At 34.5% G+C, this 138170-nt stretch overlaps 3 protein-coding genes across 3 annotated transcripts in view; 1 reads left to right on the top strand and 2 right to left on the bottom strand.

Annotated features, from left to right (window-relative positions):
• Positions 1–17435: 17435 nt before the first annotated feature.
• Positions 17436–86143, bottom strand: LOC107193755. Its single transcript, XM_015583258.1, has 2 exons — positions 84341–86143; positions 17436–17741 (listed from the first exon to the last, which is right to left on the bottom strand). Exons 1-2 carry the CDS (start codon positions 85568–85570, stop codon positions 17490–17492), a joined length of 1482 nt encoding a protein of 493 aa, XP_015438744.1. The 5' UTR covers positions 85571–86143; the 3' UTR covers positions 17436–17489.
• A 2229-nt stretch (positions 86144–88372) lies between these two features.
• LOC107193775 (DNA-directed RNA polymerases I, II, and III subunit RPABC4) lies at positions 88373–91343 on the top strand. Its single transcript, XM_015583280.1, has 3 exons — positions 88373–88694; positions 90303–90395; positions 91189–91343. Exons 1-3 carry the CDS (start codon positions 88637–88639, stop codon positions 91209–91211), a joined length of 174 nt encoding a protein of 57 aa, XP_015438766.1. The 5' UTR covers positions 88373–88636; the 3' UTR covers positions 91212–91343.
• A 9450-nt stretch (positions 91344–100793) lies between these two features.
• LOC107193754 overlaps positions 100794–138170 on the bottom strand; it is a 43094-nt gene continuing 5717 nt past the window's right edge. The window contains exons 2-10 of the mRNA XM_015583257.1: positions 115220–115719; positions 112714–113144; positions 111563–112643; positions 110392–110905; positions 108322–108442; positions 105568–107592; positions 103736–103928; positions 102315–102563; positions 100794–101351 (exon numbers count right to left, since the gene is read on the bottom strand). Coding sequence (XP_015438743.1) covers positions 100794–101351; positions 102315–102563; positions 103736–103928; positions 105568–107592; positions 108322–108442; positions 110392–110905; positions 111563–112643; positions 112714–113144; positions 115220–115719 — 5672 coding nt within the window. The remainder of the gene's footprint in view (positions 101352–102314; positions 102564–103735; positions 103929–105567; positions 107593–108321; positions 108443–110391; positions 110906–111562; positions 112644–112713; positions 113145–115219; positions 115720–138170) is intronic.

Genomic DNA, 138170 nt, shown 5'->3' with positions numbered 1-138170 from the left:
GTAAAAGATATTGTTATTAATGACAATTTTCTCTTTGAAGAAATTCGAAGAGTAAATTTATATTTAAATGAAGAAAAATTGAAGAAATGGAACGATGAGAAAATAGAACTTGACAAAAGATGGGTAGAAATCTTTCGGCATTTTAGAGTAGAACATTTCCCTTATGAAAATTTAAAAGTTTTAATAGAAATTTCCTTATGTTGTCCAGGCACTAATGCTGCTGTTGAAAGGGTATTTTCACTAGGGAATGATTATTGGAGCAGTGAGAAGTCGCAACTTTCTGTAAAAACATTATCTGCCGTCTTAACAGTCAAATTTAATATGCAAAATGAAAGTTGTTCGGATGTGGCTACATTATTAGACGAACATCCTCATTTAGCAAAAAAAATCCACTCCGAAGAAAAATATGTTTTTAAAAGAAAATAAAGTTTTTATCGTTTTTTCTTCTTTTTTTTCACCTATGAAATACTTGCAAAGTGTACTCTTTTTGAACAAAAAATAGTTGGTCACCTTAGCATTAGTGACTTGTTAGACATGACGAATCATGGAGCTGTGATGTACTCGATTCAGTATATTGTGGGTCAGAGACACGGAGATGCTACCGACAATGTTGGTTACGGTAGTAGGAAGTTAACGATATTGTCGTATGGATCAGCACTGAGACGAATACAGCAAATTGAGAACAACGCAGATTATGTCTTACTTGATGAAATTCATTGCAGATCTGACCCCACCGTCATTGCTGGTGACTTGCAGTTTACAAAGGCGGGAACGCGTTATAAATGTGTGCACTTTGTACAGTCGTACAGAGCGAACACGCGTGCGACTCGCTAATGTAAATTTTATTAGAATTTACCAGAAACAGCAACGAACAAATATCCTCAACCAACTGTGAACGATAGAATCTAGAACACAATCAATTAAGGTTTTTATTTTTGTTTTGGGTTCGTTGATACTTTAGTCCCATACGGGCCCTTTCACCAGATCCCCTTGTGTGGAAATTAGGAAAGACAAATACTAGGTAATATAAAAGAAAGTAAATGGGTTGAATTTACAAACAGAGAATTATATATATTGAATTATAATAGGAACTGTTCCGTCATAGCCAGAAACGACGGTTATAGAATCAGACGATACCGTTACTTTTTATTATTTTATTTCCTTCATTCAAGCAATTTTAATTTCGTTGACACAAAGAAAATAATAGACAAAAGGAGCGAACATTTGGTCTGCAGTCCGCCACATACGCTCGGTAACCTGGGATTCATCCGCGCCGGGCCTTACCGGGGCGCGCTGACTTGCAGACAATATAGCCATAAACCCTACCGTTGAGAGACTCGAAAATTCGTCGCGGTCAACTCGCACCGCGACCACGTGCGCGATATTTTCCTGACGTCCGCTTCGCCCTGAAGGAGAGGTTTTCCACCTCCACGTCGCTTGGAAAAACCGAGAAATTTTCCTTCCCCTTCAGGGCATAACCAATAAGGAGGCGAATTTTCGTAACGCCTTCAGCGAACTTAGAGGAAGCGCGACGTCACACGAAACTCGAACATTCAGTCGAAAAGATTCATTCGCAAACACTCGTTCGCAAACACTCGTTCGAAAACACTCGGTCGAAAACACTCGTTCGTAAACATTCAGTCGAAACATACTATCGCATTCGACAAGTTGTACACGAACATACATCCGCATTCGAACATTCGTACTCGAACATTATTCACGTACTCGTATCGACAAAAGTCAAACGGACTCATTCATTCGAAAACATTCATTCGACAACAATCATTCGAAAACACGCACTCGTTACGACAAGAGTCACACGGACTCAATTCATTCGACAACAGTCACCTCACGATTCGTCAGCTCCAACGGTCGAGCAATTATATTCGTTTTTCTCACCAGTGAATATTGAAACAGTTGCCTAATATTAATTTGGCGGGCAACAGTCGCAACCGGACGCGTACCACGACGGTCGAGCCTGGAATTTACAACTCCAGGCGGATTCGAAAGAGAAATCCACGCGGACGGACGCGACAGGAACTTACATACATTAACTTTGATAAAATGATATAATAATAATAGTATAAAACTTTAAATGTGTACAACTCAATAGCTCAGTACATAAAACGATTGAATGAACATAAAAAGAAACATACGAATATAATGAGAAGAAGAAATATTTAACAGAGGTTATTGCCAAAAGAATACTATGTAGTACGCACAGTTGCTTGGTATACATATACGGAACGGTTTGGATTTTAGATTTCAAGGACAAACAAATACGCGTATACAAATTGTAAAATACAAATAATTTCCAGTAAGGGAAACCCCGCAGTTGTAACGCAACTACTGGAATTTACCCGTCTGGTATTTATCGTGAATTGATCTGGAAGAGTAAGGGAAACGACTCACCTAGATTTTAAGTGTTGGACACGATATTCAAACAAATTTCCCTTTTTGCGAAATTCCTGGAATTTCCTCCTTTCCTTTCTGTATCCTATTTCTGGCTGTTCTCAAAAGCGAACCTAATGAGGAAGAACACACACGCACTGCGATTAATTGAATTTAAATACGGAATTTATGTCGAATTGAATAGAGTCACGAAATAGAACTATTGAAACTAATAATAACTGTTAACACTAAATAATGAAATTAAAGAATACAAAGAGAATAAAATATTTAAACAATAAAATGAATTTTCGAAAGGTTATGAGTCCTTTTTGTCGTATTTTCTAGCTTTTACCTATCGCGAACAAAACTCTATCTCAATTGATACCTCACGGACCCTTCGACACGCACCTCGCGATTGTACATCGAAAAGTGTCGCAGCGTAGTTGACTGGACCAGAGTGGGCCTAGTCCGAATTTGTTTATACTGCATTACTGTGGTGCCTGACGAATCAGGCTGCGAGATTAGTGCGTTGAGGACCGTGATTCGTTAAGGGGGGAGACTCCTTTGGGGCCAACTCCGAATCGATCGAAGCGACGATCTAAACAACCGGACGCCAGCGAAAACACAAATCGATATTTCGGACGGCTTGATAATGCGACATCTAGCGGCAATACCCACAAATAAATTTTGTTCCCCGTTACCATCAAGCTGGGTTTGTGTATTTCCTACGCGAAGACAGTGTTGCCGGACAGTATCGTTTTTCTTACGCTGTTGCCTCACGTCCCGCATGCAATTCTACCCGTGAGGAGAACGATGGAATAGCTACGGCCTACGGCTCGTGGCGAGATTTCGATTCTCGCCGAACGTCCAAAGCCAGCGACCGACCCATCGGCATACAATGTAAACAGACGTAGATGAGATAAGGAATGACGCACGAATGAAAATTTAAACTTTTACAATTTGCAATATATTTTAATGAAAATGTCATGAATGAATTGAAGAAATTCTCCCGATTAAAATGCGTCCAAATTCGAGTGTAATTGGACAATTGTTACTCATACGTAATGTTGCGGATGAAACTGATATATTATTGAAAATAATCCGAATGATGTCGTATTTGGACTCATTTCCACCGACAGAATCTCCTCAGTTCATTCGTGATACTTTAATGAATGTATACTGAAAACTATAAAAGATTAAATTTGCATTCATGCGTTTCATTCCTTATCTGTTTACATTGTATTTCGATCGTCAGTCGCTGGCCTCTCGCCCGGCGCTCAACAGCCCATTTATTCCTGTTGGCCAAAGTTAGTCGAAGGAACAGTCCAGCGACAATGTTCTTTAGCTAACGATGAGCTGAGGCAGACAAAAAAGTTTAAAAAGCCGCAAATCGATGTGATTCATACTGCACTATCCAAAATTCTATGCTGCTTATTTATTCACGGTATATTACAGTCTAGTCTGTATATACGAACTAAAATATGATTTGCAATATGAAACTGCCCGCGCGAGAGCGGGTACGTCAGCTAGTTATCCATAAAATGATTTGAATGTTTATGAGAAGTTAAAGATTAGTCTAGATAATTAAGTTTTAATGATTTAATTGTAATTAGTTGTTTCACAATGTACAGGGAAATGTTTGACAAAACACGCACAAAAATAGTAACAGACACTTTTTTCAACTTTTTTATCTTAGCCTATAATGAACATTCGAAATATGCCTCTTGTAGACTTATATATCTAAGAAAAAGAAAAGTGAAGCTGCGATGTTACAGTTTCCTTATTGTCATGACTAAGTATATCATTACTATCTATGTATATATATCAATAATACTGCTTAATAACAATAGTGAAATCGAAAGCTGGTTTTATGACCATTCTAGTCGACGTTCAACGAAACAGTATTCCTGTCTCTTGGTTTTCGATCGACACCCGATGGTGACTTTCAGAGTGACCTAGGTCAGGCCACCATTATCGGGCCCAGTCATAACAAAATTCGTCGGTCAAAGCAAAGAAGCTACGAGCACCGAAGTAGTAAAAAATCTTCAGGTTTATAAGTCGAAAGTACGAGTTTTTTAGTTTTGTAACTTATTTGTAACTCTAACTTGTAAGTCTAACCACTTTTAATAGTTTGTAACTTATACCCTGGAATTTTCAGCGTGTACGTATCTTAATTAAGTGTATAAGAGGTATTTGTTAAATTTTCACTATAGGATCAGAAAAAAATTGAAAAAAGGACTTCTTAATATTTTTACTATTTTCTTCGCTATTCCAACAATTGTAATTTTTTCGAAACAACGAAAACATGTCATCTAATAAGTTAATCCTTCTAGCTTCTCAAAAAAACTCAAGTCGTTTGGTCCAATTTTTAAAACAAAATACGTACTGGAACAGATGCAGACGCAGCGAAGATGATACGCTAAGTACGCATGCGACAGCAATCAGTTGTTAGTACAAAATCTATCTCCGCTGGGCGACGAATGAAAGATTGACAGAGCGTATGCGATTAATTGTGTTCCTTTTGTGTCTCTTTTATGAAATATTTGTGTAAGTATATAACACCTGCGTCAATTATGTCAATAAAAAATAAATAAATATCATTTCCAACAAGAGATTTGTATAGTATTCCATGTTTTTCGTATGTGGAATACCCGGAATATATATTGTGCCATTTTTACAATTTGTTTCTCGAGAATATCATGTCAAGTATCTCGTATGTAATTTCATTAATTAAAAAAATAAGCATCATTGCAAGTACGAATAAGAAGGTTCATCCTTGCACACATTAGTACGTATTGTTTAATTCTCGGATTTCTTTCCCTCGCGTCGTTATTTCCTACGTTCCGCGAGAATCGAAATCTCGCCACAAGCCGTAGGCCGTAGCTGTTCCATCGTTCTCCTGACGGGCAGAATTGTCGAATGGCAACAGCGTAACAAAACAATCGATACGATCCACCACGTGTTGCGAGGTTACATTTACCGACTCCCTCTGTTTTATCGATGCTCGTGGTAACGCAGGCCAAAGTGACTGACAAATACCATAAACGCCTCTATCGGAGAATCCTTGAACTATACCACTGTTTATTTCTGTGTCTGGACGCGTCGAATCGTAAATTCCAACTTCTGCGTTCCAGAAGTGATACAGTGACAAAAATTGGATTTCTACGATAGTGTGATAGTGGTGTGCAGGGTGGTCTGGTCTGCGTTTGACGAAAAAACCATTAAATCGTGAGATATTTGACAAAATGTGACTTGTGCAGCCATCTTGTGTGTTTTCATCGGCGTCTGTCACAATCGCACACTTTCTAAAATTCTAATTCTTTCAATTAAAATGTGTTTATTGGTGTTTATACGGACCAGACCACCCTGTAGGGAAGTCTACCCGTGAGTTCTATACCCGTGAAAAGTTCATTTGTGCAATTGTTCAGACAGAAGTTGGAATTTACGTATCGATTATCTCTCTTGCACATCGCATATACATACACGGTTCCCGTTGATTGTGTCAGTGCACGGCCAGCGCACGGGCCACGGAGTCTCCCCCCCTTAACTGAACGTTTGATAGGAGCGTGTACATCCTTCCTCCTCTAATTCTATCTTTCTTTCTTTTGTTTCTCCGAATCTCCGAACCTTTACTCTTTCAATTACTGCTATGGGAATATTTTCTACGTTTTGATATGCTAACTGTACGCTGAATTTTGATAAAGTTGTAGGCGGAATGTTCTTAATTTATATGACGCCAATAGAGAGGAAGACATAACTTCCACAATTAATTAAATGGTACATGAACATGATCATTATCCGACGAGACAGATAGTAAATGTTAAAATCAGATATGCCTTTCCTCTTACATACGAAATACATATATAGTAGGTAATGGGCTGACCGATGTGTAGCAACGGAGTTCGATATATGATTTAGAATTTGAAATCAAAACTACGAGTTCTATAACAATTTAGATTATAATTTTGAACTTCACTGCGTACGCGAAGAAGAAAGTTCGAGATGCTCGATATTTTATCGGACCAGACGCCAGAGGTTTACATTCGGCAGTTCGGCGAAGTAAATATCTACCTCGCGTTACAATCAAGCGGTCTGAGCGTGGGACCACGTTGACTCCAAGGAAAAGAATGCGTTATATACAGGGTATTTCACGTAACTTGACCACCTTAAATATATCGCTTATTTTGTATGATAGAAAAAATATCAGGGGAGAAAAATATTCTGTTCGAAGGCGCCAATACGGTGATGGGCCGAATTTTTTTCTCAAGGTCATTTTTTTCGAGATTTCAAGGTCATCGAATTTTTTTTTAATGGGACTACATATTTTCACTACAACACTCTTATAGCATATAAAAAAACAAATCCAACGAGGTGCAATATGTTGACCTTCACGTGACCTTTAGCGAAAAAATCATGAATTGTTTGTCAGTAAGCTCAGTACGCGTTCCGGGACGGTAAATGAAGGAATTTCAATTTCATTGGAACAGTGTACCGTGTAATTGTCCCTGGTGCTTGTAAACAGACATTCGTATTCTCCTTTCATCGGCAGAAAACATGCGACAAAGGGTTCTACATGAATGTAGATCAATTACTGCAGAGCAACTTAAAAATGTACAGCAAGAATTTATTTACCGCCTCCAAAAATGTATCCAGATTCATGGTGCACATTTTGAACACCTTCTAAAATAAAGATGTAACTAAAGACTGTTCCAATGAAATTGAAATTCCTTCATTTACCGTCCCCGAACGCGTACTGAGCTTACTGACAAACATTTCATGATTTTTTCGCTAAAGGTCACGTGAAGGTCAACATATTGCACCTCGTTGGATTTGTTTTTTTATATGCTATAAGAGTGTTGTAGTGAAAATATGTAGTCCCATTATAAAAAAATTCGATGATCTTGAAATCTCGAAAAAAATTCGGCCCATCACCGTATTGGCGCCTTCGAACAGAATATTTTTCTCCCCTGATATTTTTTCTATCATACAAAATAAGCAATATATTTAAGGTGGTCAAGTTACGTGAAATACCTTGTATATACAAGCTTATTCGCGTTGCCAATGAGAAAAACTATCTTATAAACATCAAAGACCGTATTGCGTTCGATTATGGAGCTCCCACAATGCTATGCATTATCGTAACGTATCACAGCCGAAGTAAAAGAAACAAAAAAAAACAGAATTTTGTTCGGAACGTAACAGTAGCAGCCTTTCCTGGTCTACGACGGAACGACTCCATGAATTCCAAAAGGTTTTTGACACCTATCTATAAAAATAACGGAGATAGTAAGACCGATCATGTGCATACAACGAGCCCACCCTATATTTAGGTGTATACGTCGAATAAGTGAGCGAATGATCGACGGAAATAGTGCGCGTGTGCATGGAAATTGAGCACTGTTGTATAGTCCCGGAAGGTGCAATAAGCGAATGCCTACTGTATTTTAATTCTGAAAATTCGTGGCTGTCGGTGATATCGATCTTCACCGGGCTTCGAGGGCTTCAATGGACGGAGCAAACAAAACATTATACATAGGGATGAATCGATACAAGTAAATACAAGTACATTACTCGATACATATGTTTCGATACCGAAATTTTGTTGATACGTACGGTTGCGATACCAAGTAGGTATCGAAAAAAAGTACTCCTATCGAATGGTGTATCGACCCATCAACATTTGATATTGTAATTACTTTCAACACAAAAGAATGTTGTTTATATTAATAATTAAGCAATGTGTATTTAAATATTTTCAATATTATAATAATATAGGTATATATGGTTAGGGGTAAAAATTTAAATAAATATTTACAGTATAGTATTGTACTTTATTTACTTTCGAGGTATAAACAACTTTTGTGTTGAGTATCAAGATTAGGAAAATATAATTCGATAGAAGTAGGTGTCGATACTTTTGTGTCGATACCTTCATACAATATTAGCAATGCGTAAAAGTATCGATACCTTGACGGTATCGATTCAACTTTAAATTTATACATTGTATGTCTATGTAGTCTATTCTCTGTCCCATTTGTGTTGATGCTCGATGTACGAAGTGACAATAAAAAAAAAGGATCAAGCTTCAAAACTTTCGAGTACCTTCAACCGTATTTTCTTTTCGAAGTAACGTTGCTCTTTCAAATTTCTGTCCAACTCCGAGCAGTAAGTACCCAGTGATTTATATTTTTTACACGTTGACTTCATCTGAATCAAAATTATGTTGCAGTTGGAAATAAAGGAATGTTTTAAGGTAAAGAAAATAGTAAAATAGTGATAAATAATTATGTATATTTCGATTGACAAAACACAGGAACCTGCCCTGAAAGGGCGTACAAAATTTGAATAAGAGGACGCAGACATTTTAATTCGTTGTTTAAACAATAATACCGAACATAATTTAACTTATTTAACGCAATTAGAACTAATATTTCGAATTGGCCGTCTAACATATTAATCCATATAGAAAATTATAATAATACAAGAGAGCGCGGTTAGAAAGATAATTAATATCGATCATCCTCGAATATTGTGTCTTTTAAAAATCGTAACCGTAAAAAAAAGTAGAAAAATAAGAACACGTACTAGTTACTGAGATATAATATTTGCTAATATTTAACTCTTAATTTATTGCATTAACAATGTACTTTCTATTTGGTAACACCTTTTCAATATGAAGGATGTGCTTTCCATTAAAACGACTTACTCTAAGAAACGCGTGTGATTCTTACCACAATAACTCCTGAGTATTAAAATTCACGGGTGAAAAACTATAACATGTTAAACGTGACACTATTGTTGCTCGAAAATATTTTTCGTGAGAATTGATACCCGCAAAATAACGAGCTTCATAAATAGTCAATTTTCTTGGAGCTCTACCATTCGCACTTTTGCGTGCAGTAAACATACATAATAATTCCACTGGTAATTTTTCTCTATTAATTTTGAATGTATATTTTTCAGAAAAATTCCGTTTCCGTAGAGTTACTTTCGAAGAATTTATTAAAAGGATAAATATTTCTAACAATAACAAGTTTACATTACATTACGAATCTCAATAAGGTGTCGTAGTGATATAAAAACATAGGAAAATAGAAAAATAGAGCTCCAGTTCCTTATGCAAACTAAATTTTCAATGCTACCTCGCGTGATCTTGCTTCATTTATCATTCCAATTTTGAATTTTGATCTATCTTTTTTGCTTTATCGTTGCTACAATACAAATAAGAAAGATATACAAACGTTATTCATTCCATTCATATAATTTCACCGCTCGTATCCTTGCCGCCAAACTGACACATTCAAAAAAATAATATTCTCTTTATCTCGATAATAATAAACGAACATGATATACAAGGTGGCGCTTCAACTGGTTTGAATCCTGGTAACGATAAACATTCGACAGGATTCACGTATATAAGCATTCGTTTTTTAAACAAAAGAAAAAGTACTTTTACATATCATTTTTGCACGCATCTATAATAGTATAAGTTGGTAATAAAGAAAGCAATTTTCTTTTTGAAGAACAATCAAAACGAAGTTTTGCCCATTTTTGAGACATTTTCCTTTGTCCAATAATTCTATGTTTCACGTATCCAGACATAACAATTTAATTTTCATTAGTTACTATTCGTTTTCGATCGATCCTCTAAAAAGTGAAATATTTAAGATCTACGTACTATTTCCTACAAGGCACATTTATTCTTCTTCTAATTTTAATTATCCGCTAGTCTTAAATTAATTATACACGCATCGCACTGCCGCGTTTTAGTAAACAAAAATATATTCTTCAGGAGGCTACATCGCGTAAATTGCATTCGCCGATATTATACGTTTTATACACGACAGAAAATCATATTTCTAGCGTACGCAAACAATTTCTGTAGCCTCATTCGCGAAACATTTTGGCGTTCTTGTGGTCGGTTTCGAAGGCACTGGACTTCCTGTCCACGAAACTGTTCTTGTAGTTCCGAGGCGACAGGATGCGTAATACTATGGCGATCACTAAAACCGAATTTTCGTTTCACCTAAAATACATATCCTAACCATATCTACAGAACAATCGACGATCTTTTGATTAAGTCTTTGAGCATAAACGATTATCTAATGAATATTTAAAACGCTACATACACTGGAATGATATTGTCCCATATCACAGAAATGTCGTATGTGATTGTTGCACCCACCCTCTTCTAAGATGATTTCGACTATTCTACGAAGAACTGAGTAATTCGATTGCGAGAAAATTCTCACACATATTTGTTGCGCGAATAGGAAAAGTACCAAGGGGTATAATTTTCTCTTCTATTTATTTTTAAATTTATGCCGCGAACTTGTGTATATTATAAAATAAGTGATTCTATTATATGATGTAAATAGATCGAAAATGCGTGTTCAAAACTTTCTTACTTACAGTATTTAAAATGTGATAATAAATATGATGGTTTTAAAAGGGTTCGATTCCTTTTCACTTGATACTAATTGGGTAATTTGTATTAAACAACTATATTTTCTGAATTAAAAATTGAAACGATCTAGTAAAAATCACTCTACGAATACAATTAATTGACTGGTATATAGGATTTCCCAGCTGGAGGACGGCATCTAAATTTCTTCTCTTTTTTAATGATGAGAAATGATTAAAGTACAATTCGAATGGTAATATATGATTTTCTGGAAAGAATACCTTGAAAATACACGGAAAAGTTGATATTAAAAAAATTATTTTCTCTTCTACGGTATCCCCTTTCAACGTCATCCAAATTGTGCTTTAAACATTTCTCATATCATTAAAAAGAAACGTGATACTCAGGTGGTCTCATTCATCTGGGACACCCTGTATACTTGTGCGAAATTATTTACACCTTAGTATTAATTAGAATTAATTACATTTATAATTTTCTTGCGAGGGTTCGATACGAATTATTAATAATATATAATTATTTCATGTATAATTATAATAATGATGTGATTCATTTTTATAACACAAATCAAACAACAATCACGCAATTTTAACAAATATTTTCCTCATTTCTGAAATGCACAAAAAATTTGTAAATTATTGCTCGTTTTTCTGTTTACTGTTACATTAGGGATTAAATTTAACATTGACTCGACCACTTCCATTTATAAATATTGGTACAGAACAGTAGAAAATGTATGAAACATTTGATACAGTACTTGATACGGTATTTTAATAAACGTTTGCAGTAAGGGATTACTATAAGCCCAATTAGTGACTGTTAATTGATTTTTTCGTGTACGGGAAAATGAACTTGGAATATTACTTTAATAGAATTCACGTTTATTGAATCACTTTAAAAAATACAGAGAGCAAATAAAAGAGTAAAAAGAGAGCATTGTTTCATTTTTATCGGCAGCAAAATTCACAAAATGGAAGTGTTTTGTATCCTTCGTTACTACAATAAAAAAATTTTAATCTTTGGCAATGTTGTTAAAACTAGTCAATTTAAACAATTTTAAAATCTTAGATCAACGTTAAGACTAATTAATGTATTGTGACATTTTTTCATAAACTCGAACGTTTCATATTTTTTGGGCCAGAGTTTCTCTTTCTACCGAGGCTCGCTGATTTCCAAAATTCGCGGCATAAATTTATAATGAAAAACTGCATTAAGGGACTAATCGAAAGTGTGGAAACAACGAAACACAGATCTTTTCACGACACTTCATAGAAAACATTTGGATTTTCACTTATGATTAGAGAGACGTATTAATAAACTTCCAAACTTCTTTCTTTTTTTACAAAGTAGGAACCTCGTGATCGATACCCCAAAGTTCTTTTTAACATTTTTACTGGTGCGATTTTTCTATGTAACTTTTGTGCACAGTATTTTATATTTGCGCTCATATCGATACTAAATTGCTTAAAATATTTTCTTCATTTCATTCCTTTAAACTTTGCACGATACTATATTTACAAGACGTTTCATAAAATGCGGATGTAACTTCGAGGATAAAAATATTCACTTTAACCGGTCTTCCGGCAATGATTTAATGGTAAAAATTTGTATACGTCTTTTCTTAGTTATTTTTGTAGACATTAGATACACTCGAAGTTGCTGAGACATTTTGTAAAACGGGAAAATAAAGAAAATAATATAAAAGTAACTTTTTGAAAATTAAAAAATGTCCATTAATAAATGCGATAAGTAAGATCCGAAAGATCGACTATCGATCATGAATTTCCACTGAAATACAAATATATTACTATGCATTGGTTATTTACATGCAGTCTTTTGCGATCCAGCATACACCGGTACAAAAATAACGTTTAAACGAGGGAAAAACCTAAAAGAGAACTGGCACTTTACTGGAACCTTAAAACGAACGTACTAAGAGTTAAAGGGGTGTACTAAATATTAAAAACATTGTAAAAAATAAAATATGACTCTCGAAGAGAGTGCAGAAAGGAAAAAGGAAGCTGCTTTGTGTATTACAGCATTTCCTTTTCACTCTGCCTAAAAATTAACACGAAATAGGTTATGGCAATCCTTATGGCGTAAATTACCAGATGGCACAGAATGTATCTTCGTTTTGTACCGGTTAGAATCTTGAAAGCTCAAGCGCAATAGCGGCAAAAACATTTTTCCAGAAAGAAATATATAGAACCGACATTATGACAATAAAATCGCAGATCCGTAGTTTTCAATTGTAAGTATATGAAATCCTCAGATATTTCCGAACGTGGAACACACATTTACAGTTACTTAATACCGAAATAATACATTTTAGGTCTTCTTAACAGTAGCACAATACTTTGTTAATCGGTTTCTGCGTCATAAAAAAGGTGGTCAATTTTGAATTCTATCCAAGAAAAAGTTTTCGTCATTACCGCTCTTTCAATTTCCCAATACTTCGCTTATTCCCTAGTTTCTGGCACTGTGCGTTTCTCTAAACTTGCTTACGCATCTCTTATTAACTTATTCTTTATACGGCTACACTTCGATAATACTTTTCGCGCGACCCTTCTATGAGCCATGGCAATCCTCTTTTTTTTATCTCATATTTTACGAGACTAGGAGCAATACGCGCACCAACGAGCAAACTCGGCTTCCGCTAGGGGAAAAAGTGAGGTAGGCGAAAGGCCTTCTATCATTTAATTTTGGGAGTTAGTGAAATTTATGCCAAATTAACATTCGGTTTAACATTTATTTCATTACTTGAAATAAATTTTGCCAAGTGATACTGCCCTTTTCTTACACCACATTTTCTCCTAGTGGAAGCCAAGTTTGCTCTTGAGGGTACAATCGGCTGAATTGATTAATTGTGTCCTACGAGAAAAACACGGTCGTCGCTTCTTCACACTATACATCAGTACGCAACATACTAGGTCTATACCAAAAATAATGAGACTCTATTTACAAAAGCTTTTCTACAGAATATCTTTAACAATTAAATGATTCCTTCCAAACCAGTTCCTTTGAGGTGTGACAACCTGATAGAACGTTTTTCCCATTCCTTGAACTAGCCCGGGAAGACATTACCTCTTAGAGGTGATCCAGAAAATAAAAGATGTCAGAACACTGTGTCCGATCCGACAAACGTAGTAAGAGATAAAGTGTTCTAGCATTGCTGTACGTTGAAATAAGGAAACATTTTCCCCATTATTAATCTGAAGGCCATCATTTTAATTCTTAAAACTATAGTATAAAACAACATTTATAAATACAGTCTCATTACTTTTGGCACAGTCATGTGGATAGGACGACATAACCTTAACACTGTTTTACTCGCTCCTGTGCATTCTGTTCTCTGTAACAAAGTAGCGATCAATATTCTAGTCGAACTGTGGTAGCACCTTGCATAATGTTCATCTCAATGCAACGAATTAATACTATGCTTTCTGAGATTCAAGATCAGTAATAAATTAACAATTTTTTAAATATGTAAAATATGGACATTTCCAAATGTTCGGATTCCAAATTTGTTCGTCCTTTCAAATATAAAATATGTTGACTCAGTTTTGACCACAAATTTGTCGCCCGTTTCAGATGAACAAAGTGTTTGGCAAAAAGGGAAGACCGTGTTCCCCTCAAATAGCGGAAATTGGTCGAACCACTTACACACGCGAACAAAACATTGCATTTCTTATGTTCGAAGAGAGAACAGCATCAAAAATCTTTGAAAGGGACAAATAATGAGATAAAGGGTGGACTCGTCAAGGCTGTGATTCGGCGAACGGATAAAATGAGGAACTGAATTGCGTGAACAGTTTACGGTTTAAAATGTCAACGAATGACTTATAATTTAAAAATTACGGTACCGAAAAATGTCAAGAAGAATAAAATTCACGTAGATAAAATGGTAACACCCCAGTCTGTCCGTTATATTAATTTCGTATCGGTCGAATATACTTGAAAAAACAGTACTATAATTTCGTAACAGCCGAAGGAATTTTATTATTAAAAATATCGGGCTCGAACAAATATATCCATCGACGTGCACAAAAATTAAAAACAAATGATTTTCACGGCGGAGAGACGAAAATTGGTCGCGGAATTAAAATTGTTAATTTTCAAACATATAATGTAGACAAGTAGCATTTAAAATTGAACGATATTCACAGCGGATGTCCTGAGTGAACAAACTTGCGCGTTTCATAAAACTTAACGCAAGTACCTCACACTGAAAGGGTCTAGCCGGGTAAGCATGGGAAAACGGCCCCCGCACCAATTTCACTATTTATGTTTTCCAAATAATACTCTTTGCCTAAAAAAACAACTGAGTAATTTTAATTTTGTTTATAAATCTCTATCCCCAAAAAATTAATTCCTTTATTTCTAACCTTAATAATTGATGTACAATTTTGGAAAAAATATATGTTTCAGAGCTAAAAATTACCTACTATCTGCATTTTGAAGTATTCAAATACCTTAACTAGTTGTTGAGAAAAAAAATGGTAAAGTTTGGGGGTGTTATACCCATATCACCCTTACGAGAGGGGATAGAGATTTGAAATTACTCACACGTGGTTTTTTAGGCAAAGAGTATTATTTGGAAAACAAATACTAAAATTGGTGCGGGGGCCGTTTTCCCATGCTTACCCGGCTAGACTTTTTGTGTTATTATAAAACAAAGTTGCAATGAAAAGGCCAGCAGACTGATAAGAAGAAATTGGGTGAGTTCAGCGCGCAAAATAAAGGAATACCTTGTGCATAGATATGTATGTAAAACTTGCAAAATTCCTCTAGATATCGACGGATACTTTCAGAAATACCATTACTGTAAAAGTCATATAATTTTGTAATAATATGCTATTCTGTTATTTATTTTCTTCGAAAGTGGAACAACAGTAGTAACATTAGAGCAAAGTACAGACTCCTCTCGATTATCGTCCTGTCTACGGGTCCGCGCCGGGACAATAATCGTATAGGGAGAAATGCTTCAGAGCCTCGTAAGTTCGTTTTTTGCCCGAAGCTCGAGCCTCTAAAACAAAAGCTCTCCTCCCCAGTGATGGGAATAACACCAGGACAATAATCGTGTAGAACAAGCCAGACGATAATCGAGAGGAGTCTGTAACGCATAATACCTGTGTACCCGTGAGACACACGCGGGTATCCGAAATAATCTGGTAAAAATCAGCCTTAATACAGGGTGTAACGAAACTGTTGGAGGACTCGGAAATAAGAGACTTGTGAGGTGATTTGAAACAAGTTTTTCCTTAGCGAAAATGTTATCCGAGGCTCTGTTAACGAGATATTAACGAAAAACTCCGACCAATCAGAGCTCGGCCGGCAGACACGCGCTCTGATTGGTCGGATTTTTTCGTTAATATCTCGTTAACAGAGCCTCGGATAACATTTTCGCTAAGGAAAAACTTGTTTCAAATCACCTCACAAATCTCCCATTTCCGAGTCATCCAACATTTTTGTTACACCCTGTATAGGTAAATATTTGTGACTGAAAGTTTACTCGGGTTAATAGATGAACGAAGCATGCGAAAATGTGAATATAACGTAGTACGTGAAATAAATGAGGGAAATTCGGGAATAACTGAATGTATCCATCGAGAAAACGAGTAGTGCTCGATGAACAGCATTCCGCTAGACCGTTATAGTTTTACGAGACGATATTTGCGCGCTGAAGGGGGTCATCCGGCAAGAAGGGTTGCATCGGTTCGGTCTTACAGAGCGACCGCCTCTCCCATGCTGGCTTCATTAGTTCGCGATGCACGACGGTCAAGCAAGTAAAAAGTGGTCGGCGCAAAGTGTCGGCCCATTCCCCATAAAGGTTTTATGAGCCCGGTTTTATGGGTGCTCATACTCTCCCTATTCCTCGTCGCATCTCATTCCCGCTGTCGATCGCCAATCTTTGCCAATCCCTTTGTCCCTTTCAGATCGAAGGAAAACGCTGAAATTCGACTGCTCAATTATAGAATTTAAGGGCTACGTAATGGCCGCCGGAGAACCGGTAATTACGAATTCAAATTTACGACAGCAGTCCAATTTGCACCGCGCGAATTTATGAAGTGACAAAATTAAGGGAATGTTCCATAAAACTGCTAATAACTCGGCGACGAGTTCACAGCTAGTTAGTATTCTGAAGAATTTTTAGCCGGTAAAGAAGGTTTCATCGTTTTTTTCTCCTTTTCTAAAAGATGCTTCCCTCTTCCACCTGTTTGCTCGACTGAATATCACAAGTGGTTCGAAACCACCAAAAAAAAAAAAAAAAAAAAAAAAAAACAATTTTAGAACTGAACTCGAAATACGTTTAGCCTGCAACGGTGAATTCCGTTCTGTATGGACTGAAATCTGAAATGGATTGAATTGTATTTTATATACACGTTAATTACCAAGAACGTAATACTCACGGATTAATCTACAAAAAGCTGCTAAAATCAATCCATCACCGGTTTCAAATCTTTCGTTCAATATCCGTTTCAAACCGCTCGAACAAACGACACTTATTTCGTAAGGAACTGCGTTTCACGACAATTATTAAATTAACTCCATAACTATAGCGATTTAAAAATCAACGCTATTCCTCTGTTATAATTTAACATTCCTTGAGCAAGGTGGGAACGTTGAAATAAACTCGTTGTGACAGTTTTTTCGACGTTGCTCGAGGAAAACATGCTTATAATCGTCTGAGGTTCCGCTTGCTCTGTCTCGAGCCGACAACTAGACGTTTGCTCCTCTTGGTCGGCGTGGCTAACAGGGGTGTTTTACAGGGGCCTGTGTGCGGCCTCGACGAACACGAGGTGCAAAATTCCATCAAGCAACCTTGTCTCGAACACGTTCCCACGTTCTTCTCGCCATCCACGTGACAGGGGAACGAACACTTTGGACAGGGTAACAAATGCTCCCAGGGCGCAAGTGTACGACTAGCCTGAAAACAGAATAGAAAAGATAATATAATTAGTTCTTCGTACATTAGCAACTATTTATTGGAAGAAGGTAGTTAGTGGCAAAGGCAGTTACCCAGGATGTTAGATTAGATTTAAAAAAAAAAAAGACTCGACCAACTGAGAACTGAAATAATTGTCACTCGACCAGAAACTTCAGTATAGGTTAGACAAATGGCGTCGAAATCCCTCATAACCGGCTCTGTTAAATTTATGAATGAAATAAAATTGTTGAGTAATTATTTTATTTATGTATATTTTCCGTGAATATGTATTTTATTCTATTCTGTTGAGAAGCATGCCTAATGAATTTTTTGTTTTTATGTACGACCGTTGAAATTACGCGGGAGTGTGTCTGTACGTTCATTGTTCAAAAGTATACTGCGCCATGAAGTCGTGCATCCAGGTGTACTTTATATTAGAACTATAGTCAGTATTGTTAGTTACGTGCAATTGTGTACATTATTATTCAAAAACACTCTATTTTACTAATATTAAAACTGACATTGGTTGATCTGTTTTCTGGAATAAACATAATTTAAGAACAAAAATCAAATGAACGAAACCAACTAGACCAAATCAGACTTATGTTTCTCTATTTCGTACGTATTTTCAATAATTAATAACTCGGAACTGAAGCCTGGATGCAATTTCGTCATTCGAGATTTTCGTCTTAGTTTGGCATGTAAAAAGTGTTCCACATTATTATCAATACCTTGTATATGCCGCACTTTCTGTGAAATTTATTCAAATTTAATCAAATACGTGTGAGCGAGGTGCGTTCCCAGTGATCAATTAACGAACTATCAATTATCGAGCGTCTACTGTATGTACCTAATAGGTGGCACAATAACCCCGCCTTTATGCATATGGCATATCGTAACGTTAAGCTATCGACACAAAAGTTGTAGTACGAATAGAGCTCGTGCTTACCGACCGATGATGCGACGACGATAATGCTGGCGCTGAGATCGAATTTCTACAATAAATTTGTAGATATATGTACAGTGGGTAAAAAAAGTATTCGTACACCCTTTAAAACAGAACAACCCTTTTCAAAATTGGACCAAATGACTTGAGTTTCTTTGTGAAGTTAGAAGGATTAGTTTGCTAAATGATGTGTTAAATAGTTGCAGTTAATAGTGAAAATAGTTGCATAATGCAGATGCATAATAATTGTAGTAACGCAAACAAAAATTGCAATATGAATACGTTCGTAAAAATAATTATTTTAATGGAACATTGTCTTGCACAACGGAGTTATGTTTATTAGTGTTAAAAGTAAAACAACCTACATAGAATGATCTAAAAACCTGTTAAGGTAAACCAACCTGTAATTGACTACATACCAGTGAATGACCATTAGGCAAGAAATGTAAATTATAAATTAAAAAATTATTAAATGTTTATAAATGAGGCGTTGTTGCACTTTTAATATCCCATATTTTTAGTTTAGCGTATTAAGCAAACATTAATAAGTACAATTCTTATTAAAAATATTTCAGAAACGTAGCAGTCATTTACTGAGCTTTTACACGTTTTGCATTTTATGGATAATTGTTAAAAAATTATGGTAAGGATAAGTAATTATTTTTTATAAAAATTTCAAGAAAAACAAATGTAATTGGAATTTCAACAGCTGTTTTGTTGTTATAAATAAATACATTCAAGTATTAATCTTAAACGTCCAGAAATTCAACAATTTGGTCATTCACTGGTTGGTTTACCCTACACGTTGCTAGTGTGAAGAAGCCCATTAGTAAGGCCATATTTCACTTATCGTGGGTTCAAACGTATCTGTTTCGAGATAATACAACTAATTGTGTTCTTATTTACTTAATTGTCAAAAACGTTAAGTAATTAGTGAACCAACTGAACCAGTCACTTTTCAAGTCCATTTATACGGATAATAATTAATCGGATTCGTTGCGTCAGGTTGCACCCGTCCCGCGTCACGATGACTTATTGCACTAACGCAAGGTGAAAGGAGCGCCGAGCAGCGCACACTAACACGAGAATTACAAGGAGTCACCTGCATGCATATACATATATTCAGATCTGTCATCGCAAGCGTGTAAATGAATTCTAAATTCTTAATATACAAAGCTACTAGCGTAACATCAAGTCGCCACCCTTTTACTCGGCAATGTGCATGGAATGCATTCTTTGAATATTATGTAGACATATTTAAATGTCTATAACATAACAGTTTATATCATTTTGTTGGGAAGAGTCCAGATAATTATTTCGTGTCAAAAGAAAGTGAATAACCATTACTGTAATAGGACAACACAGCTCCAAAGTTGAAAATTTGCAATTTTTAAGAAAATCTATTTCTTCAAAAACTAAACGTGCTGGAAATAAACGGTTTGCAAATTCGTATTTAGCTAATAAAAATCTACTATGAGCACCTATTGAAAATTGCAAATTTTTTACGTGTTCAACAATGTAATCGTTAGTACTTTGAATGCTCGATATTGATGTCAATCAACGGTTTACTGTATTTCTCATTACTAATCTCTGTGTAGACAAATAATATACAAACGTACGGTTTACGTATAATCAATAACGTAGGAAATTAACTCCATTTTCTTACTGCGCAAATAGATTCTATATCGAGTCTATGTCAGCATAAATAAATAGAAATGTCTTCTTCATTCGACGTCAGAACAGCCTGATTCTCAATAACACTCTACGGAAGAATTTATTGGCCGGATGTGACACTGAAATTCTCAAGGGGATTGCTTATGGGTGAATAATCTACAGAACATAAACACGGTAAGTCACCGTATGTATTTGCAATTGAGCATAGCGTCACGAACAATGAGCAACGTTGTCGAAGTGTGTTGTGCCGAGTATCTGTCGTGCATCGATAATTAGTACACTCAGAAAAACGCGTGAGAAAATTTCGTCGATCGGAAACGTCGATGAATGTGAAATCGAAGATCATCGGAGAGAACGTTTGCCTTCCTTGGTCGGTTGGTTAAAGCTGCGTCTACACTATACAGGGTGGTCCACGCAATTGTTTCAGATCATAATTTCGTTATAAATGCATTTATGAAAAAATGCCAAAGGGAAAAGATAAATCGAAGAGCACTACATCTGTAAGCCCTTAGAGTTTGTTAAGTGCAACAGTGCATGTGCAATTAACAATTGCATCATTTCTTGAAATGGAAATGCCTATTGTTTTGTTGCACAGATCGATTCCTCTCTTCATTTACGTAAAAAATTATTAGGGTACCATGGCAAAAAAATTATTAGTTCTCGAGATATTTTCAAAAAATGTCTTTATGGAAGAAAATGCTCTAACGCTTCTCCATTACATTGTAAACATTTCTGATAACGTATTTTCATTGTTTTCATAACTTTGTTTAAATTATCTCTACGTTATATATTGTGATTTACGTTTACTTATCTTCTTCAATAAAGACATCTTTTGAAAATCTCTCGAGAACTAATCATTTTTTTGCCATGGTATCCTAATAATTTTTTACGTAGAATGAAAGAGGAATCGATCTGTGCAACAGACAATATGTATTTCCATTTAAAGAAAATCTAAGGGCCTACATATGTAGTGCTCCTCGAGCTATTTATCATTCTCCTTTGGCATTTTTTCATAAATGCATTAATAACGGAATTATGACTTGAAACAATTGCGTGGACCACTTTGTATAATATAACACGTTATGCAGCAAAGTTATAAAATTTGTTAGAAAAACAGAAAGAAAAATGTTATGCACCGTGATGTAATTTAACATTTTTCGTATTATATAGCAAGTTATATGTTATCCATTGAGTGTGACGCCATTATTAATAATGAGACGCGACAAGTTATACAAACTTGTTACAGACTTGTTTGAAAGGTATAATCTTGTAACAATTTATAAAAACATATTGTATAGCAAGATTGTACAACAATTTGTTGTATAACACTGTTTTGCTATATAGCGTAGACGCAGTTTAAGAATCGCACGCTTTCGACCCGTGTCACTAATTTACGGCCGTGTCATTCAGATCCGACCGCCTAGCAACTGGGTAAATTCTAGTGATCGAGAAACTCGAAAAGAACCGTCGAAAGGTTGGCGCCGGGGCTTCTGGCAGGAAATGTGATCCTCGTGGATTAGGAGACATACGGATATACATACAGTGACTGTCACTTAAGGTGGTTCGTGCCAAATTCGAAATAGATCATTAAATAAAATGCATACAGATTGTTTATTAGAACGAAACACATACACTCGACAAATTTGAGAGTAGGTCATCGATGAAATAAATAAGAAAAAGCTTGTTAATAATTCAGTTATTAACACAGCTCTCATGGCTGCCTTACGATTTCTTACCGGCAGTATAATCTTTTCTATTTACAAAAATTAGAATTGCTAACTAAAAACTAGGTACTGAAAGTATAAATCCTAAGCTTTCTGGAAATTAATTAAATCTTTTACCATGCTGAACATTTCAGAAAGATATTTGACAATAAAGTACAGGATGTGTTGGTAGTTGGACGGTTATTAAAACTATGTTGAGAATTGGCAACGTTGCTGAAGTAGGGTCGTACCTGCGAAATTCAAATATAAAAAATATTTTACGTATTTTTTATTTTAATGAATTCTAATTCTCTAAATTATAATTATAGTTTAGTAAACTAGGTTGAGTAACAATGAAATAGGTTAAGTAGCAGTAAAATTGCTTAAGAAAACATAATTATTATTGTAGAAATGCTCACACACAACGTCATTCATGAGTTTAGACAATACGAGGAGGAAGCGTAAATTTATAGAGGATTTTACTTCATGGAAAAATGTAATTTTTTTTAATATTTTAATTCAGTGATTTTTGTTTAAAAAATAGTGTACGTAATGGGAACACTGCAGGAAAAACTTAAAAATATAGATACTCGTTCCACGGGTTTCAAAATTCGAGGAACAATGGAACACGTCGCGTGGAATGTTGAAAATTGGTTAGAATTTCTTAGCGTCAACGGTCGTTTGAAATGTATACTGCCCATAGCAACAGAGTTTAGAAACGTAGAAAATGATGGTAGGGTCCCAACGAACGCCCTTTTCTCACAATGTAGCCGCCGGCTGCGGCAACATTGTGCGACGTACGTCTAGAAAAAACCGATGTCGTAACGGCCCCTAAATATCCAGGGGCCTTTGTGCCTATACGTTTCCTGCTTTGAAGATGAAAATTCTCCTCAGTGGCTACCATGAAGAAAACGAATATACAAAGTTCATAAAAGAAAACTACATTAACGCTGATTAGAAATTACCGCTAAACTTATTTGAAAGTCTCATAGTTAAAAGCAAACTAATTAGTAATGAGAATGTTGTAAAAATTGAGGTATAAATAAAAACTGTTTATAGATGTAAACCGTTGAACTTTGAATTATTTCTTAATTTTAACCGTTTTAGATGTCCCAATTACTGCCACCTTAAGATTGTAGCGTAACTTTATATAATAATTTTACGTGTTGTTTAACCTAAAAATTGTCTCAGTTTGAAGTATAATATTATTTAACATCTCTTTCATTTAAAAAAATAGTTTTACACACTAGATATAAAGAATTAATTCATAATTAATTAAAATCTCTGAGCAACCCCAATGTCCCTATAACTGTCACCTCAAAAATTAAATTAATTCTTATATCCTTTAACAACTGATTTTGTACAATAAATGTAGGCTGCATAGTAAAATCACGGCTCTTTCTTTACTATGATTTCGCCATCATTTCCTACTTACATAGTCGCGTTTTTAAAACTCAAATTACACTTTTATTGTTCAACATTAATTTTAAATACCAGGAACATCCAAGTACACGTATTTCTTTGTTTTTATATGTAAATCAGGGTCCCATATTAATAATAAAATTTTTTTGTACAGAAGTTTGTATACATTACGTTGTTATTAAATAAAATAAATAAAATTACAGTCTTAGGGATACTGGCAGTAAATGGGACATTTACCCTACGTATATTCTTCGGGATACTTTTTTCTTCATTTGTTAATTTATCATCGCATCGACCAAGGGTCATCAGCGACTACATTTTCCAATTGTTTACATGAGTTGTGCGATAATTACATTTTCCTAATGCAATACATAGTCTATCTTACGTATCTGCTTTTATAGGAACGCTAATGCTGTAAGGTAATACAATTTCTTCGGGATACTATGTTCCCAATTTTACCACAAAGAAGCGTGTTTCGGTGCCAGGTATAAACGAAACAATGTGGCAATAGAATATTTGGAAATAGAACTCCGACGTTCCGAATGGGAAAACGGTACGGTTTAATGATTAAGTGCGGCCCAACGAAGCCTCCCATTCCAGGATGTAGATGTAGATTGAACGTAAAGGAAGGGGCACATTGGAAACGAAGCCGCACTATGTTACAGAGCGCCGCCTCGAACCTCGTAGGACGAAGATAAAGATTCTGGCCCGCATTGAATCTGGCACAAAGTTGAACCCAGGATCAAAAGTGTTCACTGTGCTCGCTCGCGACCGTTTATGTTAGTTTTTCGTCGAAACGTGACGTCCATATCATTTCCTACAACGACACACAAGCCTTCTATTCGTCAACTTTGGCGATAGCAGCCAACAAAGTAGAGCCGATGGAAATTCTCTGAGCCAACGAATGTAGACGGAAGTTCAGATAAAGCGGTAACTGAGCAGCACAGTTCCACGATCTGTCAGATTCGACAAACGCGCCGTTTATTTTGATAGTAGTGCAAGTCCATTTTCCAACATATTGAAATACTTAAGGGTTTGTGTTTTAATCCTCTCAGAAATATTTATGATCACTCATAGTAGTCTCACTTTATGTTTTTTGTGGTGACAAATATTGAAACTTTTGAGATAAATAAAATATATCGGAAGTGCTTCAAGAAAAATTGGGATTCTGTAAACACAAATGGACTTACACCACTATCAAAATTATCAAATGTTAAATAATGTGACTTAAATCATATTTAATTGCTTAGAGTTCAAGGTCTTCCCGAAAAACTATATTGTATTTTCAAAAATTTTAATATTTTATTCGTGTTATGCGAAGTAAAATTACATATAACAACATTATTTTATACGTAAAATAGAAAATTAAAAAAAACAACTTTCAAATTTATTAATTTGTACATATTATCCACCGATGATAATGAATTTTATTTTGGATCGCTACGATATTTTATGGTAAGATTTAACATGTTTTACGTACGATTCATACATAATCTCGATTTTCTTAAAAATGGACTTACACACATCTATAAAAAAAAACGGTATTGTAATAGGTAGGGTAGATGTCCCAATTACTGTCACGTTAAGATTGTAGCGTACCTTCCTTTAATCATTTCACGTGTTGTTTAACCTAAAAATCGTCTCACTTTGAAGCATGTTATTATTTAACGTTTCTTTCATTAACAAAAATAGTTCCATCCATTAACTGTGAAGAATTCATTAATAATTAATTACAATCTACGGGGCAATCCTAGTGTCCCTATAACTGTCACCCTGGAAATCAGATCAGGATTTTATTTACTAACATTTTACAGTGACTTTGAATTCAATTAAAATAGAAATTGTTTATAATAAAGTTTAACGTAACCCCATTGTATTCAGAAAAATAAACAAAGAATAGTTTTTCAGCTTCCCAACACTTTCTGTTCAGCTTCCGACTTCGATAATTAAATTTACATATTGTAAGTGTGATATCTACCGGAAGTAGTTAAGTCTGTTCCCAAATGGAAGGTATGTTTGCGATAGTCTTCTACGGGATACAAATTAATTCGATGTTATATACAAACACGAAATACAGACAGAAAGTGATATTTTTAAATAAATTATTGTAAACCGTAATTCTGAACAATATATAACTTACAATATATTACTCATACATTCGTTTATATATTTCCGAAATAACACTTGTTCAGTCTGTTCAAATTTTCATGGAATGTCTATTTATATATTCTCGTTGCTTTTACTTCTATCATCAGTTTCTGGGAAATTTTTCTTAATTTTGAAGTAAAATTCGCAGTTTAGTACGTAATTGCGACAAATAAATGTGACGCTTGTCGTGAACAAATTTGCAAGTCACTGCATATATTCTTAGCTAAATGTCTCATGAAATGTGTATAAGCGTAATTAAATTATCAACTTAATTTACCTGTATATGTATAACCTTTAAATCTTGTACACCGAATGCCAGATCTATATGTATATATTCCCCTTTAAAAACTTTGTACCAAAATATACGGATGTAATAAATTCTCACTATGTATATATATTGTGAATCTTTTCATTGTGTGTATTCAAATGTGAAATTCTCATTTATGGGTTACTTAGACTGTTGTCAAAACAAATTGTCTACCATTAACGGTTGTTACAGTTCCGAATAGATTTTTATGCTCCACGGCTTTCTTATCTTTTTGTAAGAACTATAAAACCTTTTATTAATAGAGACGTCAAGATAAAATCTGAAAGGTCGCGATGCCAATAGACGTGGACACGTGAAAAATGTCCGAAAGGGAATTAATATACCGCATGCGCAAACAAGTGGCGGGTTTTGATAAACGATACCAATTCTTATGGTAATAATTTTGAAATGTTAAATAAATTGATAAATAGTGGCTCCCGGCAGATGTTTTTATTTTCTTACCGTTTACTTACAATGAAGACAGAACATTTCGTTCATTAAAGATGTGAAAAGAATACACTTTCTTTAAATAATATTCTAGAAGTAACAAGATACCTTATCGATTTCATTTTAGGCCTTTATTATTCTTTCCTTTAAAATTCCTATTTGTACAACATTATCCTCGTCTTCTTTAACCCTTATCAATACGGTACTTTTGATTCCGTATTAAGTTGTTAAAGGTTAAACATTCAATGTAACATACGACAACATCATCACATACAGGGTGTCCCACCTAACTGCCACCATTAATTATTTACTTATTTGTCACGGTACAAAAAAATGGTTCGGGAGAAAGTTAGTGTATTTTAGGGAGCAAATTCAGTTATAAGATTGAAGGTCATGTCAAGGTCATATCTTCTGAAATTTCCCTAACAGTAACGTTTTTTTAAATGGAATGTCCTATTTTTTTGTTTGCCATTACAAAGAGGAGATCAAAACGTATCCAACAATGTATCACACTATGACCTTGAAATGATCTTGGACTGAAAATTTCGCACGTAACTGGTTGAGGTGGAAGCTCACAGAAAATGAATTGCAGAAACAAAATAAACGCTATAATCGCATTATTGATTATTTTAGTGTATGTCCAAAGTGTTGCCATCCCATAGTGTGATACATTGTTGGATACGTTTTGATCTCCTCTTTGCAATGGTAAACAAAAAACAGGACATTCCATTAATAAAAACGTTACCATTAGAAAAATCTCATAACACATGATCTTGAGATGACCTTCAATCTCATAGCCTAATCCCCCCCCCCCTCCTAAAATACACTAACTTTCTCCCGAATCATTTTTTTTTGTACCGTGACAAATAAGTAAATAATTAATGGTGGCAGTTAGGTGGGACACCCTGTATAGTATTTAAATACATTGGCTACGTGCTGGGATTGGTAGCCAACGTTACCGCGGGAACTCGACTGGCAGACTCGAGCTCTGATTGGTCAAGGATTTTCGTTAATATTTCGTTAACAAAGCCTCGGATAACATTTTTGTTAAGGAAAAACTTGTTTTAAGTCACCTCACGAGCCTCCCATTTTTGGGTCCTCCAACATTTTTGATACACCCTGTATAAAATTGTAGACAAAGATGACGGCGACGTTCAAATACTTATTTGTATTATTATTCGACTGTCCATTCAGTAAACACTTATAGAGATTCTTTATTTCTAATAAACCAAATACCATTTCTGATTACCACTTCTGATAAAGCAAATTATCGGTATATCGGCGTTCTACTGTATTAAACAGCATTATTAGATTGTGAATTTCATGCAATTATAGTATACATGACTGTCTAAAGCTCTGTACAAGTCCAATTACCAAATACCGTTTAATGCCATTCTGTCTTATGATCCCTTGTGTTTGATTTTATACCTGGACAATACTGGTGCACGATTTCTTTCGCTTCTATGGGAAAAATAGTACAAATGAAATAAGAAAAGGATTTGAAAGATCGGAGAAATAGGAATGGACGATCTGAGAAACCATTAATCCGTCATCCTAGCACAATCGGAGGCTTTGAAAAATTCGGACCATTTATTCCCCTTTTCGCCTATCGCATCGAATTAAGGTGTAGCCGGTAATTCAATATCTCCATTACACGCGTTAGGACGGTATCGAGTTTCGGACGTTGATTCTGTCAAATTAGATTTCGGCTCGATTAATCCTACCAACGTGCGCGAACGTTTTCCCGTTTACGGTTGCCCGAAATTCTGCCTTACCTTTGCTTCCTTTCCTTGTAATTTTATCAAACAGTCGCTTCTTCTTGATCTTCGATGAACCACGATTTCTATTCTGTTCCTGTCTCAGGTTTCGTATCGATGTCCGAAATCATCATCGTTATCCCTCGAGCATTAAGAATGTTCATTTTATCTATTACAATATGTACCGGTAAATCGTGACTGGCCGACTCGATTGAGTGTTCGAAGACGTGCGTAAAGCTGCATCTGCACTACATAGCAAAACAGTGTTATATAACAAATTGTTATACAGGGTGATCTACGCAATTGTTTCAGGTCATAATTCCGTTATTAATGCATTTATGAAAAAATGCCAAAGGAGAAAGATAAATAGCTCGAGGAGCACTACATCTGTAGCCTCTTAGATTTTCTTTAAATGGAAATGCATATTGTCTGTTGCACAGATCGATTCCTCTTTCATTCTACGTAAAAAATTACTAGAATACCATGGCAAAAAAATTATTAGTTCTCGACATATTTTTGAAAGATGTCTTTATTGAAGAAGATGCTCAAACGCTTCATGACTATGTTGTAAACGTAAATAAATATATATAACGTAGATAATTTAAACAAAGTTATGAAAACAATAAAAATACGTTATCAGAAATGTTTACAATGTAATGGAGAAGCGTTTGAGCATCTTCTTCAATAAAGACATTTTTTGAAAATATCTCGAGAACTAATAATTTTTTTGCCATGGTACCCTAATAATTTTTTACATAGAATGAACAGAGGAATCAATCTGTGCAACAAACAATATGCACTTCCATTTCAAAAAATGATGCAATCATCAATTGCACATGCAATGTTGCACTTAAAAAAATCGAAGGGCCCACAGATGTAGTGTTCTTCAAGCCATTTATCTTTCTCCTTTGGCATTTGTTCATAAATGCATTAATAACGGAATTATCATCTGAAACAATTGCGTGGACCACCCCATATAGCTTTGCTATAGAGCATGTTTTTATAACTTGTTACAAGATTTATAGCTTTTGGACAACTCTATAACATGTTTGTATAACATTTCGCATCTCATTATTAGTAATGGCGTCACACTAAATGGATAACATATAACTTGCTATATAACACAAAAAATGTTATGTAACATCACGTTATTAAACATTTTTCTTTCTGTTTTTCTAACAAGTTTTATAACTTTGTTATATAACGTTTTTCGGATAATTGGCCCCGAAGAACCCACAGTTTCATACAAGTCAGGAAAGAATTAAAAATAAAACAATTTTTAAAGATAGTTGCTTATTGTATGGAAGACTACAGTAATACAAATAAATATTTGTGTACCCAACGTATTTTAAGCTTCGTAACGTAATGTGACAATATATGGTCCCAGTACTATTTCATCTATATCATTATATTCCTCAATACAAATACATAAATCAAACAATACCATCTTCGTCCGCAACTTTATATCCTGGATTATCTTTTCAGATTTCTAATTGTTCCTGAATACGATCGCAATTGCAATCGTCAAGCCCACCAGTACATTGTGTTATTAATTAAAACACTATTAAACAGATTAATTCGTGTGAACGTTTTTTCTAGTTTTCATTTTTTCATTGAATTTAGCTTTTATTAATTACAAATTGAAACTGTTATGAGTAGACTGCGGAAGTTAATGCAAATTCAGATTTTCATGAAGTAGTTTATCGAAACTGAAGTCAAATAAATTCATAATCGCCTTATTAAGGATTCTAACGGGTTCCAAACAATATGAAAACTTCATTGCAATTTATTGAATTTTATAATGCATTGAGTCGTAAATGACTGTCTATGTCCTACGTGATAATTGCATAAAATCCGCAATTTAGTTATGATTTCAATAATATAAGATAGTTATGTAAGTTTAGGGTACAAATAGTTTTACTGTAACCGTAATGTTTTTTGCGAAATCGTATTCCAAAATCAAATAGTTACTATCCATCCTGGTCTACCCTATAACATCTAGGTTTTCCCTTAATTATTCTATTATATTAAATTATAAAATCAATCTAGTATTAAATATCATAGAAAATATTCCTTTAATGTGTTCTGAACACCAATAGTGCAATAAATGTATAAAGTTTCGTATTGTACTTTTTCAAAGGAATTCTGCTGATTACATACATGTATTAAAATGAACTCCTTCATCGATAACACAAAAGGTGGAAGACAATTAAATCTGCAATAAATAACGATCCCTTTGGGTATAGGTTCCGCCTATCAGATGTTCCTGAGGCCAGTTAGAGAATGTTTCTTTTTTCAATAGAAAAAAGGAAGATCTTACCTTTGATTGGCTTTCGATTATACGCCTCAACCCTGGTCAATGTACACAATTTTGTATGAACTACCAAAGAATCGCCTTAAGAAATAATTAAGTCTAAATAAAAATGAGTTCAATTCTTCTTCGTCAAGATTTTCATTTCAACCCAAGCAAGAAGCAGTTCAAGAATTTTTTTGCTACAAGTAATTACTGTTAAGGATCAGTTCCTCATTAACAGCCAATTCCTGATAAATTTAGTATACAAATAAGTACTTCGTAACAAGTTTATGACGATCAAAATTGATTCGAAAAGTTATTAAATAATTACTGACTGTTTTGAACTTGATACGTAAAATTTGATAGCTCATAATGAGATGTGTTTCGATAAAAAAGTGTCGAAGCAAGACGCTTTTGGTTACGTTTGGACTCATGTTACTTTGCTGTTGTTCGGTGTGAGACAGCGCATTGTGAAGTTTACTTATTTTATGTGATGCTTTTAGAAGGTTCTTAGGCAATACGCATTTAGTTAACTTATTTGGTACTTTAATAATATTAGATAACTACATTATGAATATTTTATATTATTTTTGAAGAATAAAATTGGTGATTAGTTTGGTGATCAACAAATAGGTCATTGTTGCGAGAATTTTGAAAAAAAATTTAATTACAGAGTTGAAATTTTCTGTCCACTTTTTTTAGTTTTCAAATTAATGATACTTCAAACTGAGTAATTTCTTATTAGGGTTTTGTATTGAGCAACTAAAAGGTATTCTGAAGATATTTAGATTAATAATATATATAATGATCAATTATCAGAATTATGTGTTATTTCTATGAAAGTACCAGCAATTAATTATCAAGTGAATGTGGAAATACATTTCGTAATGTTCTCTAATATTGATCCCTTTGACAGCAATTCCTGTACACTCGGTGCATGTATATACAGCGGGGGACAAAAGTATTCGTACACCTTTTAAAATGGAACAACTTTTTTCAAATTGGTCCGATTTTCAATCGTTTATATCGTATAACAACGTTAACCGATTTTGATGAAATTTTCAACATGCATATAAGTAACATAAATGTTAGATATGTGTTTACTAAATTTTACTCAAATAAAAAAAGGTGTAAAAAGCAACCTTTACTATTTTCCTCGTGATTCGGACCAATTGCAACTTTTTCAATTTTTTTGTACACGTCATTTAGTAAACTAATGTGCCTAACTTCATAAAAGAACTCGAGTCACTCGGACAAATTTGAAAAAAGTTATTTCGTTTTAAAGGGTGTACGTATACTTTTGTCCCCCACTGTACATACTTTGTAGGTCGTTCGCCGAAAGATATTGCATCCCGTTACGTCTCGTTACCCGTGAAAATGATCGGCAGTAGGCATACACAAACAAGGCAGATACCTTGACCTCGTCCTTCACAATACACTGCTCTATCTGTTATAATTAGTTAATCGATTCGCCCAGATACCGAGGACGTCAAGGTCATTCAAAGGAAGCTCAATGCTTCGAGTGACGACTGTTCAACGAGCTACCTTCTAAAATATCGATATTATCAACTCTTGCGGCTACAAAATATCTTAATCCATAATTCAGATTTATTAACCCTTAAAATGTCTGAATATCGTTACAACGTGATCATATTAGTGCTCTTTTCTAATGTTAATTGAACATGCAAAAGTATTCCAATAAAAGAATTAATTTACTTTGAATATCTCTGAATCTACCTGAATGTCCATTAAATGGGAACCTATTAAATTCTATTCTATCAAAAATGTTGATCTTGAAACGGAAATATGCATCTATAAATTAATATCTTTCTGCGTGCAAAAAATTAACTAATATACTGCAATTTGATAAACACTAGTGTTTTTAGATTGTATAAATTCTTAAAATATGTTTATTACGAAAAAAAAGATTTTTTTTAAAAGAACTCGTGATGCCATAAACGGTGATCTTCTATTGGAGAAATATCTAGTAAATGTAATGAACAATGAATGTTTTATTAATTCAGTCAACTTGGTTATAATGTAATTTAAATTCATATTGGAAAAGCGTCCGAAATTACTGTTTTGATACCATATCGTTTATATCTATGTAAAACTGTTAAACAATCCCAAAAAGAATTGAATAATTGATGGACACTAAGAAGCACATTACTGTTACAAATTCCGACCAGCACAACAGTCAACGCAGAACATATGTAATTTATCATTAATCGTGATTAACTATCAACTATTTGAATATTGACAATTTTATGTAATACAATCTAATGGATCACAGAATCATATTTTTTTCTGCAACAAATGAGTATTTGGGCGTTTCTAGAAACTCTTCAATAGCTGAAAATTTAAGTTCTTACTAGCTTTCTTTATAGCCGTAAGATTTCTCAGAGGTAATAAATTTCAAGATTCATTTTATCAAAATTGAAGGGGACAACAATAATTAAAACTCCATCACTCTAATGAAAAGAGGATTGATATAAAAATTGTTTATCGGACCTAATGAATTATACATTCCGATCCTCGCCTAAAGTGATGAACGAAATTTAAAAGATCGACTGACTCGATATCGCGTCGTCCGGGTCATTCACTCCAGTTCTCACACACGATTGCCTTTTATTCCTTTCAATGTGATAACGAATTAGACATTCCTAGCATTAAATACCCAAACGCGTGTCTTAACCACTGGAATTGACAATTGGAACGTACTTGATTAATAAGAGGCAATGAAAACATGTTCGACGAATGTTTGAAAAAAGTTTCATGCAGTTAATAATGTATGTGCTATCTTTTGAAAATTTTTAAAAATCGATATTTTAACTATTACAGTGCTGTATCTAATGAAAAGTAACACGGTATTCAAAAGTAAGTGAGTTTTATGATGATTTGCTTTCACTAAAATTATGTATCATTTATAATTTACAAAAGCCACGTTACAGTATAATATTGGTATCGAAAAAATCGCTAACAATTAATGAATTAATAGCAAAGCAGAATACAATAACCAAACTGCGGATGTTTGCAAATTCACAATTTTACATACTAATATATAAATGTTAAGACTGAACAGAACTTCAAATCCTGTACTACATGCTGTACTATGTTACTAATAATACATAAATAGTATTAAACACCTCCAAAACCTTTATTACGTTTCGAAAGTTATAATAATAATAATATAATAATATCGTATAAAAACAAGTCCTTATAAAATTATTGCACAATAAATTTTCTACACTTACTCGGTTTAATGTACTTTTAAGTCTTACTATTCAACGGTTCTTCTGACGTATTGTTTAATGATCTTGAAGCAAGCAATTTATTGTTACGAATGTATGGCACTTGAGGGGCAACCGGTTTAACGAAATAGTTAAGACGGTTATTAGAACAGAAAGAAGAAGCTGACACGGTCGGCAACGCAATTTTTCTTCTTCGACGAGTTCACGATTTCTGTTAGGCAAAAAAGAGAACTTTTTCGGTCCGATTGGAGCTGTGTTCAACCATGAGGTAGGTTTCGAGTTACGGGATCAAAAGAGGCCCAACGAATACTACCGTCGACACGGGTCTACCCACCGAAAACTTTGTAGGTGCAGGTAGAACTGTTCGTGCATGGATTTGAAAGGATCCTGAAAAGATTGGTCCTTTGAAAATCAGGGATAGTGAAATTTCGAAAGACGGTTGACCAAAACGCTGAAAAAAGAGACGTGTGTATGTAGATGTGCGCTCTCACTCCGTCTCTTGAGAAGCAATTTTAAACCGTTTTTATATTCTTGTTCAAAAGGGATCGAAATAATTTTAGGAGTTTAATTATATCGAAAGCTGAATTTCACAAACAAAGAAAATTGATGGACTGCGAATCTAAGGCTTTTTTCTTCCATTATCGTGTACTGTGTTACTTTACAAACCCACAGTAGCAATAGGCAACCTAGTATATACGTATCTTAACGAATGCTATCTAAAGATTTAAAAAAGTACTGTATTAATAAATAAGTGTATCGACAAGTTTGTAACAAATGTAAAACGTTTTGCAGAATAATCTCCCCACGGAGGTTAAAAGTGCATTAATAAAAAAAATATATCGGAAGCTGAATAGTTGTAAGGAGCATTGTGAATAACTAACGAAATAATATTTTCGGTCGACAAAGTAAAAATAACGAAAATAATGCACGAATAATGTAAGTAAGTAGTTACGTGAAAGTAAAGTGATCCAACATCGCAAGTACACCACGAGAATATGTACAAAAAAAATGTCACTTTTCAAAATGTAAATTTCTTTATACACTTTGTAATTTAAGTAATGTAAAGCCGCGTACTCACCAAGCGAGAGAGCACGAGCGAACAGGAGCGAGTGAGTATTTTCACTCAGTGCTCGTTTGGTGTGTACCGCTGAATGATTCGATTCGTGTCGGTACATCAAAAGAAAGACGTGTTCGCTTGCTCGTGACGAATGCTCGCTCGTGCTCGCTCCCTTGGTGAGTACGCGGCTGAAGAGATCAAAATATTTAGGATTCAAAAATTTAAAGATAAAACGAACTTCGTAACGTGAATAAAAAATATGAATTTTTAACTATTCTGGTTACGAATAACCATTACATCTGACCCACAATTTTTTTTGCCAATAACAATTATCGAATGAAAAATTTTTTGGTTGCGTACAACCATTATTAGCTAAAGAAATTATATTGGTTACGAATAGCCATCATCAATGACGGAATTGTTTTTGGTTGCACGTAACCATTATCGATGACGAGAGTTTTATTTTGGTTACGTTCGATCATCGTCAAGTTTTATTAACGTATCTACCAGTGACGCAAAATGAATTATAGAACTTATATATTTTCAGTTAAAATATAGATACGTTAATAAAAATAACATTAATCAAAATTTACGATAGTCGAAAGTAACCAAAATAAAACTCTCGTCAAGGATATTGATTACCACGTAACTAAAAAGATTTCCTGTCATCAATAGTTATCTGTAATCAAAATGAAATTTTCGTCATCGATATTAGTTATGTGCAACCAAACACAATTTCCATCATCGATAATTGATATTGATAACCAAAAAAATGTTAATCACTTATAATGGTTATCTGTACCAAAAATCATTCACACAAAGTTTCCGTCAGGGTTTAGTAACAGTTAGGGTCTCTGAATTAAGATGGTCTCGCTTTTAATTCAAACTTCTCAAGCATCGAGTTTATTAGTCAGAAAAATACTGTTCAAAGTAACAATCCGATGATTTAACAAAGTACAGTTCAAAAGAATTGAAAACAGTTGAGTTTCAGATATATCGCGACGAGTCACGAGCAGGAAAGGTTCGCGCCAAAACATGGCAGCTCGAATTTCCAGACGCGAATTGCGTGCGGGTCAAGAGGGGTTTGCGCGCACGCATACGCCGCTGGGGAGATTCGTGTATGTATGTGCAGGGTCCAGGATCGTTTCGTTTCGAAGTGGGCCAGATGCCCGCCGGCAACGCACGTCAGATGTATCATTATCTCAGCCTCACTGTTGCTATGCAATTAGAGTCCGTTAATCGGGATCCCCACCACATGACGCCAGCGCGCCTTTCGTGACGCCAAGACTGGGTTAGGCGGTGGGAAGATAGTGTGAGGGGGGGGGTGGCAGGGAGGAAAGGGGAGACAGGCGAACGGGACAGGACACTTTCAAGGTAGGTAGAGGACAGAAGAACGTTTAGACGAAAGAAAGAGAACTAGCCAGACGTAGAAAGGGATAGCGATCGCGAACAGACTAAGACGAAGACGGCAACAACAACAATAACAACGCGGTCACCACGTGGATGCCAGAGCGCGCGAGAGAGTTGATCCTCCAGCTCCACTCCTCCATGTTCTCTTGCCCGCCCGAAGATTTGGCAATTTTCTACCGAGCATCTCGTTTTGCCTCTTTTGCTATGCGCTGGACCGTAACCAAGAAGAAACTTTGCCAGACAAAAGTAATCAGTCCCGTGACTGAAATGTGAACCTTAATGGCTAGGTCTTGTTTCTCCTGTTACCTTTGCTCGTATCGCCTTAGTTTTATTTAACGACAAATATTCTACAACGATATCTTCGAAATTTTTGTTATTATTATGCATATTGTGTAAGTTGTATTTTTAAGACAATGCTCTGTTAAAAATAAGTATATGTCTCTGTATTTGGTAATTTAGACGTGTCTGGCGCTTTTGTCCTTCATTATACAAAAGCGAGACAGTCTACCAATGAGAAACTTCTTTGGGATTTATTAGACTCGGTTGGCCTTGGAGGCGGTCGTTTTCAGGGAGATGCGTGCGCAGTCGCGCGGGAAATTTTCTGTACCATGTGGTGTCGTTCATTCATGACACACGCTGGGTTCTTCTTCTACATCGAACTGGCTACCTTTATGTACAAAACTTAAGAACAGACAAGGTGAAAAATATGAATGACGATTTTTGGTAAAGCTCATATGTTTTAATATAAGAAGGCAAGAGAGAAATAAATTCTATGAAATTGTATATTTTATTTTAATACATAACAGATTTTATCAAACAAAAATTTCAACGAAAGATAGCTGAAACTTTTGATTTCGAGTTCCCATAAATAAATATTTTACCTAAATAAAGGGTCCTCAATTTGCAACATGGTCGACACAGAGTTTGAATATTAAAAAAGAAAGAGAAAAATGGCTAACAGGAACTGTCAGTTCTAATGATAAGTTTACAGAAATTGCAGTGTAGGTGCGACAAATTAATTAATTTGTTCTTTTCCATAGGGGAAATAAAATAACCTGTTTCCACGTGCATAGTCATCTTTCTTGGAATCCCAGCGATCTCTGCATTACTGACCTCGAATACATATCTTCCTTTTATGTTATCATGGCGGTCCACGCGTCACTTCCAAAAAAAGATCAGACCTCGTTATACGAATTTGTACGCACATTAACGCGGTAAATATTAATGATGCTCCTCAAAACACGCCATTATCGCCATCATACAGTCAATAGAGTTTTTTTTTAAGTAATATCAATAGCGAGTGGAAAACTCACACGGTTTCTTAAAAGCAATTACACAAACATGCAACGTCTTTGTTGAAAAGTTGTTCACCTTCATAACATTTTTTAACGAACCAGTGCTACCGTTTTGCCAATTGTCTCACTTTGCCTTTATTACTATGGTAAAGAAACATTGTCATCTTTTGCTATTGTTTGCGAAATGACATATGTAGCAGATTTTAGAACCAATTACTTCCTAATAAGTACTTACTTATATCAACTGGATACTTGATAATTACTAATTATAAAAGTAATTTACGTAAACACAACCGTATTTGGCAACTCCCCGTTATTGTGCACATATTTTTGATGATGACAGATTTCTCAAATCTTTAAAAAAAAAAATCCGTATTTGGCATTCTTTTTCTATTCTTACGTATAGTTACAAATAAAACTTCAAGTGTGCTCAATATAATATAATGCAAAATTTTCATGAGTACCCAAATGTAAGTGACACTAAATAAAAAGATGTGTGTAATGTTGCGTGACCAGCAGAAACTGTTCCACACAGTAACCATTCGTTGACAAAATTATCGGAATCATCTATTTGTTGCGTTATGGTTAATCTTTCAAAACGAGATGAAACAATGGTTGATTAAAAGAAACAAGAGGTTTCGCCCGAGACGAGGAAATTCGGCAGGATTCGAAAACTTCGATTCTACGCAGTTAGGGAACGATCGAGTGACCAAGGTTCAGGACGCCAGGATACTTTCGCGATGACGTGCGACCCGTTCGAGGCCATTATTCGGTCCTGCAGAAAACGGAGGCCATTCGGTAGAAAGGTGTCTGCTAGTGTCAAAATCATTGCCAACCAGCGCCATGCGTGTATTATACATACATTATTCAACGCAATCACTAAAAAGACTCGTTGCGAATTCAGCACGATGCACCGTAACCGCGTAGCAACAGGGACCCAGCAACAGGACCTGTTTCAGCCTGTCTCTTTCGGCTGTCGTCTGTTCCGCTCTAGTCCTCGCTAATATCACTCGTCCCCTCTCCGTTTCTTTCTGGCTGTTTCTGTTTTCGACGGTTCTCGGCCGGGCCGGGCACGTCCGTCGCTTTCTCGTTGCTCGTTAACAACACGATGGGGAGAAGTCGATGGCACGGACCGACAGTTCTTTTCGGTGCCTTTTCGGCAACCCAGACCACCAGACTTCGGGGAGAGCTACCTAACGGAATGTTTTTCCATGGTCAACGAACCTCCCGGTGAAAATCATACAAAAATGTAACCGTCAGCAATTTTCGTGGCGTTTCACTCTTACAGAAATTTCATTAGCATCGTATGTGTGACCAACGCGACATCTACGTCATGCAATCAGATAAACTATACACTGCCGCTTAAGAGTTTGGGATCAACGATCGTGTTCGCAATTTTTTAACCTCCTAAATTGATGCACTCCCCGACGAAAAGCGCTACCTGTACGGGCAATTGCATGCTTGAAGTGATGAGATTAATCAATGGCGCATGTTCCTAGATTAATACATACAGAAATAGTAATTTGTTGGAAAATATATAGACTTCGGGTTTTTATACAAAATGACATTTTCTAATGTAATTTATACAGGCAAAAGGAAATGTAGGTTTTTCTTTCTTTTCTTATGTATCTTAATGGGTTCAGAATAAAATAGAGAACTCGTTCTATCTGACGAAAGTTTTGTCATTTATTTGATTTCACCGAGCACTACAAGCTATAAATGCATAAAATCCGCAGTCTAATAATGAGAGGGTTGAGAATTATAATATCAGGAACCACAGTGATTTCTTAGTGTGATTAAAAAAACAAGGGGTGTATCAACTTGAACTTCTGTGACGAGTTAACTTCTCGTCTTGTCCAGTTGACAGACAAGAAAGCATAACACAATATACTTTAATGTTTAATTTTTGCAGCAATACAGTAGAACATCGATTATCCCAAATGTCGATTATCAGTAGACTGCAGATTTTTATGCAAATATAAATTTTTGGGAGTTAGTTTACAGAAACTAGAGTCAAACTAGGATTTGTTTACTTTATTTACTGTTCTACCTGGTTCTCAAAAAAATAAAAATTTCTTTAAAATTTATCAAACACGTATGTATAGTGAATTCTAGAGTATCGTGTGTGCCATAAATGCATAAAATCGGCAGCGTAATTATCAGAAACGCCGATTATTCGAAATACCACTGTCTCCCTATGACATTATTGAGTATTTCCTGAATGGTTTAACGGATTAAACGTTGTTAATTTTTAAACTTCTTACATTCTTATTTGCACTATCGTGCCTGTTACCTTTCCCCTCAATCTGCTTTGCATTTGGCCGGTATCTTTCGAACACGAATGTCTGAAACGCTTTCACGGTTGTACAATTAGACACGCACGAGTATAAATACAAATACAACATACTTATATAGTATTGTGGACTTGAGGTGTAGCATTTTTTCCGAGAAACGTTTGCAAACACAGTGTATACCTACTTCACGGGTCTAATGTTCACACGTCCGTTTGAAATCGTTCCTTTCCGGTAATTTCATATTCAACAGCATGTCGTAAAACCAAAGTGTAAGTTACTTCTATACGAAAAAAAACGTCGAAGAAAACGGTCTTTGATATTTGCAACTATGACGCACCTTACCAAAAAATCTGTCCAAAATTCAGTACAATAGATACTTATGCTAATATGTTGTTACTGTAACAAACGTGGCCAATAACTATACAATAAAACCAAAAATAATTAATTAATTAAAACCAAGAACTATATGTAATCCGATTTTCCCCGTCGCTACACTCCTAGTTGAGACAGAGAGTTGAAAATTCATACAAATTGTTCCTTTTTTTCTGGATAAGCTATCGAATGGTCCATCGCCAGTCCCATTCGATCTAAAGGCACTTTTGACACCCTTGTCCGGCTATGCCCCTTGCCTCTGATGAAGATGAAAATGCATTTTGATCTTAATTTTTTCACTGTTGCTATGAACGTTCAATTTTTTGTTTGCTTAGCATTTATAAGGAATTGTATATGCCACAGTAAAAGCGCGAAGTTTAGCAAATGTATACACTTATTAGGCAATGTATGTGCTAACGTGCGATTTTAGTAGAAATATGAACCGAATATAAGAATGTACACTATTTCTAGTATATGTATTCATTTACTAGATAATGCATACATTTCCTACAGCACGTTAGTAAGATCATAAGGTTGAAAGTATACATTTTTAAAATACAGGTACATTTAATGAACAAAAATGAAAACTGAGAACTTAACACTTTATTCGATAATTTAGAGATCTCTTTTACGAAAATTGGTTGTTTTTATAAAAATATAGGTTTGGTTAGATTATATTTCTATTTAATACACTTAGAAACAATTATAATGTAAAATAAATACTTTAGTAGCATAAATTAACAGAAAAGTTTCCTTAATACTGATTTTATTGATTTTAATAACATAACCTAAATAATTTGTACCCATGAAATTAACTATATCTATGTAAATTGTAAAGACGCGTCCCTATTAAGACAAAATTATATAAATTATATAATTCATATGGACATGTGCTAGCAAAAGTGTTATACTTCAAATTGTTATATAACCTTGCTATACATGTTTTCATAATTTGTTACAAGACAAGTCTGTAACAAGTTTGTATAACATTTCGCGTCTCGTTATTAATAATGGCGTCACACTAGATGGATAACATATAACTTGCTATATAATACGAAAAATGTTATATAACATTTTTCTTTCTGTTTCTCTAACAAATTTTATAACTTTGCTATATAACATGTTATTTTATATAGTGTAGACGCAGCTTAACATGCTAACTTGCTATATAATACAAAAAATGTTACGCAACAGCATGTTATATAGCATTTTTCTTTCTGTCTTTCTAACAAGTTTTATAACTTTGCTATACAACATGTTATATAGTGTAGACGCAGCTTTAGGATCGACACTTGGCTGTTCCAACCGAGAAATACGAATAGACAGCGGCAGTGTTAGCACGGGGAAATGTTTCTCCGGTACGGAACGACCAGTAAATCCGTACCGACCACAAGCCACGTTTTACGACGGTAAATTGCTAATCCATAGATCCCAAACGGCACTTACAGAGGCCCTGACAAGCGAAGGACCGCGTACAAGCATTTACAACGTCTGCTGCGTCCCTTCTTATTCCCGCAGTGCCCTTTATTTAAAGTACCGTGGAATCTCGGGGTTTACATTACTTTAAGTATTGTAATGTATTTTATTCGTATTCTTTCGTAAGCTTCCAATCCCAGGATAGGCACCTATAAGATCATTTTAGTGGCACTTTATATTTTATTCAATTTCAGTTGCAAAGAAATACACACCACGCTCATACAATTATTATTAACAAGCTAGCTTCCCAAAGTTTCTTTCTTATTGGAATTATAAATGCACCAGATTTATTCGTTCACAATAGCGACATATTGTTATAAGTAGTATCCTTAATTTTTTGGAGATTTTTTGGTTGGATACGCTGTAGTTTTGAACACCAAAAAGCGATTTCTTCGACGTTTCTTTCGTGAAAAAATAATCTATACTTTGAATTTTTATATTTCGTTTATTAAGTAAGTATATTATGATCGTTTTCAATATTTCCATATCCAGTAAAGCAGTGTATAAATTGTAGAAATTGAAGTAACTTAATTAAAATCTTGCAGTATCCATTGTACATTAAAATAATTCCCCATTATATACTAAAATATTTCCCGAATTCGGAAAAGCATCATTGATGTAGCGATTACGTTTGTTTTCGGACATGGTTCGATTCCCGTGCAAAGTATAAGAATTTTTTTTAATATATATTTATTATGTACTTTATCAATTTGTAACTAAATAACAATGAATTGTGCTTATTTAAGAACATTTTAACCTACAATATCCATAAAAAAACTTCTTAAACCATTCATGATATCTTTAACAATATGATTAAAATTAAATTATTCTTCAAGCTATATCCTTTCATAATAATTTAACCATGAAAATTATAAAAATTAAAAATTCGAGTTTCCGATCGACTCTGAATACCGAAAGTGCTTTTTGCAACACTCGTAAATCGACTTTCCGTTACTCGACAAGCTTCCGCTGCAAAGGTATTATTAAACAATTTACAAAACCACCGTAGATAATATTTAACGGTGGATACCCGAGGAATGCCTTGTGTTGGTAAAACCAGTTCAGCAATTTAGTCCTGTGTCCTCGATGAAATTTCTTTAGTAGATACCGGTACGCTTTTCTTTTTTCCTGCAGCAGACTGCTCGATCGCGGAGATAAAATCCCGTTTCACTTACAGTATGGGACAAGATAATAGGACTCTTTTCATACATACTTGCCTATTTTGTATGTTTGAAAGAACAAAACATACATTTTGCACACTCTATATAGAGTGTAACAAAAATGTTTGAGAACCCGGAAATGGGAGACTCGTGAAGTGATTTAAAAAAGTTTTTCCTTAGCAAAAATGTTATCCGAGGCTTTGCTAATGAGGTATTAATGAAAAACCTTGACCAATCAGCACGAGTCTGCCAGCCGAATTTCCTCGGTTGGCTACCAATCGCAGCGCGTAGCAAACGTTACCGCGGGAACTCGGCCGGCAGACTCGCGCTGATTGGTCAAAGTTTTTCGTTAATATCTCGTTAGCAAAGCCTCGGATAACATTTTTGTTAAGGAAAACCTTGTTTCAAATCACCCCACGAGTCTCCCACTTCCGGGTCCTGCAACAGTTTTGTTATACCCTATATATTGACACTACACTAATTCTTAAAATTGTATGATATGTTAGAAAAACTTTCAGGACGTGAATTTAAACATAAACTGATCATTTACCTGGCCGGGTAAAATGATAGGACAGTAGTATAGAATTGTAATTGTTTTGTGGAAATATTATATTAAATATTATTCTAATATTTAATGAGACTCCTCGTTTTTGTCGCAACACGTCTAATTAATAGTTGCTTTTTACTTGTTTTATATAGAATTAGTGTAGCCATTTCGGAGAATGTGTTTAATATATAGTGGAGACCAGAGCTAAAAGTAACAGGGGTAGGTTGAAACAGGGCTTATAATTTTTTAAATAATATAAAGAGCGCTATGATAACAAATAATCAATAAATTATGATAATTAATTGATCTCATTAAGAAGAGAATGTTATATTGTGCTAATTATAAAAAGACTATTTATATTACGTTGAGTACCTATTGATTAAGAAACAATGTTGTGTTGAGCCAATTAAATAGAAAACTATAATGTTATGTTGATTCTTTGTAATCATTAGCTAGTTTAAATAATTTTTTGTCTTTCATTGTATACAATTCTGTTTAATTTATTTGTGGTACAACTTTACCCCAGCGTTATTACTTTTTTACATCCAAGGTGGGTCAAAAAGTAACGATTTGGCTCGGTCAATTTTCACGGTCTAAATATGTTTAATAATTAATCTCGGAACATTACATCGCTGTAGAAATAATCTTGAGTTTCCAACCTATTAGTATAAAGTAACATTAAATTTCTAGCTAAAATGTAGATTTTTTTATTTCATGAAAACCAAAAACTGTTACTTTCTACCCGGGTCTCCCCTACAGTGTGCAAAATTGAATATATTTTTTTCTTTCAAACACACGAAATATACAAATATGTTAAGTGTCGTATTATTTTGTCCCGCACTGTAGTTTACCGCTCATACCTGCCTCGCCTTGTACTTTGTACTGCGCAACAATGTGCCCCTTCGCCCTTTCTACGAAGGTTAATACCTAGTCCTTGGCAAAAGATACGACCTTCTGAACCTGACACCGTAGGAACACCCACCTCAATCTTATCTCTACCTCATTATCGGATCGTCGTTAGCCGTGAACTCTGCCCTCGTACCTGTTAGTAGATCGGGCCACCTTCACGTTTTTACCTACAACGAAGTAGAAGATCCGGCCTGCTGTCCAGCGTACCACTAATTGCGTCTTTCTGTCGATATGCAGGAAATACTGCTTAGACATTTACAAACTCGGAAGAAACTACTAGTTTCGATAATGGAGGTTCTGCTGTATTCGTACAGTTCTTACTTCGTACAGTTACCGGGATAGTTAACAGCGAAAATATCACATAATCACTTCCATATGATGATTAATACGACTATTATATTTGGAAACAGTATCGGTTTCAGTAGAGTGTTCAAAATTTATTATTCAAAACTATCACTGTAGAATTGGACAAAAACCTGCGGAAATTACATCAGAAAACAGGAAAGTATTATTAATTTCCATAATCAGTGCCAAGGTCTGTCAGAAATTTTTCATCTTGTAAATAGACCACAATCCAATACAGTCAATTCTCGATAAGTGTTCGAAGGGTCCTCGGCAATAACAAGGAGAAGTCTCCAAGTGTAACACTGACTTTTCAATGAAGTTTAGCACATTGATAGATCTTGGCATTTTGAAGCTAGTGACCTTAGTTCATGAAATATTTAATGTTCAGTATCGAGGAGCCTTCGAACACTCATGAAGGATTTCCTGTATACAGAGTGTAACTGACAAATACAGAATAAAAAAAGGTTGCAAAATGAACCAAGTAGGGAACGTCCGCAAAAACTTAATCAGCATAACAAACAATTATTTAATTAATAAAGCTAAATCCACAGTCAATGAAATCAAAATTCTTGAACATTTCATAAATAGGTGGAAGAACTGAGGCAATTATAAAATCGAAAAGAAATCCTACGAAAAATTCAATAAGAAGTGGACATCCTAAACTCTAATAGTCGAGTATAACTAATGACTGGATTTACTTCATCGTCCGATAGCCAGTATTTTCATTCCACGCACGTACACCGCATACATTTTATAGACATAGTATACATGCACCTTTATAGCATAGAATCTGTTGCCCCACTTACCTACATGCAACGAGAGCTAGACGTTTCATTGAAAAAACAAGGGGATGAATGAACGAATAAACCGGATGCTGAAGCCGGCTGCTCAGGTAAAAGTTATCCAATAACCGACCACGATTTAAGTATGGCTGGTGTTATCTGGCGCCTAGCGCAAGCTCCAACATCACACCGTAAGTTATGGGCTACAACTATCACTATCAGCTCTTGAATAGCTTTCAATTACGACTATTACTAGAGTACTGGTTTCCTTAATGGAGTTACGAAACTCCTCTCGAGCTATTTTACACTACCTGTAATTTACCGTTGCACACTCGTGTATGCGAGCAATCCCAACTATTCTACTTATCGTCGCACCAATCGTTCTAACTGGATACCTGTTTCATTGAAGGGATTTAAAGATTCTCTTTAATTTTTCAACCTTTGCAATACTATTGCCGTCAGTTGCTGTCAATGGATCATTATAAACTTATAACAATAATAGTAGCGATTCACTTTCTGATAAGTGACTTTTAATGGTATAACAAGATAAGGGAGGGTTAAAAGTGCCCGTAGACTGATTTGGACTTGTGATATATCATTCGATAGTTCATTAAAAAACAAATAGTTTGTGCCAAGTTTCAATCCTTTATCTCGATCAGGAGAGCAGTAGTAATAAGGAAAACGCCGAAAAAATCGGTTTCAGATTTTTTAAAAACTACGGCGCATCCTACCAAAAAATCTAAAAAAAATGTAACATACTACTTACGATAATATATCGCCACTATGAAAAAAATAAATGTGGTGCCTTTCAAACTTCGATAAGAAAAAAATTTATTTTAGCATTTTTTATTTTTCACAACTAGTAAAAACCTTTTTAACACGTGACCTGGCAAATAATATCTATCAGATTTGTTATACAATTTTTTTGCGCCATTAAACAGGCAAAATAGAGGAAAAATCGATAATTCGAATTTTCCCCGTTACTACCTTCCTGGTCGAGATAGAGGGTCGAAACTTGGCACATACTATTTTTTCTTGATAAGCTATCGAATGGTATATTACAAGTCCAAATCGGTTTAAGGGCACTTCGGACCCCCATATCCTGCTTTACAATTTGAACTCGGTCAATTGTTCTTAGTTATTATTATTCATTAAAAAAAGCAATACAATGTAAAAGCTTCAAAACGAATGCTGTGCTGTGTTAAACGATAGCATTCCCGTTACAGTTACGCTGAACATTATTCCGTAAAGTGCAACACGAACCTGATTCATTAACTGCAAGATCGTTCGAGAATTTTTAAGACGCTCAAGTCATGTTCCGGCCTTGAGCTTCTTCGTGCCGCGCAAGGACGTTCGTTGATCGAGAAAACCATGAAGAGTTTCAGTTACTTTCGTCCCATTCCATTGTTATTCTCTCACATTTCTGTTCCATCTTCATTTACAAACACCTTCGTAAAATAATTATAACGCTTTATTTATTGTTTTGTTCTTTAATTCTTTTGTTTTTCGAAGTTTTATCATTTAAACTAAGTGTAACACAATAATCCAATGAAAGAAGCAGAAGGAATTATCATTAACAACTTTGTCAGAAAAATTCGAACGTGAACAAAATGGAGATGGATTATATTTATTTGTACCCCACCCTCATTTTGGAAATTTTAATGGAAAGGATGACTCGGACGAGAAGGGTAGTTTTTCCCTTAAAATTTAAACGGACACCGTCCAAGTATGGTAAAATTCGTAAGTCTCTGAATAATTGTATATGTTAACTTTCATCGATATCACTGACAATGAGTGACAGTTTACTTCAAGAACTGTTGGTAGGTATTTCTGAAAGTGGGAGAAGACGCACACAATGATTTCCACAAAAAAAATTTAGTTCAACTTATACACAAACAAACTACAAGTTATAATAAAATTGCAGGGGTGTCGATAAAGTGTTAATTTATTATAAATAAGTTTGTTTAAAATTAATATTCACTTCGAGCTGAGGATAGTTTTATGTGCATTTTTTTGCTATTTCCATCGATAACAATACATTTTCAGGTAAGCTATGTATAATTTCTGAATTAACTGATCACACTACGTGTGATTAATATTTTTAATCCCAACACTGATTAAATATATAAAATATGTTAAACGTATGGGGTAGGCGGCTACTTCAGTGAGTAACCGTAAGTCATTTTTTTCTACTAAGTAATTATTAATGATGATTTAGAGAACTGTGTTCCATGTAAATGTGGGGGAAGGGGGGGGCAGTATTTATATTTACGCAGAGACGTCGTTTCGTTTCTCATTAGTAGGCACCAGACTTCTTCTGTACGGACAAGAAGGAAACAATACACGTCGCCTTATAATTGTTCAACCGTAACACACTATAACACTTTTATGGGGCCTCGATTCGTGAAGCGAATAACTTAATAGAGGACTCGGTATATCACAGTTCATTCACGTTCAGTAATCTCGTTAAACGCCTGTACGACATTGCAGTTAAGTTTCTCATTGTGCCCCGGTTCGAATGTATAAATTATAAAGGAACATGGTCGCATTTCTTGTACGGTATGAACGATAGAAGGATTTCAGGCTGAATTCAACACTATCCTCTGTGAGCAGACGTGAATTTTAATCATTAACTAAATAAATATATACTAAGAGCTGCAACTTCTGGCTGAAAATACAAGGATGTAAATGTTGAAATAATTATGTCTACATGACAAATGATTGAAAGAGTTGAGTAATATTTCCGAGACAAATATATATATATATTTTACTAAAGATTCAGACAGGGAGAAGATTGCAATGTAAAGCTGCGTCTACAGTATATAATATAACATGTTATGTAGCAAAGTTATAAAACTTGCTAGAAAAACAGAAAGGAAAATCAAAACAAAAACAACAAGTTGTATAACACTGTTTTGCTATATAGTGTAGACACAGCTTAAAACTATTAAGTTATCCCATACGTAATGGGGTTTTTTCGGTATGTGAAAATAAATTATCTGTCTGTAATTAATCAATGATGTCTTATAACATCGAGTCACACACGTGATGTCGATTTCAAACAACATTTAATAAACATTCATATAATTCGTTTTCTTTAAGTCAAAGTGAAATTCTATTTCGCTGGTATTAATATTTAAGATTTAAAATAAATGTTACACTTGTCATAAGAATAGAATTCTTTTTGTATATGGGAAATTATCAACGATAAAGTAATTCTTGAGAGTGCAGTCGTCGAACAAATGGTAAGAACAAGGGGTTGAAGCTGCGTCTATACTATATAGCATAACAAGTTAATGTAGTTATAAAACTTGTTAGAAGAACGGGAAGAAAAATGTTATATAATATGATGTTATATAACATTTTTCGTGTTATATAGAAAGTTACATATTATCCACTAAGTGTGACGCCATTATTAATAATCAGATTGGAAATATTATACAAACTTGTTACGGACTTGTGCAAAAAATATAATTTCTAACAAGTTATAAGAACATGTTCTATAGTAAAGTTGTAGAAAAATTTCTTATATAACACACTTTTGTTACATAGTGTAGACGCAGCTTAATAGAGAACCACATAAACATTTTCTAATACAGTTTTCCCTCGCAATGAAATTACGCAACGAAAGCGCATGGAAATTATAACGCGTAAAACACATCGTAGGAGTATGAATTACCTTTCCGTCCAAGTTCCCTGTGAAAGGATTTAAATTCCTTCTGCAGCTGAATTAATTAAAAACGGTAACGGGAAACGAGGTAACAATAACACGATGCAACTGGAGTGCATCGGTGTAGCGAAGCGATGAAGTCAAGGTCGTTCAAAGCACGTTTCATCCAGCACGGAGTCGGTTGCCATGTGTTGTCTAGGTCGTGCAAGACCGAAGGTATAGACGAGGCGTTAGGAATCTTGGAGACGCCGCCAACAGTCGAGTCGAGAGTCGAGGGCCATGAGAAATCACTCTATAGACGCATGGGCGCCTGTTGGAACGTTAATTGGACCTAAGAAGGCAGTACACGGTCTTGACAAAATCAGAGAAAATTTAACGTGATAGTACCTATTACTTTGACTCTGCAAGTTACTTATATGTTTTCGCTCAGAATCAAATGTTTGTTATTTAGTGGAACTCTGTTTTATTCAATTTCAAAGAATTTCATCAGTTAAAGTATGATTATTAGACTGCGGATTTTATGCATTTATAGCCTGTAGGGCTCTGCGAAATACAATAAAAGACAAAACTTACATCAGATACAACGGGTTGTCTAGTTTATTCTAAACTGAATAAGATACTTAAGAGAGAAAATAAATTCCTACATCAGCTCTTGTCTTAATTAATTACTTCATAAAATGCCATTTTGCATAAAAATTCGCAGTCTAATAATTATATATCCTTTGCAATAAAATATACGTATGTTCATACTATTATTATTCAAATCCTGATAATAACCTACTTGAAGGTAAATTTAAAGGTTTAATTTAAAAAAAAACAGTATTAATTGTAATCTTTTTGCTCAGTGCTGTTCTTATTAAAACGCAATCTGTACCAAATTTTGATTGTATTCTTGAATCTTCCTTAAAATTTTGTATTGCAAATACCCAGAGAGATCTTAACCGAATATTATCTCAATTTATCATCTGTTTTAATTTATTTGAAATACTTGGTAGTTTTATTTGCAAAAAAATGATGCCTCGTAAAAAAGTACAGACCAAGCTCCAACTTGACATGCAAATGGTGATTACTGTTAATGATTTCCATTCATAGAAGAGTAACCAAATATGCTAATCAATAAAAGCAACATTACATTTGCAGTGACCTATCGTTTTAATAATCTTTTACAAAAATCATTCAGTAACAGGTTCAAAGGTAACAAAGAAAATCAAAAGAAAGCAAGTATGATTTTATTATGTATTTCTATTATAAAATGCTGCGCTGGAACGAAAACTCTCTTTCCTTAGCTCGAAAAATCATGAACAATGCGTATTGGGATCAATAATCGTGCATTACTCGGAGATAATTTATTTCGAACTTAATTATTTAACGGTTTGTGTATAAAAAATAAACGAAGTAATAATGCTGCTATGAAATCTCAGAAATTTGTTTTGGGAATTTCTTTACAAATATAAATTTGCTTAACGAACTTACACTTTTCAAAAACGCTACTACTTTTCACAACATAGCATCGGCAGATGCATTTACACCTGCCTGAAATTATTATATTTTTAAGCAAACAATTTCGTTGTATTTACTTCAATTCCGAATTATATCGATTATATAATGCTTCTCAAGAATATTTTGCACACAAACAAAACGATACCCGTTGATATCTCACTTTCCAGCTTCTCTCTGCCTCTCTCTTTCCGTGTGGTATACTGGTCCCCCTGATCTTGGACCCGCGAAAAACGACCTGTTGCCAACGGAAGACTTGAAAGTAAATAACGTTACGTCATCAGGGCCCCTGGTGTCTAGCCTGTGGTTGCTGTGCCAACTCTCAATGCTCGTGCCTGTTCCCACTATCTTTATCTCCCTATCGGCAGGATCGAAGACTTATTCTCGGATATATGGCTTGGCGTGACTATCTCGGTTCGTTTGAATTCTATGTATGCATTATCTACTCCGGCATAAAAGATCGTTGCATATAATGATTTAGTCCTAAAGAATCATTACGGACATCTACTGTAATGTTATTTCTATTCTCTTTATTAGTTTTCAAATGTACAAAACAATTTTTATGAACCTACCTGATCGTATTTAGAAATAAGTAACCTGTTAACACAAGAACATTCATCGACCAAAAACGCTACCTGTGCGTATAATTACACTCTGAGAGGGCGAGATTAATTAATCACTAGACTGCGGATTTTATGCATTTATAGCCTATAGGTGTCTATGAAATACAGTAAAGGACAAAATTTTACGTCAGATGCAAAGAGTTTCCTATTGAGCCCAAGATACTTACAGGAAGAAAGAAATTCCTATTTCTGTTTCCATCTTTATACACAACTTCTACAATGTAATTTTGCATAATGCTGCTGAATTAATAAATGCACAAATCACTCGCTTGAAAAATATTACGATACATGGTCTTCCCATAATGGAATTAAAAACAATATATCGACTAAAACATTTAGGGTGAGTTAATTTTTACAGTCGTTATGGAGGCGTTTTCGAATTAACAGGTTAATGAATGTCAAATTCATATAATTTTTTTTTATTTTTCTCAGAATAAACAGTATGTCTCTTTCATAGAGGGAACTGCACATTAGAGGAAGCATTATGTGGAAGGAAGGAAGAGAAAGTAGTAGATTCGTTAGGAAAGGTAGAAAATAAAATAAGGAGATTTAGAGAAGAAAGGGAGTGATAGAAGAGGATAGGTAGAATAAGGAATGGGATATGTTTACATGTATATATACACATATAAAAAATAAAAAAGGAGCAATTAAATGCTTCAGTGCTTAACTTATGCCAGTAAGTGAATCAAAAAAATATTTTAAGATTTTCACTTCAGAAGATATACATAATTTCGTGAAATATTCTATAAGAAAACAGGTCAAATCAACGCAATATTTTCAAGGAAATTTATAAAAGATTCGTTCCTGTGCAACAATTTAAACGTTTAACACTAGGTTTACGGGACGCGTCATTTTGACGCATTTCGAATGCCTCCTAATCTGGAAATTCTCTTTGTGATATACATATCTCTACGGATACGAATTTGATGCTATCGTAAATTGAGTATCAAAAAAAATAAGTAGTTTTTTAAAGAAAATGTGCGGTTTCGTTGACGCACGTATAAGAAATGTCCTTAAAAATTGTGTTAAAACAATGTTTCTGTGATAAGTGTCTAAAATTATAATGTTCTTTCGAATAGACATGTGACTGACAATCGTCAAATTGGAAACGAGAAAAATAAAGAAGCTTATTCCTGGTCTCAGACGGACATCGGATTCGGTTGACCGAAATTATTGTCGAAATACCACAGCGCGATTTACAGGAGATGGACAGAGGAAATAGAGGATAAGAGGAGCCTTGGATATGGAACGGGGGAGGGGAGAGTAAAAAAAGCGGCCAAGCAGCGATGAGAGGAGCGGAGCACGCGGCTTTTTCCCCAGAGGGCCGCCGCGCACTGGTTATTCGGCCTGCGCGAATAATAATCATAGGGGTCGCCCTCCCGCTTGGTTCAGTTTGGTCTTTCGCCTCTCCTTTCCTCTCGCGGATTTCCTCGTCGACTGCTGCATAGCAACAAGGACCGTTTCTCCTCTTTGGCTCCCGCGGCCTGCGAGAGAGGCCCGTGGCCCCACAAGACTCGAGAGGACAGGCGGCGCGGCGAAAGAGAGAGGTGCCACAGAAGGACTAAACATTGTGATGGCAAGCCACTTCTCAATTAGTATTGAATCCTAATGGGAAATTACACTAGTTTACAAAATTCAAACAATTACAGTGTGTAAACGAAGTATTTGTACATCCTTTAAAACAGAACAACTCTTTCAAAATTCGACACAAGTGACGAGTTTCTATGTGAACTTAGAACGATTAATGTACCAAATGATGTGTTAAAAAAATTTTGAAGAATTTGCAACTTTTCAGAATGTCGAAGAAAATAGTAAAGGTTGCTTTTTGCGACCTTTTTATCCGAGATTGTAATGAAAATTTAACAAATACATTGCTTAGATTTATGTTAGTTATATGCATGCTGAAAATTTCATCGAAATCGGTTAACGTTGTTGAGATACAAACGGTTAAAAATGTTGAAAATCGCAGTTTTTTTGCGACTTTTGACATACAACTGTAGTATATCTAAAGATTCTTACATCTTTCGATACCTGTTATTCGTTTCTGCATTAACCGATTTCAATGAAAGTTGGAGCACATGCATATATACATATATAACTGACATAAATCTTCGAAATGTATTTATTAAATTTTCATTACAGTCTCAGACAAAAAGGTTGTAAAAAACGACATTTACTATTTTCTTCAATATTCTGAAAAGTCGCAAATTTTTCAAAATTTTTTTAACGCGTCATTTAGTAAACTAATCCTTCCAATTGGACCAGTAGTTTAGGCGAAATCGAGCGAAACTTAAGAAAAATATCATTTTTTTTCGTGGCGAAATTCAAATCGAAAATTAACTACATCGACAGGAAAACTTAGAAATTATTATGTGATGTCCAGTTCCTTATTTTTTACGTAGAGTACGCATCTTTACGAAGAGAACAAGCCTAACCTGAGCGAAATCTATGCATAAATAAAGAAGTTATGAGCGATAGAGTGGGAGTGTCTATTTTGAACTTTTTCCCTATTTTTGTATGCCCAGTTATACTTTTGAAAGTGAAAATTATTAACAATAGTTATCGTTAAGTTAGAACCTGGTCTCTACTTTTTTCCGAGGCGTTATGTCTTTCATCAGTGAAGCTACTTAAATATAACTGAGATGAATTAAAACAGTTGACGAATTAAGAAGGCTATTCGGCCGAGAATTTCTCTGTGTATTTACACTTGAATATTTGCAGTACTAAATATCCACCATAAAACTTTTATCACAGTTTTGGTACAAACTGTTTTTTGACGCACTAGCAGATTGTTGGCTACGACTGACTTATCATTTTACGTTTTAAGAAAAAAATGGTACGAATGTATTATTGCATATTTATAATTGTGACGGTGAACAATTATAACAATGGTTACAATTTGAACAATTTACATCCCGAAAAAACTTAGTTTTTAGTAATAACAGTACAGGCTCTAGTAGGATTATTCGAATCTTCATTAATTTATTACTGTCCTTATTAACAAAAAATTAAAAGCCTTATTACACCATTTAATTTAAACAAGTTTGTCGCTATCTGTGATAGGATACCGAAAAACCAGCTTGTAACACCTCTGGCGAGATACCTTTTATAAAATTTGAAAAACCTGCATTAAAGCAAACAGTAAAATTTAAATATTGATCCGCACATTATTCTATTGTGTAACAATCACATATTGTGTATGGATGACCATACTGAATGAAAAGGCGGGAAAATATTCTGTTTATAGAGGATATGATTGTCTCCTTCATATTCGAATGAATAATTCGATACGGTTTGTTATGTTTCTTCTTTCGTTATCTGTCGGCACGCTTTCAGTTTTAAATCTTTTTATAAGATAAAAACATTTCTCTATATAAATGCTTTCTTTCTTGTATTCAATAATTCATTAAGCGTGATCAAAACAAGTGAGTAGTAATCATTCAATGTGTAGTATAAGTATTTTAACAATATTTCAACGAATGAACATTAACGGCGTACCCTTATATATTATGCGTACCTTTCTATAGATCACGATCGACTAAGGTGATAATTTTAATTCCTTATTTACCTGCTCCTTATAAAACACACAGACAAATTTAAATAATTTTCTGAAATAGCGCTACCCTCTCGTCACATTAGAACTATGTTCTAAAAATTTATGTCTTTTCTCGCAATTAATAATCCCGTACCTAAACTGTAACTTATAGGCCCCTTTGAAGTGATCGAAGCTATAAAGATCAGATTATCTACTCTCATCGGTTGTCTGCCATTTATTTCATTTAGCATATCATTTTTTTTAAAACAGTTTACACGTTTTTCAAACATCCCCTTCAGTAAAATGAACAGAGAAGGAATCAAGGCAGACAAATACCTTAATGACTTTTATAACATAGAACAAATATTAATTTTTACTTATAGTTGAATGAAAATTGATTAAAACTAGCCGTTTCTACGTGTAACGTTTACGTCATTTGAGAATTATTTAAAGAAGCTTTAATAATTTTCAATAAATTGTGATTTTATTTTATGCTTGAGCAGTATTTAATATTTTATTTGACAGTCGACATTCCTTCAAGTTCTGTTTTCTTTATTGACCATTAAAACGTGAATAAGTAAAAATGTGATTAACAGAGGCCGATCAGGAATACAAAGAACCCCTAGGTGGCCCATCTGATTTGGCAATCATATGATTAGTAACGTCAAAGACTAACGAAACTAATTGAAGTAGTAACAGCAACGGCTGATGCATTTGTGTAGTCAACCACCCATGTGATAGATCGACCTGTGTGCGTCATCAGTTAGCACTACACATATAGTGTTTTCTACCTGCTAGACCGAACAAAAATTTTTGGGAGATCTTTCATCTTCTCGGAAGAGAAACGCCGAGATCTTGTACAATTCAGCAACGGAATAACTTCGGATTAACAAGGTTAGAGTCACAGAAATCGAAGCCTGTTGCCAGGATTTATTTTTTCAGTCTCACGTAATAAAATTTTATTAGCTACCTTTTTATTTGCCTTTTTTTTTCATACAAAGAATATAATTTATGAAAGAAAGAGATGTCCAAATTGAAGATCGTGAAGTTTCTTAACTATTTACAAAACATAGTCAAATAATTTAGATTCATTACTGATTAATATTCAACTAAAATTCATACTACATTCATTACTGCGGATTTTATGCATTTATAGCCTATAGGGGCCTGTAAAATACAATAAAGGGCAAAACTTTCATCAGATCCAATAAGTTTTTTGGTTTATTCCGAACCGAATATGATACTTGAGAAAAGAAAGAAATTCCTACATTTTCTCTTCTCTGTATGAATTGCTTTATAAAATATCAGTTTACATAAAAAATCCGCAATCTATTGATAAGCAAGGGTGCAAACGCTTGCTCCCGTTTAGACTGATACGCAACCGGGAATAGAATACGAGGATACGTAAGAAATGAATACCAGGCTTTAACTGCTCTCATTATACCTTCCAATGCAATCTTTTTGTTATGGGATACACCAAATCTCTATCATTATCGCCGTTATCGTCTTGGATATTGTCATCGTTATCGCTTTCGTATTCACAGTTCTATCACAGACACTGTTTCTACTGTTTGTCAATGACACACAGTACATATACGGGTGTTCAATATGTATTTGTTAATTCAAGGATACAATATGAATGAGCACAGTGTCAATGAATACTTTTTTCGAATTCCCAGCGACAGAAGTCGTAAAATAATTCATCGATCCGATTGAAGAGTTCGTACATAGTGTGAGAAACCCAGCGTGTCATACATAGGCGTTATCAAAAGTAAAGCATAAAGCTGCGTCTACACAATATATATATATATATATAGTGTAGACGCAGCTTAACACGAAAAATGTTATATATATATCATATCAAGTTATAACAGCTAATTTATAAAACGTGTTAGGAAAACAGAAAGAAAAATGTTATACAACGTGATGTTATATAACATTTTTCGTGTTAAGCTGCGTCTACACTATACAGCAAAACAGTGTTATACAACATGTTTTTATAACTTGTTACAAGACAAGTTTGTAACAAGTTTGTATAACATTTCGCGTCTCATTATTAATAATGGCGTCACAGTAGATGAATAACATATAGCTTACTATATAATACGAAAATATTATTTAACATCACGTTATATAACATTTTCCTTTCTGTTTTTCTAACAAGTTTTATAACTTTGCTATATAACATGTTATGTTATATAGTGTAGACGTAGCTTAAGACTTGCGTGTCGAGTGTCGCGGGTGAGTGTGACTAACTATCTCAATCTAGTTTCATTTTAAACTGTGAATCGTCATCCACTTGGCATTTCCGTTATTTAGAGTATGGAGATGTGTCTGTGCACATATGTCGTGCTGTTAATTGTTAATTAGCACGACGTCTCGTTAATTAGTTCCTGAAATTCTTAAACAGCCTTCATTTTGCCACCAATTTTATTGTAGCAATTTTAGAAGTCAGATATTAAAATACAAAGTGTGAGTCAATATTACCGCTAGTGCAACCATGGTGAATAAAGTCTTCTTAGTACATTAATTTCACTTAACCGAACGACAATCACAGAATAAACCCCACAAAAGTGTTCGTCAATCATTTGAGATAATGCTTTCTAAATTTTTTATTATATTACTAGACTGTGGGTTTAAATTTTTTTTAATTTTTTGCAATTGAAAATATAACTTGCATCAAGTTTAATATATTGTTTATATTATTTTTAATCCGACAAACAACTTCAGAGAAAAAAGAAGGTTCTGTTTTCAATCCAATCTTTTTAATTGCTTCATAAAATGTTATTTTGCATAAAAATCCGCAGTCTAATTATTACCCTTTAATGACAAAGTACATGTCTGAACAAGGATCCACAAGTTTTTGAATTCATGTTTTTGCATACTTTTCATGTTTATTTTATTATGATGGAACTCTATCTGTTTTGTTATAATTTCTAATATGTTGCAAAAGTGTACACATCTTACAATTTAAAACGTGTGTGTATCGTATTTCAATTAAAGTATTTTTAATCGAGAATTATGCGTGCTTAAAAAAATGGGTCCCATATTCGGCTACTTTACTTTACCGAACAAGGATCACTTTGGGCAACGTTTGCCTGATGTCTATAGACGATACCTGCAGTGAAGGAGACAAACGACTTCCACATATACATATTTCGGTATATACGTATGTTACAGAAAGTGAAATCTGACAGAGTTTAGCAATTTTATTGCGGCTATTGTACAATAAAATTTTGACTAACCCAATTTGCTGTCCAATAAAATTATCTAAATTGAAAGAAGAAAATCATTGCTACCGAAAAATCATTGTGAAATATATTCACCTTGAATGGACTAACAAGGAAGGTTTCCCAACCCGGAGACACCGATTTCAGTGAAACTTCGTACATTTGTTAAGCAAGCAAAAATAAGGGACACTTTTTCCTATCTCTTACGATTAACAAGATATACTGAAAAAACGAAAAATTCGGCAAAATTTAAGGGGTGATTTCACCCCCTTAGAATGAATGTCAGCCGAAAAAAATCGTTCCTTGCATAACTGGATGCCCTCTACAATCCCACAAAGTTTCATTAAAATCAGAATCTGCGGGTCGAGAAGCCTTCCTTGTCAGCGGGAGTGCGCACGGGATATATAATAATACAAATTTGCGAAACTATAGGAGGGAATTTCATAAATATACATATATACCAATGGATTTGGAATAAAATGCTCGTCATTTTTTTGTCATTATGTAAATTTGAACAAGTTGTACAATAAAGTTATAAAAAAAATTTTTGTTATAAACAAATTGTATTTTGGACAATTTTTTAGCACCATATTATTGTACAGGAAAAACCATAAAACTCGTCCATTAGAAGTTTTCCTATATCTCCTCTAGTTTGCGAGATAGGATTTCTGGGTCGAAACTTTGAGGGGTGGTTTCACCCCCTTAAAGTGAATGTTAACTGATAAAAAAAATACGTGTCCCTTATTTTTGCTTGCTTAACGAACGTAGGAAGTTTCATGGAAATTGGCATCTCTGGGTTGGGAAACCTTCTTGTAAGAATGAATGCATCGATTTTAGATAAAAACGTGGATGACGATCGTGCAAAGAACAAGGAGAAAGGACGCGTGGACAAAAAGGTTTTTGAGGGCAGCTGTTGCACCAGCGAGGTTTATCATTCGAACTATGGAGGGTTCCTCCCTGTATGTGCTCTGTTCTTGTATACTACGTGTACTTTCTCCTTTACCTCCCATTGTATTTCCAGTGCCACCATGTTTCTCCACAGCTGCCCGGTTTTTATGAACTATTATAATAATAAATACAACTAAACTAGAATTATCACCTAGCGTCAAATGTTTCTATGTTGGGACGGACGCTAGAAATTGTTTTCTTTACCATCTGCGGGGTTTATGAATCCTACATACTGTTACTCACGGAAAAGCAGTAATGTGGCAAAAAGAATTGTTGCAAGGGAAGTTCAATAACACAAAAATTCTGATTATTTTGAAACTTTATAGCTTTGTAGTGGACCTCAAGAGAATATATAAAAAACTATACAAGATGTTAGCACGAATTAAAAAAAAACAAGTATACAATAAAAAAAATATACGAGCACGTGGTAAGTGATAGTGTATCGTTAAAAGTGCAACGATGGGCATGCAAAATGCATGTGTCGGTTAAAATTATTTAAATACGACATTATTCGATAAGTTTAATATACATATCTGCATTTATAATGGGGTTCTACACATTTTTCGACGTGACAGGAACTTCAAAATTTTTCAAAATATTGGTGGGGGGATTTTTTTTATTTAAACAAAGAATTTGTATCAATTTAAGTGCATCGTTTTATAAAGCATAAAAGACTGTTCCATTTTTATTCTACCCATTTTTGTATATCCATGACAGTTTAAAAGATATACAGGGAAATATGGAAACACCTACCTACTTCTAAGGGTGTCTGCACCCCGAAGAACTGAAAATGGACCAAAAACAAAAATTGCGCTATACTTCTCTTGAGGTCCCCTATGAACTGCAATGTTTAAAAAATATTGGAATTTTCGAATTACCGAACTTCCCTTGTTAGATCTCAGTGCAACTATATTATATTAGAGTTAATGTACGAAACTAAAAAAACGCCGAAGCTAAAAATATACTTCGTCGTTGATCGGTGTGTAACTTGCGTATTCAATGTTAGTATTTGTTAATAAATAACAAATTCAACCTTTCATTATTTCGTAAGATACATTATTCAGTTACAATTCCTCATCAATAGACTGCGGATTTTATGCATTTATAGCCTATAGGGCATTTCCAAATACAGTAAAAGACAAAACTTTCATCAGAAGAAAAGAATTTTCTATTTTATTCTTCACCCAATAAGATACTTAAGGGAAGAAAGAAATTTCTACATTTTCTCGTGTCTTTACAAATTACTTTATAAAATGTCATTTTGCTTATCATTACTTATAAATGTCATAAAATGTCAAAAGCAATAACAAAGTAAACACATATGTTTCGCACTTCGTTTAATTCTGATAAAGTTATTTTCTAGAAACGTTAGAAAATGACTTTATATCTTCATTTAATCATTTTTTGTTTAACCTAAAAATCGTCTCAGTTCGGAAAACAATATCATTTAATATCTCTTTCAATAACAAAAAATAGTTTTATACATTAGATATGAAGATTTAATTATTAATTAATTGGATTTCTGTAAGCAATCCCAGCGTCCCTATAACTGTCACCTCAAAAATTCAAATAATTCTTATATACTTTAACAATTCATTTTGTACAATAGATATAGGTGAGAATAGTAAAATGACGGCTCTCTCTTTAGTACGATTTCACAATCAATCTTTAATCAACACACAATTACATAATAAATCACATCAATTTTTAAATACCAGATATGTACAAGCACATGTACTTCATTGTTTACATGTAAATCAGATTTCCAATTTAATAATAAAATTTTGTCTTTCCAATTCTTTATTATTTACTATATACGTTGCCTTTTTATAAGGTAAAATAAATAAAATGGCAGTATTAGGGACACTGACAGTAATTGGGACATTCACCCTATCATGAATGAATTAACTAAATTTCCAATGATACGAGAGGCTCAAGCAAATGCAAGATAATAATTGTAGTTACATAATTATCCAGATAAAATTTATTTAAATACGCATCAGCTGCTCTTTTCTCACTCATTTCCCCGCAGCATGCCGGGTTACTATCTTTCGTTAGACGCCGTTGTCGGGGGGTTTCAAAAGCAAACCCATAGGGATAGGGGCAGCTGTTATGCATTCCTCTGTCCGTATCTTTTCCCCGCCCCGCCCTTTACGTTCGACCACCGTAGCAGCCCTAAGCTTTTCTCTTTCTTTCTTGCACAGTTATCGCCTTTCCTTCTATTCTCTTGAATTCTCTTGAACGCTGTCAAGAATAATCAATGGCGAGGGGATCGTCGAGAGAAAAGCTATGGGAAAAGCTGGACCCGTCTCGGGTATAGCTATATATTTCAACCCAGCGTCACACAAGCCTTTCCGATACACTTCGAACGCTTTTACATTATTATATCAACCAGAGATAAAAAAATAACAGTTATTTTAAACATTTTTTGGTTAAAAATCATTGAGCTAAAAGTAATTTTCAATTTAAATGAAATCCAGATATTAATAAATCTCGAAGTAAGTTTTTCAAAAAATGACAAGGTTAAAAAACGTGGTTTTTTTCATTATTCTGGTTACGAATAACTATTATAGATGATCAAAATTTTTGTTGGTTACCAATAACAATTATCGATGATGGAAATTGTTTTTGGTTTCACGTATGCATTATCGACGACGAGAACTTTATTTTGGATACCGATAACCATTATTGATGACAGCAATTTTTTTTGGTTACGCGGTAACCAATATACATGACGAGAGTTCTATTTTGCTTACTTTCGACTATCGACAATTTTTATTAACGTTATTTTTATTCACGTATCTATCAGTGACGCAAAATGAATTATAAAATTTATATATTTTCAGTTAAAATATAGATACGTTAGTTAAAATAACGTTAAAGTAACCAAAATAAAACTCTCGTCATGGATATTGGTTGCCGCGTAACCAAAAAAACTTCCTGTCATTAATAATGGTTATCGGTAACTAAAATAATATTCCTGTCGTCGGTAATGGTTACGTGCAACGAAAGACAATTTCTGGCATTGATAATGGTTATTCATGACTAATATAATTTCCGTAGTTAATAATGGTTATTGGCAACCAAACAAAATTTCCGTCATGGATAATTGTTATTGGTAACCAACAAAAATTTTAATCATTTGTAATGGTTATTCGTAACCAAAATCATTCACATAAAGATATTAACTCTTATACCGTCACTTTTTAAACTGTGGTTATAACAGTTAGGGTCTCTGATATCAACCCATTCTGTGGACTGTGCTTAACGGCAGAATTTGTTTAGAGTGAATGATGCTTTTTTTTTATTGTCCTCAAATTAGTAACATTTCTTCGGACTTATTCTTACTTACACACTGCAGATGTTCATGCGTATCTACATTTTTATGGATCCATTTACAAAATTAAAATTGTGTCGGAGATCTACCTGCTTTATTTAAAGTAAGTCAAATTTACACTAATGTTCACAAAAGTTTTTACTATTTTGTGTTTCGTATATTTACATTTACGACAAATGCATAGCTACCTAATAATAAAGAGAAATATTACAATTTAAATTCTTCATTTATTCACGTAAATTAAATGTATGTAACCACTAAACTGTGGATTTAGTTGCATTCGTTGCCTCCTGGAACCTGCAAAACCTATCAAAATAAAAGGTTTACTAAAATTTCATATCACTTATGTAGGTACTATTAATTACCGCTGTAAAGACCTTACTAGTGGATTCAAAGTTCCGACCAAATTTAACTTTTACGTATTAACAGTTAAAACTGTATTTGCATAAACATTCGCAGTCGATTAGTGAGAAAAACTGCTAAAATTCAACGCGGTATACAATGTATGGTTGAGTGTGCAAATGATGTGTGCTAGGGGAACAAAATTGTGCGGGGGAGCAGGCGAACGTATTTTGAAGGCATTTTGTACATGTAATGTACTAAACTTATAACACACAACTGAATCATTTTTTATAGGAATTAATAGCCGGAAGTAGGTAATTATTGAAATTACACATTATTATAATACAAATATGCAAGAAAAGAAAATACCAATGTAGGAAAAAAAAAGAAGACTGAAAGAAAACTCCAGTATAATACTGAAAATATTAAATTTCAGTAATAAAGTTAATTTAATAATAAAGTTAATTTTCATTTTTTAATAATTCAAGAATTAATATACAATCCCAGAAGTCGACCAGTATTCAAAATATAATAATTGTCAGCTTATGTATATTTATACACAAAATGAAGTTTTTTTTACGAATTCAGGACGAAATACGATATTTCCATTGCTACCTTGTTTCATTTATATTCAGAAAAGAATTCTCGCCCAACACTATTGCAAGTAACGTACTTCAAATTTTAAGCAGCAGATACAACGTAGAGATTATCTTAGACATGGTTCTCTTCTATCTTTTCATTCTTTTTTGTTAACTAGGCGCCGCCTCTCTTGAATTCTCTGCTTGCCATGTCAAGCATAATCAACGGAAGCCCGTCAGGGACAATCTTTCAACCAAACTCTACGTTTCGAGCATTGAAATCTCTACTTCTTCAAGATATCGTCGCGACTTTTATCTCGTTTAAACATGATTTATCTTAACACACTCTTTTTTTTAATTACGTCGGTATTTATTATTTTATTTCAGAAGATTAGTAAGGAAAACTGAGTACTTTTTCAAAAAGGTTTACCTGTTTACAAAACACTACATAAATGTCTGTATTGTTGAATATCAAAAAAGACTTGTTATTCGTTAAAATAATTATTTTTGCAGTGCAAAATGCAGAGTAATTTTAAAAAAAGATTTCAATTGCAATTTATAACTAACGGCATATTGAATTAATTTACGGGCATATTAGCGGTATATTATGTTACTGTATTTACTTAAGGAGGTGTGTTTCAATTTTCTTCTTTTAAATAATAGACCCAAGAGAAAATCTTATTAAGGGAATTTATTATACATCAATTGAAGATTGTAACGAGGTTTTTTGTTCATTTTTTTTTCTACAAAATGGGGTCCTTTGGAATTGCACCGTTGCAAAGTTCTCCAATCCAGTCTCTTAAAACAAAAGAAAAACAAAAATTTACTTTTTTACGAAGTAGAAACTAAAGACGTACACACGGATATTGCGACTGCCTGAAAATATTTTTTGTTATAGACATTTTTGAAATAAAATTTCATGCTAAAAGTCAGAATCTTTATTCAAACATTCACCATTTTCATAAAAATGTTTACTTCGACATATCCCTACGCATTTCTTTAGTTTTTGCCGTGTAGAAAATGAAAGTTTTTGGTTTTTTGTGGTAAGACACACCAGATTGGAAAAGTGCGCAAAAATTGTAAAAAAATAAACAAAAATTGATTGCTGTAGCAGAATTGAAACTATGCGTGTTTTGATGCTGAGTTCCTGATGGACTTCTCTGTATAAAGATGTTTGTGGAACCGCGGAAGAAATTTATGTGTGACATTTTTTCCGCGAATTATCATGATTCTGCAGTCGGCACTATCTGTTCACAGAAGGGTCAACATATTTCAGCAGTAACATGTGCGATCTCTGCTTGTTACTACGAGAGATAAAATCCTTGGAGATTAGAATGAGGACTGAAGTCGTATCTCCGCCGGAAGTAGTCGACCCCTGAGCTACTCTGTGTCTCCCATTCAAATGTACAGACGGTTGGATCAGTTACATAATTAATGCTCAACATTTACTATTTCCAAGAATTGCTAGAACAAATACTACCGCGTAAGTAAGCAATTATTGTGGTACATTCAACCAGCGGAGTCAGTAGCTGTAGACGGAGATATGTGATTTATAGCTCATAGGGCTCCGTGAAAAATAATAAAAAAAACATTTTAATCGGATCCAATGATTTTTCTGTTTTAATCTGAACCCAAGAAGATACTTAAGAGGTAAAATAAATTTCTACATTTGCTCCTGTTTTTATAAATCATTTTAGAAAATGTTATTTTGCATAAAAATTCGCAGTCTAGTGATGACCATTTAGGTGGGATAGAGACAGGGACAGTTGACTAGCGTTTGTCAGCAAACAGCTGGAGCCATTGCCTCTATGTATCTTTTATTAACCCCCGACGCAAAAAGGAGTGGTGTTGCAAGTTTGACGCCTATGTTTGTGTGTGTATGTCTCCGTAGGTTATCAACCAATGATCCGATTTTGATGCAGTTTTTTTTTTGTTTTAAAGTGTATATTTCCGGGAAGATTAATAGGTATGTTTGGTCAAAATCGGTTCAATAGTTTTCATGTTCTTCAACTTTTTTCACAATTTCTGAAGGGATCTCAGCCACGGTTGTTGTGCCTCGAGTTTGGACTCAAATCTCGAGGGTCTGACGACGACCAGGAAAATAATAACTGAATCTAATAAATAAATAAACCGTTCTTTTTGTGTCGGGGGTTATTAATAATTTTAATTTTTTTCTTTCGTTTCACTTACTTGGGTCGCTGATTGGATATTAGGTGGCTGCAGAGTTTTAACCCTTTCAAAGATACAATTTAATTTTGTAATTATACTGCATATCACCTAGCATAATTGTGGTTACCTATTATGTAATTAGCCTGAATCCTATGGCAAACTCTGTGTGCAATATTCTAACATATGTAGAATACGCCTTAATCCATTTATAGATATTTATATTTGTACCTCGAACTATGGGCAAACTGTGCCTAAGATCTTTTTCTTTTTCAATAAATACAATACAATAATTTTGTAATTAAACTATATATACACTGTATCGAAAAAAGTACTAAAAATATCCATTGAAATTTGTTCACATGTTTGCGTTTTTCTTATCTAATAAGAATTTCTTAGAAATTTCTTATCTAAATAATTTTCATATTTTTGCTGTTTCCGTTTCATTGTCGATATCAATCGAAAATGGCCGAAAAACGATTAACGTCCGAATCGAGATTCTCGACTGTCTCGTATATTAGGGTATCTCATGGATACCTGGATAGACGGGTAATTTTATTATTGATTTGGTAACATTAAGTAGAAATTTGTGCAACTACCACGATCTTCTGACAATGTGTGCGGTTAATGTGAATGTACTTCGGTCATGCAAGCAATAACTATCGTGTTTCTTAACATGTATCGCCACAAATTATGCACAATGTTCTACGTAACTATTTAAAATGTTTCAAACAAGCAAACACAAATAAAATGTAAAGATAGACGCGGCGTGGTTACACTGAATGGGACAGATAAGAATGACGCAGGTGATACTGGCAGAGGAAAGGTCGTGGTTGCCTAGTAAAACCGGAAGAGAATACCTGACGTAGACAAGGAAAGGCAACGGGAGACACGTGGTGCACACGTGCGCGCAACAATGCAGACCTACCACACCATACGACCCTTATACCATATTTACAATGACTACAAGAATTGTATTAATAGAATTTTTTTTCTTTTCCAAACACAAAATTCCAAAAGTTATTCTATGTGTACCAAACGAACAATATGAGAGTCTACAATATTTCGGTCGTGATTTGTACGTGATGGGTTAATAGATGTGATTTTGTCTCATATAAGCAAAGATAAAGTTTCAAGAACATTACCAAAAGAATCGAAAGTAAAATTGTTAAGGCTGAAACATGGTAAAACAATTTGCAATTATTGTAGCTAGATGTAATCTATTTCTAAAACGAAATAATGTTAAACGAAACGTTTTCTTTTTGTAAATTTATGAACGAGGAATTCGACTTCTGCCAAAAACATGGCGTAAGTCCATCGAAATTATTTCGGGTAACAAAATACTGTAGCAAATGTTCAATGTGAACAAAGATTTTCGATAGAAAAACGGTCATTACTTTTGCAAACGTCTAATAATGTTTAACAAATAATAATAATAAAAATAATTATAAATAATAATATAAATGTTTTTCTTTTATAGCGAATCAAAAATTTTCATGAAAAAAGTCCCAGAGAATTGTTCGTTTTCTAATGGAAAAACATTCCTCTCCAGAAATAAGTTTTATAAAAACGTCACGGGACGAAAACGAAGAAGACTAATAACGTTTATGAAACGGCGGTGGAGAACTATAATAAGAGCAAAACGATGCACAACACAAATAGCATTCCTTGCAACGCGAACAAAGATACGGGGCACAATGGAAGAAATTCACTCGTACGCAGACGGCCGGGTAACGGCTGCGTACGACAATCAAATTCGACACGAACGAAATGTACCACACGCAATCCATTAAGCCAACCGCATCTGAAGAGATCGGGAAAACGTATACATATACATGTACCATAAGACATAAAAGTAAGACAATATACGCGTTTACTATACGACATAAAAGTTTGCCTTCAGTGTAAGTTTTATCTCAATTTCAGACTTCGTATTATGTCGTCATATTTCATATTGTGCTACTATAAAATATTCTCCTCTTTATAAATAGGTGTGTTTTTATAGCTGAGTCTTGCCAAATTATATGCTTAGTGGCGTAAATATTTCTATATTTTAAAATAATGCACAAGTTTTCTGTATTTTATAAAACTCTGTCGTTTTCTTGTACCATGTTTATATTAACAGGAAGATTTCTATACAAAAAAAACTGATAAATTACCAGAATAGTTATATAAAATAATTGTGATTGTACTGCAAATTAAAGAAGAAAGTAAACATTATAATATAAGTTAAATAAAGGGCACAAAACTAATAGAACTGTCCGACAGATCCAACATATTTCAAGCATACTAATAATAAAAAGTGCGACAACAGAAGACTACATAATTCTTGACATAGAAAAAAGCACGCAAAGATATTTGTCAATTTAGCAGCAACAAAATATTAATATATGCTATAATGACATACATATAACTTAATTTTCCACTAATTATAAATTTGTATCAATATTATTAATATTATCAACAATTTTTTGTTTCTCACCCTATACTTTATTTATAAACAGACGTCCCCATCTCCACCGGGGACATATAATTTTTAAAACAAAATTTACCATTTATAACTGTTTTCGGTAAAAACTATAATTACATTGATTAATCGATTTAATTTAAATCACAGACTATGTAGCAAAATACATGTTACAGTAATGCCTCGATGAGTGCCGCATACTCGGGTCCACCTCGAAGAGGAAAAGTTTTCAACCTTTCATAAATTTGTTAATTGCCCAAAGCCAAGTCTCTACTTAGCTTCTGTTTATTCTGTTTTGATTGGTTCCTCAGGGAATTCTCCAGTGGTGGGAATAACGCCGTTGCTCGTGTCGCATTCATCGAGGGATCACGGTCCTATTAGAATTTGTATTGCAGAATTTCACTGCATTGAATGACAGAAACACTGAGCAAGTGGTCAAGTTGCAGAAAGTCATAACAGAAGAAAGAATTTCATTGCTGCAGTTATACGTTAAGAAACCGTGACAAAATTCGCATAATATGTACCACGGAAAGCATCCCACAAGTTATTATAAATGGAAATACGTACATATTCTATTCCGTGTTAAAAAGAATTATTTTACAGTATTTAAATGTTACGTAATGCTAAATCACATTAACAAGATATATTTTTAATAGAATTTACGCCGATTATTCACACTATAGTAAGCTTCACGAGAAAGCTACATTTAGGTCCACAGTGCAGCTCTCTTGTAGTACCAGACGCAGTAGCAATTAAGATAACTCCAAGAGCTGAGTGCGGTCGTCGAGCGAGACAGACACTGCGAGTGAAGGCTCGTGTACACACTTACAGATATTGTCTGCGGCCATGTGTTAGCATACAAGGTCTGTATCCACATCAGCGGACAGTCCGCAAAGTTCTCTAGACTGTTCACAGACAGTCTACAGTCTACAAACTAGAGCTATGACTTTATAAGATACCCAGTTACACAAAATTTACCCGGGTACCCGGGTATCCATGAGATATTCGAATATATGAGACAGTCAAGAATTTCGATTCATTCAAAAATATGTATTATTAGTATACAGGGTGGTCCACCTGAAGGCTACCTAAATATCTCCTTCAATTGTGATTATATAAAAAATAGGTTGTATGCAATTTGAATGGTGTTAAGGGACAAATACACTACAAAGCATATTTTTTTTCCAAGGTCATTTTTTTTTTTTGGAGTGTTCAAGGTCACCGATGTTTTTGTTTTGCATATATGTATATATTTTTTCCCTTTAAATATTGTGGTTGACATTAAAACGTATTCAGCGATGTTAATGACATGATCTTGAAGTGACCTTTGACGCTCAAAATTGAAATTACATATGAAAGTTCCACCTATACCACCGATCTCAGCAGCGACGGACGAAATCTGTGGATATGTAAGTAAACATTGTCTAGAAAACCTGACTGTTGTTAAATTTATGACATCTATCACTTAATATTTGTTATCATTAGATATGCATTGTCTAAAACGTGCAATAACAGATAAACTCAAAGCGAAATATCATTTCAAGGTCATGTTATTAACATCTCCGAATGCGTTTTAATGTCAAATATAATATGTAAAGGACAAAATATACACTTATATGCAATAAACATCGGTGCCCTTGAAAACATATCCTTTGCAGCGTATTCGTTCATTGACACCATTCAAATTGCATACAACATATTTTTTATACAATCACAAACGAAGGAGATTTTAGGTGGCTGCCTTTAGGTGGACCACCCTGTATAGTGCTAAATAACGCAGTATACGCGGCTGCGATCGAATAATTATAATAATACAATAATATATATTATTATATGATTATAATTATTATCTTTGGTAACTATTTGAAATAGGTCCATCTTCGCCGATTTTCAATGACCTTGCAATATGTTCTCAAGGTCATCATTCTGAATAACTTTTCCCTATACATGTTACCGCCGTTCGTTCACATAATAAGAACTCGGTAGGAGTTCTGTTGATCGAGCACTCACTAAAATTTCAATGAAATAATTGAAGTTCAGATACGCGCAGTTCTACTGTATTCGACCAGGTATACGACTTACTTTACGGCCAGGTATGACCACCGTCCTCACTATTGTTTCAAATCTGTTCCAAAATCACAGGCATCAATGCTCTCGGTATAGAAGGCCCGGCAGAGAAAATATTTTTGCAGTACATGGAGAATGAGTATCGTAACATCCCGACTTCAAGTAACTCGTAAATTATTTGCTGTAGCTAAAATGTTTCAGAAAAAAGTTGCATGGTTTCCAAGAGGAGATACAGTACTGTATGTCGATTTGCTGTTACTTTGCTTCTTTATCGAGATACGAAGGTCACATTCAGTTTTTGTTATTACATACAAAAGATGTGCATAATATATATAGGGTGTCCCCAAATAGCTTCGACTCCCGGAAATGAGGGGTTCCTGGGATGATTTGAAACAAGTATTTCCTTAACAAAAATGTTATCCAAGGCTTTGTTAACGAGATATTAATGAAAAACCCCAACCAATTAAAGCGCGGGTCTGCCAACAGAGTTCCCGCGAAAACATTGGCTACCAATCGCAACGCGTAGCCAACGTTACCGCGGGAACTCGGCCGGCAGACACGCGCTCTGATTGGTCGGGATTTTTCGTTAATATCTCGTTAACAAAGCCTGTGATAATATTTTTGTTAAGGAAAAAGTTGTTTCAAATCACTTCACGAGTCTCCCATTTCCAGGTCCTCTAACATTTTTGTTACACCCTGTATACACCGAATGCTATAATGACGGAGAATGGTTCTCTTCCTCTTTCGTGTGACCGTAAGGATTCGAGAAGGGAGTTCAATTTTTTCATTTCCTCCCTTGCGGTCTTGGGTATCCTGCGGACCGACCGCCTGCTTCCTCGAAACGCCACTAAACGATGCAGATCCCTTCCCTCCTTTCACTCGACCATATTTAACGGATGCAGGTCAACTTTTCTACTCCCCAGATGTTTCGCCGCAGTTTCTGTGCCCCAAGGATTTGGTCGTATTTACGCGACACTTCTTAAGCTGGGTCTACACTATATAACATAATATGTTCTATAGCAAAGTTATAAAACTTGTTAGAAACACAGAAAGAAAAATGTTATATGACGTGATGTTACATAACATTTTTCGTGTTATGTAGCAAGTTATATGTTATTCATTTATTGTGACTCCATTATTAATAACGAGACACGAAATGTTATACAAACTTGTTACAAACCCGACTGAAAAGTATACTCTTGTAACAAGTTATAAAAATATGTTGTATAGCAAGGTTATACAACAATTTATTGTATAACACTGTTTTGCTGTCTAGTGTAGACGCAGCTTAACCCTTACAAAGATACAATTTAATTTTGTAATCAAACTGTACCATAGGAATGTATGTCGAAAACAGGCTTAAATACTAGTCCTATAGTATATAAGTATATAGTGTATAAGTAACATTCCTTTTTAAATTATTCAGGGTATTTACAGGTAATGCAATTCAAAGCTTTCACATAGAGGCATAAAAAAGTAATTCTATACAATTTAATGATATTTAATGAAACACTTATGGAGTTGAACAGCCAAAGAAGTTATGGTATTCATAAAATTAACAAAAATTTGTTCTTCATTCATATAAAATAGATTTTCGAGTAAATTTGTAATATTGTTAGATAATTAAAAAATAAAAATTGAACCTAAATTGTATCGATAATAAAAAAATTATGTTTTATATCGAACTGGTTTCAACATATTCTGATTTTTAGCATCTGTTTCTCAACGCCAGGTGCAACTTGTAATATCTCTTCCGGCGTGATTATACTCAGGGCATCGGAACAGCTGTCGTTTCTGTGGCGCGAAGGAGGCAAATACATTTGTATTCGGTCTACAATTTTAATTTGGTTACAAATGAAATGATTTCTAAAATACATTTAGTGCTTCCTATAATTATTTGTTGTTTTTTTTATACACATTCAGAGAAATAGAAACTATGTACTTAGTAAACAACCGGAAATGTTTGTTTATTGAACAAAATAGCACCATGTCTGTGTCCTACTGAAATCTCCATTAATGAAATGAAACTTCAGTTTTGTTCAATTACTCACACACTTTGTATTTTAACAAGACGCATTATAACTGTTAATGTTTGCAAAATTATTAAACAGATTTGAATAATTAAAAAATTCCATATCATAAAAAAATGTTAATATACGTAAGCGCTAGTAAATTGTGTTTATATTTTAGGTAGATTTTTTTATTAATATTCGTCAACATTTGCATTTACTTAACGTTATCGATTTAACGTGAGAAATTAGTAAATATTAGGTATTCTTTTCAGCTCGACGGATATATGGTTTTTATAAGTACTCTCCGACACGATTTTACGATGGCAGAGATGCCCGAAGCAATCTTGCTCAGGTGCCTGGTCGTGCAATTTAATGGTCTATCGTGGTCCAGACGAGTTCTTTTTTCTCGAAAATTATTCGAAGAAGCCCGAAACCACAGGCAGAGTCGATGCACCGAAATTACAGGTTGCAGTGTATTGCAACTTACAGTTTCGGATCGTTGAAACTGTGTTTTGCTATCGTTAAATATTGATTCTAATTTAAATACTGTGCATTTTCAAAAAAAAAATATAGTAATGTAAAATGATTAATAAATATTAAAATATTTTTTAATTTGAACTGTAATATTTAAATTATGGATATTTATGTAAATTCGTTTATTAGAGTTAAATTTACAAAAGTTACTGAAACAATAACTTATTTCAATTCGGATTCTCTGTCGTTTTATTCCTTAATTGTTCAGCTATAAAATATTGAGTGTGTAGAAAAGTAATCACCTCTTAGTCGAAACAGCTCCCCCCACTTTACTGTTTTTCTATAAACTTTCCTTCTTTTTTCTAACAAAAGTTCTATATTCTGTCGATAAAACAAAACAATATCGCAATATCAACTTAAATACAGTACACATTACTATACATCCAATATATTAATACTGAATAAATTATAACATATAAAAAAACATGGCAATCAAACTTCTTTACGCTGTTTTCGATCGTCGATTAATAGTCGAATAAAAATTCTGTTCGCACGTTGCTAAGTAAAGGTATATCTTCAATAGGGTAACTGTGTCAGTTACTGTGACCTTAGATTATTTTTATATACAGTAAATTATATAATTAATAAAATGAATATATTCAAATTTTTTAATAAAATTTAATTAACAATTAGCAGAATTGAACAGAAAGTGTGAATTATTAACACTTAGAAAATAGTAATAATACATATTGAAATTATGTGGTGACGATTTGGTGACATTCAGCCACAAATCTTATTGAAAAGCTTAAGGGATACCGTGTAAATAAAGCTACTAAATAAAAAGAATAATACTCTCCAAAACCAGAAAAATATACTATGGGTCTAAAAAATTCGTTTAGATAACGGAAAAATGTATAGTACAATCGATTTGATGAAAACGTTTTGTTAATTTATAATAATCCAGTAACTGAAACAAAATTTTGGTTTGTTGTTATTAGTATATGCAGTAATTGGAACCATTTTTGCATTATGCGTCGATTACTAAGCCCTCTAACAACAAGCTAAATCTGAACTCGTAGCCTTACTTTTATAGATACTACCCAACGACCATCAATAAGACGTGTATGTACCTACGCATTAGTTTGTATTGTTTACTAGAATAATATCGTAAGTATTCAAAATTGTAGTAATAAATTGTTCTGAAATGTTCGAAAAGGAAATTTTACACAATAACTACATTTTCGTATACACAACAGCACAGTAGTAATTGACTCAAAAAATAATAATTTTTATTTTCATTCCTATTGTACATTAGTTCTAAAAAAAATCCTATTTATATAAAGGACATCAAAATATAATTTCAAAATGTTCCCGACATCAAAATATAAATAACAGCTATTTAATTGACCGAAAACTTTGAACTTCGTCTTAATGGACACAGTAACTGACACACTTGCCCTAGTTCCCAACATTTTTGAAAACGGTTTACAGCAGGAGCACCTTTAACGGAAATTCGTTTTACGAAAGGGGAGGGAGGGGGCAAGAGAGGTGAGCGCACAACGAGGGCTCCCCATGCGATTTAATGCGTTTACCTGCATTCCTGGTCTTTTTGCGCGGCTGTTGCTCCAAGAATCGTGGGACCAGAAGAGCTCGAACACTGCTGCCGCGCTCGTTACACGCATACCAGCAGCCCTGCGCCAGCCCTCCTTACGTTAGCAGCCCTTACATTCAATACTTTCGATCCTCCGCGTCCCACCGTACCTGTGTTCCACGCGAAGAAACGACGGACGAGTGGAAAGAACAAAGACCGCGACTACAATCCCGATAGCGATCGATCTTTCGGCCGTACGTGCAGCAACAGCACCTTCAATTCAGTGAATACCACCCTTTTTTTACTAATCTTTAATTGGAACTTTCAACTAAATCGATACCGAATGGCTTCACGTTTCAATAATTTTTACGTGTCGTTTTGTTATCCTGAATCCTGAATTGTTAAACAAGAATTTCTCCAATAAGAAAAGCTATGATGTATGATTATTTTCCTGACTTTATACCGAATCGGAGAACATCGAGAAAACTATATTTTATAGTCCCCACTGAACTGCATATTAACATTATTACCAAGTACCGATAAGAAGTTTCTTCAATGCCGTTCAGAGTTGGACATTATTCGACTAAATTTTCATTCGAATAAATAATTTGTGTGAATAAAATTCAATTATTCAACAATAACGAATAATTTTTTATGTGAGTAACAATTTAGTCGACTCACAATAGAATAAAGTGATCACGTGATTTCTACGAGGTATGGTGACAGGTGACACCTAATGGCTTAGGTTACGAACATTGGAGGGCCCATATTTTTGAAAATTAATGGAACCCTCGGAGTAGGAACCACGGAGGACGGTGCTGAAGTCCATTCTGACACCGAACAGATAAGGTAAACTGACCAGTAATTGATTGCATATCAGTGAATGACCATTAAGCAAGAAATGTAAATTATAAATTTAAAAATTATTAAATGTTTATAAATGGAGCGTTGTTGCACTTTTAATATCCAATATTTTTAGTTTAGCGTATTAAGGAAACATTGATAAGTACAATCCGTATTAAGAATATTTCAGAAATGAAGCAGTCATACACGTTTACACTTTATAAATAATATTTTTTAAATTACAATAAGAATAAGTAATTATCTGTATAAAAATTTCAAGAAAAATAAATGTAATAAATCTTGGGGATTTATTCGTTATTCTTTATTCCTTATTCGGAATACAATTTGCCCAAGTATATTGCAACAAATGAATTGCTAGCAACTCTGACTCATGACTACAGGTATCTATATGTACGGAACATTTTTCGAAAATTGAACAAAGCACAAAGCACCACAGTGTTCTAGAGTTGATAGTTCCGTCGGTTCGCAACTGCAAACATTATAACGTCTCCTTCGTATCGCTACTCGAGAAGCTTACGTTATCAACTCGCGAATATACATTGTAAGCTTCCCCGGATATGCCCTCAAGGGACACTTCAGTGGATTCCGCGAAATCCTTCTAGCCGTTTAACGTCAACTTATCCATCCTGTAAACGATAGAAGTTTCCATTGGGTTGCAGGAACGGCGCCGCGTGTCGGATGGTGCTTCCGTCTCGCTTACAAATGTGCATCCTTCTTGAATTTCATGAATGCATAATTATTTCTCTGTATCGCTTCGTCGTTATTTGCGGCCAAAGAGATGTGCGAATACTTTTAGAAATTTCTTTCTTTAAGTTTACCGAATTGCATTGCAGATAGGAGTAGTAATTGAAATTAATCCCCTTAGCGATGTTATATAAATAATGCAACAATTCCGTCCACAGTTTTTTGCTTTGTCAAATGTTTCGTGGAACCAAACTCCCCTGTTTTTTGTAGCCAACTGTGTATTTCGAATTGCAAAGTTTGTGGACTAAATACTTGACACGATACTTTGTTGACCAGACTTTTATGAATATTGCAACAACTCGAAAATGTTAAGGACACCGTTGATTTATCGAAATTAGGGTAGATGTCCCAATTACTGTCACCTTAAGATTGTGGCGTAACTTCATTTAATGATTTTGCGTGTTGTTGAACCTAAAAATCGTCTCAGTTTGGAACATAATATTATTTAACACCTGTTTCTTTAAAAAAAAATAGTTTCATACGTTAAATACGAAGAGTTAATTAATAATTAATCAAAATCTGCGAGTAAACCCAATATTCCTATAACAGTCACCTCAAAAATTAAAGTAATTTTTATATACTTTAACAATTCATTTTATACATTTGATATATGGGTTAAATAATAAAATTGTGGCCCTTTCTTTAGTATGTTTTTCGCCACCACTCCCTACTTATGTAGTCGTCTTTTTGACGCTCAAATTACATTTTTGTTTTTCAACATTAATTTTTACATACCAGATAAATAGAAGTGTATGTATTTCTCTGTTTTTAGGTAAATCAGAGTCCCAGTTTAATAACCAAATTTTCTAGACACAACACTTTATACGTTACGTTTTTATTAAATAAAATAAATAGAATGGCAGTAATTGGGACACTTATCCTATTTCACAAGCTGGTGAAATTTGACGGAGATGCGAATAAAAATAATATTTACATGATTGAAATGGCGAATTACCTTGTTAACGAGTGAGGCAAACATTATGAGATCTTATAGACCTTTCCTGTATGAGAAATACTAACAAACGGTTGATTGAATTGATTTGTAAGACCACACACAAATGATAAAATTCAATTACCACGGTAATAAACGTGCAGTTACATTTCCAATTGAAACGAAACCCGTCTCAACGAAGTTAAAATAAAAACCTCGACAGTTTCCATTGATTATCGCGAAGGTCCAGTACTACCTGCAGTAATGTCTCGATAAGTGCGACTCGGGTCCGTTTTAGAGCATTCGTGGCAAGACGAAAAGATTTTCAGCCCTTCATAAATTTGTTTTTTCCACGAAGCCGAGCCTCTGCTTAGTTTCTGTTTTGTGTAGTTCGTGTCACATTCATCGAGGAATCACTGTATACTACCGTAACAAATTGCTTCTGCGAAACTAGCTCATTCACAACATTCATTTTGTTCACTTTAACATCGACAGATTCTACTTTCTCTCTCTCTCTATCTCCTTCTGACCGTTAGGAAATCATTTTACGCTTCATGAAACACCGTGAAACGAAGCGTACACCTGGTCAGCTGCTCCAGCCTACCATATGCGCACGTGATAATGCTGATGCACCGTTGCGCATCCAGAGGAAACAACAGGAAAACTCCTAACCGTTTTATGATATTGCTGTATCATTGGGAAACCTTCGCCAAAAGCATCGGTAACTGCGCCAGGAATGTGTAATAAATAGGCGGCGGATTTTCATGCAAAATAAAATTTGATAAAGTAATTTTTGAAGATAAAACCAAAAATAGGAATTTCGCTTTTCTCTTAAGAGGTCTCCCTACTGTGACAGGTAAAAAAATCGATTTTTTTCTTTTTTACAGTTTCTCAAGGCGTAATATTTCAAAACCATAATCCCAAAAGGATTTCGCCCGATTCGAAATAATAAGAAAAATTATTAGCCTTTAACCGAAGCGGCACGCAGTTCAAATCGAAACTTTAACGAGTTTTTCTCAAAACGACATTTTCGTAAATTGTTGCCACGATATCTCAGAAACTACTTGACGGAGTGACTTGAAACTATGTAGGCATGTTCAGTAGGTGCATAGTTCTCTCCTAGAATGAAGTTGATATTTGCAAAATTCGAATTTTGCAGTTTGAAAAATAAGCAACTTTTTTCGCGAAAATAGCCACTTTCTGCAAGACTCCGCCATTTTATTATTTGTCAATATTTTTTATTCATTCTAGTACGGGCGACAGCCACCCCAGATAGCACATGACGCCTTGAAAACGACTTAAAGACGGCTTACACCTAAAATTGCCGAAAAATTTTAATTTGATGTAACGTAGACAGCTGATATAATGGCAGCCATGGAGGCGACTTTTTTTTAGGCAGTCCCGGAAAATCACAATAACTTTTAATCTGTACTATATTTTCAAATGAAAGAATTAAGCTTATCCTATTAGTGTATACGAATCATAGAAAAAAGTTTAACATCGATATTCCTCACAGTTTTCTCTAAAAAAAATTCCTGAATTTCGCCTAATTTTTGACTCGCCACAGTAGGGAGATCCCTTTCATTGAGTTACGAATAAAATAATTAAAATTGATTACACCTAATCAACGATAATAGGAAACAGACATTTATCTTTCAGCTCACGTACGTAAATTCAAGGTATTATATTTCCGTGTAGATTAAACGATCTAAGGTAAAAACGAGATCCGGCTGTGGATGAATTAACCGTGTCACCGGTTGAAATTTCAACGCACCCACTGGAAAAAGAACTTGGGAAGGAGACTTCCTTAGGACAGGAAATTACCCGCACGAACCGTCATCTTATAAGGCCATTCAACGTTCCTTGCTAGCCGTTGCTAATTATCAAACAACTACTTCCTTCCTTCCTTCTTTACTTTCTTTCTTTCAGGGTTCGTGTTTTTCCATCTAAAATTATTTTGATCTTTTGCAGAGTTTCAGAAAAAAGAATAATTACCCCATTGTCATTTTCGTTTTTTTTTTTCGCAAGATTAAAGAAGTGTGTAACGGATTTTTTAAGGTGTAACTTTACATCGTGCGAAATTCCCAGATGCTCCAGTTATCAAGCAACGAAACCTTATACAAAAGGGGCAAAAAGGGATCGGAATCCTTTTTCTCACCAAGAGATTGGAGTATGAATTTCACACTACGAGCAGAATTTTATACGGCATCCTTGAAGATCGCGGTTCGCAAAATCAAAGCTGCACAAGGAAAGGAAAAATAAATATCAAATAAATAAGTGTCTTCGCGCATAGTTTTAGTTTTAAGTGAATTTTTTTACTTCTAAGCAGTTATTTTCATAAAAATTTCAAGAAAAATATATGTAATTGCAATTTCCACAGCTATTCTGTTGGTATAAATAAATACATGTAAGTATTACATAATCTCAAACGTCCATAGATTCAACAATTCGGTCTCATTCACAGGTCGGTTTATCCTACGTACAATGGGCAAAAAAAGTATTCGTACACCCTTTAAAACAAAACAACTCTTTCAAAAATGGACCAAGTGACTTGAGTTTCTTTGTGAAATTAGAAGGATTAGTTTACTAAATTAACAACATTCTGAAAAATTTGCGACTTTTCAGAATGTCGAAGAAAATAGTAAATGTCGTTTTTTTACCATTTTTTTGTCTGAAACTGTAATGAAAATTTAATAAATACATTTTGAAGATTTATGTCAATTATATACACGCTGCAACTTTTATTGAAATCGGTTAATAAAGAAACGAATAACAGGCATCGAAAGATATAAGAATCTTTAAATATACTTAGGGATGTTCCGATCCAAGTAAATACGAGCACATATTCGATACTTTCTTTTCGATACCGAGTATTTTTAGTATCGATATTTTTGGTTGCGATACCAACTAGGTATCGAAAAGAAGTACTCGTATCGAATGAAACGAGTATCGATACGATCAACACTTTTTGGAATCACCACAAAAAACTGGCAGTAGATCAGCAAAAAAAAATTAACAATAAAGATGTTCAACAATCAAACTATTTATTTTCCCCTGTTTCTGTGTTGCACTTTTCTCCTGTAGAAGAATGGAAAGATATACAAATAATATATCCGTTATTATATAAACAAGCACGAATGTCCCTGGTAGTAGTTGCTTCTTCTGTTCCTTGTGAACGGTTATTTTTAAAGACGGGAGCAACAATTACCCAGACTAGGAATAGACTTAATTTAATAAAATAAATTTCTATTAATATAATATTTTAATTTCTGTTAATTTCTGTTAATAAAATATTGTAATAAGAAATTAAAAAAAAAAAAACTGTATTAATTATTAATTTTTAACGATACTTTTTTTCGATACAAATAATAAGTAAAAGTATCGACACCTCAACGGTATCGGAACATCCCTAGATATACTATAGTTGTAGGTCAAAAGTCGCGAAGAAACTGCGTTTTTCAACATTTTTAACCGTTTGTATCTCATAACAACGTTAACCGATTTCAGCATGCATATAACTAACATAAATCTAAGCAATGTATTTATTAAATTTTCATTACAATCTCAGATAAAAAAAAAAGTTGAAAAGAGCGACCTTTACTATTTTCTTCGCGATTCCAACCAATTGCAACTTTTTCAACATTTTGTTAACACACCATTCAGTACACTAATCCTCCTAAGTTCACAAAGAAACTCAAGTCACTTGGTCCAATTTTAAAAGAGATGTTCTGTTTTAAAAGGTGTACGAATACTATTTTCACCTACTACTGTATTTTTCAGGACGACATGAATGTTTTTGGCTAGACCGTACGGACGCGGCGAATGTTTTACGGGACGATTTTCGTGGGATGGTCCGTCTTCGAATAACCACGGGCCATGGGTAGTTTCGGCATGTCGCATCCCTGGGCAACCCTCGTAAGAGACAAAGGAAAGAACAGCTAAGGTTCTTTGTTGTAGCGAACGGAATATTGTAATATATTCGCATTGTTCTCCGCGGCTGGTTTTTGCTGGAGGGCTAGCGGCGGTTTGCCCTCCAAAGGAGAAAATTCGCTGCGTCCCAGATGCAGAAGGAAAAGGGTCTCGTCTCTTGCAGCGGCCACGTATTGACCAGAGACCCTAACTGTTATAACCATAATTTAAAAAGTTACGGTATAAAAGTTAATATCTTTGTGTGAATGATTGTGGTTACGAATAACTATTATAAATGGTTAAAAAAATTTTTGATTATCAGTAACAATTGATGATGAAAATTTTGTTTGGTTACGAGTAACATAAAAATTTGTGTGGTTATCAGTAGCAATTGACGACAATTTTGTTTGGTTATGAATAACAATTATCGATAATTACAATTTTTTTGATTATCAGTAACAATTGATGACGAAAATTTTGTTCGGTTACGAATAACCATTTTTTTTTGTTGCGAATGACTGTGATTGGCTACGGAAATTATATTGATTATAAATAATCATTATCAAGGACGAAAATTGTTTTAGGTTGCACAGAATCATTATAGACGACGAGAATGTTATTTTGGTTACCGATAATCATTATTGATGACAGGAATTTTTGTTCGTTATGCGATAACTAATATCCATGACGATAGTATTATTTTGCTATTTTTCGACCATCGTCAATTTTTATTAACATATCTATATTTTACCTTGAAATATATAAATTCAAGTCATATTTACTAAAAATTGATGATGTTCGAAAGTAACCAAATTCATTGCATAATTTGCTTTAACTTCGCATATAATTAGTTGATAGCAGTTTTTCTGTGGTTTTATAATTTTTATTATTCTATCTTTGTAACCGATTCTTTTCTAATACAATATAATGAACATTCGTGACTCCTTCGGTGTGTTGATAATCAATATTTCAAATGATCGGCCTACGTTTTTTTATTGTCAGATTAAAAAAGGAAGAAAAACTGTAAGCTGAAAAATCCAACCCTTTTGAAATAAGAAATCTTCGATAGAATAATATTTACGGTAGAGTTCTTTGTTTTTCATTTTCCTTCAACATTTTGTATCCTTTTTAAAGTTAAAAAAAAAAGATTTTATCGTGCAAGAACAATATTACACGATTCCATTACGAGCGCTGACTACTCATTACGGCAATTTATTCACATTAGACAAGTGTGGTAAATTAATTCGCGTATGACTGACGACAGATTAAAGCAACGTTAAGTCACCATGGTCAAGATACCGATGAATACTTTGTTATCGCGGTGCACATAACAAGAGACCTTGAAGTACCGGCTAGTATGGCTCGAGAGGCTTTGTTGCTCGCATTACGATAACAAAGCCGCCGTCTGCTCTGTAATCTACCGCTATAGCAATCTAACGCGAGAAGAAATACACACCCATGGAACCTCAAGGTGTAAATGGCAGGTACCCAGTCGTGTTCGACCATCGAGCAGATGTGTTTAACACCGCGCTGTACCATTCGTTTTCATGGGTGAATGAAAACTATGTCCCACAAACCAGGGATTGTCTATGGAAAAATATACGCAAGAAATTCCCTCCTGCGAATCAACTGCATTAGAGATGAATCGACACAAGTAAATACGAGTACATTACTCGATTCTTTTGTTTCGATACCGAGTACTTTTGGTATCGGTACATACGGTTGCGATACCAAGTAGGTATCGAAAAAAGTACTCATATTGAATTTGAATGAGTATCGACCCATCGACATTTGATATTGTAATTATTTTCAACACAAAAAAGTGTTGTTTATATTAATAATTAAGCAATGTGTATTTAAATATTTTCAATATTATAATAATATAGGTATATATGGTTAGATGTGAGCTTCCGAAAATGGTATTTTCAAATATAGAACAAGTTTTCCTGCATCATCTCTATCTACCATCTATGTTCTGTTTGACATAACCTTGTTCAATATGCATGCTATCACCCCAATGAAATATTTTACTACTTAAATTTAGCAAATTTAAATAACTTGCGAAGTTAAAGACTGCGTTTTCCGTTTCAGTTTTTATTAAATATTTCATTTAATTTTATCATTATTAAGTGAATTATTTATGTTACTGGTGAATGTTTATTTATTCCTTTCATTTTATAAAAATAAGGGGCTTTCCCATTTTTCTAAGTACAACATCATTGTTTTGTTAAATCTATATTCTATATTTTACTGGGTTTGGTGTAACGCTTTAGTTGACAATATAATATGTAATTTTCAATCTTTTTAAGTTGTGTTATTTCTGATCGTTTTATATCATATACGAAACTTTGTTTTTCCTGGACTAATTATCTGAAAAATCGATTAACAAAACTGATTTGCTTCATTTTAATTTTAAAGAAAATTATACGTTTGTAGTAAGCCAAATTAAAGGAAATATATTATTATAAATGTTTTTAATATATAACAATACAAAAGACGTCGTTGGAACAAAGTTAACCCTTTGAAATCGCTTTGAAAATCCATTATGGTTAAATTTTCGCATAATATAAGATTTGCGACGATTAAAAAGCTCATTAAGCCTGCCCGGATCTTTCTAGATATTCAATCTAAATCTAGAATTTCAGAAAAGAAATCATAATAAATCAACGTCCATAGGGCGATCGTACGGACGAAACAATTATTTTGCTTAGTTTGTAGAGATAATTTTGTGCAAATTACTTTTACAAGACACATAGGAGTATCGGACTGTTAAAAGAAACCGCGGGCTATTGGGTCACAGATGATTAGTACTACATAATTATTCTCAGATATTCTGAGCCTGTGTGAAAACAAAAAACAGCAACCATAATTATAGGTTTTGACAGACCTCGCTAGACTCCGTACCGAATGTTTCACCGATGTAGATCATTATTAGTCAATTAAGGAGAAACTATACCTAGGATATACATATCCTTGTTTTCTGCCGTTACCGCGCGGAATATTAACTGTGATATTACAGAGAAGCTCCGTTGTACGTTCTAAAATAATAAACTAACTTCTAAATGACTAAAATAAGGGGCCAAAATTTATTCGAAAATAAGGAAACAGCACGTAGATAATGCATTTTGAAATATCTTATTGAAAGAAGTGTTCTCATTAGTCTACCTATTGAATTACATACTTCCTGGATTGCCAAACACCTTTTTTTCTTGTTAAAATAATATTCTGTAACTAAAGTACATAGTAATCGTCCAAAATAGAGCGTATAGTAGTGTATGAATACTTTTTTCGAACACTGTATCCTCTTATATAAAACTTTTAAACGCTGTATCTCGAACATAAAGCATTTCTGTACGTATGTATATATATATATATATATATAATGCCTTTTTATCATTACAGTGACTAAAGTGCATCCATGAAGTTTGGCTTTTTATAAGAATGTACTGGTAATATCCATTTCAATTCAATTTATCGCAATTAAGTTTTTCGCTGAAGAGATTATTATTTGGGAAAAGTATGTTTAAAGAAAAAACAGAGAATATTGAACTTGGAGGAAGTTTTTCATATTAAAAACGACCTGCCGAAAACTGTCAGAACATCTGCCGGTGTCACCCGATAACAGCGAAGAATACAACTCCCAGTGGTGTGCACTATACATTACTTTCTTTGCCGGTATCGAATGCGATCTGTCGCGATAAACACGGTACACGATTTCAACGTTACACCGCCTAGAGTAATATGTCAAGTTTTTTCTCACGTTTGTTCAACGGATCAAAAGGGCAATGAAACGATTATTAATGAATCTAAATTCGTCTTTTTCTAGTATTATTGTTCAATTAATTGTATAAACTAGTTTGACTCTTTGTAATTTTGTGACCAATCTAACGTTTAGTAAGTACCAGATGTAAACAGATTTATTGATATATCATCCCATGGTTTGAAGGTGCTTTGTTAGTATAGAAATAGGAGACTTATTATAAATGTATCTGTAGATGGAAATTTCAGATTTTACTTACCTTGACAAAAGAATGGAATTTTACTTTGCTGGGAGAAACAGGTGGACTATTGGGTGGCCGCTGATTCTTCTGTACATGAAGAAGATTCTGTACTTCCAACAGGTAGCCCTTCCTTGCATATCTGCTTTTAGGACTGGACTGTATATCTCCTTCCATCTTCGACTTCTTGATTAATTTCAAATTTTCTTTAGCATTCTGCCTGAGTATTATATGGGTCAGCCTTCTCGTGTTGGCTCTAGAATCACTGACGCAGATCCTCCTCCAAGTTTTGGATACCATACTAACTGAACACAGATCCTGAGGTGCAAGATGGGACAATATCTTAGACACTATCCTCCAGTGGTTACTCTTGTCACCTAAAAGTGATAGTATATCCACTGTTTCTCTGCCAGTATAATCTGGAGTAGCTCTAGTACGGCGCAATACAGCGGATAAGGCACTATGACTGAAGTCCAACCTCTTTGGCTTGATCTCAGCTATGACAGCAAGATCTGTGATAGAGAGCTGGTTTAGTTTTTGATTTTCTACCGAACTAATTGCAGGACTACCTCTTCTACAGGCTGGCGAGATAACAACACGTGGAACCGGCGGTGGTGGTGTCTTGTGTCTAGGTGAAATTTGTATTTGGGGTGTGCTTTGCGACACGATGACTAGCTTCATTTCAACATCTTCTTCAATAGGTTCGGAGGCGACGAACGAAGAGGAAGGTACCGCTGGCGACGGTGGCGGTGAAAGAAGTTGCAACCTTGTCGAAGCCGGTGTTATAGGAACCGTCGTCCTCCAGGTACGACGTGTTCTACCCCGAAAATTCACATCAAACTCGCCACATCCTGTACTTTGATTTATTAATTCAGCACTTGAATGTTCAAACGACAAACTCTGATGATTGTCACTCAAACTCGACTGATCTTCTGTCACATTTTCCCTTCGCGAGCTCTCGGATATCAAATAATCCGACTCGGAAGCATTTAAAAGGTGATTTAATTTTGATCGATGTCTTTGAGCCCGTTCCGATTGAAGAGGATCTAATCTGATTCTGTGGTGCCGCTTTGACGAAATGCATGACACTCTGGATCTGCATCCTGCGAGTATCGGCGTGTATGCACCAGAATGTGGTGTAAGTGTAAAATAACCACTGTCGACACTGTCATGTGAACTACGGCTGCTCGAATTTATCGTGCTGTGAGGCGTCTCGCCGATGTTTATACTTTTCATCGAATCCATTTCCATAATTTCTTGGAGCAAAATTTAATGACAAATACCTATTCGACTACCTCTTCTTGCGCTCGATTAAATGCTTCTGAATCAGAAGCATATTAGTGTCGTTTCTTTTAATTCTCCACAGAAAACAAACCGTTTCTGTCTATGCACGTTTTCCCGTGTTGACGTTTCACCGATTTACTACGCATCACATCTTTTCGAAACTATAGATCACAGAAGTTTCGTGTATGCTACACTACACTCCCCACTCACTGTTCTCACGTGCGTCGCGCGGGAAACTGGCTGGCAGGTAACATCTGCCTGTGAATCCTCGTCGGTCGTGGAAGTCACCCCTCCTCTTCGTAAACAAAAGCCGCTCTTCGGTGAAAACAAGAAAAACGACGCTCGATATTTCCTTGTCTCTAGCGACAGACACAACTATTTTCAAGTGACATTGCGAACGACATATTCCAAACTAGTTTATAAATGAAATCCTGCTCGCTCAAGTATCAATCACCGCAATGATAGAATTTGAAGTAAGGATTCGCGGTAAACACGCGAACGCGGGCATCAACTCTCTCTGTCTGCTGTATGTTCTTTCACTGCAAGCTTCGAAACTTTGAAATCTGTTTATTCGTTGTCCCACCGCGGCTCCCATGGCGATTGCGTAACCAATCGGATCACTCGTCTCATCCCGCCATTTGTTACCAAGTGCTACCATTGGCTCAGAGTTGTTCCCGTGTTTGCGACGGTATCACCTCTAGTGGCGGTTGCTGCACTTATTCAATTCTGTTGCTGGGGAGACTTTCTTGGTTCCTTGTTTCCCTTTCGAAACTGACTTACGGGAATCCGTTGAAATCATGACGTTTTGCGTGTTGTTTTCTTCATCATTTCTCGGAAATAACTATTTTCCTGTAATAACAAAATAGTAGCAATTATAGAAGTGATAGTGTTAAGCAATAATTTTTGAGATAACATTTCAAATTTGTTAAAAGTTACTCAACACAGAATATCGACACGTAACGACATAATGTATGTCTGTTTGAAAATGCTGTGTATTGCAAAAAAAATTTATGCGTTATCAAAATGTTGACGAAATAAGTGTAAAATTCTTAGTTTTTAATAATCCTTACAATTATATGTAAATTTTCTGAGAAATTTTCAGTTTTGATGTAGGTAGGTAATAATTCTTTAAAAGTGATGTTGCACATTATGAACATGTATGAGAATGTGCGTCAGCGAAATAATAGGTAGGGATTCTCTAAAGTTATGATGATTAAAATTAAACTGCAATTGGACTGCAAAATGAGCAGACAAGGCGGGGTAAGATGCACCTTTCTGGTGCCTGCGAAGGGATAACCAACACCTATCCCATTATTGTGACAATGGGTAAAGGGGAAACTCCAGGAGAACTCCTAGATAGAGCGACCACTATATTCTAATATTCAATATTCCTTTGTTACAACAGGGCCTAAGGTTTACCTGGTACTAACACCCAGTAAAAGGCAAAGAGAAGAAGTAAGAATAACCAATGGAATACATCTAAAAACATTGATTTCACACAACCTAAAAAGCCAGAGACTGAAGTACTGGCAGCTAATAGGAGATAAGAAATTATACCTTAGGAAATGTACCTCCAAACTAGAATAATCAGGAAACTGGCAAAACATGGACAATGTCTCACATCAACCACTTATGGTGTCAGACCAAAGAGGGGCGCATATGCTTAATATGCCATCTGATCAAGATAGTGAAGGCGCTGATTACTCTGACCACTCAGATGAAGCACATGCCATTTTTCCCAGAGTCAATCCCTGTTAGGTAGTCCCTACCATCCGATCTGTCTCAAGATGACTAAAACTCATTATGTCCTAGAGGAAAATTAAAAGTATGAATGTTTTTTAGTTGTCAAACATCTTTAAATATTTTTCTCTTCAAATGGAAATTCAATTTTACTGATAAAAATAAAATAATTGATTTCATTATATAACATGCCATCTTGTTGGTTGTTTTCGCAAAATTTCCAAGTCAAATGTTTTTCTTAATGTATTTCTACATTTTTTACAATAATGATACGGCATTTAAAATGTTTTTATTATATAATATTCATAATAACAAATATAACAATAATAATAAAAATATCAGTAATAAATATGTTTAATATTCTTAGAATATGTTTCGTAAGATTTACATAACGAATTATTGTATGTATACTTTTTATGAAAAATTCTCAAAAGTTATCACAGTATAAAAATAGTTTTTAAATATTCATGGAATATATGTTACAGTTTAATTAGGATAGTAATTATGTAGAAAGTCTTTATAACTATGATTATTATAATTAATCTTTTGAATACAGCAATCTCTTACATGTAAGATCTTGTTTTAAATAATTACAAATGAAACATGAAGTTTGAAAATATTTCCTTGAATTTATTTTTTGTTTAAATAAATAGACAATGATTGAATATAATCTACACACACACAAAACTTTGGTAAGATCAACGAAGTATAAACAAGGTACTTCTTAAGGAGGTTGAGTTCACAAATTTTATACAGCAAGGCTCAGACTAAAGTCGTCTGACCATTACAATATCATCATATAAAATGAAAAATACAAGTTTGCTACATTAATGTACGACGGTTATATTGTTTTGAAAATCATCAACAAACTAATTTAGAATGTTATAAAAATTAGCAATTTTTTTTACATGTTTAACACGTTCACTGCTGTGCTGGTCACCGGTAACCGACACAGCGTAAACCAAAAGTTCTCTGTCGGTTACTGATGATCGACGTGTAATATCATCGACGAAGTACATATGTACATACATAAAAACAGTAATTTATTTCAAATGTATTTCCTTTTTAATAGTTTTGTTCGTTGGAAACAATAGTTGAACCTGTACGTACATAATATATACATACATAACATTTTTATTCGAGTACAATTAATCTCACGTGATCCGACTTTGACGATTTGAAACACAACGTATGCCGGCTGACGTTCGGTTCACAGGACACCGTCCAATTCGAATTTATTGAAACGTATATTATTCGAAATATTGTTTAATTACACTTGAGAACTCGCTTGAAATGGAATCCAGCAAGTCAGAATCAACTCCAAAACAAGCCATGGTGTATATTTGTGGAGGTATGGCTAAATTGTAGTTAATTACTTCTAACCTCACTTCCTACGTGTGCACACAAACAAATGTTTTCTTGTAAAATAAGTATGTACTATTTATGTGATACAGGCATTGTAACTCATGCAGTTTGATCTATTTTTAAGAAAAGTTTTAGGTTTATATGTTATTAATGAAAATTCTTAATCGTTTACTGTTGAATTAATTATTAATATATTATTTAATCTTCAATGAATAAAAATTTTCCCAGTGAGTAATTCCAGTATAATTTATAATAATTATAAAATGATTAAATTATATTTAAACACTTTTTTCTTATTTTTGTATATTTAGTACTATTGATAATAAATTTACTAGTAATAAACAGTCTTCATGGATGTTCAAATTTATTATAGAATAATCTCAATTATTCTGTTTTCCTAAATATATTAGCCATAATAGTTTCTTATGGAGTTTCACATTTATTCATATCAATTACCTCGGTCCAATATAAAATGGAAAATTTTATTTAATTGACTGTAGAGTATATGTGGTGGATACAAGATTATTTTTTATCTGTCTAGTTGTCTAATAATCATTTGTTTTAAATTGATTTTTATAGATGATTGTGATAACATACAGAATCAGTATTAATAATAATTCATTAAACTACGGTCTGTTGTTTTTTTAAACAACAAAGCAGGTGGCTTGACTTTTCATCCTAGCAGTGGGACGATCACTATGTATATCGAAAACCTTGAGTCATGGCTGGTCTATTTAGGTGCATTACGACTTATAAAAATAAAATTAAAGGCTTAGTTACATTTAAATATAGGAAGTCCATACAGGGTGGGACAATAACTATGTCCACGTTGAATATTGCCATTATTTGTAATAATATGAAAAAATGTTACATACCAAAATTATACAGTATAGAGAGGGGCATATTGTAAGTTGTAAGTGATTGTATGTCCAGATTTAACCCCATTAGATTCTTTTCTCTGGGAAGCATTGAAAAATGCTGTTTATTAAGAAGTACTCACTACACCAGAAAATATGAAATAACGGATAATTGCAGCATGTGCTAGAATAAGTTCAGAAATGATAAGACATGCACGTGATGCAGTGATACGAAGATTGCAACTTTGCATTGATGCAAACAGTCACCATTTCAAGCATTTCCTGTAATGTAAGAAAGTTTATTTTACTACCACATTTGACCTTGCATGACCTTCAATGATAGCTCGCTGAAGTCGTCTCAACACCGGTTATCACATTGCGGTAAAAAAAACATAGCATTCCATTAAAAAAATAGAGATGACCTTGAAATCTCCTCTATAACTTCACCCATGCAGAAAATGTTTGTGTCACAATGTGTCCCCCTCTATACCGTGTAAGTTTTATATATAACATTTTTTCATGTTATTACAAGTAACGGCAATATTCAAAGTGGACATCGTTATTGCCCTACCCTGTACATCCATAGATTATTGGCAATTTAATATAAGACTGCTAAATTTTTAGAAATCCTTTTTCATTAGGGAAAATTGGAACAAAGATCATGTTTCGTACTATTATAGGTACATACTTCACTACAGTCAAAATAATTTTTGTATTAACCATAAATGTTGTTCCAGAATGTCATCATGATAACGAAATACGTCCCAGAGACCCAATTCGATGCAGAGAGTGTGGTTATAGAATTATGTACAAGAAACGTACCAAAAGACGTATCCTTTTATAATCAAATTCTAAGCATTAACAAAAATATCGGTTGGTAGGAATGTAAGACTGGTTTAGATAATATTTACATAATCAATTTGATGTAATTTAATTGTAATTATTTAAAGTAAGTTATATTACTGGGGATAACATTTTTATAAATTGGTTCTGGGATCTAATTTGTCTGAGATATCTTAATATTTATACCACAAATTGGGTTATTTCTATATTGAAACATTGAACATAATAATACCTGCTTTCAATTACAATGGTGTAAGTGTTGAGTATGTAATTGGAGAACAATTTAAATTACAATAAATTATAACAACAGTTATAGATCACATACAAATTTAATTTAATTTATGGTTATTTTCATGATAAGAAGTCTACCTTACTTTCTCACCAACTTGATATGCAGTTAGATTTTGTCTAGAAAAAATAGTGCGATCCTAAATTGGAAACTCAAGTATAGGTTTCCATGCCTTTATGCCACAAAGATGAAAGTTTGTAACTAACCGTGCTGTATTAATTATTCGAAAAATTGTATCTTCTGACTAGAATTTCATTTGAAGTTTCTTCCTGTCTTGTAATACTCATCAATATAAAAAATTTTCTTTTTTCAATATAAAAATTTTTTTTTTGAACTGTTTGTTGGTATCAATTTCCTTTGTTCTCACTGTCTGTAATGTAGGACTTGATTAAATTTATGATCGTACTATACCCTTTTCAGCTAAATCACATGTTGTCAACGAGTATACAACCCATAAAGAAGTAGTAACTGTTTTCCTTAATAATGCTTAGTTGTTGTATTTGACGCAAGATAAATCTACTATCTACGATATATATATAAAGTGTAAATAATAAGTCTAAGAATTTAAAGTAAGACAATACCACAGATTAATGTAACAATTTAATTATATATATGTTACTTTTTATGCGAAGGTCACAATTTATAATAAAAATACACAAGGTTATTTTAAATTAAATATTTATTCCCATCCCACATTATTCATAAAGTTGTACTTTTGCGTTAGCAAAGTACCATAGAAACTTATAACGATATTAATCCAAATATATTTTGTAGCTCTTTATAAACTTTAAATTTTTTACGTTTCTTACAGTTTTCACCGAATTACGTCAATTATTTATTAATGCAGATCATATAATATAAAACATTTTAAGCAATATATATGTTTTTTATTTACAATAAATAAATTACATTTTCTTCAGTAGTTCAACAGAGTCTGAGAATTAGTAAGAAAAGTGATGGTGACACTATGTTGGCATTCTCACATTTCATGAAAGCTTAACATTTATAATAAAAGCTTAAGTCCTTAACGTTTCTGTATGTATGTTTTGTAAAATCCTACTCCGGTCCCATTATTTGATAATTATGAGCAGATGCTCAAGTACTTTAATTGTAAGTTAAAATGTCACTTTCCATTAATAAACTTTATAAACCTGAAATGTTCATTGTGAATCTGACAGGTCTTCAAAAAAGCACACGATTTAACTGTTGTATAAGCATTATTTAAATTAAGCACTTGGAAAAATGTTTATAAAATCCTGACTCCATCGTCTATCATGTGTATAAAACACTGGTTTGTCAACTGATTATGCTACTGTTAATATTTATTATAAAAATGTAGGGGCCGTTTTAGAATTTCTTTTTGAAACTAGGTAACAATTAATTTTGGAAGCATTTTCTCGAAGAACACAGTAACATAAAAAATAATTCATATATCATGTATTCAATCCTGTTTATTCTGATCCCTAATGTTGAATTTGGAAAGAGCCAAGCCAACCTTTTATATAAAAGTTAAATACGATAATGTGCAAGGGTAAAGCATTTTATCACTGATAATAACTCATTTTCTTATATTTTTGTTCTCATAAATATATTAGTAAATTAAAACATTATGTAACATTAATTGTTTCTTCATACCCTTTTCGCGATAATGTAATTTCATTGAATTTCGAATCGAATTTATTGAATACAACGAACGGAAAACTATAAAGTCATTGCAGCAATCATGAACTCTTTATGAACAGAACATCTTCATTTAAATTATGAAAATGGAAAACAATTCTTTAGAAACTTATATTAAAGGCTGAACATATTTGACATATTATATGTAAATTTTTAAACAACAATACGTGTTATTATACACCATAATAAGATCAACAAATTTTAATACTATACTCGTTTAAAACTTTAATTATATAACTGACACACAATTTTTAAATAAACAATTTTTGTTTGTTTCAAGCTATGTATAGTATTACCACTTAGAATTCTAATGGAAGACAATTGTACTTGCATTTGTATAAAACTTCTTTAAAACTTGCAGATTTTATAAAGTAATATGTCATTTACATTCAAATTAAACTTTTTGAATATTTTGGATAAGTATTTATAATTGTGTCACATGTACACCATAGCAATGAAGCATTTCCTTTGTCTTCATTATTAATGTTTCATTTCGAATATGTATAATAAGAGCATGAGTTATTGTATATGATAAATACTTTGTTTGTTAGGTGTTCGTAAAAATGTGAGACATTTCTGAAGAGTGGATTCTGGATGTTAAAATAACGAGAGAAAGTTATATTTATATACAGGGTGATTCATTTCAGTTGATCCCCGCGAATATTTTCGAAACCGTTGATTATATCGAAAAATGCTTAATATGAGTTGAAAATTTCAACTTGAAATGGTTTCAAAAGGGGAACACAATTTCATATAAGTAGTTTTTTTGTTGGTGGGTGCGTAGAGAACACATGACGATTAAAGTAATTTTTTTTAAAATGGAATCACATTTTTTAATGCATTTCGCCATATAGAAATTAATACAAAATAAATCGTCGATTAGTGTTCGAAGGCTCCCCGCATTGATAAGGTCACTATTAAGTTAGCTCGCGCCTCATGTGTATATGTTATTCATTTCTTCATTTGTCTTTTTGATCAAAATTATCTGCCTACAATTGTGTCAATCGAACATTTCAGGAAATAATTTCAAACTGCGTATAATTAAAACCTGAAGCAAGATTGAACATATGTGCATATGAACTTTTCCAATTATTTCAATGTCTAGAATTCATGCTGTGAAAATTTCTCACATTTTTATTAACATCTTCTATGTTGCAGAGTGTTGTATTTACCAAGTGCTTTTAAATTTTTCACTGTTTTTTGCTTTCTATGGACCTTATTTTATTTTTTCTATTTATCTGTAATTCCATTAAACATACAAATGAATTTCATACATTACATTTTTTTCATAACAGATTCTCTTTCATTTTAACTAAAAATATATATACACAAATATATGTGTAAGCTATCTAAAAGTATATTTAATCAAATATATATGACGTTCAACACATTTAAAATGTTTTAGGTTAAAGAAAGTAAGTTTGCTCTCAAGATAATACATATTCAGTTTGCACTGAACTGTTTTTTCTGCTGTAGAATATAAATAATGAAAAGGATTCACCACATTCATTGTTCTTAGATCTAAATTAGTAAGATTTGATATGTAAATATCGTTTATTATACAAGTTCAAGAAAGTATGCAATTATCCTATTTAGAAAGAACATTTGTTTCCAAAATACATTGAAAATCGTAATCTGAAAGGACCATCTTAGTAAATACATATGAGATAGTAAAGAAATACATATTGTATGAAATTTGGCTTTAGCTGCATTCCAAAATATTTTTCTTTGTCTAATCTTTTCTTCTAATTTCTTATCAAATATTAATTTCAATGCAAAAATTTCTTTTTCTTTGTTTCATTCTCTCCAAAGTACAAATATCGTTGGCTTGGCCATTCTGGACGTACACACGTGCACACTTTGGAAATTCATACACAGTTTTGTATCAGTGTTGATAGCATTAGAATGGATATACATCAAATGTTATATTAACCTATGCTACATTGATAATTTTTCGCGACAGTCACTGCAACTGGACCTCAATGTAATATGATTGTGCGGTCGAACTATTCGTCTTCTACTTTGTCTCAAGCACATTTAGGTATAAATTATGACAATAGAAATCTGATTATGCAATAGGAAAGACAAGTCATGCTTGAGTGAGATGTTAAAAACTGGGTGCTGTATATTGGATAAATAATTAATAATAAGATAAAATAGCTGTCTGCTGTGGAAAGTATGTTTCTCCTTAAATGTTTTAGAGGAGGCTAGACAATCAGTTATTCAGTATGAATAATACTTTCACCGTATGATTCAAATTCAATTAAATGTATTAGACGCTATATTGTTTCATACCAAGTTTTAAGTAAGGCTGAAATTACTTAAGTAAGTCATGGTATGAAGAAATATTGAATTGTATACTCTTATTCATTATTCATTCATTGGACTCAAAAACTAGCAGAAATGATATAGTCTGAAATTCTTAATTCACTTCAGTTTAATATACAAGTTGTTAATAAAAATGTGAGATATTTTCACAGGGTGGACTCTACACACAAGATTAAAATGAAAATCTGACGAAATTATGTTTGAAGCTTCACTTTCAAGTTATTAGTTGTTGAAAATAAGGGCAAGAAACACGTGAAGTATATCTGGCACGATGGGTTATATCTATTATGCGAACTGTCGATTCTCAGCTGATGCACGGGCTCGATTAATGACCTAGTTAAATTTAATGAATGAAATAAAATGAAACGAATGAACAGAATAACCCATCGCGTTAGACTTATTTCTTGCGTATTTTTAACAATTCATAACCGAAAACGATGTCTCGAATACAATTTCGTCACTCTTGATTTTTGTCTCAAATTTCCATGTAGAATCCACCCTGTAGAAATGCCCCACATTTTTGTTAAAAGTGAATAAACTTTGGCACAGATGTAAAATGTTATAAAATGCTGAAGTAATTAATAGAATAGGGTACACCACGCCATATTTCAATGACCTTCGTCTACGGGGTGTTAATAAAAATATGAGACACTTTTCTATACGCCGAACCGAAACAAAAATCAAGAAAGACGAAATTGCGATCGAGGCTTCGTCTCTGAGTTATTAATTGTTGCACTACGACTTTGACAGTTGCATACTTGTATTTTCCGATATAATAACTGAAATGACACCAATTTCTTAAATAATTTCTTAATTGTAAGAAACTTAATATTTATGTCACATTATGTAAATCATGAATGGTGATATCACAGCTGTGGATTGTGAAATTATCTTTCGGAATATCTTTGAATATTTCGAAATATCTATGAAACTAAAGCTGAATTACAGTTATATGTATATATAAAAAATTACTCAGGACATTCATCTTTATAATATATATCAAGGTTATTTAAATCGGCGAGGTCTACCCTGTTCTATATAATTAACAATACTAGTTTTATGGCGAAGAAGCTAGCATTCTTATCTGTAGACTTTACTATTACATAGTCAGTACTGGATACGTATGAATGCATAGGCATCGGCGTAGCCTGACAGGGGGCAGGAGACCCACCCCCGTTTTTAACAGGGAAAAAAGTGGACTTGCCAACCCTTGAGAGGGAAAAAATTGGATTTTGCCTCCTCCCGACTCATAACTTGACTAAGCCCGAGTATGAATGATATGAACAATAAATAAGCAATTATTTCAAGTTGCAAGAATTATCTACGAGCAATTTAGAGCTATGAATAGCGAATTGCATATTTATATCCATTCACCGTGGATAAGAAGCTGAGAAAACTTACCTAACTTGCTTTTTAAAGATCATAAACATTATGAATTTTGGAAAGACTACGAACAAGATCAGACAATACATAAATTTTAATAAAACCGAACAACCGATTGTCTTAATTATGAACTTCTTAAAATTATGATAGAGACTAACATGGTTTCATTATATTAAACATAAATATATACAAACACATCTGTTCTTACGTCAACAATAATTTGTGTTATCGCTCATACTAGTATAATACACGGACACAGAATAAGTCACTTAAAAACAGGCTTATAAGTATCTTTTAATTTTTGGCAATATTAATGAAATGTAAATAAAGAAATGTTTGATTCGATAGATGTAAATTGTATTTAACAGAAACTACATGTATTTTAACGAAAGTGGAAATAGCGTAATGTGGCATATGTAATTTTATCATATACTGCAAAATATTATTATTTAGAAGTCTCATAATAAAGTATATTGAATGTTGCGTTTCAGAGTTAGAGATTATGGATATGTTTTCATTCTGGAATAGGATAGTACACAAATTCAGCATTGCGACACAAAGAGAAGCAAATTAATTTATTGCAATGTTAAAAAGGCTGTTTTTTTACCGAGAGAAGAAATCAATTTAAAACATTTTCGAATTTCATTCATTATATCCATATATAGGTACTAAAAAATATATATTCTTAACTTTCAAAAATCTATGATACTGAAATTCTTTATATTTATACTTTTAAGCAGTTGTAAATTTAGTTATAAGTGACTTATCCTTCCTTTCTCTCTCTCTCTCTCTCTCTCGCTTACTTTTTCTGTCTCTCATGCGCTCACTCACTTTATGTGTATGTGTGTATGTTTCATGTACCAATAGTTAAGATATAGTAATTATATTTGTAATATTAGAATACTCTTCAATGTTGAACGCAACAGTTGCACTTTAAATACAGAATCACATGCCAGTCCATTGCATCTCGTACTGATACAAGACTATTGTACATAAATATTATATTTTTTGTTAGGTATGAGAACTATGTTCTTATAAGTTACACTCCATCACTTTTCGAAGAATAATTTAACAAGCATCGAATAATAATTTTCATCTTGTTTCGTGGTTTCGAATAATAATCAGAACGACGCGAAAGATATTCTTTTTAATGTATTATTATTTCTTTTATCACACTTATGCAGGTAATGATATTTTCATCGAAAATAAATTATTAAAAAAAATGGTAAGATTTGACCATTTTTGGACTTAGCTGCTAAAGAAACGTATTTACAGCTTATGTTTCTACAAGGTTTACGGTGTACCAAATGCATAATTATTACAAAACTGTAATTGTGTAGGAGCGATAATTGACAACTCGTGCACCAATCTTCTACTCACACACAATAACAGATAATACGTGATTTAAATATTTATGAAAAAAGTAATATTGATACAAAAGATATGTTTCTAAACTTTACAATAATTAAAAATGGCCAGTATTTAAAGATTATGTTGATGGATCATCATCGGTAGAAAATAATGATAATATACATTAATCAGGTGAGTTTTATTGATGGCAACATTCTAAAGTGAAGGTGTATTTTTTATAATTTTTATTATGCATTTCGAACTCCACAAAGCCTGTAGAAGAAACGTATCCTGTAAACATTTTTCTTTGATAGGAAAGTCAAAAATGGGCCAATTTTTACCATTGTTCTTCTCATAGTTTTCTAAACGATTTTGTACATAAAAGATACAAATAAGTAATACCATTATTGTATGTAATACAAGATGCATACAAGTATTTTTTATGTATCTGAATTTATCATTATATGCATTTAATATTTAACTCCAGCTATTTGTGAACTATATGTATAAGTATAGATAAAATTTAAAGATTTTGCCAGACTGAAAATTTTCTGGTAAGGATATGTAAGGAAGAAATAAATATTAAAAATTATATTTGGCATTAGATAACTTTTTTCAATGATTTCATTTTCTTTTAATATGATTATGTAAGAACTGAGACCAAAATGGAGAAAAGAATGTGTAGTGTGTGGCAAATAAAATAGTTTGACCATATGCAAAAGCAATTAAGTTAGAGGGCAAAGTGAATGTTGTCAATATTTTTTCAACAAAATAAAAATAGAATAAAGATTAAATTATAACTTACATGATGATATAATTCAAACGTAATATGACATTAACAATCAAATAAAAATCAAATAGGTACATACTTTTTCATCACATAATACATTCATTCCTAAATCAATAAAAAATCAATTTTATTCATAGGGTAAAAGATTTTTTTAATTTGATTTATTGATTTCAACAGATTTATTTTTAATATTATTTTCTTTGTCGATTTGTCTAATAGACAACAAAAAGGATGCGTATTTAATAAATGCACTAAAAAATTGCTGAAAAGTAAGATTTTTATCAGTTTAAGTACTCTGCAAAAAACGAATAAGAATGTTTAGACTCGACATTATGTGTGTAAAGCTGTGTCTCGAAGAGACGTTTGTTAAAATATGTGATGTTAATTGAATTTACCTTTCAATTTATCTAAAGATCTACAATACAAAAATATATTATAACATTTAAGACAATAATATTTTCACTGTGGCTCATATGTTTATATGTACATATGTTATTATATTACATATACCAGCATATATATGTATAGACACATTATGTATATATCATGTTTAATACACATAGTGGATTACGAAAGCATTCGAACGCTCGCTACTGAAACTTTAAGTAGCGAACGTTCGAATGCTTTCGAGGCCACTGTATATATAAGTATCCATATAAGACATGAGCAACAGTAAAGAGACTACATATTGTCTTGAAGGTTATAACAGTTTAAACAACGCTCACGAAAATGGAAATTTTCGTTCTGTGTCATTATTGAGAATATCTGCATTACTTTGTAATTACATTCACATGTACATTTCAAAATTTTAAAGAAAAATTGTAACAATTCATCTATAATGTCATTCAAGGAAATAGTTTATTTTGTAACAGAATTGTTAAGGAGACTAGAAATGTGTAACAGAATAAAGTTGAATACTGCTTCACTCGATTCATGGAAAATGTGTTTCTCCTTAATTAGTACTGCTCCTTTATTCATTAATGTTTGAAAAGTATGTACATTTTGAGTGTTACAACATAAATTTTTCTATAAAAGAACTATAAAACATATGACTCTTAATAAATCATTATAATGTCTTAAGGTCAGACCCTGGTATGTTCCCACAGAAAGAATACAAAAGAAACACTTATTTCTTTTAAACAGAAAAAGAATTTAATTTTATAAAGATGATTAAGTATATTACTGGATATTTTGATAATTATTTAGAAGTACGTCCAACCCCTGATTTTGATAATTTTTTAATATGTTGTAGAAATCAACATTTTGAACAACTTTTTCCTATACATGAAAAAAAATACTGTTCAAAGCATTGTACTGATCAGAGTTGGTTACAGACAGTTCAAGAAAAAAATTATTCAGAGTTGGGTAGAATAGTTATGTTAAATAACTAGCACGTAAACAATGCTAGAGGTGTTTGGTGTGTACTGTAGAATACATAAGACCAATAACATACAACTTGTAAACAGCAAAATATCATATACAATAGTATTTTTAACTAGCTCCAGTCATCCAAATTTTGTCCAATGTCTGTTATAATGTTACGTACTCAACATGCCTACAAGTTTGATGCAGGATTTGCTATCAACAACCTGCAGAGTGATTGGCAACAGATTAACAGCAAGTCTTGCAATATGGCCTAAGTCAGCTAGCCTGAGTTGTGTTGCAACACTTGTTGCTAATTTGCTGTCAATTTGTTTTACTACTTTTGTCAGCAAAACCTAAGTCAAATGTGGAAACAAATGGCTATGGTTTTTTAGACAAAATATTGTCGTTGAAACTTGCATACATCTGGTTATCGGGGCAGTAGTACCGATAATTTTTAACGAATATCTCAGAAATTAAGGCCGAACGGGAGTTATTTGTATAGGAAAAAGTTGGTCAAAATGTTAATTTCTACAACATATCCAAAAATCATCGAAATCGGTAAGGTGAATACACTTTCAAATAATTATCGATATTTTTATGATTTTAGAATTCATTGAAAAATATTTTTCTTTCAGTCTAATTGTAATTAAAAACTGAAAAAATAGTTTTGATATATTGTTTAAAAAATAGAAATCTGTTTTTCTTTCTTGTAGCAAGATTATAATAATTGATACAAAAATATGTGTTAAAACATCAGATTTTGTTCTATATCAGAACGCTGAAGAAGAGTACAGTTACATCATATTCCTTCATTAACAGTTCTTTCTTTTCTACCTTGGATGAACACATTCTAAATGTGATGACTCATAACTTATATATGAACCAGGCTTTTATAATAATGGAAACAATATTTCTTGATAATAGCAGTTGACATATATTACCATTACATAGACATTTCTCTCATACAGTTTCTTGTAAATGTATTGTATATCCTCCGTTTTCTGAAAATATTTCTCTAATTCTTAAATGCAATAACAAATATTCTATGTAACCAATGACAGTAAGTATTTATGATTGTGAAATTTCCTTCGAAATGTGATGGCAATCCTCTTACTATTTTAGACTATTTTATTGGTACGACAACAAATTCACTCATACAACTTCACCGCTGATCTCTTTGTTCACTGTATTATTTTGGCACTACGTGTCTTCAGTTTTTTGTTTACTGTGATCATCCTTAACTATAAATTCTTCTGTAATTTTTTTCTGAGTATTTTCTTTCTCCATACATTTGTTCACACCCCTATCCCCTAGTATATTTGTACTAGAATCCGATTCAATATTATGTTCAACAAAACAATGTACTTGAAATTCGTTCATGGTACGCGTAGACGCTGTGCAAATTTGGCACTTGTATAATTGTATGCTTTTATCCAGCATTGCGTCCTCCATTGGAAGTGTAGACTCATTTAGCCTATCTTTTGCAATATATTCGCGTCCCTGCTGATTGAATTGAGGATTCTCAAGGAAAACATCAGACTTTGGATCTTCGTTGGTGATTGGCACATGATATGGTCGAGACATGTCTGCGTCTGTAGTCACTTTTACGGGGCATGGCTGCATTGCATGTTGTTGTAGTATAGGTTCACCTTCGTCCGAGGAAGTTTCGCCGCCGCTAATACCTTGACTCGGAATCGTTTCAGAATCCCAGTGACCTATTTTACTAGGATCTTTCTCGCAAAGTCTTTGAGCCAGTATCTATTAAAACAAACGAGTCATTTAGAAAGTCCAGGATATGCATACAAGAGTTTGTTTAGAATGGTTTAAAATTTCTGAGAATGACGGTATCCTCATGAGCAAACTCGGCTTGCGGTAGGGGAATAAGTGGCGTAAAAGAAAAGTCTCCTACCATTTAGTAAATTTATTTCAAGTACTGAAATAAATGTTAAATTGAATATTAATTTAGCATAAATTTCAGTAATTCCCAATAGCAAGAGGTAGGTAGAGACATGGTAAGAGGCCCTTCCCCTAGGTCATTTTTTCTCCTAGCGGAAGCTGAGTTTACTCGCGAGGGTACTGATGAGGGTATTAATGAAAAGATTATAAATTTGTAGTGCATTAACATCGGCGTATTATTTACATTTCTTCGACATCTTTGCAAATATTTAGAGACTCAACGCATAAATATTTGTAGCATTATGATTTATTTATTCTTACTCTTGATATTTATGGTATCAATCAACCAGTAGGCCATCAAACCTTTGATGAAACTCGTTACAATGCTGGCAAAATGTTAAAACAATGCTTTCAAAAGGGCTTACACAAAAACGCCTCCATAATTAGTTATTTGACAATTGTGGCTTAAAAAAAAGACGTAATCTCCCACGTTGCTCATAAAAAAAAGCAAAATTTTTTCCACTCATTTTTTTTAGTAATATGAACTTCAACATAACGTTGCTTTTTAATGTTGAATAAAGATTCATTGATTTAAGCACTAATAATAAAAGTGTTTGGTACATACAGTGTGCTTTTTTAAACTGAAAATTAAACAGTGTTCTCCCTCCATACCTAATAATTCCCATGATAACCATTCTTTTACATCTTGAACAGTTTATGAGATATTCCTGCGTTTCCAGTTAAAAGAAACATACTGTATATACGTTACTTATATAAAGTAAATTAGTTTTAACTTATTGTGAGATAGTCGAACACGTTACATACCTGAAGACTAGTAAGACTATTATCACAGTCGGTAGTATCAATGTCATTCAAATTGACACCAGACCTTTCCATTTCCGCATACGTTCCAAACGGTAATTTACCTAAACATTCTAATTTCATAATATGCATCTTGCTGCGAAGATGTTTCGCCAAGTGTCCGTGTATTCTGAATGCTATTTTACAGTCCGTACATTTGAATGGCCTAGGATTGCTGGTCGTTGCAGCTCCGAAAGTTGAAGTCATACTGACCTACAAGAAAAGGAGTAATTAAAAAATTGTAACCCAGAATTTTTAACTGCAATTCTAAAATTGGGAAACTAAATTGGACAATCAGATTGTTATAATAAAATATGTTTCTTGCGTAGAAAACCATAGAAAATGTTCAGAACATGATTAAACTACAATACCAGGCAATTATCTGGGACCAACTATTTTTTGTTATAATGTTTGAAATAGGGATACCAACGATGTTACATTACAAAACTACTGCATTTTTCAATACTAAATAAAATTATACATGACAAAAGTATTAAGATAGTTAGTTACACTTGAACAAAATTAGAAAGAAATAAACCATGACATAATTTTTTTGAGGTGGATTGAGAAGACATTAACGAGACTCTCATCAGAAAACATCGAAAAAAATGCGATTATTAAAAGACACGACTTGCTGCATTTTTACCGCGCATTTAAAACTTCACAAGGTTTTTGCACGGTTTCAACGGAATCAAGTTGATCGTTGTCTAGAGATTATTAAAACCACCCGTAAAGACCAAAGTTCCTCAAATCGGTTGTTAAAGATCTTTGATTTATTTAATAAATCAAAGATCCTTAAACAAATGGTTTTATTTAAAATAAATGTTTTATTCCGCATATATGTACAAAACTAACGTATAATGTTTGTAATAATGATGTTATGGTTGATAAGTAACGAACATTAATTACCTACACGAATTTAATCCAATAAATATGGCCAAATATCTTATGCTATTGTGGGCTGTCCTTAAAGATAGTTCATTCTTATATACGAGTAGTATCACCAATATGACATATAAAATTAATTCGATTGAATTGTATTTGTCTAAAATTTTCATAATCATAAAAAAATCTTGATTATTATTTTTACTGGCTAAAATTTTAAATATAATAGAAGATCTGCGGCCGTCCAGGTGTGGGGGTACCTTTTGCACCCACGCCAGGAACGGCCCTGTCTTAGACATTCCAAAAAAGGACACAGAGCAGTCATTTGATACGTTGCGTAACAGTACAAAACGCTGTTTCGCTGGAGATGGTAATTTAAATGAAATAAAACATTTTTTTCCCAAAATTTGCTTGTGTTTTGTTATTGTTAAAAAGTTTGGCAATTTTCGGGACAGACATTGTATAAAAAGAAAAAAAGAAAATTTTAACAGTTGGGTTACCTTATTGTGGTGCGAAACAGATCTTTCATGTTTTGTCAAATGACCCTTGGTTCGGAAAGAAACAGCACAACTTTCGCATCTGAATGGTCTCTCGAAATAATGAATGTTGATATGCAACCGTAACTGACTAGGTTTGCTGAACACCTTGTTACAAATGCCGCAGACGCTTCTTCCATCTTCAGTCACACTGTAACTGCATTCGGTAGATTCAGTTCTTTCAACGAAAGGTATTTTCATTTTCAACAAAAGAAGGATAATGAATACATTAATGTGATGAAAATATGTGAATCGACTTGTGTCGAAATTAACTAACGGTAAGTATCCTTGCTCGAGGCTTTTTGTTTGGAACGCAAAAATTCAATCTTGACACTAGAAATACCAAAGCAATCAAAATGACTGGTTAGTATATTCTTACACTGACGATTAAAGTGTTACAACAACACTTTTCTCAGATTTTTCACAACTTTCATTGTAATATAAAAATGAAGAAATTAGTTAACTTATAAATTTAAATATTTTCAGAAATTTGTGAATGAAACGTGTCTTGTGCAGTTTTCCTAATGTTTTAATACAGCAACTTTACAGTTTGTGTAGCTGTAAAAAAAAACAATTTAAAAAAAATACAATTCTTTGTATTAATCGCCGTAAAAAGTGATTTTTAATTCAAGTTCACTGAGCTCATTCATGTTGTTTCTGAAATACATTCACACGTGGAAGAGGTACATATCTCAATTTTAATGAAAATTGGACATATCACATTTTGCCATCCGACCACGCAAACTGTGATACAGTAACCTCCTCTCGCCCATTTACAATCATTCAAAATCACAAAATTTAATAAATATTTTTATACAATAATTTATTCATAAAACTCTGTTTTATCTTTTAAGATTGAGTTGAGCTATCTATCCTTTTTAGTTTTCACGTAATAAATACGTCCGTTCTTCCCAGAACTGTGAGTTTTTACAAAAACTTATTTCCTCGAAAAACTGAGCGTCTTAGAGCAATTCTACTTCTGGATTCGTGTTTGGGACAAGAAACTTTACAAGGATCACCCAATGGATATCGTAGATCGGAATTCATGTTGAACAGTTCAGTAATCCCTCGATGAGTGCAACGTACTCAAGTCCACTTCGGAGCATTCGTGGTATGTCGAAAAGGTTTTCAACCCCTCATAAATTTGTTTTTTACACGAAGTCTAGCTTTTATTCACTCTGTTTTAATTGCTTCCACGGGGGACTCCCCCAGTGATGGGAATAACACTGTTACTTGTGTCGCATTCATCGAAGGATCACTGTACTAGTAATTAATCATTGCGGTGAATCGAGTACAGTAATCCCTCGATGAGTGCAACGTACTCAAGTCCACTTCGGAGCATTCGTGGTATGTCGAAAAGGTTTTCAACCCCTCATAAATTTGTTTTTTACACGAAGTCTAGCTTTTATTCACTCTGTTTTAATTGCTTCCACGGGGGACTCCCCCAGTGATGGGAATAACACTGTTACTTGTGTCGCATTCATCGAAGGATCACTGTACTAGTAATTAATCATTGCGGTGAATCGAGTACAGTAATCCCTCGATGAGTGCAACGTACTCAAGTCCACTTCGGAGCATTCGTGGTATGTCGAAAAGGTTTTCAACCCCCCATAAATTTGTTTTTTACACGAAGTCTAGCTTTTATTCACTCTGTTTTAATTGCTTCCACGGGGGACTCCCCCAGTGATGGGAATAACACTGTTACTTGTGTCGCATTCATCGAAGGATCACTGTACTAGTAATTAATCATTGCGGTGAATCGAGTATTAATGTCTGTACACGAAGAAGTAACTCACCTGACATAATTGGGCGCAGGTCCGCTAGAAGGCTGCAAGAACTCAGCTTGTGGTTTTGTATTTCCCGCGGTAGGCGAAGGTGACCTGAAGCCCGGGCCTCCGACAACCATTTTCCTAGCCACAGTATGTTTAATGCTCTCCGCTATGGTCTGTTTCGTCAGTTCCGTGTGTTTCATCTCCACGCGATCTATGCTTCTCATGTCCACGTTCTGCGATCTCGTGGCTTCTTGCATTTTGGACGCTTCGTGCAACGTTAACGGCATCATTTCAAAATTCACTCTCGGCTCTTGGGTCTGAGCATGCCTATAATCGGACATCAAAATCATATCTCTGCTCGGAGGTCTGTTGTCTACGTTGACTTGGCGCATTTCCTTATTGTTCAAGGGGGTTAGTTCCTGATTCGATCGTAGATCGTGGCTCAGAGATTTGAATTCTCGACTAGGAGGTATCAGTTCTTGTCTGCACAACTTGTACTCTTGAGTGGGAGGCCGTAATTCCTGCATCTGTCCTCTATAGTCCTGGCTCGGCGGTCGCATTTCTCGGCTGGGCGGCCTGATGTCCAAATTCCGTGGACTCTGATTCTGCATTCGCAGATCTGTCGACACGGTTCGAATTTCGTGACTGCTCGGTCTGATCTCTTGTCTATCCAATTCGTTCATCGTTTTCATCGAACTGAACACCGAACTCCTGTCGATTTCGTTGTTTATGTGTGGAATCGACAGCTGCCGATTGTTAGCGTCGAAGCTAAACGGTTTCGGAGAGTGACAGTCCATGTTCTGCGGCGTATTTGTGCTAGGCGATTCTACAGAATAACCTGCTCTTTCCGTGCAGTTGTTACTCGTGGGTACAACAGCATACTCTATGCTTAGCTTCGAGTTGACAGAATTCATTGCATCATGCTCGAAGTGGTCCCTTTCGGTGATCTCTCGGTTTCCCTGTTCGTTGTCCTTGTGGATCGACTCTATGTCGAAAGATCGTCGCTCTACGTTATTCTGATAAATTTTCTCTCTGATCTCCATTTTAATTTCATCCGTGGTGTGCTTCGATACGTGCTTGATTTTCGAATCCACGACGGTCTGCTGCATCTTGCTAGAGGCGGTGTAAGTCAATGTGGAGACATTATTCGATTGCATGCTCCTTGGTTTCGGCGAAAGCTGCCTCACATAGAAGTCTCTTTCTTTCGGCTGTTTCTCCAGCTTCGTGTTCCCGACCCTATATTGTTGCTTAATTTTACTGTCCATAACGTGTCTCTCCGTCAGATACGCTTGCAGCATGTGCCCCTCGGCGTTCGGTTTCCATTCCCTCCCTTGTATCGGTAATCTTTCCATCGTTTGGACGATCGTCTGCAGTAGGATGGGCTCCGAGACGGGGGTCAGAATGTCCGCAGGCATCGCCCTCTGAGGAATGGGGCAAGGCAGCGGTTGCAAAGTCGGTTTCGTCGTCAGATCCATCGGCTGGGAGAGGCTGTTCCGCGAGTCTGTGTCGACCTCTTCCACATCCAGGTCCGAGTTTTCCTTTTTTGACGATTGAATCACAGTTGTCCTCGATTCTACCGGAGCGGTGCGACTCGACGGAAAGTAGTAGCGATAGGGTAACTCGTTCCGAACTACAGTTGTTCCTTGCGTGCTGCCACCTTGCCCGGCCAAGGGAGCGTTGCTCACGGTAATGGACACGCTTGTGGGTGCTGAGGTTGTCGGAAAGGTTAAGGTGTACGGGTAAGTTGTTGGCCTACCGGAAGGCAGCAGTCCTGGAAGCCTGTTTGTGTTCCGTTGCGAGAGACTCAGCAAACTCTGCGCAGCCTCTTGCTCCTCGCTTCCAGACTCTTCGCTCTCATCACCGTCGCTCTCTTCCTCTTCTTCCGAAGATTCCTCGGTATTACCGCCCGCCGCTAGCCGAGCAATAGCTTCTTTGTCGATGTTGTCGTCGCAGACGGCGGTGGGGACGGGAACGATGCCCAATTCCACGCACTTTTTATAATGAGCTTTTGATTTCATGTGCTTCGTGAGGTTGCCCTTGGTTTTAAAACTGCACAGAATGTAGTAAAGGATACGGAATTTAATCAGATAATTATGTTCTATGTTTAGTGGCACGTACGGTAACCGATTTTTATTTAAAGGAAAGAATAAGAAAAATATGTACCTATTAACTCGTTAAAAGCAACGAGTTTAAGAATAACACACCGATCAAAGTAAATATCTAAAATGTTTTTATCGTATTTTTGATTATATTTTCTTGAGTATTTCAAATAACCATGTTCTGTTTTATCAATTTCACAAAACAGAAGTATTATTATATTTGTTATTATCATTATCCAACCATTTCTACTGTTAATCTCAATCACTTTGTAAAGAAATATAATTATAGTGCTTTGTTGTTTTTCCGGCAATATCCTTCGTGAACCAAAATCAAAACAGAGTTTTAAACATCAATCTTCAAAACATAAACGATAATAAATATTATAATACTTGTGAGATATACTAGGCGGGTGAAGTAGCATACTTTTATTTAGTATTTATTCACCGGTTCAGTAAGCAACGACAGATAGTTTACTTGTTTCATGCTACCATTTATAAAATACAATATAAAACTTCAGTTGCTAATCAAATGAAGTCAATTGTATTGCTTACGTTTTGTCTTTTAAATTTAGTTTTACTGCTACTTTATGGGGTTTAAAATTGTACTTATTCTTGAATCGAGTATATTCGTAACTTAACAAATACAAAACAAATAAAACACAAGTGGGGTGTGACTTACCTAAAAGCACAGTGTTCGCATGTGTATGGTCTTACATCTGTGTGCGTTCTGATATGTTTCTTCAACATGGATGGTTTTTTACACCGAATGCCACATTCTTCGCAAACATATCGACCTCGACCTTATACAACAGAGTCATAAATTGTAACTTTTAATTATGCAATATGCTATCTGAAATAAATACTGTTGGGTACCGGTAAAAGTTTGTGCGTCTTTGTAGTATAATTTTCAGGTAATTATAATTTTTTTAAAATATAATTATTGCAATGATTTTGTTCAAAATGAAATATGATGTAGTTTACGTGAAATTGGGGGATTTCAATTCATCATTTCGCTGGTATCGTATTGATTTAAAAAGTACAGGCCAATGAAGTTCGAAATTTTTTACCTGTTTTCGTGAAATCGGGGTGTAGTTATGAATTTCTATTCAATGTGATGACTAACCCCCTCCCCCTCCCATAATTTCACGTGGACTGTATCATATTTAATTTTGAACAAACGCATTGACACCGAGTGCAACAAGTGATCGATTTGGCATAGAATGGCCCAGTTGTATTCAATCTCTTAACGCCATCTAATTTTGTAGTCGTTTTGAAGATTTAATAAATTCATCATTCCATTTATAATAAAATCTTAGATATAGGTATAAGAAAGTTAGTATATACATTGTTGCAATATGTACTTCATTGTCATCGTAAACAGGCTTGTTTGCCAAACACTCGAATTTACATATAAAAGTAAATGATAATTGAATGGAAAGAAGCGCAGACTGCACAAATAGTTTGGTAAAATTTTCAATTGTTAAAAATATGTTTGAATACGTCCCTTTTTAAGATGTCTATATTAAATGTTTTAAAGTTTTTTGGCTAAAATGGATTTCAGTCTTATTTTATTTGAAAACACTGACGAATTCCTTCATTGACAGAAGGTATCGTATCATTCTGTAATATTTTATTTGTTCTACTTCTTCTACTTCTCCTTCTTTTTTTCCCTACTTTTTCCACTTTTCCTATTTTTTTTACATTTCCTACCGTTCCTACTTTCCCCACTTTTCCTACTTTTCTCGATTTTCTCACTTATCTCACTTTTCCTCCTTCCCGCCTATCCCACTTTTCCCATTCTTACATTTCCTACTTTTTCTACCCTTCCTACCATTCCCAATTTTCCTACTTTTCCTACTTTTCCTGCTTTTCCTGCTTTTCCTGCTTTTCCTACTTTTCTTACTTTTCCCATTAAAGCGCCGATGTTTTTGCATTCAACCTCGTCTATGATCATTATAAATTTATAAATGTCAATTATGACCACTTTGTCCTCATAATATTACATACCCGCTTAATTTATTATAACGTAATCTATGGTCTGTTCCACGAAAGAAGAGCCCTGAGAGATAGGGCCGACTTTTCGCGGTGTTGTCGCGATCGCGATACGTCTTCGGTACTTTAAGGTTTTTTTATTAAGTTAATACGTAGGTTTTTAAACGCTACACGTGGAAATCGCAGGGTAAAGAAGGAAGTTGGTTTACCGAGCGTTTGAGCGAGAGTTTCTCGTGATGCTCGTGCCGAAGGATGGAAAGAGACACATAGTGGCATTGAGACCGTGACAACGTCGCACGAAAGCTTGCGTTGAATCCCCACTAGGCCACGCGCCAAGGAAGGGAAACCTCCCAGAGCTCTTCTTTCGTGGAACAGACCATAGGTCTCAATATCAGACATTGTGTTTTATCACAATATCAGATAAGCTTATAAAAAACGTTAGCTGTTTTCTCGATTTTCAACTTTAACTTCGTTCGTGGAATAGTAACATCGAAAGGATGAAACCTATAACTAGACGGCGAATTTTTATGCAAAATAACATTTTGTTAACAACAGCAAAGGTAGGAATTTCTTTCTTTTCTTAAAGATCCTATTGGGTTCAGAATACAGTAGAAAACACATTGCATCTGACGAAAGTTTCTTCTCTTTTGTATTACACGAAGCCCTAATAGCTATAAATGCATAAAATCAGCAGTCTACTTATAACGTATAACCATTTGAAGAAACTTCAAATATTATTCGGGTACTGCTTTCTCACCTCTGCCCCTAATGTACGTATAATCCTCGTTGCTCTCGAAGCCACCGTCGAATATCTTGACCCTTTTGGTTTTCTCTTGCATGTCATCGTCTAAACCGTTATCCATATTCGTCGGAGTGGTCGGCCTTTGCGAGGAATGTGTCAGAATGGCCTCCTGCTTCTTCCAGGCGGTGGTATAATTAAGCGGCCTATGCCTCGAGTCATAATGCGCCATGTCAACGTCAGGTGGTGATTCTTTGCATATCTTCCAATTCGAGTACATGGACAAACCATGTTGTTGGGTGACGTACATAGGCTGTGGTCTGTTCAGAGTGCAATAAAACACTCTTGTGGAGCACTTCAAGCCTAGATATGTATAAGCGTGTCCGTTCAAATAAAGCTGTCCGTACGATTTCTTCGGACGCGGCGTTTCTGGACTTATCAGAGGAAGCGTGTTCGCCGTTGGAGTGATCCCGTGATGTTTCTTCGGTGTGAAGGTATCCGGTTTCAATGGAAGAGACGTTGGCCTCAAGAACTTATTCGAATTGATCTCTTCCTTGTTAACATCCCCGTTGTTTGGCGATTTTATCTCTGGCTTGTTCGCCTTGGCAATTATGTCTACTGAAGTTTTACTTGGCACATCCATTTTCAAAGTATCCATGCTCACGATCTCATGCACCACTGACGTCACGGAATCAGACTTCGCTGTCGCTCCGTTGAACGTACTATATCCTTCGATCGACTTATCTCTGGTCTCGGTGAAGTTCACCTTGAGACGTCCGTTCTCGTGGGTCAGTGGCGAAGGTGGAGGCGGAAGCGTAGATGTAGCTGAAGGTGGAGACGAAGACAGAGGCGGAGGTGAAATCGAAGGTGGAGGTGGAGGCGAATCGTATTTCGCCGTCATGCTATGTCCCGTGGAATCGACCTGCGTTCTACCTTCTTCTAATTCGTTCATGTTCCACGTCGAGAGCCTCTTTCTGCTATCGGAAGCTTCCTTCGGCGAATATCGCATCTTACTGACATCTGACTCGATGCCGTTCGTATAACCGTAAGCCTTCTCGGCTTTGGGACTTCTATCGTAAGAGAATTCTCGCCTTTCCCTTGGACTCTCCATACCCTTGTACTTAATAGCCATGCTAATTTTGATATGACGATCGAGTTCTACCTTGGCCACCTCCCCCGTAGACGGCACCCTTCGATATTTCTCGGTCGAAGTGGTCTCATTGTTAACGCTAGGAACTTTTGGGCTTGTTGATCCAGGCTTCGAGACGTCGCCACCGGGTGTTTTGAAGCCGAGTTTCGAGTCCTTTGCTGGGCTAACGAGGTCCAGCGGTTGACCCACCATCGAGATATTTCCACTAGTCATCGGCCCTGGGATTCCAGGTACGCTTGGTGTTTGTGCTTTCACCGGACTGGCGAGGTCTAAGGGCTGGGGGATCATGTGGAGACCAGGTAGACCTGGGATCACTTTGTATCCGGCGTTGCCGGTCGCTATACTCGCGGATATGTCTGTGGCTGATGTCAGAGTGTGTGGTCCAGGCATGCCAGGAACATAAGGAATGACTTTACCGCCGTGAAGGATACTGGTCATTCCTGCCTGGGGTAAAGTCAATGGGTTGTAGGCAGTGATGCTGGTCAGGGGATTTAAGTGGGGCTCCAAGTAATTGTAGCACGACATACTGGGGGCTATGCTCGGAGTTGATATGTTTGGTATGATCGGTGCCAACATCTGCGGCGTGTTCGGCAAAGATATGGAAGAGTTCGGTATGCTGGTTGGCGTGCCGGGCGGTTTATGCACCATGGTTCCTCCTGAGTGGAGGCCTGATCTGACTACGATTGAAGCAGTCTCTGAAGTAACGCACTTACTATTCACGATGTGCTCGCTGGTCGGAGAGTTTGTTTGTCTTGGCTCGATCCTCATAGTTTTTGTCTCTCCGGTGTTATCCAGTATCCTGACCTCGCCGCCGAACATCTGCAACGAGTTCGGTCGAGGATACTTGTTGATCTCTTCGAGGGATCGCAAGCCAGTGGGCACGGACTCCGATCTCTGTTTTTTCGCGGGTGGCGCGTACGCGTCGACGAGTCGCGTGTTACCTAAAAGTGGCCCGGGGGAAGGTAATGGCTGCAACGTATTGTAATAATCGGAAGACTTTGATTCGAAATCGGACTCTCGTTTCTCCATTTCCAGTTGGCACTCTCTGTGGGGAATCGTGTTTTCCTTACAATAGTATCTACGATGAGCGTCGAGATTATCCATGCTCGAGTATGAGTTCCTTGATCAACAAGCTCTCCGTACTTTTTGGACAATCTTTATCCTCCCGAGTAAAATTCTCGCTATAACACCGTTTTCTCGAGGCGGATTCCTCGGCGGAAGAAAGGTTCAACGGCTGATCGCATTGCTTCGTCTCGATGAGACTCTGTTGCCTATGCATTAGCTTGTGAAGACGTGGGTCCACCGCGTCGACGATCGCTTGGTTGTCGGTGATAATTTTATCAATATGCTCCTGTACTTGCTCTGGATTAGGTTTCGAAGCAGCGATAGAAGCCGTTGAGGAAGAACTGTTACTGGAAGATGTGGAAGAAAGGGAAGACGTTTCCGCGTCGTTGTTGACGCATTGCAGTGCCGTGTGAAATTTTGGCTTGTAGATTTTTCCTGTTCTAATGGTTTTCACATTGGGCACGATTGTTGTGGGTGTCGACGATGGCGGAGGCGGTGGTGTGCCAGTACCGTTACTTGCGCTGTCGGACAGGCTTATATCCGAGTCCTCTGACACCTGTGAAAAATATTAAATTGAAATGTTACCAACCGTTTAAGAAATTTTATTCCGCGATCAAACCGACAAATTTCGCCAGCGCGTTCAAAATGTTATTTATACCATGGTTCGCCTCGTCTTGGTTAGTAGGTCGAGGTACGAAGGGTTTATTGATACAATCCACAAACAATCAGACATATTTCAGCTTAATTTGCTTAATTATTTGTTTTATACTACCCCTAGAAGCAAGTATTTAAGCAATTGATCCAATGTTTAAGATATTTCTGGTTTCAGAATAACCTTCTGAATATGTTGGTGAATTTTATTGATATAACCGCAAAACACTTTGTTTATTATTATTCAAAAATAAGAGATCAGCAGTAACAATTAATATTAACGTTTTTATAGGAAAATTTCAGGTGATGTAATATATTTTTACAAAAATCCTCACTTTAGAATTTGAGGTGTATCTCGAACTATTTATGTACGTATTTAGAATTTTTAGTCAAATTAATTTCAGAGAACTTACTCTTCAGTTTCCACTAAATCATCATCCTTCATAGGAATAAATGCTTATGGATCAGATTGGTGACACAATTGTACTAATACAGTATTACCTTGAAAATCTCAACAAAAGAAGGACGAAAAATGGGGACCATTTGAGAGCGAAAGCACTAGCGAGGGACGAATTAAGCGGGAAAACATATTCAGGTGGCAACTAGTAATTTAATATAAAAACTCCCTTACTTTACAGTATTATTTCCATGAAATCGTCATCGATGGCATGATAATGCATGGCATGGTATACACTCGATCTACAAGCCTCGATAAATCATTAAATTTATTTTACTGTTTCTCTTTATCGAATAATAATTAAGCAAAAGATGCGAATTCTATCGAGGATATTGGGTTCGACATGAAGTTTAAACTCAAGGGAAAGTCCATCTACACGGAAAAGTCTTCAACAATTCGACTGCCGCCCAAAATATTCCACCAGCAGTGAATGTCAAGATATTCTAGCATAATCCTCCCTGACCTCACATCTGCATTCTACGCCGTATGGACGACACGCTTCTCTATAAATTTGCTGACTTAAACAACTAACGGCTCTTAGCAATGTCTTCGTCAAACTTATCCAACCCTACCTCACAGACAGAGAACTATATGCCTCCATTAACGGTTCCGAATCCAGAGGGGTTCCATGACAGCGGGAGTCCCACAAGGATCCATCTTCGGTCCGGTACTCTTCAATATACATTAAATCCTCGATGAGTGTTCGACGGCTCTTCGACACTGACAAGGAGAGGTCTCCAGATGTAACGCTGACTTTTTAATGAGATTTACCTCACTGATAGAACTTGGAATTCTGAAGCCAATGATATTTGTTTCAGCCGCATATGGCCATTAGACATTAGTTTATGAAATATCATATGTTCAGCGCCGAGGAGCTTCCGAACACTCATCGAGGATGTACTGTATGCAGGGTGTTAATAAACATGTGGGACACTTTCACAAGGTAGCCTCTATATACATGCAAAACTAAGACGAAAATCAAGAATGACGAAATTGCTTTCGAGGCTTTGTTTTCCAGATGTTAATTGTTAAAAATATGGGCAAAATACACGTAAAGTACGTCCTATACGGTGGGTTATTCTACAGGGTACGTCAGATAAATTGTCACCTTGTTTTACAATTATAACTTTATTCAAACTAAATGTTTTTTTAATCAAACAAACAGTAAAAGAAAGCTTAAACATAGAACTTTACACACGCCCGAAGTCTCTTCTTGAAATTTCAAAGTCGTTATTAATTATTTAGTAATTTTTTGGAAAAAAAAAACTTTAATTATAATAATATAAATATAGGCATTTTCAACGATCATATCCAATATGTTCTATTTTCTTTTTTTTTAAGGATCAATATTATAATCACAGTGAGCAAATTCATTCAAGATAAAAATCACGGTCGTGAATGATGTCAAATCACGACCATCATCGTGATTCTGCGATCACTATGATACATCACTGTTAGTGATTTTGCACACCTATTTCTAGTAGCAGAGGTTTCATTACGAATAATTAAAGCTATATATATACCTTACTGGCATCACCACCCTCCATCTTTAAGGCATGAGCACGGGATCTGCAATGTTTGTAGAGGTTCGACTTGGTTTTGAAGGCGAAACCGCAAGGCACGCATGGATACGGTCTCTCATTGGTGTGCGCTCTGATGTGTTTTTGCAGGACGCTCGGCTTTGCGCACGAGAGTCTGCAATAAGGACACACGTAGCCACTCTTCCTAGACTCCGTTGGTTCTCCATCCGATGGTTCCAGGGACGTTTCGACCTTGATCGTATCTTTGACCGACTCCCGCGACTCTTTGGGAGAATCCTTCTTCCTGAGGGTCTCTGGAGAGCCGTCGTTGATCGTCGTATCCTTCTTTGGCTCCAATTTCGGTGCAACCTCGGTCGTCGCCATCTTCTTGAACTTCTTGTGCAGGTACTTTGGCTCGCCATCGTTGTTGTTGTTATTGTTGTTGTTATTGTTGTTGTTGTTGTTCGACAACTGTGGGTCTGTCATCGCCACAGTGTGAGTCTCTGCAACCAACGGAATTGTACAGTCCAGTTAGAAAATGTGATATACTTTTCAAGTCTACTAATATTTTATATCGTTCAATAATACAGTAATTCCCATCAATCTAGAATTATTGACGTCGAGATTCATTTGTGAGGTTCTTGAAAAAATTTTCCTGAATTTCATAATATTTGAATTTATTGAGTTTGTTATATTTAGGAACAATAACCATACTTTTCATACTGTGTATTGGAATCGTATAGTTTATGGTGAAATCTGAAAACTCAATAAAACTAATCATATGTTAAATCATGCGTGTTTTCAATAGTAATTTCTTAGAAATGAAGTTCGAAATTTAAAAATTTCGAAAGTATAATTCTAGTTCATGCAAATATTTGGGTAAAAGAATATTCTTGAAGCGATTAAAAAACATGTTACTTTTCTCTTGGAATTATTTTTCGTTATATTCGAATCTTATTCACATTGGAACGGATATTTAGGTGAAGGCTGGTATGTATGTTCCAATAAATTAGCAATGAACAACTGGGAACCAAAAGCTAATAGGGAAAATACGAAAGCACATGTTCTCGAGTGAATGAAGAAACTGCGAGTGAAGGAAAAGATCAAAGAGAACTAGCTCGAGTGTGGGAAAGAAGGAAATGTATGAAGAGTTCAGCGAATAACGTGACTCACACACACGCACACACTGTTTCCCAATATTCCACGTGAATCAACCAGACTGTTCCAAGAATTTTTCCTATCTCAAGGAACACTGCAATGAATTATACTCGATTAAATAGATGCAAAATCTACAAGAATGAATCCCTTGGAATTCTATAGCTACAACTAGTGGAATTTTGCGAAAAGCAATAAAATAGTTTTCAATGAGATTTGTGAAAAAGGTGTACGATTATTTCATTTACGTGACTATTCTCTTTCTGTTCCTCAATTGAATTTTTCAAACAATAGGGAATAACAGCGAAGGCGAAAATTTTCCGTTCGGAAACGAGTTCTTACCTTCCAGGAAGCGTTAGAACGCAGTATATAAATATACCAACTTAATTAAGTATAGAAGAAATGGTGCATGTGTAAAAATTAGAAGATGATGCGTAAGGAAGAAATACAATTCTTCGGTATTTCTTTGTAACGCTCTCGTTAAAACAAGTCGCAAACCAAACGGCGAAGCAAACAAGCGCATAACGTCATAGACTGGTTTACAGCACGATAAGAATATTCATACGATTATTTCACTGTAACGTTGTGTCAATGAAATATGCGTGTTTTCTATTTTATTTAGAATTGATAAATCGTTTTCATCGTCTATTCATGACATAGGTAGGCACATATACATATATACATATATGGTACCTGTAGGTACTGATAGCGATTGAAAGCTTAAGGTGGTAGGTGCCAAATTCGAAAGACTAGATAATTAAATAAAATTCATACAGATTGTTTATTAGAACGAAATATACACACACAAAAAGTTTGAGACTCGGTCGCCGATCAAATAAATAAGCACAAGCTTGGCAAAAATGGAGTTTTCAACACAACTCTTGTGGCAGTCTTAGATTTCTAAACAGAAATATAATCTTTTCTATTGACAAAAATTAGAATTGCTAACTAAAAACTAGGTACTGAAAGTATAAATCCTGAGCTTTCTGATAATGAACTAAATCTTGTACGATGCCGAACAGTCCAGGAAGATATTTGACAATAAAGTCTAGGATATGTAGGTTATTGGATGGTTATTGGGACTATGTGGAGGACTTGGCAACGTTGCTGAAGTAGGGTTATACCCGCGAAATACAAATACATTTAAATAATATTTTACTTATTTTGTGTTTTAGTGAATCTAATTTTCTAAATTATAATGCACGAGAATATAATTAACTTTACATATAAAAATATTGAATATTGACTATACACGAAAAAATTGAACACGCACACACGTATACAGGGTGTAACAAAAATGTTGGAGAACCCAGAATTGGGAGACTCGTGAGGTGAATTACAACAAGTTTTTTCTTAGCAAAAATGTTATCTGGGGCTTTGTTAACGAGAAAATAACGAAAAACCCCGACCAATCAGAGCGCTAGTCTGCCGGTAGAGTTCCCGCAGTAGCGTTGGCTAACAATCGCAGCGCGCGGGAACTCGACCGGCAGACTAGCGCTCTGATTAGTCGGAGTTTTTCGTTAATATCTCGTTAACAAAGCCTCGAATAACATTTTTGCTAAGGAAAAAGTTATTTCAAATCATCCCAACAACCCCTCATTTCCGGGAGTCGAAGCTATTTTGGGACACCCAGTATATGGTAGCTGTAGGTACTGATAGCAACTGAAAGCTATAGAAAAATGTTTTCCATGTAACTTTCCATGTATAGTTATCTTTTGATAACTATAAAGATCAAAGAAATCATTTATAACTGTAACCTTGTTAAAACATTTGTTGTAAGTAAAGATACATCACCATTAAGAAATACTTCATATACATTTTTTAAGTAGATTTAAATACACTGCTCGTAATAATCGAAGGATTATCTTAAAAGTGTAAAATTATTACACTTTTGCCTTACAATTTGCACGTCTGTTAATGTTTATTACGCGACACAGAGTTCGTATTACCGTGATGTCAGACATAATGAGGTACGGAATTTAGAAAAAATATTAACAACCATACTATTGTTGCTAACTTTAACTTGTTTAACATTATTTGTACACAACAAAATTTTTTGATTTGTTTAAAAATAGCTGGAAGCAGTTTAAACCCTTTTTTTAAATCGTGTAAACACAAATGTTATTGCTTTCCAAATTTGTTGTTTCTGTTGACCAATCGAGATACTGGATCTTAGTATCAGATACGAGTAAATTCGGTGAGGTTTATAAAAATCGGTATACTTTCATTCGCAATAACGAAAATATGAATTTTCCGTAATTAAACAGAATGCATCCCCTATAAAGAGTTTCATTACATTTAAAGTGAAATAAAAATCGTAAATTTCATTAAAATTGTTCACATTTTCGCTTTTCGCATATTAACAAGTTCCATAAGTGCACTAAATTGGAATTCAATAACGATTGTCAACATCATCGGACTAACATTCATCACTCATCTACGAAAAAATATTTAATTTGAACTGAACGACTGAAATGCCTCCCTAGTATTAGAAATAAAAAATGAAAAATGTTCGATTATATCTCTAGTACCCTCGATTCCCACTGAAATCCTAATTCAAGTGGCGAATAAATAGATCGAAGGAAAGAAGGCTAGACGAGCAACGCCTGATACGTATTTATCAGGACGCTTAATATTCAAGGCCTAGAAGGTCATTCTTACGGATTTATGCAAGAATTACATTACGAAAGCGGAAGGAGCCAAGTTCAACAGTTCAGATCACTTGGACGTCGGTTGCGCGTGAATAGAACTTTCCTTTCGTTCGATTTTCCCACTTGATTGCATCACTGCTCAAAAGTTTCGGATCGCTTATAATATTCATAATTTAAAAAAAAAACATAACGTGTAATATATGTAGTTTAGTATTTCATGTTTTTAGTGGTGCCGCTTTTTTATAGTCGTATAGAGTAATGAATTACAAGTGAAACACCGTATCACCTCCTATTGGGTTCGTAATCTAAAAGATGCAGTGAGAGTCAAAGCTAAAGGCGGTATTCATAGTCGCTGCTTATTCTTAAGCAAATCTTTAAGAATAAGCAGCGAGTATGAATACCGGTCTAAGTGTACACCTCATAAAACGTCAGGTTCGTGGTAATACTTCTGTAGCATCTTGATATTGAAAAAGAAATTGGGAACTATAACCTCAAAATTTGGTTAAACATGGTGAATGTACTATTATGGTTTGCGGGCAGCATGACAACCACTGATGTAGGACAGTTGGTTTTTTATTCATAGTACTATGGACAGATTGGGATATTTAAATATTTCAAAATCATATTTAGCTGCAAGCATGGATCTTTTAGAGAGAGTTTATGACCCAAAATATGTATATAGCAAAGGTGGTGAAAAATTGTTTGCTGGAAAACACTTTCAATGAGTCAGGTTAGGAGAGTAATCTTATAGGGAGCAATGCTTTAGACCATTCTAAATACGTGTTTTGCCCGAAACTCGAGCTTCGGCAAGAAAAACGGAGGGTCAATAAAGTATGTACTTAACAGGTTCTATTGCCCCCACCCCTCCCCCCAGTGGTGGAAACAACGCCGTTACTCGTGTCGCATTCATCGAAGGATCATTGTAGTTTGTAAATTATTACTGTATGATCTTCGTTTTTTTTTTCACTTTTAGCGAATATTGTTAATGTCTTGGATTGTTCGGAAAGTAATTTTGTTTTTTTTTCAGTCAGAATAGTTAATCGTATTAAATCTCCAAATGAAAAACGTCGATAAAAATCATGATTATTCTAGTTTACATGCTTTGATAACACTTTTGTGCAAATGCAGTCTGTACACATGCATTCACAAGAAACTAAATTTAAATAATTGAATAATCGAATAAATCGAAGATTTAGAGATACCACAATTTCAAGTTGACACACACTTTTCTGGATTTAAAACGATGCAGCATCAGTCGTGCGAGTGTCAAAGCGAGTTACACGAATGTCGAGTAACTTTACTTAATTTGAATAAAAAGGTACACTGAAAGGAACAATTTCTGATAAAATATTGTAAGGACTCCGTCAATATTTTAAAAATACACTTATTTTATTTTTATCAATTTTCAGGCATGAAAAGTGAAGAACAACGCGTATTCAGGGATCCAGTTTGTAGGGTAAAATTTAAAGAGTCAAAGGGCCAAAGGAATGAATATCTGAACTAGAAATATTCAAGTGTCAAAGACGACTGAAAAACTAATGAAAGTGTGGCACAAAGGACACGGTAAACTTTGATCAAAAACCAGATACCATCGTCAAAGGAACATAAATCGTTTGATACGCCCGTTACGTCTACGTCGTTGTCATCCAAGCTTTTTTTTATCATGCATTTCCATACAAATGCTCATGCAGTCAGAGTCAGAACCGAGTAGTATACGCCTTACAGAGGTGAAATTCGTGTAATACTTCTGTAGCATCCTACTAACAATAAGATCAATGTATTAATACAAAATTTGGAAAGGAATAAGTTCAGAACTATAACCACAGAACTTTTTAAATGCCATTAAACATAGTGAAAGAGGATGTCGATGCAGCCCAAAGTAATTCTCTAACCCAGAGGTTCTCAAACTTTTTAAAATTTGTACCACATAAATAAGAATACATCCCAAATGGAGTGTTTATAATCAAAGAATAAAACATTTTAAATTTATTTGATTTAATTATATTCATAAATGAACCTTTTACATTATAATAAAATATAGTATTTGGTGAGTAATAAAACATGAGCAAATATTAAGGAGATTTATTATTCATGAGGATTAATGCGAAGGATGATCCTGTTTCGTTGAGCATGTTTAATATTAGTTATTTATTATTTTCGAATAAATGAGTAATATTTTTCAACAAAAAGGTTCAAAATAATTTGTGTAAAAATTGTACCACCAAAAATAACATAATGTACCATTAGTGATACATGCACCACAGTTTGAGAAACGCTGCTCTAACCGCTTTTAACCAGGGACGTGAACCGGTATGATTTTAATACCGGTATTATGCCACCAAAGCTATACCGAAACCGATATATTACCGAAAACCGAAATAAATACCGGTATTTTTTCGATTTCTATAAGAGTAGGGCTTATATAGAGCGAAAGTACAACCGAAAATATCGGCATAATACCGGTATTTTACATTTCGGTAGAAGAACCCTGCTTGTAACAGTCGGTGTATATTCAGAGCGGCAAGAATTGTTATTCGTGAATTATTATGACACAAAGTACCGTTGATAATAGTGTGATTAAAAAGAACTCGACCATTATGGACGATGGCGTTGACTTTCCTCGACAAACAAGTAAAACAATTTCAAGGAACTCGCCCACGTGTATTCTGAATGAGCCGAAAAAGTTTTTGGTGGCAGGGTTTTCCTTCAGTGACGTCTTCTGCAATGCTGTTCGCCGGACGGCTCGGTAATTTTGGATCACGCTATTTATATGCGACAAGAGAGATGCTGGGAAAACGAGGAGGAAAAGAGAAAGAGAGAAGAAGCAAGAACGAGAGAGAGAGACTGTGCGTAACAGCCAACCCGCTTTGTCCACGAAAACATTCCCAGGCGACCACATTGCAAACTATACAAATGTATTGTATCATTCATCCATTTTCAATGGAACAATCGTTGTTACGTTAATACAGAAGAATAAATATTTTTATACAGTGTATCCCACTCAGGTAAGTTGAACATCTAAATTATTTTGGCTGCTATTAAAAGAAGGAATGACTAAGAGGCGTTTAGATAGTGTTAAGACGTGTATACGACGACGATAAAAAATTTCCTCGAGGTCATTTTGAATGCCATTTCAAGATCACCGGTAATTTGTTTTGCAGATTAACATCTGTTTTTTATAATACGAGCTTGCAGTCGATATCAAGACGAAATCAATGACCCATAACATTATGACCTTGAAATAGCGTTGAATAAAAAAGTTAGTTTACATTAGAACACTATGAAGATAATAAAACATATAAAAATATTTTTATACAGTGTATCCCACTGAGGTAAGTTGAATATCTAAATTATTTCGGCTGTTATTGAAAGAAGGAATGATTAGGAGGCGTCTAGATAGTTTTAAGACGTGTATATGACGACGATAAAAAATGTCCTCAAGGTCATTTTGAATGCCGTTTCAAGATGACCGTCATTTTTTTTTGCAGATTAAGATCTGTTTTTTATAATGCGAGCTTGCAGTCGATATCAAAACAGGTTCAACGACCCATAACATTATGACCTTGAAATGACTTCGAATAAAAATGTTAGAACAATATGAAGATAGTAAAACAAGAATAATAAATTATTCGAACGCAATTTCTCATTCATGATTTTCTTCTTAGTTTGACATGTAAAAATGTCATACAACAAACGTTTTTCTATAAATCAACGCAAGGAACATGTGTAAACTTTGCTTTGCAGTTATTAACAAATTCCAGATTCCTTAGCAATATTTATAATATTTGTCTCAACGTACTCTTTAATCATTCTGTTCCTTGTATTGTATAATATGTTTTCTTAAATATTGAAATAATTGATCTCTAGTATACAGTAATTCCGCCATGAGAGCGACGAACTCGGATCTGCTTCGAAGCATTCATGACAAGGTGGAAAGGTTTCTAGCCCCTCATAAATTTGTTTCTTGTCCGAAGCTGAATTTCTGTTTAGCTTCCGTTTACTCTGTTTTGATTGGTTCGAGAGGGGGACCCCCCAGTCGTGGAAATAACGCTGTTGCTTGTGTTAAAATATGTAAAAATATGTACGTTAAATTTGTTAAAATATGTACGTTATTTCTTGTGTGTGGAATATTTAAAAAAAGTTATTTATTGTCACTTAGTATTGAAGATTCGATTTAAGTTTATTAAAGATATTATTTTAAAAAAAGCATCAGAAGTGGCAAACGAAAGGATAGAAAACGATGAGGTTAATGCAATTTTACAAGTTTTGTATGTAACAGATTCATTCAGTACGAGGAAGCCCCTTTTATAAACAGATAACCTGCCTCTGAAGTTACGTGGAACAAACAGCCCTTGACGGCTTCATTGTATCCTCGAATAGGATATCCACAGAAATGAATGAAACCGCTATGACGACAGTACTCGTATTCGTTGGATTCATTCCTATAAATTCTAATGTTCCATGAACTCGTAATATCAGCGATGAATAATCACAGGACGCTTGTATTTTTACTGCGCTGCGGTCGAGATTAAAACAATTTCCACTAACCGGGCATCGATTTCGAGACAATCAACGATTTATTCTACACACTCAATCAATCGGGGCTTGGTGCTTCTCCGATTTTAAGTAAGCTCTTCTCAGCCGCGGTTATAAATATAAAACAGCTATAATCATCTCAGCCGAAACTGTTAGTGACATTTAACATAATACTAATTAATTTATATTTTTCATTAATTTCAATTCTTTTAAATTACGTACGAAGGATTATCCGTAATTCATTGATCATTTCCTTACAAGTAAATACGAGTACATTACTCGATACTTTTGTTTCGATACCAAGTACTTTTGGTATCGATACGTACGGTTGCGATACCAAGTAGGTATCGAAAAAAAGTACTCATATCAAATGGAGTGAGTATCAACCCATCAACATTTGATATTGTAATTACTTTCAACAGAAAAGAATGTTGTTTACATTAATAATTAAGCAATGTGTATTTAAATATTTTCAATATTAAAATAATATAGGTATGGTTAGGTGTGAGCTTCCGAAAATGATATTTTCAAATATAGAACAAGTTTTCCTGCATTGTTTTGTGCAGCATCTCCACCTATCATTTATGTTATGATTGACATAACCTTGCGCAATGTGCATGCCACCTCTCCAATGAAATATGTTGCTACTTAAATTCAGCAAATTTAATTCACTTGCGAAGTCAAAGACTGCGTTTTCCGTTTGAGTTTCTACTAAATATTTCATTTAATTTTATCATCAATGAATGAATTATTTATGTTACTGACGAATGCTTATTTATTCTTTTGTTTTTACAAAAATAAGGGGCTTTCCCATTATTGTAAGCACAACGTCATTGTCTTGTTATATAGTCTGTATTTTACTGGGTTTATTTTTGCAATATACTTAGAAAGATAGATTCGTTTGGTGTGTCTAGATATTTTTGGGGCCGCCTTGCATCGTAGATCTTATGCTCCAAGTTGAATATTTCCAAAATATCTGTGAAACTAAGTATGCTTTTACAAATAATATCTGATAGTTAATTCCTACATACATATTTATTTATTATGTATATCATATATTACGTATATATTGTATATAGTATATATATATATGTTTGTTTATATGTTTTATGTATAAAATATAGTATTGTATTTTATTTTTTCTCAAGGTATAAACAACTTTTGTCTTCAGTATCAAGGTTAGAAAAGTATAATTCGATACAAGTGGGTATCGATACTTTTGTTTCGATACAAGTGGGTATCGATACTTTTGTTTCGATACCAAGTAAGTATCGATACCTTTATACAATACTAACAATGATCCAACTCTAAGCACAATTGTTGCGTTAATAACAGTGGCGTTCATTGCCAAATGTCATTCAACTTGTAATTATTCTAGTCTAATACTTTTGGCGGTGAGCGTGGAATCACTGCGAGCCAAAATTAGCATTGGATTGATAAGAAAACGAAAAGTAAACGTCATCGGGCACTGAGTACCAGTGACACACGAAGGTTGTAGTCGAGATAACGCTAGAGTCCAAGAAACGAAGCGTAACTCGCACGACAAACGATCAATTACGAGCCATGAATAGTCTGTTCAGGCTACTGTACGTTCGTAGAACGAGCCACTGGTCAGGCCTTGTAATTTGTTAACCCTTTTATACCGGACGTGTTAGGTGTGTTAAACGTTCCGCCAACGGTCCTCGAACTTTGCTTCAATTTATTGTAATTGATGTTTTCGTTTCGACTAATTTGTTTGTTTCATTTCTTTAGCCACGAAAACAGGGACCACTGTCATTGTAACGTTCGTTATTTATTTAGAAGAGTGGAAACGGAATGTCAGTAATTTTAAACACGTTTAGACAAATTAACAAACTACTTACCGAATTGATACTTAAAGAATATAATTTACTATTGAACATAGAAACAAGAATTTTCTGTTTGATACGATTTCATATCAACATTAACACTTCCAGTTAGGATTCTCAGATGTAACTTGCACTTTTTAAGACGATTTTAGTCGTATGTGACTAAACCTTTAAGTATTTTTATGCAGTACCTGTTATTTGTCTATTGAAATTACAGAATTTGTTTTATCTAATTTTTTATTCGTATACACTTTTTTTTATCATTTTGATATATTTTATTGTAACTAAACGTATGATAGATAAATTATTATATCATGTTGAGTCATAAATAACTTTTCCTCGTTAGTTCAATAGTTATAATTTATTGAAAAAAGGTAGACTCCAAATTTCAAACAGCTGTAAAATCAACAATTTTAATAATGTTCAAAAATCCTTCGAGGTACGATATACACGTTGTACGTGTATATCGCTTAAATCTACAACATATCCAAATATGAATAAAATCCAAAATGGTGCTTCAAAAAGTGTCCGATGTCGCGTGGAATGACCCATATATATAAAAAAGTATTAATCTGTTCATATAAAGAACCATTAGTTTAGAAGCTATTTTAACTTCAAATATCCGAAGTGGCATACGTAGAACCATAGCGGCGATAGGAAATAAAAAATTGAAAGTCGCCTTCGTTTCTCGAAAAATATTGCAAATATAAGAAATTGATATACGTTATTTCATTGGTTATACAGGGTGTTTCATTTAATTGGAAACGGTGGAATACCTCACGAAGGATTAAAGTTATCAAAAAAATGTTCATATTAAAATTGTTTGGTACAAAGGGGGACATTACGTGGTATAAATAATTTTTCTGTAAGTGTAGTACTGGGGAGATATCAAGGTCAAGTTAATTTTTTTAAATGGAACCCTATATTTTTTTATTTATATTATGATAGTGTTTGTTGAGACGAATACAATGAACTGCCACATGATATCATTCCCTGTAGTAGGAAGTGATAAATTAGTAAGATTTTAAGATGATTTACGAAACAGGATTATAGTCGCATGCGAAAGAATAACGGACAAGATGTTGAAAAGTGTCGAAAGAGAATTTTTAAACAGAATAGAAACGTGTATTTGTAACGATGGTGGGCATGTTGAAGGATAAATGACGTAAAAAATTATTAATTAATTCTTGATACTACAAGTTAGATAGTGGTAAGTGAAATTTAAAATCCATTATTTATGCTTAACTCCTCATATTTGCTACAATATTGGTGTTGTTTCCATACCAGGAATATTTTATTAAAAACGGAACAATCGGTCTGGTACGAGTAGATGGCACAATCACGTAGAGTTCAGCTGACCGACGACACACGATCCGTGTTGATCTGACCACTTTGTATTTAATTTATGATATTTTACAACTCAGAATGATATCATGTGGCAGTTCGTTGTATTCGTCTCAACCAACACTATCATAATATGAATAAAAAAATACAGGGTTCCATTTAAAACAATTAACTTGACTTTGATATCTCCCCCACTACTACACTTATAGAAAAATTATTTATACCACGTAATGTCTCCCTTTGTACCAAACAACTTTTGTACGAACATTTTTTTGATAACTTTAATCCTTCGTGAGATATTCCACCGTTTCCAGTTAAACGAAACACCTTGTATAAAGCTGCAAACATTTTTCCTCTTTCATTTTCTTCTGATATTTACTACATGCGAAAAAAATTGCGCTGGCTAGTAATAGCGTGCACGCCCCATAGACTTTGTCCGCAAACACTGTCTTGTGTTTTCCATTTTTAACGGGAGACAAAGACAAGCCGATTTGTACGCGGACAGTCCGTGTACGGCAGAGCTGAGCAGCGTAGGAGCCTCTCTCGTACTTGCTACCATGCTAACCGTTCTTTTGCGCAGTGTTGCCAGATTGTTCTTACAAGATTCTCGCAAACACAGTTCCCTAAGATCGTCCCAATTTGCAATAGCGCTGTCAAAAAAACCTTGAAGGTGCGGTTAATGCGGGACTTTTAAATTAAAGCACCTTTTTTTTACATAGTATAATACATTAAAGGAATATACAGATATAATAAGAACAGTGTATTTATTAATTTTGAAAAGAAAAAAGGTAATGAATTATTAAAGATACTAATGTAGATTGTAGACGTTTTATACTAGAAAAATAGTCACATTTCAATATTCCTACACCATCAGTAAAATAATTATTTCATAGATGTTTCATTTGTTGCTTACAAACTTCGGTAAACAAATTGAAAAAATATATTCATAGAATACTATACACATAATTTATATTATTTATAAAAGTTCACAAAATGGTATATAATATCGCCATCGTCTGATAATTTACAACCTTCCGATTAATTGTACATACTTGATATTTAATTAACATGTCCATGGTAGGTACAAAATACTTTTCATAATCCTCAAAAATTCTGCTATCAACGTAAAAAGTAATACGGTCAATTTTAAAGTGTCCATATTTTTGAAGACATGCCCATAAAGAGGACAAATAGGGCTATATCCTCATTTGTTTTCAAATTTTGAAATAGTTCGGCAGTATAAAAACAGGGCATTCATTTAAAACAATTGCAAAATAAATGGTTAAAAAGTATCTTTTTTCAACTGTAATAATTTTTATTTGGTACTCTTATGTCTCCACTGTAAGTACCTGCAAAGCTCATTTTTATCAGTTTGTTAGTTCAATAGTTATGATTTATTGAAAAAAGGTTGGCTTTAAATTGCAAACAGCTGTAAAATCTACAATTTTTAAAATTTTCCAAAATTCTCCAAAATACGTTTATATGTGACTAAAGACTACAACATATCCAAATTTGAACAAAATCCGAAATGGTGTTCCAAAAAGTGTTCGATTTCTCGTGGAATGATCCATATGTAAACAAAATCAAAACCTATAGGATTCGACATCGCATACATTGCGAGTTGCGATTTTTTTAAAAAAAATTATCACAATTTTAGTAGAAAAGTCGCCCAAATTGCAATAGATCTCCCAATCTGGCAACACGGTCTCCGCGCCGTGTGCCTTCGGAGACAAAGAAGCACGGACTTTTGTCTCTGTTCCTCCATGGTAACGACGGGCGGTGACGATGGTGGGGACGGCGTTTCCCTCCCGGGAGACAACTTTGCCCAGTGGTAGGCGTACGGTCTACAGATAGTACTAGGTGGGATTGTCCTGCTGCCAGACTGTGTACGCGTACAGCAGACGACGAACATTCACAGCGTTTGTACGCGTACAGAGTGTGCACCGTGTCCGCAAACAGGGGCTGCAAATCTGGACAGGTTTTCACGCAGGCAGTCGAACCGAGTGTGTACTGTTTTTGCCCCTGCGCCGTCCCACTAGACATCTCAGCAACGCGTAATACACCATGTCCAGTCATCCAACCAACATGAGGTCCAACGAAGCAGTGTTGTTGTTTATTGAAGATTTACGGTCAAACGAGTGTTTATGGAATGTGACAAGTGTACTATATAAAAATCGCAGTGGAAGACGCGACGCAATCGACTGTATGTCAAAAAAATTCAATATTAGTGCCAGTGAAGTGGAGAAGAAAATTAGCAATTTAAAAAGTCAGTTCCGTAGGGAACATAAGAAGTTGTCAAATTTGAAGAGGAATGGATTGTCACTGAAAAGGACGACATGGTTTGCATATGAAGCGTTGTTGTTTTTATTGCAAGTTCAATCTAGTCGAGGAACACGGCGTACTTCTGAGGGCGAACAATCTTCACTAAATGACCAGACTGAAGTACGTGTATCATTGTTAATAACTTAGTTATTTATGAATTACTTTATTATTACAAAAAGGATGGAAGGGCACTGTTCAATCTTTACGCGTGCACATTTTACCAAGAGACTGAACTTATTTGAGACACAAAATATTTCGTAAATTCTTTCCCAATTTCTTGCTCTCCTAGCGATATTTTAGAAATCCATGAAATCATTTCCATTCTCAATTTCTACTTTCCAGGTTCTTGTAGAGTATTTCGATTTATGGATTTTCAATATCAGACGTTCTTAGAGAACAGTAAAAGTCTCTTGCAGTAGAGTCTCCCCGACAAAATAACAGTTTCAACTTTTTGTGGAGTTAGGGATATAGGTTTTAAGAAGACCGTGAATTTAGCTACAAGAATACCAAACACGTTTTCTGCTACTCTACATGACTAGATTTTTCATGATGTCCTATGTTTGCGGATAAATACTAATGGGGTGGCTTTCGTTCCTCTCAGTAGAGGTTGCAAAGATGGTAGAGAACGTTCTTTTTTTTCTAGTTTTCTACCCAATGTAACGTGATAAAACAGTCCACCGTCAGAAATTCACCCTTGGTAACCAACGTCTGCATAAACGATACGTATAGTTCCCATCTACTACCGTAAGAAATACTACGCTAAAGGTACCCCCGTAGTTAAAAAACAAACTCTTACTGTCTTTAGAGACCACGATGTTCAAACGTTCGCCATCTATTGTACCTACAAAATTTAGAAATTTTCACCTGACATTGGATCTGTGCGATACCTCATTCCACACGATCTGTTGCAAGCAACTGTACATACATATTGTAATATAAAATACGTGAAACACCATTGTTATGAAGGATTTTGGCTTTACACAGGAATGTAATAAACAAGAAGAAGCTTCAGCGACGGACTCCCAATCCTCTTGCGAGGAAACACACCAGAAGGAGACTGCAGGATCAAGTCAAACACATGGGAGATCGAATGTCTCATTTCGAACACCAAAAATAAAATTTCATTCTAAGAAAAGGGCACTGACCGACAACAGGAACGAAACACCAGGCGCAGCTTTAAAATATACAAAATCATGGACAGAAGCTGTCTCAAAACGAGATGACTTTGCTGTATACGGGGAACACATAGCAAACAAGTTGCGAACTAGTGGAAGAAGCCATAGAGAAGTTGCAATCGCCCAAAATCATATCGATCAAATATGTTTTAATTTGATAATGGGAGAATATTATGAGCAAGGGAGTAAATATGTTGCGTCGTAAGACGCACAGTAAACATCGACACCAACGCGACCAACATATTACTTAATTCTAATGATACTATTTATTGTAATTCGTGGTACGACACGAAGTATACAAATGTACATACAATTTAGTTTGGTTTATTTTTTATACTATTTTTTATATAAATCATTATGTTAAACATTCTGTAATCCGGAGTTGTTTTTACAATAAATAATTGGTATAGTATGTTTAACGAAATAATGAGCCTTTTTCTTACCTTAACAAAATCCTTTAAAACATCAATAAGAAGTGGGGATAAACCAATCCAAGTAAATACAAGTCAATAATCGATACTTTCGGTTGCGATATTATACTCGGAATAAAAAAAAGTGCTCATATCGAATAGAGCGAGTAATCGATACGAAAGCTAATGACTGTGAAGGTGGTTGTCATCCAGTTATATTACTATTATTACTTTGATAGTAAATGTTCGTTAATAAATCTTCATTCATAAGATAAACAATTTTCCATGTTAAAAAAATAATTTTATAATTAAAAAACATATTATTCAAATAAGCGGAACCTGTTAAATTAAAATAATCAAAGAATATATACTAGATAACATCAACAGTTTCGGAGATAAAAATTTTTGACACCAATCTCGTCCTCCGCGACGGAACTGTATACTTTGCCCGTTTGTTTTCCATTTCAACGGGAGAGAGAAAGACAGGTCATGCTAACTTGTCTGCAGACATTCCGTAATCTCTAAAAAGATCCGTGTCTGCAGACAATTGTCGTAGGTCTGGACGCGTTTTACAGTGGTTCGTGCTAAATTCGAAAGACTAGATAATTTAATAAAATTCATACAGATTGTTTATTAGAACGAAATACGCACACTAGAAAAATGTGAAACTAGGTCACCGATGAAATAAATAAGAAAAAGCTTGTCAAAAATTCAGCTTTTAACACAGCTCTTATGGCGGTCTTACGACTTCTTACCGGAAGTATAATCTTTTCTTTTCACAGAAACTGGAACTGTTAACCAAAACCTAGGTATTGAAAGTATAAATCCTGAGCTTTCCGATAATCAAGTAAATCTTGTACCATGCCGAAAATTCCAGAAAGATATTTGACAATGAAGTTCTGGATGTGTCGTTAGTTGGATGGTTATTGCAACTATGTTGATGACTTGGCAACGTTGCTGAAGTAGGGTCGTACCCGCGAAATTCAAATAAATATAAAAAATATTTTACTTATTTTGTTTTAGTGAATTCTATTTTTCTAAATTATAATACACAGGAAGATAATTAATTTTACATGTAAGAATATTGAATATTAACTATATGGAACACACACACGTATATAGATATGCGTGCAAAAACAACGTTGCCAAATGTACCAAAAACGAGCACAGAGTGGAGTCATACGACTAACCAAAATATATCTTTTATTTATAATATAATGAAGAATAATCATTGGAAATGTCGTTGAAATTCATACATATAATTTTTATATGCTATTAACATGTATTAGTGGGTGTTTAATACCAATTAGTAATATAATGCATTACTGATTAGAGAGTCATGTATGAATCACCTTAAAATATGAGAATACGAGAAATTGTCTACAGACAGTCGGCGTTCTGTCGTCTGGCTGTTTGCAGATATTCAAAGACTGCCAACGGACACATCTCCACCGACAATTGGCATAGATCTGGATGGTACACGTGTTCCGGTAACTACGATATGTCAGATTTTCTTCAGAATTTTTCCATGCTACTGAATAGGAAAAATAAAAAAAAACGGATAATTCGGGTTTCCTGTCACTACCCCTCTGATCAAAACAGTGAGTTGAAAATTGGTAGAAACTATTTTCTCTTGGTAAGCCATCGAATGTCGAATTTGGTGTACGGGCACTTTTCACGCTGTTATACGGCTATACCCTTTTTCACTTTTCTATTCCTTTACCTTCGGAATTTTTATTTAACCCCTTGAGTATCGACCCATCAACATTTGATATTGTAATTGCTTTCAACACATGAATGTTGTTTATATTATTAATGAAGCAATGTGTATTTAAATATTTTCAATATTAAAATAATATAGGTATGGTTAGGTGTGAGCTACCGAAAATGATATTTTCAAATATAGAACAAGTTTTCCTGCATTGTTTTGTGCAGCATCTCCACCTATCATCTATGTTATGATTGACATAACCTTGCTCAATGTGTATGCCACCTCTCCAATGAAATACGTTGCTACTTAAATTCAGCAAATTTAATTCACTTGCGAAGTCAAAGACTGCGTTTTCCGTTTGAGTTTCCACTAAATATTTCATTTAATTTTATCATCAATGAATGAATTATTTATGTTACTGACGAATGCTTATTTATTCCTTTGTGTTTACAAAAATAAGGAGCTTTCCCATTATTGTAAGCACAACGTCATTGTCTTGTTATATAGTCTGTATTTTACTGGGTTTATTTATGCAATATACTTAGAAAGATAGATTCGTTTGGTGTGTCTATATATTTTTGGGGCCGCCTTGCGTCGGAGATCTTATGCTCCAAGTTGAATATTTTCAAAATATCTCTGAAGTAAGCTTTTACAAATAATATCTGATAATTAATTCCTACATACATATTTATTTATTATGTATATCATATATTACGTATATATTGTATATAGTATATATATATGTTTGTTTATATGTTTTATGTATAAAGTATAGTATTGTATTTTCTTTCAAGGTATAAACAACTTTTGACTTGAGTATCAAGGTTAGGTAAGTATAATTCGATACAAGTGGGTATCGATACTTTTGTTTCGATACCAAGTAAGTATCGATACCTTCATACAATACTAGGAATGAGTAAAAGTATCGATACCTTGACGGTCATAGTGTGGGGGCAAGCGTTTTGCCCCACGATTCTGGCATCACTGATTACGGCGAGACATCGCTAGCGCTGTTTCGTACAGTGCTGCCACTGGTAGGGAAACGGGAGATTCCCGCGATAAGCAAGTGAGTCACGCGTACGGTTAGGGCCGCGCGTCTGGCAAAGCGCCTCTCTCGTCCTCGCTGGTCTGACAAAGTGCCAACACCCTCCCCGCGGGCGTCGTAAGCGCACACGTAGACAGAGTCGCCTGATCCCCGCTGCGTCTCCGTGAATCGACATCGTCGACATGGCTCGACTCGGTTCACCTCACTGCCACGCCACGCAGCGCGACGCCGCGTTTCGCCTTGCCTTGCATTGCCTTGCCAGCCACGAGGAAACCCCGAGATCCCCCTACCCCGCGCCTTCATTCTTTGGGCTCCTGCCTCCCGTCCACCGCGCCTCGAGCCAACCAGCTCTCCCCTCTACGCGACGAAGCAGTAAACTAACGTAGATTCGTACCGTCGGACTTGCGCCGCCGCTTCCATGGAGCGGTGAACGGGTGATTAGGTCACGCACCCTGTACGCTACGTGCCCTAGGCCGTTCACGGCCGTGTATCCACGGAATGCCCTGTTGTTTTTGAGAGGCACTGATCGCCAGGCTGCCTATTATTAACACCGTTCTGTACTACGGTTTCTAACCTAGCGCCACTGGGAATGCGCGAGTTTCGCAACACGCGCTGAATACTTTATTTCCTTACGAACCGTGAACTACCTGAATAACTAAGGTTGCTCCGAGTGAACGTTATTTCAGGCGAGAATTTAGATAACGAGCATCTATTCCCTCGTGGATGTTTTAAGATTTAAAAACGTCGACGATGAGAGTTGGAACTGAACGCTTCCATTCCGAGCGAATAATCTGAACAGGTTAGCCAATGTGTTGAAAATTACATACGGCTGTGCCGTACTTGCCGTACACTGAGACTAACATAGGTACCACTAGAAACGCGGTTTTAGATCATACGGCTGTGCCGTACTTGCCGTACACTGAGACTAACATAGGTACCACTAGAAACGCGGTTTCGGCAATTGTTTAATAAAATGCAAGCAACCAATTCGGTGAATGCTATATGTTTAGATATTTGGTAACATTATGCACACCACTGAACAGTTTGGGATCATTTATAATATTCACAACTTTTAAGAAACATAATGTAGTCCAGTCCAGTTTTCATGTTGTCGCAGTGTCGCCTGTTTGTACTTGGTCTAATAGTACAAAAATATATTCGCATAAGTTAGACGACCATTAGTATATTTGTAAATGAAATAATAGAAGAGAAATATAAGTATGTATCTATTTATAGTTCCTGCATTTAACCCAACACGTATACACATAAAACAAATGAAAGGTTATGGACCTTACATACAGTAAAGATCCACTGATACACAATTTCATTCGAATAATACACAGTGAAAAGCAGCAATATGTAAGAACGTTATCTTAACCTTAAACAATTAATGAGAGTAATTAACTGATTGGCAAAGGTCGACTCATTCAAGCAGAAGTATTATTTTATTATATAAATTGGAATACCCAAGTTTAATCAATAATAATAGCGAAATACTTTGTTTATCTTTTATTCGTTATTCAGAACTCTTTATTTCGATAATGAATTTGCCCATCTGTGTCGGAGACGGTATAGACATGAATAAGACACAACACGGTTGTGCATAAATGGACTTTAAAGTTCTATTGACACTAGAGTTACCAGCGTTGAATATATACTAATTTAAATTGCATAATACATCCACGCCTACAGTATATAATACAATATAGCGTAATATAGTGTAATGTAAAATATATAATAAGTTAAATGGGGAAAAAGTGGCGTTGGAAAAGGACCTCCTACAACTAGATAAATTTATTCCAAGTACTGAAGTAAATGTTAAATCGAATGTTATTTAATTTTTTTAAATCGCAGGTCCTTCCACTAGGGGAAAAAGCAGTGTAGGAAAAGGGCCTTCTATCACTTAGTCTCGGGAATTATTGAAATTTATGTCAAATTCACTTTCAATTTAACATTTATTTAAATACTTGAAATAAATTTACCAAGTGGTAGCCGAGTTTGCACGTTAAACCCATGAGCAAACTCGGCTACCACTAGGGGAAAAATTGACGTAGGGGAATGGCATCTTACCACTTGGTATCGGAAATTACTAAAATTTATGTCAAATTAACACTCGCCTTAACATTTATTTCAGTACTTGAAATAAATTTACTAAGTAGTAGGAGATGTTTCTTCTACACTACTTTTTCCCCAAGTCGGAGCCGACTTTGCTTGCAGGGGTACATTATATGTAGCTCAGATGTGGAGATACGTTGTAAAAGTAGAAGTTGCATTTGGTGTGAGTTACAACTGGGGCATAGGTATTTTTTACCGACTAATTCACTTTTAATCCGCCTGTAACGGTTTATGGATTAATCGTTTTCTAGACAAATCGCCGGTTTGTTCGCAGCTTAACAGGATTCACGCACGGTAATGACGAAGTACTACTTGTGAATGGATGATTAGATCACGAGTGCCGAGCGCAGAATATCGCAGGATGTTCACCGGCGAGAATCATTCATTGTTTATGAGTAATTCACTCGTTATTATCGTAAATGAAATGCATCTTCCTTTGCATCCGTTTCTACACGCGTGCAATGATGCGGCTTGTCGTTCGAAACGTGTTATCACAAATATTGTGGCGGTCGACAACGACTTTGTAATTTATTAGAACTCCCGTTTAAATATTTTTAAAAACATTAATAGTAGAAAAACTGGATTGAAAAAGTCTTAAAGAAAAGTTGCTTATACTTTTTATTAAGAAGTTTATGTTTTCACACGAGAATATTGTTCACTTCTATGTTTAAATTACTATCAAGTTAAAAGGTTAAAAAGTAGATAACGGAAGCATTGAATACCACTGCCGTTGCCACGTGTTTTGCTGAACTATTTCTAACAATTTATTCTCTATGGAAAACAAAACAGATTATGTAGCTTCCTTGACACCTTCCATAGCAAAAACGTCTGCTCTATCGCATGCTATGGTTAGATTTTCTCCTAGACTCTTAGTTTCTGAAATAAATTGAAAAATATCAGCAAAAGTTGGTACGTTTTACGTGTCCTTTTCACTATGGTCGTTACTTAAACGTGTTTAAATGTCTATAATATAATAACAATTTGCATTATTTTGAAATCAACTAAATAACTATTACTGTAAAAGTACAACACACCTCCAAAGTTGAAAGTGTTCAAATTAAGAAAACAAAAATTGATGTTTTCAAAAACTGGACGTTCTCGGAAGAGATAGTTTGCAGATTTGTATTCAACTTATAAAGATCTATCAGCAACGCCTATTAACGGTCATGAGTAGACTGCGGAAATTTATGCAAATTCGCCATTTCAGACAGTAATGATTAAAAATTAAAATGGAGCAGAATTTTGAATTCTGTACTACAAACTTTACTACATTAATAACAATACATAAATAGTGTTAAATTCTATTGAAATCTCTATTTTATTGCATTTTCTAAGTTAAAAGATGTCATAAATGCATAAACATCCGCAGTCTAATTATGAGGTAGGAAAAAAGGTAAAATTTTTTGAACAGTGTAATCATCTGCGATCAGAAAATTACGGAATCGAAACGATAGCAGTTCCACGTCAGAATGAAACGGAAGATAAGAACCGAAGTGATGGATGAAACTGTAATTAACCTTTCTCCAGAACGCGCGTAAGGCTGTGTGTACACTATACAGCAAAACAGTGTTACGCAACATATTTGTTATAACTTGTTACAAGACTATACCTTTCAGACTAATCTGTAACAAGTTTGTATAACATTTCGCGTCTCATTATTAACAATGGCGACATACTAGAAGGATAACATATAACTTGCTATATAACACGAAAAATCTTAAGCTGCGTCTATACTATATAACATAATATGTGATATAGCAAAGTTATAAAACTTGTTAGAAAACCAGAAAGAAAAATGTTATATAACGTGATGTTACATAACATTTTTCGTGTTATATAGCAAGTTATATATTATCCTTCTAGTATGTCGTCATTGTTAATAATGAGACGTGAAATGTTATAAAAATTTGTTGCAGATTAGTCTGAAAGATATAGTCTTGTAACAAGTTATAAAAACATGTTGTATAGCAAGGTTATACAACAATTTGTTGTATAACACTGTTCTGCTACATAGTGTAGACGCAGCTTTATGTAACATCACGGTATATAACATTTTTTTTTCTTTTTTTCTAACAACTTTTACAACTTCGCTATATAACATGTTATGCTACATAGTGTAGACGCAGCTTTGTATTACTTATCTTTCGAACTGAACTACAGCGACAGAATAAGAATTGTGCTGGTCCGTTGAAGCCGCCAAAGTTACAAGATCGAAAGTAGTTTCGACGAGAAAAGCGAGTGCATTCAATCCTTATAAGCTTATTACAAGGCCATAACCGCTTTATGGTATCACTGAACGAATGTAATGAAGTTCTTTAGTTTTAGGGCTTTGTACTCTCGGTAATTGAAATAAATTTCAATGCATGACGAAAAAGAAATTCGATTAGTTCGTTGACGTCGACGATAATTTTATCTTTTAATCCACGAAGTTAATTATCATACAGCATCCATGGCAGAAAGCATTTACTCGAACGAATTAACACGATCGCTGTAGCAATTATTTACACACAAAGTGAAAAATACTGTTCTATGTAGGGTAACGTAGCCTAATATGAGATCCTGACTTATCTCCGTTACGAAGAAGTCTCGAACGTCGCAAACAATTTCAAAAAATGCACTACAAGGAAACGCGTATAAAGTGAT

Source organism: Dufourea novaeangliae, unplaced genomic scaffold, assembly GCF_001272555.1.
Source record: "Dufourea novaeangliae isolate 0120121106 unplaced genomic scaffold, ASM127255v1 scaffold24, whole genome shotgun sequence".
Classification (NCBI taxonomy): Eukaryota; Metazoa; Arthropoda; class Insecta; order Hymenoptera; family Halictidae; genus Dufourea; species Dufourea novaeangliae.
The sequence above is the reverse complement of the archived record's forward strand: the minus strand, read 5'-3'. Positions and strand labels throughout refer to the sequence as shown.

What these genes read in the sequence shown, in the direction of transcription:
- LOC107193755 (XM_015583258.1), bottom strand. Translation starts at nt 85,570, where the DNA reads ATGGAAATGGATTCGATGAAAAGTATAAACATCGGCGAGACGCCTCAC. An exon ending in AATTCCATTCTTTTGTCAAG is followed by an intron (nt 17,742 to 84,340) that starts GTAAGTAAAATC and finishes TTCTGTTTTCAG; the next exon opens with GCTAGTCGTACACTTGCGCC.
- LOC107193775 (XM_015583280.1), top strand. Translation starts at nt 88,637, where the DNA reads ATGGAATCCAGCAAGTCAGAATCAACTCCAAAACAAGCCATGGTGTAT. An exon ending in CATGGTGTATATTTGTGGAG is followed by an intron (nt 88,695 to 90,302) that starts GTATGGCTAAAT and finishes ATGTTGTTCCAG; the next exon opens with AATGTCATCATGATAACGAA. An exon ending in CAAGAAACGTACCAAAAGAC is followed by an intron (nt 90,396 to 91,188) that starts GTATCCTTTTAT and finishes AATAATGCTTAG; the next exon opens with TTGTTGTATTTGACGCAAGA.